General features: G+C 42.2%; 8 protein-coding genes and 1 long non-coding RNA gene across 16 annotated transcripts in view; 5 read left to right on the top strand and 4 right to left on the bottom strand.

Moving 5' to 3' along the window:
* LOC129845930 (oocyte zinc finger protein XlCOF22-like) overlaps positions 1-1,207 on the top strand; it is an 8,872-nt gene extending 7,665 nt beyond the window's left edge. The window contains exon 2 of the mRNA XM_055913906.1: positions 1-1,207. This exon is cut by the window's left edge and continues 1,966 nt beyond it. The gene's annotated coding sequence lies outside the window, so the exon portion shown is untranslated.
* Positions 1,208-12,113: 10,906 nt separating this feature from the next.
* On the top strand, positions 12,114-15,301 carry LOC129845938 (zinc finger protein 135-like). The gene is made up of 2 exons (XM_055913916.1): positions 12,114-12,126; positions 12,733-15,301. The coding sequence occupies exons 1-2, from the start codon at positions 12,114-12,116 to the stop codon at positions 14,055-14,057; spliced, it is 1,338 nt and encodes a 445-aa protein (XP_055769891.1). The 3' UTR covers positions 14,058-15,301.
* Positions 15,302-30,047: 14,746 nt separating this feature from the next.
* LOC129845931 (zinc finger protein 664-like) lies at positions 30,048-38,618 on the top strand. The gene is made up of 2 exons (XM_055913907.1): positions 30,048-30,607; positions 37,125-38,618. The coding sequence occupies exons 1-2, from the start codon at positions 30,307-30,309 to the stop codon at positions 38,165-38,167; spliced, it is 1,344 nt and encodes a 447-aa protein (XP_055769882.1). The 5' UTR covers positions 30,048-30,306; the 3' UTR covers positions 38,168-38,618.
* Positions 38,619-57,160: 18,542 nt separating this feature from the next.
* Positions 57,161-144,169, top strand: LOC129845929 (zinc finger protein OZF-like). 2 transcript variants are annotated; one of them, XM_055913905.1, is made up of 2 exons: positions 57,161-57,735; positions 142,776-144,169. In XM_055913905.1, exons 1-2 carry the CDS (start codon positions 57,393-57,395, stop codon positions 143,984-143,986), a joined length of 1,554 nt encoding a protein of 517 aa, XP_055769880.1. In that variant the 5' UTR covers positions 57,161-57,392; the 3' UTR covers positions 143,987-144,169. The 2 variants fall into 2 exon arrangements, with proteins under 2 accessions (XP_055769880.1, XP_055769879.1); XM_055913904.1 differs by lacking the exon at positions 57,161-57,735 and adding an exon at positions 131,075-131,789.
* LOC129845932 (zinc finger protein 436-like) lies at positions 77,399-82,011 on the bottom strand. Of its 3 annotated transcripts, XM_055913909.1 has the most exons (5): positions 81,221-82,011; positions 80,219-80,776; positions 78,434-78,473; positions 78,018-78,097; positions 77,399-77,904 (listed from the first exon to the last, which is right to left on the bottom strand). In XM_055913909.1, the coding sequence occupies exons 1-4, from the start codon at positions 81,615-81,617 to the stop codon at positions 78,049-78,051; spliced, it is 1,044 nt and encodes a 347-aa protein (XP_055769884.1). In that variant the 5' UTR covers positions 81,618-82,011; the 3' UTR covers positions 77,399-77,904; positions 78,018-78,048. The 3 variants fall into 3 exon arrangements, with proteins under 3 accessions (XP_055769884.1, XP_055769885.1, XP_055769883.1); XM_055913910.1 differs by lacking the exons at positions 77,399-77,904; positions 78,018-78,097 and adding an exon at positions 78,126-78,322; XM_055913908.1 differs by lacking the exons at positions 77,399-77,904; positions 78,018-78,097 and having other exon boundaries at positions 78,126-78,473.
* On the bottom strand, positions 82,964-93,697 carry LOC129845935 (chemotaxis regulatory protein ChePep-like). Of its 3 annotated transcripts, XR_008758145.1 has the most exons (5): positions 86,623-86,962; positions 85,450-85,618; positions 84,430-84,504; positions 84,130-84,201; positions 82,964-83,822 (listed from the first exon to the last, which is right to left on the bottom strand). XR_008758145.1 is itself a non-coding variant. In XM_055913914.1 (3 exons), the coding sequence occupies exons 1-3, from the start codon at positions 93,275-93,277 to the stop codon at positions 83,812-83,814; spliced, it is 381 nt and encodes a 126-aa protein (XP_055769889.1). In that variant the 5' UTR covers positions 93,278-93,697; the 3' UTR covers positions 82,964-83,811. The 3 variants fall into 3 exon arrangements, 1 of the variants encoding a protein (XP_055769889.1); XR_008758146.1 differs by lacking the exons at positions 84,430-84,504; positions 85,450-85,618; positions 86,623-86,962 and adding an exon at positions 84,317-84,423; XM_055913914.1 differs by lacking the exons at positions 84,430-84,504; positions 85,450-85,618; positions 86,623-86,962 and adding an exon at positions 92,980-93,697.
* On the bottom strand, positions 95,991-115,177 carry LOC129845936 (neurofilament medium polypeptide-like). The gene is made up of 2 exons (XM_055913915.1): positions 114,814-115,177; positions 95,991-99,583 (listed from the first exon to the last, which is right to left on the bottom strand). Exons 1-2 carry the CDS (start codon positions 115,175-115,177, stop codon positions 99,408-99,410), a joined length of 540 nt encoding a protein of 179 aa, XP_055769890.1. The 3' UTR covers positions 95,991-99,407.
* Positions 115,485-116,898, top strand: LOC129845937 (uncharacterized). The gene is made up of 2 exons (XR_008758147.1): positions 115,485-116,124; positions 116,387-116,898. It is a non-coding gene; the product is annotated as an uncharacterized LOC129845937 (long non-coding RNA).
* On the bottom strand, positions 117,264-121,132 carry LOC129845934 (uncharacterized). 3 transcript variants are annotated; one of them, XM_055913911.1, is made up of 5 exons: positions 120,551-121,132; positions 119,261-119,427; positions 118,650-118,956; positions 117,971-118,042; positions 117,264-117,595 (listed from the first exon to the last, which is right to left on the bottom strand). In XM_055913911.1, exons 1-5 carry the CDS (start codon positions 120,861-120,863, stop codon positions 117,585-117,587), a joined length of 870 nt encoding a protein of 289 aa, XP_055769886.1. In that variant the 5' UTR covers positions 120,864-121,132; the 3' UTR covers positions 117,264-117,584. The 3 variants fall into 3 exon arrangements, 2 of the variants coding, with proteins under 2 accessions (XP_055769886.1, XP_055769887.1); XM_055913912.1 differs by lacking the exon at positions 117,264-117,595 and adding an exon at positions 118,158-118,199 and having other exon boundaries at positions 117,965-118,042; XR_008758144.1 differs by lacking the exon at positions 117,264-117,595 and having other exon boundaries at positions 117,965-118,042; positions 118,158-118,956.
* Positions 144,170-144,179: the final 10 nt, after the last annotated feature.

Raw genomic sequence — 144,179 nt, 5'->3', positions numbered from 1 at the left:
TGTTTAGGTTTTCAATATATCACAAACTGTTTCTGCATATTGGTTATTGATTTAGACACATTATAACTGTGTTTTGACATTGGCCCACTGTTCCTAGGCCGTCGTTGTTAAATAAAAAGTAGAGTTCTAGAATCTAGTGAGTTTAAGGATTCTATAGAAAGAAAAATGCTGCCATTTTAATATTTGAGAAATTAACCAATGATATTAGGCCACTCTTGGCCATGATTACAGACACCTGTGTGTCTTGACGCTATATATAAACGAGTCAACCCGCAGTGTCTGTGATTGTACCTTGATGAAGACAGCTTGCCTGTCGAAACGTTGGTAAATTAAATATTTTTGCATCTGAGCTAGTGTGCGGCTCTCCTTTATTTTTTGAGGTTGGACTTTAGCACGTCTAGATCGTTAGCACGTAGGACGCACTGATTGGTGTCACCTCGTTAGTCTGTATGTGTTACACCTGTGCTGGCTTGTCCATCTCGTTAGTGGGAAGGTGTTTCACCTGAGCTGGTCCAGGTTCTATTTAAGAGTGTCTGGCCCAGTGCTCCAGTTGTCTTGATAGATGTGGAGAGTCAACACCTTTAGTTGCTCCACCTTTTTGGTTTGCTTCCTGTCTTTAAGTTTGGTGTGGGTTTTTCTTTTGTTTGCCTCTTCTTGGGCAGATTTAGTGGGTGTCATGGTGGGTGTCTTTTAGGTCCCAGTTGTTACCAGTCAATTTTCAATCGATGCCCCGTAGTGTCTTTCAGAGCCCCTCCTAAAAAACAAGTTATGTTTTGGGTTGGATGTAGCATTATATTGTTAATATTTGAATCAATGGCATTTCCTTTGCAATGCTCATTAGTCTTTCAGTTGTTCTTCGTTTTTTTATCCTCAATATTTCTGTTTTTTTTCATTGTTTTTTTTCTGAGAAGCCATTGTGTTGCATCCATGTCTGAAATGTGCTTAGGTCCCAGTTGTTGTTACTAGTCAATTTACAGTGGACACCCTTATAGTGCCTTTCAGAACCCTCCTAAAAAACAAGCTAATATTTTGGGTTGGTTATTGCATCCAATAAATATTTTAATCAATGGAATTTCCTTAAAATGTTCATTATTCTTCTGTTTGTGTACTAACTTTTTGATTATTTTCATTGTCTTTTATTTGTTTTTTTCTTGTTCCTGTTCCATTCATGCCTGAAATGTGCTGTATAAATAAAGCTTGGTTTGATTTCAACAACATTTTATTTTTATTTCACCTTTATTTCACCAGGTGACCATGATGTCATAATGATAGTTTAACCAGGTGGCCATGATGTCATAATGATAGTTTAACCAGGTGACCATGATGTCATGATAGTTTAACCAGGTAGGCCATGATGTCATAATGATAGTTTAACCAGGTAGGCCAGTTGAGAACAAGTTCTCATTTACAACTGCGACCTGCCAAGATAAAGCAAAGCAGTGCGACAAAAAAACAACACATTTACATTTACATTTAAGTCATTTAGCAGACGCTCTTATCCAGAGCGACTTACAAATTGGTGCATTCACCTTATGACATCCAGTGGAACAGCCACTTTACAACAGTGCATCTAACTCTTTTAAGGGGGGGGGGGGGTTAGAAGGATTACTTTATCCTATCCTAGGTATTCCTTAAAGAGGTGGGGTTTCAGGTGTCTCCGGAAGGTGGTGATTGACTCCGCTGACCTGGCGTCGTGAGGGAGTTTGTTCCACCATTGGGGTGCCAGAGCAGCGAACAGTTTTGACTGGGCTGAGCGGGAACTGTACTTCCTCAGAGGTAGGGAGGCGAGCAGGCCAGAGGTGGATGAACGCAGTGCCCTTGTTTGGGTGTAGGGCCTGATCAGAGCCTGAAGGTACGGAGGTGCCGTTCCCCTCACAGCTCCGTAGGCAAGCACCATGGTCTTGTAGCGGATGCGAGCTTCAACTGGAAGCCAGTGGAGAGAGCGGAGGAGCGGGGTGACGTGAGAGAACTTGGGAAAGTTGAACACCAGACGGGCTGCGGCGTTCTGGATGAGTTGTAGGGGTTTAATGGCACAGGCAGGGAGCCCAGCTAACAGCGAGTTGCAGTAATCCAGACGGGAGATGACAAGTGCCTGGATTAGGACCTGCGCCGCTTCCTGCGTGAGGCAGGGTCGTACTCTGCGAATGTTGTAGAGCATGAACCTACAGGAACGGGTCACCGCCTTGATGTTAGTTGAGAACGACAGGGTGTTGTCCAGGATCACGCCAAGGTTCTTAGCACTCTGGGAGGAGGACACAATGGAGTTGTCAACCGTGATGGCGAGATCATGGAACGGGCAGTCCTTCCCCGGGAGGAAGAGCAGCTCCGTCTTGCCGAGGTTCAACTTGAGGTGGTGATCCGTCATCCACACTGATATGTCTGCCAGACATGCAGAGATGCGATTCACCACCTGGTTATCAGAGGGGGGAAAGGAGAAGATTAATTGTGTGTCGTCTGCATAGCAATGATAGGAGAGACCATGTGAGGATATGACAGAGCCAAGTGACTTGGTGTATAGCGAGAATAGGAGAGGGCCTAGAACAGAGCCCTGGGGGACACCAGTGGTGAGAGCACGTGGTGCGGAGACAGATTCTCGCCACGCCACCTGGTAGGAGCGACCTGTCAGGTAGGACGCAATCCAAGCGTGGGCCGCGCCGGAGATGCCCAGCTCGGAGAGGGTGGAGAGGAGGATCTGATGGTTCACAGTATCAAAGGCAGCCGATAGGTCTAGAAGGATGAGAGCAGAGGAGAGAGAGTTAGCTTTAGCAGTGCGGAGCGCCTCCGTGACACAGAGAAGAGCAGTCTCAGTTGAATGACTAGTCTTGAAACCTGACTGATTTGGATCAAGAAGGTCATTCTGAGAGAGATAGCAGGAGAGCTGGCCAAGGACGGCACGTTCAAGAGTTTTGGAGAGAAAAGAAAGAAGGGATACTGGTCTGTAGTTGTTGACATCGGAGGGATCGAGTGTAGGTTTTACACAGAGTTACACATAAACAAACGTACAGTCAGTAACACAAAATATATATATACAGTGTGTGTAAATGGAGTACGGAGGTAAGGCAATAAATAGGCCCATAGTGGCGAAATAACTACAATCTAGCAATTAAATGGATCAAACAGATCAATCCCACATTTCCAGCCTGCTGAAGGCGTGGTGGAGTGGTAAACACCACCCCCGGCTCTACCGGGGGCTCGAGGTGGTCTCCCACAGCTCTGCTGGTGGAGTGGTAAACACCACCCCCGGCTCTACCGGGGGCTCGAGGTGGTCTCCCACAGCTCTGCTGGTGGAGTGGTAAACACCACCCCCGGCTCTACCGGGGGCTCGAGGTGGTCTCCCACAGCTCTGATGGTGGAGTGGTAAACACCACCCCCGGCTCTACCGGGGGCTTGAGGTGGTCTCCCACAGCTCTGATGGTGGAGTGGTAAACACCACCCCCGGCTCTACCGGGGGCTTGAGGTGGTCTCCCACAGCTCTGCTGGTGGAGTGGTAATCACCACCATCACTCCAAGCCGCGTTATAAAACACTCAAAGTAATGGATATGGAGCATCTATGGCCTCAGTTACACCTGGCACCTAAATGTGACTTCTGTCATCTGATCACTCCAAGCTGCATTAGGTTCAGATCTACCAGGATGGGCCTTTGACATAATCTGGAAGCAGCCAAGCCACTAAAAATACATAAGCAATGTCAAAAGATGAGTGGGGAAAAGTACATTTTACACAAGTGACCTTCATAATAAATCAAATGTTATTTGTCACATACAGATGTTATTGCGGGTGTAGCGAAATGCTTGTGTTTCTAGCTCCAACAGTGCAGTAATATCTCACAATTTCACAACAAATACCTAATACACACAAATCTAAGTAATGGAATAAGAATATATGGATGAGCGATGTCAGAGTGGCATAGACTGATACAATAGTATAGGGTAGAATACAGTATATACATATGAGATTAGTAATACATAGACTAAGATACAGTAGAATAGGATAGAATACAGTATATACATATGAGATGAGTAATACATAGACTAAGATACAGTAGAATAGGATAGTATACAGTATATACATATGAGATGAGTAATACATAGACTAAGATACAGTAGTATAAGATAGAATACAGTATGAGATGAGTAATACATAGACTTAGATACAGTAGAGTAGGATAGAATACAGTATATACATATGAGATGAGTAATACATAGACAGATACAGTAGAATAGGACAGAATACAGTATATACATATGAGATGAGTAATACATAGACTAAGATACAGTAGAATAGGATAGTATACAGTATATACATATGAGATGAGTAATACATAGACTAAGATACAGTAGTATAAGATAGAATACAGTATGAGATGAGTAATACATAGACTTAGATACAGTAGAGTAGGATAGAATACAGTATATACATATGAGATGAGTAATACATAGACAGATACAGTAGAATAGGACAGAATACAGTATATACATATGAGATGAGTAATACATAGACTAAGATACAGTAGAATAGGATAGAATACAGTACATACATATGAGATGAGTAATACATAGACTAAGATACAGTAGAATAGGATAGAATACAGTATATACATATGAGATGAGTAATACATAGACTAAGATACAGTAGAATAGGATAGAATACAGTATATACACATGAGATGAGTAATACATAGACTAAGATACAGTAGAATAGGACAGAATACAGTATATACATATGAGATGAGTAATACATAGACTAAGATACAGTAGAATAGGATAGAATACAGTATATACATATGAGATGAGTAATACATAGACTACAACTGCCTAGCCAGTTGTAGCGCATTCTTGGGTGCAATGTTCACGTTCCCGTACTGACTGACTGTGTGGAGGCTCATTGCTTTAATGTTACGTTAGCCTACATGCTATACTAGCAAAAACAAATATTGTATAGCTGTTGGCTATATTAGCCACGACTTACCGTTCTTTGTGCAGCTTCAAATGTCGAACAAAGTTGGAAGTTGTTGCGCCTCCGTCTGATGTTTTGCAAGTTGCAATCCGTTTTTTGTTGATACAGCGTATTCTTTATATCCGAAAAGAACAAAAACTTAATTACATCAAGCTTCCCAATGGTAAAACGTTTGATTTAATTACATCAAGCGTCCCAATGGTAAAACGTTTGATTTAATTACATCAAGCGTTCCAATGGTAAAACGTTTGATTTAATTACATCAAGTGTCCCAATGGTAAAACGTTTGATTTAATTACATCAAGTGTTCCAATGGTAAAACGTTTGATTTAATTACATCAAGTGTTCCAATGGTAAAACGTTTGATTTAATTACATCAAGCGTTCCAATGGTAAAACGTTTGATTTAATTACATCAAGTGTTCCAATGGTAAAACGTTTGATTTAATTACATCAAGCGTTCCAATGGTAAAACGTTTGATTTAATTACATCAAGTGTTCCAATGGTAAAACGTTTTGATTTAATTACATCAAGTGTTCCAATGGTAAAACGTTTGATTTAATTACATCAAGTGTTCCAATGGTAAAACGTTTGATTTAATTACATCAAGCGTTCCAATGGTAAAACGTTTGATTTAATTACATCAAGTGTTCCAATGGTAAAACGTTTGATTTAATTACATCAAGTGTTCCAATGGTAAAACGTTTGAGTTCATTGTGACACGTCACGTTGCTGTTTATTGCCACGTTGGGATGCAACCTTTTTTTAACCAGTTCTGATGGTTGTTAAAAGTGGGATTTTGACATTATTATCGTTAAATCAACACACTGGACACTCCCAACACTCCCACCTATCAATCTCTTTGGCACCGTAGACATCAAGTCACTTGACAGTAATGTTCCATACAATGTTGCATTCCATTTTTGAAAGGTCATTTTCATTGAAGACAATGAAAGTTATTAACATTCCATAAAATTTTAAATCAAGGCTGAGGCTCAAATAGTCGCCTTCACTTTACTTAAAGTGTAGGAAGCAGTGGAGTAAAACAATTTACTCACCAGTAACAACAGCATTGCCTTAAAGTCGCACATGATGATGTAATGACATCACAATACCCCATAATGACATCACAATACCCCATAATGACATCTATATGATGTATTGTTACACCATGTAGAAGCAGTATGGACCTAGTCTGTTCATTATATACATCTACATGATGTATTGTTACACCATGTAGGAGCAGTATGGACCTAGTCTGTTCATTATATACATCTAGATGATGTATTGTTACACCATGTAGGAGCAGTATGGACCTAGTCTGTTCATTATATACATCTACATGATGTATTGTTACACCATGTAGGAGCAGTATAGACCTAGTCTGTTCATTATATACATCTACATGATGTATTGTTACACCATGTAGGAGCAGTATAGACCTAGTCTGTTCATTATATACATGATGTATTGTTACACCAATTAGGAGCAGTATAGACCTAGTATGTTCATTATATACATCTACATGATGTATTGTTACACCATGTAGGAGCAGTATGGACCTAGTCTGTTCATTATATACATCTACATGATGTATTGTTACACCACGTAGGAGCAGTATAGACCTAGTGTGTTCATTATATACATTATGTATTGTTACACCATGTAGGAGCAGTATAGACCTAGTCTGTTCATTATATACATCTACATGATGTATTGTTACACCATGTAGGAACAGTATAGACCTAGTCTGTTCATTATATACATCTACATGATGTATTGTTACACCATGTAGGAGCAGTATGGACCTACAGTAGCTAGCTACTTATTTAGATGTAGTATGACTTAATGAAACTGCCTTAAATGTGCTGTAGTAAACATTTTTATTCGCACTAATCGATCAACACATTCCTGTCTTTATGTCTCAATATAATGGTATTATTCAATTAATTCCATTTACAATAATCTTTGTCTGAAAATAAAATATGATCCTCAACTGCGTTTCCCCTCCAGTCAGCAGACGGCGATGTGCGTCTTTCAGGCGTCGCTGCCAGCGTGACGTATAATCTAGTGGACGGTTCTTCATAAACAGCTCGTCAACCACCTCGGTAGCTTGCTAGCCAACATTCCCGAAAGATTCAAGCTATTTAGACGCTTTCGGTGTATATTAGCTACTGTGCTAGCTAGCTAACATCCCCGAACATGAGGTCAGTAAGCTTCTCCCCTCTTGTTAAAGAAGAGGAGATCTGCTGGACGGAGAAAGAAGCTCTGGGGCTGAACATTGTCGTGAAAGAGGAGGAGGAAGAAGAGGATGTCACAGTGAAACAAGAAGTAGAGGGTGAGGCTGTTACGGTGAAAGAAGAAGAGAAAGACGTTTCAGTGAAAGAAGAGGAAGAGGCGTTCAGAGTGAAAGAGGAGGAGGATGTTACAGTAAAAGAAGAGGAGAAGGATGTGAAAGAGGAGGACGCAGTTATTGGTGTGAAAGAGGAGGAGGGGGAGATTACTGTCACATTGGAGGAAGAAGAGGAGGTTGGAGATCTGTTTAACCCCAGTAAGTACCGTCTCTGCAGTCGTTGAACCAATATGCAGTAAAGGGGTTCTACACTTTAATGTTGTTCTGTAGGAATGGCTGAAGCTACACTGTAACGTGTAGAACATCAAGAGTGGACCATCAACAAAACGTTAACAATTGATCAAATGCATCCAATGACAATGCCTGAAATACTGTAGTCCTCAATATCTCCTATTCGCTTAGCCCAAAATGTAGTCTTAAAGGGGCAACCAGCAGTTGTTACATCCATTTTGGGACTTATACATTAATGATATGTACCCATCTGTTTCTTTAAGAATTCACTTATAAATGCCTCATGAGCTTAGTTCAACTGTTGTACCCCATCAGAACCCAAAATATGAGCTTTTTTTACTCCAATGTTTGTCAGTAAATATAAACAAACACTGTATATCCTCAAAACATGGTTAAAACTAGAATGTTGATATCATGGATGGTTGCATTTCTTCAGCCCCATCCCTCAGCTTTTTACCGAAACGGGCAGGGAGTACGCTTTGTTATTGTTTCTACTGCTGATTGCTGCCCCCGTTACTCCTCAAGGTCCAAGGACTGTATGTTATTTTCAGAGGTAGACTGGCTCTGGCAGCTAAAATAGTCAAATATTCCATCTAAATGGGAATCCATTCTCTTTTTTATTTTATTTTTAATTTTTATCCCATTTTCTCCCCAATTTTCGTGGTATCCAATCGCTAGTAATTACTACCTTGTCTCATCGCTACAACTCCCGTACGGGCTGGGGAGAGACGAAGGTCGAAAGCCATGCGTCCTCCGAAGCACAACCCAACCAGCCGTACTGCTTCTTAACACAGCGCGCCTCCAAACCGGAAGCCAGCCGCACCAATGTGTCGGAGGAAACACCGTGTACCTGGCCCCCTTGGTTGGCGCGCACTGCGCCCGGCCCGCCACAGGAGTCGCTGGAGCGTGATGGGACAAGGATATCCCTACCGGCCAAACCCTCCCTACCCCGGACGACGCTATGCCAATTGTGCGTCGCCCCACGGACCTCCCGGTCGCGGCCGGCTGCGACAGAGCCTGGGTGCGAACCCAGAGACTCTGATATGAAAGTAGAGCGATTTATGTTTCTAGAAATGTATCGCAATTGAGAATGGATTCCCGGGGCCTCCCGGGTGGCGCAGTGGTCTAGGGCACTGCATCGCAGTGCTAACTGCGCCACCCGGGAGGCCCCGGGAATCCATTCTCAATTGCGATACATTTCTAGAAACATAAATCGCTCTACTTTCATATCAATTCAGAATAATTTCACACAATACTTTCATATCACATCAAAATAAGTAACCAGTCGCGATACCCCAAACGGTAAACCAAATTCGTTTCTCGTAATTTCACCTTTCTTTAGGCTTCTTTTTCTTATTTGGACTTTATATGGCGGTTGGAAACCAACTTTAAGGTGCATTACGACCATCATCTGGACTGGAGTGTGGACCTCAGTTCATCTTTCAATCACCCACGTGGGTATATACCAAGATAGTCATGAAGAGGGCACAACTAAACCTTTTCCCCCTCAGGAGACTGAAAAGATTTGGCATGGGTCCCCATAGCCTCAAAAGGTAATACAGCTGCACCATCGAGAGCATCCTGACCGGTTGCATCACCACCTGGTATGGCAACTGCTCGCCATCTGAACCTAAGGCGCTACAGAGGGTAGTGCGAATGGCCCAGTACATCACTGTGGCAAAGCTTCCTGCCATCCAGGACCTATATAATAGGCGGTGTCAGAGGAAAGCCCACAAAATTGTCAGAGACTCCAGTCACCCACCCCAGACTCCAGTCATCTAGACTGTTTTCTCTGCTACCGCACGGCAAGTGGTACCGCAGCGCCAAGTCTAGAACCAAAAGCCTCCTCAACAGCTTCTACCCCCAAGCCATAAGACTGCTGAACAATTCGTAAAATCACCACCGGACAATTTACATTGACCCCCCCCCCTGCACTGCTGCTACTCACTGGTTGTTTGTTTTCTATGCATAGTCACTACATTCCCCCACCTTCATGTACAGATTACCTCAACTAGCCTGTACCCCCGCACACTGACTCGGTACTGGTGCCCCCTGTATATAGCCTCCACACTGACTCAGTACCGGTGCCCCCTGTATATAACCCCCACACTGACTCAGTACCGGTGCCCCCTGTATATAGCCTCCACACTGACTCGGTACCAGTGCCCCCTGTATATAGCCTCGTTATTGTTATTCTCATTGTGTTACTTTTTATTATTACTTTTTATTTTAGTCTACTTGGTAAACGTTTTCTTCTTGAACTGCACTGTTGGTTAAGGGCTTGTAAGTAAAGCATTTCACGGTAAAGTCTAATTTGGTGTCTTGACGGATTTGTAAAAAACGGTTTGTCATAAAACACTATATATATATATTTTTTTAAATGTTGCTGACACCCCTCCCCAGAGGTGTCTCATTATTGGGATTCATTGCTGATTCCTACCTGTAGCTCACTATGAGGTGTCTAGTGATACAGGTTAAGGGCCCTGTTGGAGATTGGTGGTTGGTAGCGGAGTCGAGGGAACAAGCAGGGTTGGACAGGGCCATGTTATTATCTCACACGCAGTCTCTGTGGTTCATATGAACCCCATTCCTGGGAATTAGATTTGATTACAAATCGCCCCTGTCTGTTACCACAGAAGGGTTCCGTTCTGTCCCATTCCCAGCTAGGTTACGAGGTGCTTTGTCACCAGTAAGCAGTCATAAGCAGTCTTATGGCTATGATAGGGGAAACCTCCATGCTTATTATAGAAAAAGTATTTAGGGGAAAACTATTTAGTAAACTGAAATAAAATAACAAACCTGTTTGAAAAATGAAACTATTCCAAAACTAGTAAGACGTGTTTGTTGTTGTAAATGTTATATATTTTTTGTCTTTTTTGTATGTATTGCAATATATTTCAATCTCCTTTTCCATGTTTAAATTAAATAAACCTTCCGGACCTTCCAGTCATAACATTACATATAAAATAATTTGGGCCCTCAGTTTCCTGCTCCATTGAGTTCTGGACAGACACAGCTGTAGGCTATTTGTGCAAAGGATAAGAAGTAATCAGGTATTTTATGACATTTCCACTGGATCAGAGCATTACGTTTTTCCCTTTTATGCTGAGTGGTTATCGAAAGGGTGAGAGCTGGGAATATTTTTTTTAAATACTTTTTTGTCAGCATTCGCAGCACTTTTTGTCATTTGCAATTGATTTTGATTAGACTTTGTTTACTTGCTGTTTGGAGGTGAAGAAAAAGTTACTTTGAGAAGCTCCACAACTAATTAGTGGTGCAGCGTTAAGACAATGAGAAATACTATCAGACATCCCCAAATGGGCACATTTATAGGCCTACATTTGTGTGCAGGCCAGGTAGATTAATCCTACTTCTATATGGGTAATCAGGTGTGCGTCCTTACTCAACATTGACAGGAGTGTTTCAAACAAAAGACAATTAAAAAATTGACAAAACTGACGCATTTAGTGTCTCCTTATGTTACGCTGGGAAAACAGTTTTCATGGACACAGAAATCCTAAATAACTTCAGAGTTTGCAAAATCCAATGGTTTTAACCGAGAGTCACCTTAACTGTCATTAACGCGGTTCTTCAATAATTACACATCATTCTTAATACTGTAGCTGTTTAGTTAGTCACATGTTCATCTATCATCAAGTGATCCAGGAAATAATTTTCTGAATGACAGTCAAATGACAAACATCACAGCATGCAACAACAACCAAAGTGCTTCTTCATTCATTACTCTGGTAAAGACAGTTATGCCGTGCTCCACGTTGGATCCAACATCCCTAACAAATTGATGTTTATAATGTTGATTTACAGTAGGGTCTTGTTAGTCTGTTTGCACACAGATATACTTTGCTCATAATGTGTAGAGAACTGTTCCTTGATGGATCGGCTATTGTACAACACACAGAGCTATTTTCCTTTATTCAGGACATTTAGACAAAGACATTTTAGTTTCCATGTTTCATCTGAAATATTAAATTGTTTATAGTCCCAGGTCTATGTTATTGTTAGGGGAAGTTATGGGTCCTACAGTAGGTCTATGTTGTTGTTATGGGTCCTACAGTAGGTCTATGTTATTGTTTGGTGAAGTTATGGGCCAATTTGTCAAACACTTAGTGTACAAACCCTCATTGTCAGGCTGATGGCGAAGCCAAAGAACATTTTACTGGTTGAAGTGTTTCAGTATAAAGCAATTGATTTGCGGCAATAACACACACACATTAAGCAGGAGATTCAAATGAGCCTTACCATTATAATCCAAAGTAATGTGAAATGGACTCATAAGCAACCTGTAAATGGAGGCTATTATTGCTGTCAGCCTATGAGAACTCCTCTGAGTTTTCCCCCACGGTGGTGAATTAGTGAATAGACACCAGAGGTTAATGTGAGTTTCCCTGAGTAGCACTCCTGATCTTGTGCTGTAATATTCAGAGTACATTGTGAAAAACTAAAATCTTTGCTCACCATTTTTGCTCCAGGCATATATACTACATCCATAACTTGTGGTTTCCTCATTACCAGATATACAACATCCATAACTAGTGGTTTCCTCATTACCAGATGTACTACAGCCGTAACTAGTGGTTTCCTCATTACCAGATATACTACATCCATAACTAGTGGTTTCCTCATTACCAGATATACTACATCCATAACTAGTGGTTTCCTCATTACCAGATATACTACATCCATAACTAGTGGTTTCCTCATTACCAGATGTACTACATCCATATCTAGTGGTTTCCTCATTACCAGATATACTACATCCATAACTAGCGGTTTCCTCATTACCAGATATACTACAGCCATAACTAGTGGTTTCCTCATTACCAGATATACTACATCCATATCTAGTGGTTTCCTCATTAGCAGATATACTACATCCATAACTATCGGTTTCCTCATAAGCAGGGAGGAGTTTCTACAACCAAATTGCATTTGCATCGCCCTCGTGCCGCAATTTTATTAAACACAGAAAGGAGCCTATATTGGAGACCAAAGTCGTCTGGCACACTGCTTAGAGTTTCAACAACATGAATAACTTATTTCAAGTCTACAAGCTTAGATGTTACTACTAATGTGAAAACAAGACAAAATATGACTATTCTTGCTCATTTTAAGACAAATGTCAAATAATCATTACATTCATTACAGACGTCAATTGTTGTACAACTTCATGGCTACGCTGTTGGCATCACTTTTTACAGTGGATTTCCGCTGTTGTGGGCCTTTAACCATCTGTCTGACTTTGTTGTTCACACAGGAGAGAGACGGGACTACCGTGGGTCTTCTGGGGAGCCTCAACAACCTCATGATGCTGACAAGGCAGAGAAGAGTCTCTCCACATCAGAACACCTCAAGAAACACCTGCAGAGATCCACAGGGAAGAAACCTCGCTGCTGCTCTGACGGTGGGAAGAGATTCACCTCCTCAGCAGGCATTAAAATTCATCAGAGAATCCACACAGTGGAGAAATCTTATAGCTGTACTCAATGTGGGAAGAGTTTTACTCATTCAACCAGCCTGATATCACATCAGAGAACACACACAGGAAAGACATCTTACATCTGTAGCTGTGGTATATGTGGGAAGAGTTTTACTCGGCTAAGCACCCTGATATCACACCAGAGAACACACACAGGAGAGAAACGAGAGAAACCGTATAGCTGTGATGAATGTGGGAAGAGTTTTTATACATCTAGCCATCTTATTGTACACCAAAGAACACACACAGGAGAGAAACCGTATAGTTGTACTCGGTGTGGGAAGAGTTGTTTTACATCTAGCTATCTGAAGAGGCACCAGAGAACACACACAGGAGAGAAACCTTTTAGCTGTACTCAATGCGGTAAGAGTTTTACTCAGCTAAGCAACCTGATATCACACCAGAGAACACACTCAGGAGAGAAACCGTATAGCTGTAATGAATGTTGGAAGAGTTTTACTCACCTAAGCAGCCTGACATCACACCAGAGAACACACACAAGAGATAAACCATATAGCTGTCATGAATGTGAGAAGAGTTTTATTAGCCTAAGCAGCCTGATGTCACACCAGAGAACACACACAGGAGAGAAACTTTATAGCTGTACTCAATGTGGGAAGAGTTTTAATACATCCAGCATTCTGACTAGACACCAGAGAACACACACAGGAGAGAGACCGTTTACCTGTGATCAATGTGGGAAGAGTTTTACTCAGCTAAGCGGCATTATATCACACCGGAGAACACACACGGGAGAGAAACCGTATAGCTGTGATCAATGTGGGAAGTGTTTTGCTACATCTGGCCAGCTGACTTCACACCAGATAACACACAGAGGAGAGAAACGTTATAGCTGTGATCAATGTGGGAAGAGTTTTGTTCAATCTGGCAATCTAAAAGTACACCAGAGAACACACACAGGAGAGAAACCTCATAGCTGTGATTTGTGTGACAGGAGATACTCTGATAAAAGATCTCTGATCAAACATCAGAAAATACATGAAGGAGTTGTTTCATAATATCAATGAAATAATGTCACCGAATGAATCAATGAATGAATCAATTAATTAATGTCACAATGTAGAATGTTTTAACATTGTAGTAGGAGTATTTTAATGATGTCATAATGTAGAATGTTTTAACATTGAAGTAGGAGTATTTTAATGATGTCACAATGTAGAACCCTAAACGTTTGTCCCCTGTTCTATTGATTTCAACATGATATGGATATTAGCCTCAGGGGGAAAATCCAGGCTATCAATTGGAAGAGTACTATTTATGAGATTTATCAGAAAGTGACTAACACAAAAAGAGCTGTGTTACACTTACCATGTTGGTGACCCACTTGAATCAAAATGCAACACTTAAATTTAGAGATCTGTTTTCTACAAATTGTCCTCTAAACAGTGATGTACACATTATTCCCAGATTCAGTGTGGTTTTTGAGCTGTTAGTTTTAACAGGACGTGCAACCTCATCTCCCTCCTCTCGGCACAATTGTTTTCAAATAAGTGTTGTGTTCCTTTGTTTAGCGACACCTAAATTTAAATGCATCACTCCAAAATGTTGCTGACTGTCTTCTGCAGGTTGTCCTCTAACCAGTGAGGTTAAAGATATCTCCCATTTACATGTGTTTTTTTTGTTGTGTTAGTTTCAACATCACGTACAACCTGATTTCCCCCCTAATTGATATCAGTGATTTATTGCTACTTGTCAAAACAACAGCGTTTCTGGTGCTTGTGCAGTTTATAAGGAGCTTGTTTAAATAAATATAAGTACTGTGATTATTGTGGCAGTTTGTGTATATAGCACATTTTATGTTTAGGTTTTCAATATATCACAAACTGTTTCTGCATATTGGTTATTGATTTGGACACATTAAAACTGTGTTTTGACATTGAGGCTATCCCACGTAGCAAAATGTCATTGAAAAGACGTTGAAAATATGACTATGCAATCAAATATTTCACATTTACATTTCATGTAACATTTAGTAATGGAATTTATTCATGCAACCAACTGATGTTTTTTTTGGGTACAATTATATTGACATTGTTGCCCTTCTTTTAGAATAGCAGGGTTCATTCTCAGATGTGCCAAACCAAATGTACTAGAGCATGACATTGGGGACTGGGCCCTGATCCAACAACATGCCTATCTAGTGAACCCTGAAAAGAGAGAGAAGCTCTACAGCAGGGGTGTCAAACTCATTTCGCATCGTGGGCCACATACGGCCTAGGGAGATGTCAAGTGGGCCGGACCATTAAAATTATACCATACTCTGCTATAAATAACCAAAATATCATGTCTTTCCTTTGTTTTGGTGTAAAGAAGCACAAGAACATTAGGAAAATATTGAAATTTAATGAACTATCCTTTTACAAAACATTTCATGAAACACCTCATATTTCCTTAGACAAATGTGCAATTTACTTTTATCATTCACAAATATGCATTGCAACTGATCCCACTGATTGTACAAAGGCACAAAACTTTAATTGGTACTGAAAAATATAGTAATGCACTTTAAGATTAAATGAGACTTTTAAAGAAAGGAATTTTTAAACCACTTACACATACGCATATAAAATCTAAATGTAATCCCTGCGTACACCTTACAAACTAAGGAGAGTGATTTTAAATGTGTAATGAAGAAAGTGTTCGCCTGTCCTGTAAATCTGTAAACTTCATACATGAAACATACATACACATACAATACATACTGAAAATTTATGGAGTTGTATGAACAGTAGAATTCCATCACACAACTTTTGTTTTGAAGCTGCTGACTAACATTAAAGTGCACATTTTTTAAATCACCACAGTAAGGATTCATCTTCACAGAGCTGTATTCTTTCAATGCAAACAGTATCTAAGGCAGCATTTTAAAGGTGTTAGTCTAGTCTGGACTTGTATTTGTTCCTGAAACTTGGCATCTTTTGGCCTGTACAAGTGCATCAACACCAGGTGTCATGTCCTGACTAGCTGTCACTTTCAGAATGTCATTTAAGTGCTTGTTTGTGAGCCTTGAACGCATTTTTGTTTTATTGATATTCATCACTGAGAAAATTTGTTCACAAAGGTAGGTTGTCCCAAACATGCACAAAATTTTAGCAGCCAGGGCTGTTAATTTGGGGTACCCTGGTAGTAGATACTGATAAAATCTGTCCAGAACTACAGAGGCAAATTTGCCCTTCAAATCTGCATCACACTGCAAATCAATTATCTCTAGCTGAATTTCGACCGGCAGATCAGAAGCTTTAACTGTGAAAGGTGAGCGAAAAACTGAAAATTCTGTCTCAAGTTCACCAAATACCTGAAAACGTTTCTCAAACTCCCGCAGTAGTCCTGCAATTTTGTCTTTGTACCGTTTCATGTCCGCATCAGGTCTGGTCACACACACATCTCTCAGACAGGGGAAATGAGCAGGGTTGCCATTTGCCAGTTGCATCTCCCACAAAGTCAGCTTCAACTTAAATGCATGTATGTTGTCAGAAAACTGTGTGACAACTTTTTTGCGGCCTTGCAACATTTTGTTCAGATTGTTCAAGTGTTCAGTAATATCAACCAAGAATGCAAGGTCCCGTAGCCATTCCTGAGATTGTAATTCCAACACCGGTTTTCCTTTTTTCTCCATGAACTGTCCGATTTCCTCTCGTAGATCAAAGAAATGCCTCAGCACAGCGCCTCGGCTTAACCATCTCACTTCAGTGTGGTATGGCAGGCTGTGGGTAATGTTGCTGTCGCTGAGAAGTTTGTCAAACTGACGATGGTTTTGAAGCTGCTGACTAACATTAAAGTGCACATTTTTTAAATCACCACAGTAAGGATTCATCTTCACAGAGCTGTATTCTTTCAATGCAAACAGTATCTAAGGCAGCATTTTAAAGGTGTTAGTCTAGTCTGGACTTGTATTTGTTCCTGAAACTTGGCATCTTTTGGCCTGTACAAGTGTCCGATTTCCTCTCGTAGATCAAAGAAATGCCTCAGGCTGTGGGCTGTGGGTAATGTTGCTGTCGCTGAGAAGTTTGTCAAACTGACGATGGTTCAGACCTCTGGACCGGATGAAATTTACAGTGCGAACAACCACCTCCATGACGTGGTCCATTTTCAGCGACTTGCAACACAATGCCTCCTGGTGCAAAATACAGTGAAATGTCCAGAAACGATCTCCTCCATTAAGGGCTTGTACTTTGTCTTTGAACTTTGTCGCGACACCTGCTTTCTTTCCGACCATGGATGGCGCGCCGTCTGTAGCCAGGCTGACAGCGCGGGACCAGTCCACTCCAACTCTGTCCAATGCAGCAACGACAGAGCCGAAAATGTCCTCGGCTGTTGTGGTGTCCATCATTGGCACCAACTCAAGAAACTCTTCAGTAACAGTCAATGTCTCATCAACTCCTCGAATAAATATGGCCAGTTGGGCCACGTCTGTGATGTCAGTGCTCTCGTCAATTGCCACGGAAAATGCAATACATGACTTGACTCTCTGTTTCAATTGACTGTCTAAATCTGCCGATAGTTCCGAAATAGTATTCCTCGTGTAACAGTATAACTTTAAACCGTCCCCTCGCCCCGACCCGGGCGCGAACCAGGGACCCTCTGCACACATCAACAACGGTTGCCCACGAAGCACGGTCGTTACCCATCGCTCCACAAAGGCCGAGGCTTATGTGACCATGACATCGGTGTATGCTAGCTAACACAATTATTTACAGCAATCATATGCCAAAGCACATCCCAGAAAGCCCCTCAATCCCTAACAGGTACCATATACCCACACATGTATAAAATCAGTAACGTACAGCAAACTTGTACACATTGTAAAATAGAAAATAGAAAACAGTATTCAGAACGTGACCTACCCCTTGCATCACATTTTCATACTGGGAAGACCTGACGTTCGCGATCTCCCCCTATCTGCAAGTGGGGCCAATCACAACACCCCTTATTGTCATCAGAATTGAACTAACCAATAAGAATGCTTGAACATCAAATACACATTTCTTTAGAGGCAAGTGGAAACATAACCAACCCTGTTACACTCGTCAGGCTAATATTGGCAAAAGCTTGTCGCTTCTCGGGACATACAAATTCAGCCGCCTTCATCATGCATCGTTTAACAAAGTCACCGTCGGAATACGGCTTCGATGCTAATGCTATTTCGCTAGCAATTAGGTAGCTGGCTTTTACCGCTGCTTCACTGACTTCTCGGCTCTGGATGAAAGTTGACTGCTGTTTCCTCAGACCCGCCAGCAATTCGTTAATCTTATCTCTTCTCAGTTGTCCTTGCAAGCCGTCATATTTTTCGCTGTGATGAGTCTCGTAGTGGCGTCGAATATTATATTCCTTCAATACCGAAACTTGTTGCAAACACACCAAGCACGAAGGTTTTCCGTGCATCTCTGTAAATAAATAGGACGTGGTCCATTTTTCTTTGAAAATTCTACACTCCTTATCTACTTTTCTCCGTTTGGATAACGACATTTTGGCTAATGAGGGTGTGGCGGAGAGGTAGAGACTAAGGTATTAACAACGTCGTAACAAGCAGCAGATGGCGCATTGATACCGTCTGCTGTTTTCAGTCTGTCTCAGTGATGCGGCTTGTCTTCTACTCTGATGGAAAGAGTGCGCCCCTTAGCGGATAATCCATGAATTGCAGCAAATTAAAAATATTAATTCCATGTCTTTTATGCATTTTTTCCACTTTCAAATTATCCTGCGGGCCTGATCAAACCTCCTTGGGGGCCGGTTCCGGCCCGCGGGCCGTATGTTTGACACCCCTGCTCTACAGTGAGGTGGAAAGTTTCTAGGGATATTGCAGGAGTTTCCTCTTGAAATCAGACATGTCCGTGGTGAGAACAACCTGGTTGCTGATTGTCTCAAGGGGGGCAGTCAAAATGTTTTGTGTTTTGCGTTTAGCCAATGCATTGCCATGGATCACAGTTTATTTTTACTGCACGTTTTTCCATATTGGAGATGAGTTTTGTTTGGGCTCGTTCCAAGGGGACAAGAGTTCTAGAAGCTAGTGGGTTTTAGGAAGACGTGAGTTCTAGAAGCAGGTGAGTTTATAGAAGACGAGAGTTCTAGAAGCTAGTGAGTTTTAGAAAGAGGAGAGTTCTAGAAGCTAGTGGGTTCTAGAAGCTATAGAAAGAAAAATCTTTGTGGGAATAATAAAAAATAATAAAAAATAGATATTGTTTTTAATTGTTGTTTGCCAGTAGACAGACACCATGTTTATATTGGTGACGGTGAAGCATTGTAGTTGATTATAATGTGAAATGGAAGTTGTTTTCTGTTGTTGGTGAGCAAACTCTTAAGGTGTTAGTTAGTCTTTGGTTTTTCCATTTATGTTTTGAGGTTGGACTTTAGCACGTATAGCTCGTTAGCACGTAGGGCGCACTGATAAGTGTCACCTCGTTAGTCAGTATGTGTTACACCTGTGCTGGCTTGTCCATCTCGTTAGTTGTTTTGTTTTCCTCTTCTTAGGCATATTTAGTGGGTCTCATGGTGGGTGTCTTTTAGGTCCCAGTTGTTGTTGCTAGTCAACTTTCAGTGGACAACCTCCAATGTGTCTTTCAGAACCCTTCCTAAAACCACACCTGTTTGGTTGTTGTCAGTGACTCTTTGTTAGTTCCCTCTTATGTTTTTCTTGCTGGGGAACGTAACAACAAACAATGTAGTAAAACAAGTTAATATTTTGGGTTGGATGTTTCAATTCTTAGTATTTTAATCAATGGCATTTCCTTTGAATGTTCAGTAGTCTTTCAGTTGTTAATCTTTTTTATCCTCTTATGTTTGTTGTGGTAAATATTGTTTATTTTCATTGTTTTTTCCTGTGAAGCCATTGTGTTGCATCCATGTCTGAAATGTGCTGTCTAAACAAAGCTTGATTTGATTTGAACATATTGCAAAACAAATTAACCCAATGACTGACCAATCAGACTCTTGCTAAACAAATGAACAAAATATGTGAAAAAGCAACACAAATCTTGGTCTGTCTTAGTATGAATTCAGTATATCTTCCACTATGTCAAAATAGTTCATGGTATGTACGTTTAGTATCACTTTTCAACCAATTCATTTCATATATTGAAAATGAAACATTTTGAAATCAACAAAACGTTAAAGGATTCAACTACTGAAAACTGAAACAAACAAATGGATCAATCCCACATTTCCAGCCTGCTGAAGGCGTGGTTGAGTGATAAACACCACCCCCGGCTTTACCAGGGGCTTGAGGTGATCTCCCACAGATCTGCTTATGTCATGTTCTGTGGCCTTGCTGTTCCATTTCTTGACTGCCCCTGTAACACAGAAATAAACACATTTCGTAATATTATACAAAACATTAAAAGTAATGTATTTGGAACATCTATGGCCTCAGTTACACCTGGCATCTAAATGTGACTTCTGTCATCTGATTACTCCAAGCTGCATTCGGTTCAGATCTACCAGGATGGGCCTTGACATAGTCTGGATGCAGTCAGGCCACTGAATATGCATCAACAATGTAAAGAGATGGGGTGAATGAGTGGGGAAAAGTACATTTGACATAAAATACTTTCATAATATCAAAGAACAAATGTGTGTGTCTGAGGGGAAATTAACTTTCATATAGCCAAAAGGGGTGAGAAATTACACCAATATCAGTGGAGAACTTGCACTAATGTAAATAAACATAGATGGAACATATTCCCTTTTGCTAATGTGATTAACCGCTAAGGGGACATAAATATTTACCATCTAAACCATGTGTGACCTCTCACCTCTCTGGCTGTAGAAGTGTTCTTCCTAACCAGTCCCTCAACAGCTCTCTGACTGAGCTCCACCCTCACTGGGTCTTCAGAGGAGAGGAAGGCTGAGGAGGGATGGAAGGATGAATGGATCAGTCCGTCAATAAAGTGTAGAGCTGCTGTCGGACAAAATCACTATTTTAGTAGTTCATTAAAGTAAATAAGGCTTTATGACTGCTGAATACCAACTATCAATCACTTAGATCATGTATTTTCAGGTAGAGATACATCCTTGGGACGTCCCTAGCCCATTGAAGTTGGCATTTAAAATGGTTAAGTTAGGGGTTAAGGTTAGGGTTCAGGGTAGGGATGTCCCAAGAATCCCAGATAGCATTGACCATTGTGCTATTGTAACCGATGTGAAATGGCTAGCTAGTTAGCGGGGTGCGCACTAATAGCGATGGTAACGATGTTTCGTGGGAGGCAGTTGTTGATGTGTGCAGAGTCCCTGGTTCGAGCCCAGGTAGGGGCGAGGAGAGGGATGGAAGCTATACTGTTACACATTCTTCGGTCTCTTTTACGTAGCAGGTGTAAAAGAAACACAGACAAGACAAGTAGGTGGTCATTATGGTCCTTGTAGTTTAACAAATAGCATCTAATTCTGCCAATCTGTATGTGGGGTTGTTAGAGAAGAATGTGATTGTCAGCCCTAACAATCCATTCTAGCAGCTCATCAGGCTCGGTAAAAGTCTTCATTGATGACGTGTTCCTTCTATTCCAGGGGACAGCAGAGGAACTTCATCGATTCCACTCCTTCATCAATACAAGCAGTGAACTTCTGAAATTCACCCTCACCTTTGATGCGCATGAAACAAGTTACCGGATGGTTGGACGATACTTTTCTCATCAATCATCTTAAATACTTCAACTGGAAATCAACCAATCCTCCATTGTTAACGCAGTGGAAAGGTCAAATGCTTTATTATCTAAAAATTGAAAGTGAGTGACAGAGAGTAATAAAATAGTTAAGTTATGGTAAAGTTTATAAACGATCAAATGAAATATTTTTCCCAAAATATGTTTTAAGTCCCATTGCAAAGTTACACCTCACTGTTTTATTTTTGGAGTTATTACATTAAACCAATCAGAATTCAGAAGAATGCCAAAGTCAGGTGTGATGTAATATGGAGGACCAGCCTATTCCCTATTATGTATACTCCAACAGAAATAACTTCAAATGTAGAACTTCAAATTAAACCAATCATTTGAACTCATGACCAACGTTTTGGAAATACATAACGCCATCTAACCAAATATCAAAGAATGTTAGCTATATGCAGTTATCTTAGCCAGCCAGCTAACATTAGCTATATGCAGTTATCTTAGCCAGCCAGCTAACATTAGCTATATGCTGTTATCTTAGCCAGCCAGCTAACATTAGCTACATGCAGTTATCTTAGCCAGCCAGCTAACATTAGCTATTTAGCCATCTAGCTATTAGCCTAACCAGCGTAGCCAACCAGCACGGTTATGGTCAGCGAGACCAACTACCGGAGAAAAAGTTACAAAACTCCCATAGTCTAATTCACAGAAAACATGCTGAAAAGTAGTGATGGGGAAATATAGCTTCCTGAAGCATTGATGCTTTACAGCCAATTGTGTCAAAAAATAGGTTCATTACTCAAGGCTTTGAGCGACACAGAATTTAGAACAGCCACATTTTATAGATGAAGTCACACGCCGTAGCAGCGAAGCCATGATGTCATATATTAAACCACTGGCCGTGTTCGAGAGCATCAAACCCATGCTGCGTTGTGGGTAAACGGTGACTGGCTGACTGATTTATAAATAATAATGAGTAGTTATTTATGATGTAAGGTGATTTGTAAATTAGTCAGTCAGCAGCCACCTGCAATGTCGGCTGCAATGTCGAACGAGCCCAATACCAAACCAATCAGGTGTTCGACGAAATTATTCTTCAGACGTCATTGATCACGTGCTGCTGATAAAGTGACACTGCTTTGAATTATACCGCTTAGCGACTTCAGAACATGCCTCATAGCTCCAGTCTCAAACTTAACCCCGTTCCTGCTGAAGAAGAGGAGGTCTGCTGGATGGAGAAAGAAGCTGTCGCGAAAGAGGAGGAGGAAAAGGAGCCTATTACAATACAAAAACAAGTAGAGAGTGAGGCTGTTACCGTGAAAGAAGAAGAGAAAGCCGTTTCAGTTAAAGAAGAGGAAGACGCGTTCAGAGTGAAAGAGGATGACGAAGTTTCAGTGAAAGAAGAGACTGACGATGAACGTAAGTACTGTCTTAACAGAAGCACAAACTCTGTTGTTGTTGAACTGATGTGTGGTGTTAAAGCGGAAATCTGCAATTGCTACATCCATATTTTGACTTTTAAATGTATTTATATATATCTATATGTATGTATGTGTATATATATATATTATATATTTATAGCCATTGATTCTTGAAGAATATAACACATGCCTCATGAGCTTAGTTCAACTGTTTGCCCCACCAGAACCCAAAATAAAAATAATGTACTCCAATGTTTAGAAACAATGTAAATCAACACTGTATAGCCTCAACATGGTTAAAACTATAATGTTGATATCATGGATGGTCAGTCCTTTCATCCATAGGTCTGTCTATGAATTTGAGACCAGTTACATTTCTCCAGCCCCATCATCTTATTACCAAAACAGTGGTGGAATTACAGCTTTGTTATGGGTTGAACTGCAGATTGGTTGATTGATTGTTGTGTGGCTTTTTTTAAAGGGGCAACCTAGTTTTTAAACAAACAAAATGGCTGCCCAGAGTCCTGAGCTGTGTTAGAATACTCATACTAACTGCACTATTTGTGATGTTAATAGAGTATATAGTCTGCTTATTGGTCATAGTATGATATAGTTAGTATGCCAAAAGTTCCCGGATGTCGTACTAAATTCGCCAAAATATGATGTAAACACGCAGTACTTTAGGGCACATAAAGCAATTCTTCAGAAAATGAGCGTGGCTTCAACGTTTTCAGATTTGAAGAAAATGGTGGAAAATATGCAGCCGAAGTCCAACGAGAGAGCGGATACAAATGAACTGCTTTAAATAATTATGACAAATGTTGAGCAATGTAATGAAGTAATGACTTTTCAAATAAGTTACCTTACACGTTATATGACTATTGTTGTTCACTTGACAATCTTAAGACAAATGTCAAATAATGAACATTCATTACAGACGTCATTGTTTGTACAACATCATGGCTACACATCACATTTTACAGTGGATTTCTGCTGTTGTGGGCCTTAAACCACCTGTCTGACTTGTTGTTCACACAGGAAAGAGACGTGACTATCGTGGATCCTCTGGGGAGCCTCAACTACCTCATGATGCTGACGAGGCAGAGAAGAGTCTCTCCACGTCGAAACACCTCAAGAAACACCAGTGGAGACCCACATGGAAGAAATCTCATTGCTGCTCTGACTGTGGGAAAGGTTGCACATCTTCATCAGAACTTAAAATACACCAGAGAACACACACAGGAGAGAAATCTTATAGCTGTAATCAATGTGGGAAGAGTTTTACTACATCTAGCTCTCTGACTTCACACCAGAGAATACACACAGGAGAGAAGCCTTATATCTGTGATCAATGTGGGATGAGTTTTACTACATCTAGCCAGCTGACTTCACACCAGAGAACACACACAGGAGAGAAACCTTATAGCTGTGATCAATGTGAGATGAGTTTTAATACATCAAGCTATCTGATTCGACACCAGAGAACACACACAGGAGAGAAGCCTTATAGTTGTAATCATTGTGAGAAGAGTTTTCCTACATCTAGCCAGCTGACTTCACACCAGAGAACACACACAGGAGAGAAGCCTTATACACTGCTCAAAAAAATAAAGGGAACACTTAAACAACACAATGTAACTCCAAGTCAATCACACTTCTGTGAAATCAAACTGTCCACTTAGGAAGCAACACTGATTGACAATAAATTTCACATGCTGTTGTGCAAATGGAATAGACAAAAGGTGGAAATTATAGGCAATTAGCAAGACACCCCCAATAAAGGAGTGATTCTGCAGGTGGTGACCACAGACCACTTCTCAGTTCCTATGCTTCCTGGCTGATGTTTTGGTCACTTTTGAATGCTGGCGGTGCTTTCACTCTAGTGGTAGTATGAGACGGAGTCTACAACCCACACAAGTGGCTCAGGTATTGCAGCTCATCCAGGATGGCACATCAATGCGAGCTGTGGCAAGAAGGTTTGCTGTGTCTGTCAGCGTAGTGTCCAGAGCATGGAGGCGCTACCAGGAGACAGGCCAGTACATCAGGAGACGTGGAGGAGGCCGTAGGAGGGCAACAACCCAGCAGCAGGACCACTACCTCCGCCTTTGTGCAAGGAGGAGCACTGCCAGAGCCCTGCAAAATGACCTCCAGCAGGCCACCATGTTTATATTGTAGAAGCATTGTAGTTGATTATGTGAAATGGAAGTTTTCTGTTGGGGGTGAGTAATCAAGCAAACATGTCCAACAAAAATATAGGATGTATTTGTTGTCTAAAAGGGGGAAGGTGTTACAGGCTTTGGCTTGTCCATCTCGTTAGTGGGAAGGTGTTTCACCTGAGCTGGTCCAGGTTCTATTTAAGAGTGTCTGACCCAGTGCTTCAGTTGTCTTGATAGATGTGGAGAGTCAACACCTTTAGTTGCTCCACCTTTTTGGTTTGCTTCCTGTCTTTAAGTTTGTTGTGGGTTTTTCTTTTGTTTGCCTCTTCTTGGGCAGATTTAGTGAGTCTCATGGTGGGTGTCTTTTTTGTCCCAGTTGTTGTTACTAGTCAATTTTCATTGGACACCTCCATAGTGTCTTTCAGAGCCCCTCCTAAAAAAACAAGTTATATTTTGGGTTAGATATAGCATCATATTGTTAATATTTTAAACAATGGCATTTCTTTACAATGCTCATTAGTCATTCAGTTTTTCTTCTGTTTTTTTCTCTTAAGTTTGTACTAAATATCTCTTTATTTTCATTGTTTTTTCCTGTGAAGCCATTGTGTTGCATCCATGTCTGAAATGTGCTGTATATATTAAGCTTGATTTGATTTGAACATATTGCAAAACAAATTAACCCAATGACCGACCAATCAACAGACTCTTGGTCCATCTTGGTATGAAAATCAGTCTCAATCCCACTTGTCAAGCCTGCTGAAGGCGTGGTGGAGTGGTAAACACCACCCCCGGCTATACCAGGGGCTTGAGGTGGTCTCCCACAGCTCTGCTTATGTCATGTTCTGTGGCCTTGCCGTTCCATTTCTTGACTGCCCCTGTAACACAGAAAGAAACCCATTTAGTCATATTATATAAAACACTCAAACACAGTAAATGATATGGAGCATCTATGGCCTCAATTACACCTGGCACCTAAATATGACTTCTGTCATCTGATCACTCCAAGCTGCATTAGGTTCAGATCTACCAGGATGGACCTTTGACATAGTCTGGACGCAGTCAGGCCACCGAATATGCATAAGCAATGTCAAAAGATGAGTTAGGAAAAGTACATTTTACACAAGTGACCTTCAAAATAATTTAAATGTTATTTGTCACATATGTATGTTATTGCGGGTGTAGTTAAATGCTTGTGTTTCTAGCTCCAACAGTGCAGTAATATCTAACCAAATGCTTGTGTTCCTAGCTCCAACAGTGCAGTAATATCTAACCAAATGCTTGTGTTTCTAGCTCCAACAGTGCAGTAACATCTAACTAAATGCTTGTGTTTCTAGCTCCAACAGTGCAGTAATATCTAACTAAATGCTTGTGTTCCTAGCTCCAACAGAAACACAAGCATTTAGTTAGATATTACTACTCTGTTGGAGCTATGAACACAAGCATTTAGTTAGATATTACTGCACTAACTCCAACAGTGCAGTAATATCTACCAATGTCACCACAGATACCTAATACACACAAATCTAAGTAATGGAATAAGAATAAATCAAATCAAATGTATTTATATTTATATAGCCCTTCTTACATCAGCTGATATCTCAAAGTCCTGTATAGAAACCCAGACTAAAACCCAAACAGCAAGCAATGCAGGTGTAGAAGCACGGTGGCTTGGAAAAACTCCCTAGAAAGGCCAAAACTAGGAAGAAACCTAGAGAGGAACCAGGCTATGAGGGGTGGCCAGTCCTCTTCTGGCTGTGCCGGGTGGAGATTATAACAGAACATGACCAAGATGTTCATAAATGACCAGCATGGTCATTAATAATAATCACAGTAGTTGTTGAGGGTGCAACAGGTCAGCACCTCAGGAGTAAATGCTCCTGCTGTCTCTAGAGAGTTGAAAACCGCTGGTCTGGGACAGGTAGCACGTCCGGTGAACAGGTCAGGTTTCCATAGCCGCAGGCAGAACAGTTGAAACTGGAGCAGCAGCACGGCCAGGGGACTGCAAGGAGTCATCATGCCAGGTAGTCCTGAGGCATGGTCCTAGGGCTCAGGTTCTCCGAGAGAGAGAAAGAAAGAGAGAATTAGAGAGAGCATACTTAAATTGACACAGGACACCGGATAAGACAGGAGAAATAGTCCAGATATAACAGACTGACCCTAGCCCCCTGACACAAACTACTGCAGCATAAATACTAGAGGCTGAGACAAGAGGGTTCAGGAGACACTGTGGCCCCATCCGATGATACCCCCAGACAGGGCCAAACAGGCAGGATATAACCCCACCCACTTTGCCAAAGCACAGCCCCCACACCACTAGAGGGATATCTTCAACCACCAACTTACCATCCTGGGACAAGGCCGAGTATAGCCCACAAAGATCTCCGCCATGGCACAACCCAAGGGGGGGGGGGGGGGGGGGGGGGGGGGGGGCGCTAACCCAGACAGGAAGACCACGTCAGTGACTCAACCCACTCAAGTGACTCACCCCTACTAGGGACGGCATGGAAGAGCACCAGTAAGCCAGTGACTCATATATAAATATATGGACAAGCAATGTCAGAGCGGCATAGACAGATACAGTAGAATAGGATAGAATACAGTATATACATATGAGATGAGTAATGCCAGATATGTAAACATGCAGGAGATGCACGAAGGAAAGATAGTGATGGTGCTCAGTGTTGTTGTTGTAAATGGTGGGGAATAACCAATCACGATGAGGGTGGGTAAAATGGTAAAACGTTTGAGTTCATTTTGTCCTGACATGGTCACTTTGTCTACTGTTTATTGCCACGTTGGGATGCAACCTTTGTTGTCATTTTTTAAACATTTTTTATCATTTTACCCCCGTTTTTTCTCCCCAATTTCGATCTTGTCTCATCGCTGCAACTCCCCAATGGGCTCAGGAGGCGAAGGTCGAGTCATGCGTCCTCTGAAACATGACCCGTCAAACCGCGCTTCTTAACACCCGCCCGCTTAACCCGGAAGCCAGCTGCACCAATGTGTAGGAGGAAATACCGGGCGACGCTTGGCCAATTGTGTGCCGCCCTATGGAACTCCCGATCACGGCAGGTTGTGGTAAAGCCCGGGATCGAACCCGGGTGACGCCTCTAGTGACGCCTCTAGCACTGCCATGCAGTACCTTAGACCGCTGCACCACTCGGGTCTATAGTGACGCCTCTAACACTGCGATGCAGTACCTTAGATCGCTGCACCACTCAGGTCTATAGTGACAACTCTAACACTGTGATCTAGTACCTTAGACTGCTGCACCACTCGGGTCTATAGTGACACCTCTAACACTGTGATACAGTACCTTAGACTGCTGCACCACTCGGGTCTATAGTGACACCTCTAACACTGTGATGCAGTACCTTAGACTGCTGCACCACTCGGGTCTATATAAAAACACTTATCTCCCTCACTAGCTTTAAGCACCAGCTGTCAGAGCAGCTCACAGATTACTGCACCTGTACATAGCCCATCTATAATTTAGCCCAAACAACTACCTCTTTCCCTACTGTATTTATTTCTTTATTTTGCTCCTTTGCACCCCATTATTTTTTATTTCTTCTTTGCACATTCTTCCACTGCAAATCTATCATTCCAGTGTTTTACTTGCTATATTGTATTTACTTCGCCACCATGTTTTTTTTCTCTCCCCCTTATCTCACCTCACTTGCTCACATTGTATATAGACATATTTTTCTACTGTATTATTGACTGTATGTTTGTTTTACTCCATGTGTAACTCTGTGTTGTTGTGTGTGTCAAACTGCTTTGTTTTATCTTGGCCAGGTTGCAGTTGTAAATGAGAACTTGTTCTCAACTGGCCGACCTGGTTAAACTATCATTATGACATCATAGACCTGGTTAAATAAAGGAGAAATAAATAACACATAATAATACAAAAATGTAGCAGCAGTATAGACCTAGTCTGTTCATTATATACATCTACATGATGTATTGTTACACCATGTAGGAGCAGTATAGACCTAGTCTGTTCATTATATACATCTACATGATGTATTGTTACACCATGTAGGAGCAGTATAGACCTAGTCTGTTCATTATATACATCTACATGATGTATTGTTACACCATGTAGGAGCAGTATAGACCTAGTCTGTTCATTATATACATCTACATGATGTATTGTTACACCATGTAGGAGCAGTATAGACCTAGTCTGTTCATTATATACATCTACATGATGTATTGTTACACCATGTAGGAGCAGTATAGACCTAGTCTGTTCATTATATACATCTACATGATGTATTGTTACACCATGTAGGAGCAGTATAGACCTAGTCTGTTCATTATATACATCTACATGATGTATTGTTACACCATGTAGCAGCAGTATAGACCTAGTCTGTTCATTATATACATCTACATGATGTATTGTTACACCGTGTAGGAGTAGTATAGACCTAGTCTGTTCATTATATACATCTACATGATGTATTGTTACACCATGTAGGAGCAGTATAGACCTAGTCTGTTCATTATATACATCTACATGATGTATTGTTACACCATGTAGGAGCAGTATAGACCTACAGTAGCTAGCTACTTATTTAGATTTAGTATGACTTAATGTAACTGCCTTAAATGTGCTGTAGTAAGCATTTTTTATTCGCACTAATCAATCAACACATTCCTGTCTTTGTATGTCTCAATATAATAGTATTGTTTAATTAAATCCATCTAAAATAATCTTTGTCTGAAAATAAAATATGATCCTCAACTGCGTTTCCCCTCCATTCAGCAGACGGCGATGTGCGTCTTTCAGGCGACGCTGCCAGCGTGACGTATAATCTAGTGGACGGTTCTTCATAAACAGCTCGTCAACCACCTCGGTAGCTTGCTAGCCAACATAGCCGAAAGATTCAAGCTATTTAGACGCTTTCGGTGTATATTAGCTACTGTGTTGTAGACACACTTATGTCGTATCTACTTGTTAATCTATTTAATATTACGTTATTTTGTATTAGTCAGCTATAGTAGCTGACTGGTTAAGTTAGCACTAGCCTAGTCGCTAATGATAGCTAGCTAACATCCCCGAACATGAGGTCAGTAAGCTTCTCCCCTCTTGTTCAAGAAGAGGCGGTCTGCTGGACGGAGAAAGAATCTCTGGGGCAGAACATTGTCGTGAAAGAGGAGAAGGAAGAAGAGGATGTCACAGTAAAACAAGAAGTAGAGGGTGAGGCTGTTACAGTGAAAGAAGAAGAGAAAGACGTTACAGTGAAAGAAGAGAAAGACGCGTTCAGAGTGAAAGAGGAGGAAGCAGTTTTTGGAGTGAAGAAGGAAGGGGAGATTACTGTCACATTGGAAGATGAAGAGGAGATAGGAGATCTGATTAACACCAGTAAGTACCGCCTTAAATGTGTTTTTAACTTTGGGTATTCGTAGTTGGCTCGTCAATACCTCTTCAACGGAGGGCCCAGGATGATGACTGATATGTCTAGAATCAGACGACGTAGAGAGCAAGCTACCCCTTGTTTTCTCTGTTCCGTTTCCAAAAAGTGACTTAACATATATATTTGAGAAGGGTCTATCTGCTGACCGCAGACTGGGGGGCACGGCATGTAGTGATTTTCATGTAGTGATGATTTACTACACACCGTGCCCCCCAATAGTGCCATGCGAGAGTTGGGTTGGCTACACCAAAGATTATGGATATACTGACAAGATGTCTCCGCCCTAACAAGGGGAGTCGTTGTCCACAAAGCGGCACTGCGGGTTGTCTCGCTCCCGCCTATCCATTCTTTGGATTGGTGGATTCATCTTATTATTGTAATCTATTGTTTATATTCTATGAGGGTTGTTGTCAACTGCCTGTATTCAATGGAGAGAGATGCTAAGCTACTAGCATGAATATGCACCGCCTGTATTCAATGGAGAGAGATGCTAAGCTACTAGCATGAATATGCACCGCCTGTATTCAATGGAGAGAGATGCTAAGCTACTAGCATGAATATGCATAGCGATCTGGAGACAACTCCTATAGTGTTTTTATCAAAGTTGTCGGTATGTCACGTGTCCACATAACAACGTAAGCATTACGAAACTTCTGTTGGTTCAAGTAAACCTCACGTAGCAAATATGCCATTCATTTTGTTGTTGACCAAATTGACACTTTCCACATTGTGTTGATAATTGTTTCCACTTGGATACAACCTACTGTAACCTACTGGCATGACCTAGAGAGATACATCCTACTGTAACCTACTGGCATGACCTCGAGAGTTACAACCTACTGTAACCTACTGGCATGACCTAGAGAGATACAACCTACTGTAGCATATTTGCATGACCTAGAGAGATACAACCTAATGTAACCTACTGGCATGACCTAGAGAGATACATCCTAATGTAACCTACTGGCATGACCTAGAGAGTTACAACCTACTGTAGCCTACTGGCATGACCTAGAGAGTTACAACCTACTGAAGCCTACTGGCATGACCTAGAGAGATACAACCTACTGTAGCCTACTGGCGTGACCTAGAGAGATACAACCTACTGTAGCCTACTGGCATGACCTAGAGAGATACAACCTACTGTAGCCTACTGGCATGACCTAGAGAGTTACAACCTACTGTAACCTACTGGCTTGACCTAGAGAGTTACAACCTGCTGTAACCTACTGGCATGACCTAGAGAGTTACACCCTACTGTAGCCTACTGGCATGACCTAGAGAGCTAAAGTTGTTCAATACCTGGATTTTAAATGAATATTTTCCAGTAATAATGATAATATGTGTCTTCCTATCTACATGTGGGATCCCTCTCCTATGTCTTCCTCTCTACACCAATAATAGACAACTACTATGGGTCTCCCAATCACGGCCTGGTGTGATACAGCCTGGATTGGAACCAGGGACTGTAGTGACACCTCTTGCACTGAGATGCAGTGGCTTAGACCGCTGCGTCCGTGTGTATGTTTAACTTTTTAACTGTACTAGAATGTTAAAAGGCCGCTAAAATTTTAAATATCGGTTATCGGTATCGTTTTTTGGGGCAAGGAAAATACTGGCCAAAAATGATATATCGGTGCATCCCATTATTTTAAAATTGATTATTATTTTTTAAATCCTCATCAATCTACACACAATACCCCATAATGCCATCACAATAGCCCATAATGCCATCACAATACCCCTTAATGCCAAATCAAAAACAGGTTTAGATTTTTTGCAAATGTATTAAAACTATTCCCCAGGATAACTAGTCTGAGTAATGTAAGATGTAAGATCCCAGGATAACTAACTAACTTTGTTCTGAAGTGTCTTTCTTATATCTAAGATATGTAAAAAATTATATCTATTTTTTTACATGTCTTTAAGTCTTTAACCCCCTTTTTTTGTCACTTAAGTCTTTCCCCATTTTGTTACGTTACAGCCTTATTCTACAATGGATTAAAAAAATAAAAATCCTCAGTCTACACACAATACCCCATAATGACAAAGAGAAAATAGGTTTGGAGAATTTTTTAAACATTTATTAAAAATAAAAAACAGAAATACCTTATTTACATAAGTATTCAGACCCTTTGCTGTGAGAATTGAAATTGACCTCAGGTGCATCCTGTTTCCAATGATCATCGTTGAGATGTTTCTACAACTTGTTTGGAGTCCACCTGTGGTAAATTAAATTGATTGGATATGATTTGGAAAGGCACACACCTGTCTGGCTACCACAGCATTTTGAAGCGATACGCCATCCCATCTGGTTTGCGCTTAGTGGGACTATCATTTGTTTTTCAACAGGACAATGAACCAACACACCTCCAGGCTGTGTAAGGGCTATTTTACCAAAAAGGAGAGTGATGAGTGCTGCATCAGATAACCTGGCCTTCACAATCACCTGACCTCAACCCAATTGAGATGGTTTGGGATGAGTTGGACCACAGAGTGAAGGAAAAGCAGCCAACAAGTGCTCAGCATATGTGGGAACTCCTTCAAGACTGTTGGAAAAGCATTCTAGGTGAAGCTGGTTAAGAGAATGCCAAGAGTGTGCAAAGCTGTCATCAAGGCAAAGGGTTGCTACTTTGAAAAATCTAAAATATATTTAGAATTGTTTACCACTTTTTTTGGTTACTACATGATTCCATATGTGTTATTTCATAGTTTTGATTTCTTCACGATTATTCTACAATGTAGATAAAATGGTAAAACAAATCATTATAACCCTTGAATGAGTAGGTGTGTCCACTCGTTTGACTGGTAATGTATATCTCATGAATGTTTTTACATTCAGTTACATGAAGTCACTTTCTTACCACTTCTTCCATAGTCAAACATGTAAGGAAAGATTTTTTTAAATCAAAAGGGATGCTGTCAAAAATGTATTGAATTCAAATGGATTTACCCAGCCTACAAAGCACTACAGCCACTCTGTGATGACCAGTTCTGCTCTTTTATTGAGGGATCTAGTCTAGATTAAACTTCATAGGAAGACAGTTTTATCATGTGGAGGTTTCATTTCGGTCTCTGTTTAACGACATACTATGTGTGTCTTTGCAAGGAGAGAAACCAGACTCTCACTCTGACAGCGGGAAGAGTCCTTCAGGGGAACCAGACCCAGAGACGCCCAAACCAGCGAGACTGCTCCCACTGTGAAAATAGTTTTTGCTGGTTAGGGAACCTAAAACTGCATGAGAGGACACACACGGGAGAAAAGCCTTACCACTGTTCCCACTGTGGAATGAGTTTTATTCAGTTATGGGACCTACAAACTCATGAGAGGATACACACAGGAGAAAAGCCTTACCAATGCTCCCAGTGTAGAAAGAGTTGTACTATGTTAACTAACCTGAAAAGGCATGAGAGAATACACACAGGAGAAAAGCATTTTCTGCTCCCAGTGAAAAAAAAGATTTTCACGAATGGCGTACCTTATAGCTCATGAGAGGATACAGAGGAGAAAAGCCTTTCCAATGCTCCCAGTCTGGAAAGGGTTTTACCTGGTCAAGTAGCCTGAAGGAGCATAAGAGGATAAACACGGTAAAGTCCTACCACTGCTCTCTCTGTGGAAGAACATTCAGAGATCCTGAAATCAAATGAGAGAATAGAAAGGCTGTATTCTGACTTATATTTTTGACTGAGAAGTTGTGTTTTTTGTTTGTGCCACATGAAATCATATTGTGTATGATTACACCTGTCTATATAATGTCCAACAGTTGACAATGCATGTCAGAGCAAACACCAAGCAAAGAGGTCGAATAAATTGTCCTTAGAGCTCCGACACAGGATTGTGTCGAGGCACAGATCTGGGGAATGGTACCAAAAAATGTCTGCAACATTGAAAGTCCCCAAGAACACAGTGGCCACCATCATTTTTCAATGGAAGAAGTTTGGAAGACTCTTCCTAGAGCTGGCCACCTGGCCAAACTACGCAATCGGGGGAGAAGGGCCTTTGTCAGGGAGGTGACCAAGAACGCGATGGTTAATCTGACAGAGCTCTAGAGTTCCTCTGTTGAGATGGGAGAACCTTCCGGAAGGACAACCATCTCTGCAGCACTCCACCAATCAGGCATTTGTGGTAGAGTGGCCAGACGGAAGCCACTCCTCAGTAAAAGGCACCTAACAGCCCGCTTGGAGTTTGCCAAAAAGGCACCTAAAGGACTCTCAGACCATGAGAAACAAGATTCTCTGGTCTGATGAAACCAAGATTGAACTCTTTGGCCTGAATGCCTTTTGGAAACCTCCAAGCTGGCTATCATGTGCCTTATATTAAGGTATATACATATAGATATATATACATATATATATATATAGTCTGTTCAACCTCTCTTTCGTATCGTCCGAGATTCCTAGAGATTGTAAAGCTGCCGTGGTCATCCCCCTCTCCAAAGGGTGTGACACTCTAGACCCAAACTTTTACAGACCTATATCCATCCTGCCCTGCCTTTCTAAAGTCTTCGAAAGCCAAGTTAACAAACAAGATCACTGACCATTTCGAATCCCACTGTACCTTCTTCGCTGTGAAATCCGGTTTCCGAGCTGGTCACGGGTGCACGTCAGCCACGCTCAAGGTACTAAACGATATCAGAACCGCCATCGATAAAAGACAGTACTGTGCAGCCGTCTTCATCGACCTGGCCAAGGCTTTTGACTCTGTCAATCACCATATTCTTATCAGCAGACTCAACAGCCGATAAGAACAACCGATCAATCAACAACCGATCGCTGCCCACACCCGCCCGACTAGCACCACTACTCTGGACGGTTCTGACTTAGAATATGTGGACAACTATAAATATCTAGGTGTCTGGCTAGACTGTAAACTCTCCTTCCAGACTAATATTAAGCATTTCCAATCCAAAATTAAATCTAGAATTGGCTTCCTATTTCGCAACAAAGCCTCCTTCACTCACACTGCCAAACATACCCTCGTAAAACTGACTATCCTACCGAACCTTGACTTCGGCGATTTCATTTTCAAAATAGCCTCCAACACTCTACACAGCAAACTGGATACAGTCTATCACAGTGCCACCCGTTTTGTCACCAAAGCCCCATATACCACTGCTCTCGTCGGCTGGCCCTTGCTACATATTCGTCGCCAAACCCACTGTCTCCAGGTCATCTATAAGTCTTTGCTAGGCCGCCTTAACTCAGAATACTGGTCACCATAGCAACACCCACCCATAGAACGCGCTCCAGGAAGTATATCTCACTGGTCATCCACAAAACCAACACCTCCTTTGGCCGCCTTTCCTTCCAGTTCTCTGCTGCCAATAACTGGAACGAATTGCAAAAATCGCTGAAGTAGGAGACATATCTCCCTCACTAACTTTAAGCATCAGCTATCTGAGCAGCTTACCGATCGCTGCAGCTGTACACAGCCCATCTGTAAATAGCTCATACAACTGCCTACCTCATCCCCATGTTTTATTAACTTTTTTTGCTCTTTTGCACACCAGTATTTCTACTTGCACATCATCATCTGCACATCTATCACTCCAGTGTTAATTTGTAATTACTTCGCTACTAAGGCCTATTTATTGCCTTACCTCCTTACTCCATTTGCACACACTGTATATAGACTTTCTATTGTGTTATTGACTCTACGTTTGTTTATCCCAAGTGTATGTAACTCTGTTGTTTTTTTGTCGCTTTGCTTTATCTTGGCCAGGTCGCAGTTGTAAATGAGAACTTGTTCTCGACTGGCCTACCTGGTTAAATAAAGGTGAAATACAAAGAAATCTTAACTTTATTAGCAACACCCAAATGTATACTGTCATTAACGCGGTTCTTCAATAATTACACATAATTCTAAATACTGTAGCAAACATTTATATTAACCAGGACATTCAAACGAGCCTTACAATTATAATCCAAAGTAGTGTGAAATGTACTCATAATCAACCTGGAAATAGAGGTTACTCCCCTGAGTTTTCCCCCATTCACATTCAGAATACATTGTGAAAAACTAAAAGCTTTGCTCACCATTTTTGCTCCAGGCAGATATACTACATCCATAACTTGTGGTTTCCTCATTAGCAGATATACTACATCCATTACTATCGGTTTCCTCATTAGCGGGGAGGTGTTTCTGCAATCAAATTGTGTGCGCATCGCCCTTGTGCCGCAATTTTATTAAACACAGAAAGGGGCCTATATTGGAGACCAAAAGTCGTCTGGCACACTGCTTAGAGTTTCAACAACATGAATAACTTATTTCTAGTCTACAATCGTTGATGTTACTACTAAAATAAGACTATTCTTGCTCATTTTAAGACAATTGTCAAATAATTTTAACATTCATTACAGACGTCAATTGTTGTACAACATCATGGCTACGCTGTTGGCATCACCTTTTACAGTGGATTTCCATTGTTGTGGGCCTTTAATCATCTGACTTTGTTGTTCGCACAGGAGAGAGACGGGACTACCGTGGGTCCTCTGGGGAGCCTCAACAACCTCATGATGCTGACGAGGCAGAGAAGAGTCTCTCCAGATCAGAACACTTCAATAAACACCAGCAGAGATCCACAGGGAAGAGAACTCACTGCTGCTCTGACTGTGGGAAGAGATTCACCTCATCAGAAATTACAATTCATCAAAGGATCCACACAGGAGAGAAATCTAATAGCTGTGATCAATGTGGGAAGAGTTTTGGTCAATCTTGCCATCTGACTCAACACCAGAGAACACACACAGGAGAGAAACCTTATAGCTGTGGTCAATGTGGGAAGAGTTTTGGTCAATCTTGCCATCTGACTCAACACCAGAGAACACACACAGGAGAGAAACCTTATAGTTGTGATCAATGTGGGAAGAGTTTTACTAAATCCGGCTATCTGACAGTGCACCAGAGAACACACACAGGAGAGAAACCTTATAGTTGTAATCATTGTGGGAAGAGTTTTAATACATCTGGCACTCTGAATGTACACCAGAGAACACACACAGGAGAGAAATCTTATAGCTGTGATCAATGTGGGAAGAGTTTTACTACATCTGGCTCTCTGACAGTGCACCAGAGAACACACACAGGAGAGAAACCTTATAGCTGTAATCAATGTGGGAAGAGTTTTACTACATCTAGCCATCTGACTCCACACCAGAGAACACACACAGGAGAGAAACCTTTTAGCTGTGATCAATGTGGGATGAGTTTTTCTACATCAAGCTCTCTGACTATACACCAGAGAACACACACAGGAGAGAAATCTTATAGTTGTAATCATTGTGAAAAGAGTTTTCCTACATCTAGCCAGCTGACTTCACACCAGAGAACACACACAGGAGAGAAACCGTATAGCTGTGATCAATGTGGGATGAGTTTTACTACATCAAGTCATCTGATTCGACACCAGAGAACACATACAGGAGAGAAACCTCATAGCTGTAATCAATGTGACAAGAGATACTCTAATAAAAGGTGTCTGATCAAACATCAGAAAATACATACATGAAGAAGTTGTTTCATGATATCAATGAAATGATGTCACAATGTAGAATGTTTTAACATTGTAGTATGACTATTTTAATGATGTCACAATATAGAATGTTTTAACATTGTAGAAGGAGTATTTTAATGATGTTCTACCTTATCCTTATCGTTTACCCTGTTTAATTGATCGCAGCATGATATGGATATTAGCCTCAGGGGAAAATCCAGGCTCTGAGTTGAAAGAGTATTATTTAACAAAAAGTGACAAACTAAAAAACAGCTGTGTTACATTTACTGCGTTGGTGACCCACTTTAATCAAAATGCAGCACTTCAAAATGTAGCTAGCTGTTTTCTACAAGTTGAAAAGCTGCTTGTTTAAAAAAATACATGTAATATGATAATTGTTGCAGATGTTTGTGTATACACACACATGAATAATAATAAATTGGTCTATAATCAATTTCATTAACAATCTGACATCACTCCAGTATTTCTTGACAACATTCAAATGCTAATTGTCTTTATTCCACTACTGAAGAAGCACGACTCAAATCACCTCATATTTCAAACATTCAGCCTGACAAAAGATACATGTTTTATTATTCCATGCCTCATCATTAAGTTAATTATTGCCAATACATATTAACAAAGGGGTGTACATTTGGTTTTTATATTTCATATTTACAATTCATGTAATAATTATTTATGCAACCAGCTGACCATTTTTGGGGTACAATTATATTGACAATGTTGCTCTGCTTTTAGAATATCAGGATTAATTCTCAGATGTGCCAAACCAAATGCATGACATTGGGGACTGGGCCCCGATCCAACAACATGCCTATCGAGTGAACCCTGAAAGAGAGAGAGAAGTAAGGTGGAAAGTTACTACGGATATTGCAGGAGTTGGTTGCTGATTGTCTCAAGGGTGGGCAGTCAACAAGTTTTGCGTTGAGCCAGTGCGTTGCCATGGATCACAATTTATTTTGACTGCACGTTTTTCCGTATTGGAGATGAGTTTGGAGACAACTGTTTGGGCTCGTTTCAAGGGGACCAGAGTTCTAGAAGCTAGTGAGTTTTAGGAAGACGAGAGTTCTAGAAGCTAGTGAGTTTTAGGAAGACGAGAGTTCTAGAAGCTAGTGAGTTTTAGGAAGATGAGAGTTCTAGAAGCTAGTGAGTTTTAGGAAGATGAGAGTTCTAGAAGCTAGTGAGTTTTAGGAAGACGAGAGTTCTAGAAGCTAGTGAGTTTTAGGAAGATGAGAGTTCTAGAAGCTAGTGAGTTTTAGGAAGACGAGAGTTCTAGAAGCTAGTGAGTTTTAGGAAGACGAGAGTTCTAGAAGCTAGTGAGTTTTAGGAAGACGAGAGTTCTAGAAGCTAGTGAGTTTTAGGATTCTATTGAAAGAAGAATAATTAAAAAAATAACACTATTATTATTATTATATTTATTATTATTATTATTTAGAAATATGTGTTTTTTCTTGTTTATTGTTGACAGCCAGTAGACACCATGTTTATATTGTAGAAGTATTGTAGTTGATTATGTGAAATGGAAGTTTTCTGTTGGTGGTGAGCAAACATGTCCAAAAAAAAATATAGGATGTATTTGTTGTCTAAAGGGGGAAGGTGTTACAGGCTTTGGCTTGTCCATCTCGTTAGTGGGAAGGTGTTTCACCTGAGCTGGTCCAGGTTCTATTTAAGAGTGTCTGGCCCAGTGCTCCAGTTGTCTTGATAGATGTGGAGAGTCAACACCTTTAGTTGCTCCACCTTTTTGGTTTGCGTCCTGTCTTTAAGTTAGTTGTGGGTTTTTCTTTTGTTTGCCTCATCTTGGGCAGATTTAGTGGGTCTCATGGTGGGTGTCTTTTATGTCCCAGTTGTTGTTACTAGTCAACTTTCAGTGGACACTCAGAGCAAAACTGCAACATTATGTTATAATACTTTTATTGGATCAAATGGTTGTTTTATGCAACAGAATAGAGGGTTCTTAGAACTATTGTGTCTGTGTTCTACTGAGGATGGGCCTCTGGGAGATAACACTGACAGGAGATTTACAATGTCTTTTGGGTGATAAAACCTAAAGAGACCGCATTCCAGATTATGAGTTAATGTTTCTGTTCTATATGGTACCAGGGAGAGACGACCCCAGGGCCAGACCCTGGTCTCTACACAAAGAGTACTGTTTTTACAGCAGATACTGTCTGCTGAGAATTATTAGTATCTTTCATACAAATCTTAACCTTGTGACCCGTTCTATACATCTGTTGTTCGTCATGTAGGTTGAACGACCTTTGTACTTTTGTCTTGTCGCTCTCAACGAATCATCTGGGGGTGATTTGTCAACCAGCCATCATCGTACAGCACTCAATTGATTAACTTTATATTTGCGTGTTGTATTGACCTGCTCTCTTATTAATAAGTGAATAAAGATTTAGTTTAAGAATAACTCTGACTTGTGTGATAAGTTTGTCTCTCCTCATTTGATATGAAAGAAATTAACCACATTTGGCAAAGGGGATGTGAATCTTGACTTGGTGACCGCTGCTGACGACCTGGGTAAATGACCTGGCTCCTGACGACCTGGGTAAATGACCTGGCTCCTGACTACCTGTGTAAATGACCTGGCTCCTGACTACCTGTGTAAATGACCTGGCTCCTGACTACCTGAGTAAATTACCTGGCTCCTGATGACCTGGGTAAATGACCTGGGTAAATGACCTTGCTCCTGATGACCTGGCTCCTGACTACCTGGGTAAATGACCTGGCTCCTGATGACCTGGGGAAATGACCTGGCTCCTGACAACCTGGGCAAATTACCTGGGTAAATGACCTGGCTACTGACGACCTGGGTAAATGACCTTGCTCCTGACGACCTGGGTAAATGACCTGGCTCCTGATGACCTGGGTAAATGACCTGGCTCCTGATGACCTAGGTAAATGACCTGGCTCCTGACGATCTGGGTAAATGACCTGGCTCCTGAGGACCTGGGTAAATGACCTGGTTCCTGACTACCTGGGTAAATGACCTGGGTAAATGACCTTGCTCCTGACGACCTGGGTAAATGACCTGGCTCCTGATGACCTGGGTAAATGACCTGGCTCCTGACGACCTAGGTAAATTACCTGGCTCCTGACGATCTGGGTAAATGACCTGGCTCCTGACGACCTGGGTAAATGACCTGGCTCCTGACGACCTGGGTAAATGACCTGGCTCCTGACGACCTGGGTAAATGACCTGGCTCCTGACGACCTGGGTAAATGACCTGGGTAAATGACCTGGCTCCTGACGACCTGGGTAAATGACCTGGCTCCTGACGACCTGGGTAAATGACCTGAGTAAATGACCTGGCTCCTGCTGACCTGGGTAAAAGACCTGGCTCCTGATGACCTGGGTAAATGACCTGGCTCCTGATGACCTGGGTAAATGACCTGAGTAAATGACCTGGCTCCTGCTGACCTGGGTAAATGACCTGGCTCCTGATGACCTGGGTAAATGGCCTGGCTCCTGACGACCTGGGTAAATGACCTGGCTCCTGATGACCTGGGTAAATGACCTTGCTCCTGACGACCTGGGTAAATGACCTGGCTCCTGATGACCTGGGTAAATGACCTGGCTCCTGATGACCTAGGTAAATGACCTGGCTCCTGACGATCTGGGTAAATGACCTGGCTCCTGAGGACCTGGGTAAATGACCTGGTTCCTGACGACCTGGGTAAATGACCTGGGTAAATGACCTTGCTCCTGACGACCTGGGTAAATGACCTGGCTCCTGATGACCTGGGTAAATGACCTGGCTCCTGACGACCTAGGTAAATTACCTGGCTCCTGACGATCTGGGTAAATGACCTGGCTCCTGACGACCTGGGTAAATGACCTGGCTCCTGTGAACCTGGGTAAATGACCTGGCTCCTGACGACCTGGGTAAATGACCTGGGTAAATGACCTGGCTCCTGACGACCTGGGTAAATGACCTGGCTCCTGATGACCTGGGTAAATGACCTGAGTAAATGACCTGGCTCCTGCTGACCTGGGTAAATGACCTGGCTCCTGATGACCTGGGTAAATGACCTGGCTCCTGATGACCTAGGTAAATGACCTGGCTCCTGACGATCTGGGTAAATGACCTGGCTCCTGAGGACCTGGGTAAATGACCCGGCTCCTGAGGACCTGGGTAAATGACCTGGGTAAATGACCTTGCTCCTGACGACCTGGGTAAATGACCTGGCTCCTGATGACCTGGGTAAATGACCTGGCTCCTGACGACCTAGGTAAATTACCTGGCTCCTGACGACCTAGGTAAATTACCTGGCTCCTGACGATCTGGGTAAATGACCTGGCTCCTGACGACCTGGGTAAATGACCTGGCTCCTGTGAACCTGGGTAAATGACCTGGCTCCTGACGACCTGGGTAAATGACCTGGGTAAATGACCTGGCTCCTGACGACCTGGGTAAATGACCTGGCTCCTGATGACCTGGGTAAATGACCTGAGTAAATGACCTGGCTCCTGCTGACCTGGGTAAATGACCTGGCTCCTGATGACCTGGGTAAATGACCTGGCTCCTGATGACCTGGGTAAATGACCTGAGTAAATGACCTGGCTCCTGCTGACCTGGGTAAATGACCTGGCTCCTGATGACCTGGGTAAATGGCCTGGCTCCTGACGACCTGGGTAAATGACCTGGGTAAATGACCTGGCTCCTGACGACCTGGGTAAATGACCTGGCTCCTGACGACCTGGGTAAATGGCCTGGCTCCTGACGACCTGGGTAAATGACCTGGCTCCTGACGACCTGGGTAAATGACCTGGCTCCTGACGACCTGGGTAAATGACCTGGTTCCTGACAACATGGCTAAATGACCTGGCTCCTGACGACCTGGGTAAATGACCTGGCTCCTGACGACCTGGGTAAATGACCTGGCTCCTGACGACCTGGGTAAATGACCTGGCTCCTGACTACCTGGGTAAATGACCTGGCTCCTGATGACCTGGGTAAATGACCTGAGTAAATGACCTGGCTCCTGCTGACCTGGGTAAATGACCTGGCTCCTGATGACCTGGGTAAATGGCCTGGCTCCTGATGACCTGGGTAAATGACCTGGCTCCTGATGACCTAGGTAAATGACCTGGCTCCTGACGACCTGGGTAAATGACCTGGCTCCTGATGACCTGGGTAAATGGCCTGGCTCCTGATGACTTGGGTAAATGACCTAGCTCCTGATGACCTAGGTAAATGACCTGGCTCCTGACTACCTGGGTAAATGACCTGGCTCCTGACGACCTGGGTAAATGGCCTGGCTCCTGACGACCTGGGTAAATGACCTGGCTCCTGACGACCTGGGTAAATGACCTGGCTCCTGATGACCTGGGTAAATGACCTGGCTCCTGATGACCTGGGTAAATGGTGCACAAGGGATCCCTCAAACTTGGGATCTCAGGGAGACCACACTACGGGAACGGAGCCGATGGACCCACCTTTGATCTGAGATGCAGCGAGCCGAGTGAATACCACATCTCGGACCTAGTTTAAAAAACGAGGTGAGCGAAACACGCAAAGTGGAGTTTTTATCAAAACCTCGTAGGCTCTGAGTGTTCCAGTGTGAGGGCGGTCACCTTGGAGGTGTAAACAGGGCTCAGTCAGGAGGCTCTGAGTGTGTATTCCTGTGTGGAGGTGTAAACAGGGCCGAGTCAGGGGGCTCTGAGTGTGTATTCCAGTGTGAGGGGGGTCATCTTGGAGGTGTAAACAGGGCCCAGTCAGGAGGCTCTGAGTGTTCCAGTGTGAGGGGGGGCACCTTGGAGGTGTAGACAGGGCCGAGTCAGGAGGCTCTGAGTGTGTGTTCCAGTGTGAGTGGGGTCACCTTGGAGGTGTAAACAGGGCCCAGTCAGGAGGCTCTGAGTGTGTGTTCCAGTGTGAGGGGGTCACCTTGGAGGTGTAAACAGGGCCCAGTCAGGAGGCTCTGAGTGTGTATTCCTGTGTGGAGGTGTAAACAGGGCCCAGTCAGGAGGCTCTGAGTGTTCCAGTGTGCGGGGGGTCACCTTGGAGGTGTAGACAGGCCGAGTCAGGAGGCTCTGAGTATTCCAGTGTGAAGGGGGTCACCTTGGAGGTGTAGACAGGGCCGAGTCAGTGGAGGATGATCTGAGAGTCAGTCGACTCAAAGACATCTATCATTGGTCGGTTGCGGGCAACCTAGCGCCATCCTGACACTGAAATAAAAAATACAGCCCTAGCAGAGCCCCAAGTCCCATAGGGATGTCCTCGAGGGCGTGGATGTTCTCTCCTTCAAAGGCCAGCGGGATTTCACTCTCATATCCATTCCCTGGACTTGATTCATTTCTGAGAAGATCTGAAAAGAATTGCTGCTGTGGTCTCGAGTCCTAGTAAAGTAAAGCAATGACCTTACTACACTTGCTAATTTTATTACAAAATACATTAGAGAAAGGGAAGGAATAAGAGAAAATCCCTCTTCTGTATTGTCCTTCAGGGACTGTCAAAATAGCAGGATGATGTCCTCACCCCTGCCTTGCCTCTCGACCTCTGATGGTCCTTGAATTATCTTTTTGTCTATATCCATTCCATGGACTTGATTCATTTCTGAGAAGATCTGAAAAGATAATTTGCACACATTTGTATGCTAAGAGATTTCAGTTTGTATTGACTGCTATGTAGGTTAAATGTACACTTCAAATGCAGCTGTCCTACAACATATCTGTACCTTCTTCTTGATCCCAATTGCATTGTGTCCATGTTCTGTCCTATAAGAATTTCAAAGGAAGAGAAAATGTGTCAAAGAATAGTCTTACAAGCATTAAAACATATATATATATATATATATATATATATATAAATAAATAAATATTGAAAGATAAATGGCATTGACATACAATGTAATGTAAAATAGAACATATTGGAGAAAGCACTAGCCAATATAGTACTGCCATACAGGCCTAATATCACATTTCAATATATCTTTGTACACATATTGTTCAATATTTTATCAGGCTGACTTGAAAGATTATACGCAACATTTTGCTGCGTGGCAATACTGTGTTTGGATTCTGAAGGGCATTTATACAAAAGAGGTAGTCTAGACACTGTATTAATACCATTATGCATTTGAATCCCATCTACAGCTTCCATCTAAGATATTAATTTCCCTCCACAAGGGGGCGTACATGTAACGTTTCCAAAATGGGATAGTATTGTCCATGTAACGTTTCCAAAATGGGATAGTATCGTCCATGTAACGTTTCCAAAATGGGATAGTATTGTACATGTAACGTTTCCAAAATGGGATAGTATTGTTCATGTAACGTTTCCAAAATGAGATAGTATTGTCCATGTAACGTTATGCCCCCTTGTGAGTTAATAGTATTGCATGCTGTAGCAGGCTATATAAAGAGGAAGACCTCCATTGACGATTCAGTTCGTTGTAACATCTCGTCTGGACAGGTCACCGTCCTTAGTTAGTTAGTTAACGTTAGCTAGTTCATTATCACAAAAGTGAGAACTGCTCTAGATTGGAAACTTACGTTAATGAGTGTAAAGCCATGTTGGCTTTATGGCAACGATATTCAATATAGGGTAAAGAATATAGTTGAGGGAAATAATCCAAACCTAGCTGTGCCTAGTTAGGACATAACGTTAGCTAGCTAGATAACGGTACTGTACTGTAGCTCATACAACGTCGACGGTCAAACCCGGCTTTCTAATATTTACGGTAATTAACTATAGTAACGTTATGGAAGCTATTCGCAGAAAACCATCATTGTCTTCGTTATTCATTATTACTATGCTATATTATTATATAAATTATTTCTAGACATATTTAGAGCCAAACATCAACCCAACCTAACCTTTTTAACTTGTTGTCGCAGCCAAACTTGTCACCATCGTTTTCAGTTGTAATTGCAAAGTTCCCGGAAGAAGTTGTAGCGGTATTAATTAGAGAAAGGTAAAGAAGATTGTTCGGGCGCCAGGCAGGTATTAACCCTGCCGAAAGGAAAATAGTAGAATAGAGAGAGTACCACTACCAGACCCACACACATCAACAGAAGAGACTGCCTAGAGTGTAGCCTATTGACCAGATAGCCAGCGGAGAGAAAAAAGAATACACACCCTATAGATCCCACATCACATCCGTCCTTCCACAATTATTGGTAACCCCACCAAACAGACCCAAACAATCAGACCCAAACATACCTCATAACAATAATGGCAGAGCAAATAAACAGCAACTTCATACAATAATGAATGAACCCAGTCATCACACAGAGGATTTGCAATAGTTTGTATTTTCTTCTTGGGAAGGAGTGCAGAGGGTATGAATGTGTGGTGTTCATATACACACTAGTCCAGTTCCAATGAAACTTCAATGTACTTAGGAAATAGAGTCGGTTGCAGTGTAAAGCACTGGAACATAGCGTGAAGAGAAAGAGAGAAAGAGAACAAGAGAGGGCTTAGCTGTGGTCTGGAGGGTGCAGGTATCCGGTCTGAATGTCCGATGGTAGGTTGGGTGGTAGTTGAACGCTTCGCAACAAATGTTGCTACTAATACATTTGATCCATAACCATCGCGGTCCCAAATGACAACAACCACGTCGTCGAGCGATCACACCGAGGATTGATCCAAAAAACTGTACCACCACATACGGTGAAGACAAACAAAAAAAACTCTGCAGCATAGCACACACAAACCAAACTGTCGCACCAACAATAGCTCCTCTCCAATAGAGCTTAACGAGCTCTTTTATCTCCTCCTTATGTGCTCTTAAAATGGCAGCGCACTTAAGTGCAGGATTTCGCCACAAAGTCCAGCAACAACGGAGGTTCCTCGATGAACCCACCTTCTAACAAGTTCTTTGAAGAACCTTTTGGGGCTGTTTTTCATTGACCAAGAACCCTACGGTTCTTAGGGGATCTGAGAACAACTCCAGTTGAACCCTTCATTTTTAGAGTTGTAGTCGGCTCTATTTACTCTCAGATTCAACACATGATGATTAGCATCAACGATCAAGTCAGCTGCTGCTGCTCCAATACAGTATGAGGTGAGACGTTGAACTGACGTTGAACCGGGCAGGCAGCTGCTGCTGCTCCAATACAGTATGAGGTGAGACGGTGAACTGATGTTGAACCGGGCAGTCAGCTGCTGCTGCTCCAATACAGTAGGAGGTGAGACGGTGAACTGACGTTGAATCGGGCAGTCAGTCATTCATTCTGTACTATGAGTCTGGTCTATCATTGTTGGTATTGAAAAAGCCTACTGCACATTGTGGTGGAAATTCTAACCAATCAGGAGAGACCTTGTCATTTCTTCAAACAATCAACCTTTATTTGATAAGAATTGCAATAATGTAGCTGGTCAGCCCTACACTCTGAGGTGGAATGCCGAGAGCTCGATGACATAAGGAGTTCAGAAGCCTTATATAGTCAAACTATCTTGTGCATATAGAAAACACGTGATCTTGGTATGTGTCCGTGTGTGGAGAACGAGACAGACTAACTGTGAATTGGTCGTCTCGTTCTGTAGCAACAGCTAGTTATTCTAGTTTTCCAGTGAGGTGTCAAAACAACAGGAAATCACTCTAGACACAGTTCCTCTGAAGTAGATCAATGGTTCCCCGAATTGGGGCAAGCGCCCTTGGCCTGTCTGTCCAGAGGGTGTGTCTAGAGATGGAGATAAATCAGATCCAGCCTGAACTGTGTGATGTAGTAGGGAGTTGTAGTTTCTCTAGAGATAAATCAGACCCAGCCTGAACTGTGTGATGTAGTAGGGAGTTGTAGTTTCTCATGAGATAAATCAGATCCAGACTGAACTGTGTGATGTAGTAGGGAGTTGTAGTTTCTCTAGAGATAAATCAGATCCAGCCTGAACTGTGTGATGTAGTAGGGAGTTGTAGTTTCTCTAGAGATAAATCAGATCCAGCCTGAACTGTGTGATGTAGTAGGGAGTTGTAGTTTCTCTAGAGATAAATCAGATCCAGCCTGAACTGTGTGATGTAGTAGGGAGTTGTAGTTTCTCTAGAGATAAATCAGATCCAGACTGAACTGTGTGATGTAGTAGGGAGTTGTAGTTTCCAACAGGCCAATAATATACATAGTTTAGCGAATAAAACGTATTTAACTACAGTGACCATAATCCACTGCGTGCCTACTTGTCTTGTCTGTGTTTCTTTTACACCTGCTCTGTAAAAGAGAGAGAAGAATGTACGATGGTCAATGCAATCAGGGATCCTTGGGACATCCCTACCCTAACCCCTACCTTAACCATTTTAAATGTAAACTTCAATGGGCTAGGGACGTCCCAAGGATGTATCTCTACCTGAAATTGAAAATACATGATCTAAGTGATAGATAGTTGGTATTCAGCAGTCATTAAGCCTGATTTCCTTCAATGAACTACTAAAATAGTGATTTTGTCAGACAGCATAGACAGCAGCTCTACACTTTATTGATTGACTGATCCATTCATCCTTCCATCCCTCCTCAGCCTTCCTCTCCTCTGAAGACCCAGTGAGGTTGGAGCTCAGTCAGAGAGCTGCTTAGGGACTGGTTAGGAAGAACACTTCTACAGCCAGAGAGGTCACACATGGTTTAGATGGTAAATATTTATGTCCCCTTGGCGGTTCATCGTGTAAGCAAAAGGTAATATGTTCCATCATCCATGTTTATTTACATTGTAAATAAATTGTTCACTGATATTGGTGTAATTTCTCACCCCCTTTAGCTGTATGAAAGTTAATTTCTCCTCAGACACACATTTGTTCTTTGATATTATGGTCATTTGTCAAATGTACTTGTTTTGCAATATTTTCAAATCAAACTTTATTTATACAGCACGTATCAGACATGGATGCAACACAATGGTGTCACAGGAAAAAACAATGAAAATTAAACAGATATATTTAGTACATGTAACAGTATAACTTTAGTCCGATGACTCATAGTGAAGACTGGGTTCGTGCAGATAACCAACAATTTACGACGTTTGGAATGAGTAACGTGAGGTAAAATAAATAAATAATTAATCAGAAGACTATTGATCAGATATGAAAATATCTGAAAGGTTATATTGGGAAATTATAACTTTGTAATCTGATCAGTTTCCCTGCCCCAAATTCCTAGTTAATTAGTTACGTTATAATTTAGTTGATCGCGTAATAACTAATTACAGAGAATCTTTGATAAAAACTATAAGTCTTCAATTTAATGACAGTAAAGACACGACAACAGGAAAAAACTATGAAAATTAAACAGATATATTTAGTACATGTAACAGTATAACTGTAGTCCGTCCCTTCACCCCAGGCGCGAATCAGGGACCCTCTGCACACATCAACAACAGTCACCCATGAAGCATCGTTACCCATCGCTCCACAAAAGACGCGGCCCTTGCAGAGCAAGGGGAACCACTACTTCAAGGTCTCAAAGCGAGTGACATCACCAATTGAAACGCTATTAGCGCGCACCACCGCTAACTAGCTAGCCATTTCACATCGGTTACATACACAACAAACATAAGAGGATAAAAAACAGAAGAAAAACAACTGAAAGACTAATGAGCAAGAAAGAAAGGAAATGCCATTGATTAAAATATTAACAATATGATGCTATATCCAACCCAACCCAAAATATAAGCTTGTTTTTTAGAACTAACAGAGTCACTGACAACAACTACAACTAAACAGGTGGGGTTTTAGGAGGGGTTCTGAAAGATACTATGGGGGTGTCCACTGAAAGTTGACTAGTAACAACAACTGGGACCTAAAAGACACCCACCATGAGACCCACTAAATCTGCCCAAGAAGAGGCAAACAAAAGAAAAACCCACACCAAACTTAAAGACAGGAAGCAAACCAAAAAGGTAGAACAACTAAAGGTGTTGACTCTCCACATCTATCAAGACAACTGGAGCACTGGGCCAGACACTCTTAAATAGAACCTGGACCAGCTCAGGTGAAACACCTTCCCACTAACGAGATGGACAAGCCAGCACAGGTGTAACACATACTGACTAACGAGGTGACACCAATCAGTGCATCCTACGTGCAGGGGCGAAAATCTGAGATCAACCTTGGAGGGGACAATTACATAAAATTTTCTCAAGAGCAATTCCTGAGGGGGACACCAAAAGTAGTGCTGTAACACATAGCATACGTTGTTAAATGTATATTGAGGAACCATAATTCCTACAACTGGATAATTGATAGGTACAGTAGTTAACTGAAGGGTTTTCCCATCTTGTTCAAATGTTTAAATCATTATAATTCTACTACTAATAATAGTTATATCAGTGCTCCTTACCAGTCCAGTATGTATGCAGGTATTCGTACTTACAACCAGCAATATCAAGAAAGGTCAGTAGGTGACAATGGTACTGTACACTGTATGGGTGTAGTTTTCATAAATACAATGAACATGGTGTGATCACATCTAAAAGAATCTCCATTGAGAACCATCACAAAGTTGGTCTCCGTATTGAATTGACCTTTTAATTGGACTTTTTCTGATACATTTATATAGTCATTAAATATGTCCACCTGGCCTGAGTCTACAATATCTTTGCAAGAACAAAACGCTTAAAATAAGTACAGTTCTAAAAGCAAAATAACTACTTCAATGAAAAACCCAAATAAATCAACCAAAATATCCTTCAGTCAGTGTCTCAACTCTTCAAACAGCAGCTATGGACAAGTATGTCGCACAAAGTATGCAATTTTAAATAAAATAACATGAAATAAATCATTTGTAAGTGTACTGAAAACTACTAAACAAAAGAACAACTATCAATTACACCAGGGGTTCTCAAACAGGGGTCCATGGACTAATTGCAAGGAGTCCGTGAAATAAAAAAGTGTAATGAATGTAGTCAGTACCACAAGGTTTCCAGTAAGTTTACATATAATATAGAGGGGGTGGAGGTCCCTGAGGACCGCTCAAAACCTTGCCTGCCTTGCCTCAAAATATGCAGGGGTTCCAGTACCCCAAAAAGGTTGAGAACCACTGCTATACACATTACTGAACAAAAGAACCGAGCATATGTTTGCGGGTTTCCTCAACAACACATCAGTTTGCACTTTCGCAATGCCCTCGCCTGTTGTCTCCGACACCCTGTATAGCCCAATAAACTCCTTGTGAGGGACATGGTCATGGTCAACATAACGCAGACAGACACTCTCCTGTTCAGCACTAGAGACATCTTGAGTACCATCAACAATTAATGAAAATTGTACAATCGGAAGAGACCTAATCTCAGCTGCAATGCCTCGAATGACTATTGGCCATGATGTTCAGAATTTCATTCTGTGCTTTGGGGCCTGTGTACATTGTGGTACGCTCTGTTAACCACTTCAGTAAAATGGGATCATCCTCTTCTGCCCTAAGTTTCAAAATCTGGTATAAATTCCCACTGTCATCCGTGTGGCCTCTAAAGGCTTGTCCCTGTCTTACTACATGCCGCACCGAACTAACAATTTTCATCAAGCAATGCCTTGCGTCATCCAGCTGTTTACCCCACGCGCTGGACATAACTGGACACTGATTGGATTTAGCTGGTGTGCTGTTACAATTACAAAGTAGCGGTGGGTTTGGCAATTTTGATGTGCTGTGAATTTTTCAATGCCTTTTCTCCAGTTCCTAAATCCTGCACTAATGAAGGCAGCATCAGCTCTTTGGCCAAAAGATGGCTGGCTTGAAAACCCTTGGCTACAGTGAAAACACAACACTCCTTTTATTGATGGATTATAATGTAGCCAGGGGAAATCGCGAAACCATCTCTCTTGAAACGTCAACACTCTGTTGGCAAGAGTTTGCGGTTCTATAAATTGTGGGTGTGGCTGATATGGTTTTGTGCCATCACTGTGGTAACTGGACAATGCTGTGCCACTGTCCCCTATACTGGTGCTGCTGGCAACAAGGGTGACACTTGGTCCTGCCGTGGCTGTGACACTGTCCTCTGAAGTCTCTCTCCCTGGCTCTTTCCCTTTCACCACCCTAACTGACTCAGTCTGTCTCCTAGAAAATAAATAAGGTGTTTGCCGTACTCCTAACTACCGGTACCCAAAACTACACAATTAATCACAACAGCAATACCATTGCCGTAAACAAATCTTAGTTTAGTCACCAGTTTAAGTTGAGAGTGGGGGTATCCATGGCATTTTCCAATTATGTCCCTATTTTGCAAGTAAAAAAAATTGAGAACCTTTCATAATGTTGCCAAACAAAGACTCAACAAACTTACCTGAGACTCCCTGTCTGCCAGTCTGTCCCTGCATATCTGTCCCCAACTCTGCTGTCTGTGTGCCATCTGTTGCCTGCTTTGCCTAATGACATCATTGTGAAACATTTCCATTCGCATTTCACTTCTTTCTTATGAACATTTTATCAACTAGTCGTTGAGATATTAGGATACTAGAGTTCTTACTATGCGTTTTGGTGTACTGACAAATACTCTGATGTCCGTCTTCTTACTTTTTTCTGCCATTTTTCTACCTGGCTGGCTGGCTGGCCTAGCTGCACACACACACATTTACACAACACATGCTGCAAGCTTTTGTAATTTAAATAGTTTGTTTCATATTGGCTGGCTTCCAACAATAGCTGAATTTGTAAAGCTAGCGAGCACCAATTCCGTTTCTGTGTGTTTGCTATAATCTTTGCTACCTGGTTAAATAAAGGTGAAATAAAATAAAATAAAAAAAGTTCACTAGCGACAATTTATCTTTTGCAACGAGACCATTATATACATTTAAGACAATGGTAGAAGAGAGTGTAGTTCTGTTGTGTTCAGTTTGGACTTCAGTTTATCGCTAACCTTATCACAGGGACGTCGAAGCACTACAGCTGCATGCTGATCTTGGAATAAACTGACGATAGCAAAGATTCCATCTTTGACGACGCCACATAAATGGAATAGGTACTAGCTAGCTTGATAGTTAATGTTTGCTTTAGTTTGCGCGCTAGCTCTGCAAATTCCCCTAGTGTGTGAACCCTGCCAACATAAAAATAAATAAATAACATTGCTATGGACCTGCTATGGATTGACTGGATTACCTCACGTCAGTTACGTACATGTGTCCCTTTCGGACAGTAGATACGAACTCTCTATTACCTTGCCAGCTAAAGAACTGGCAGTGGATCAAACCATTGTGAGGCAAAGGGCGGGGGGGGTCGCAATCTTTTGAAATTTAAATGCGCTATTAAGTGTCTATAATCAGCACAAGTGCTTTCATTGCGTATTATTAATATTATTGAAATTACATAGTTATGTTTACAGTGATATATTGGGGGGGACAAATCATATTTTTCCCAAGATGGGGGGGTCGTGTCCCCCCCGTCCCCCCTGGGATTTCCGCCTATGCCCTCAAATGCCATATTTTGAAATATACAGACAGACGGATTAAAAGTAATTTTACATTGTATAACTGTACTTCTGACAGCCAACTTTCTAACTCCGCCCATAACTTTATGACATCATAACATTCCCAGAAGGATTATTGAGTCATTGTTAGTTTTACACTGAAGACATGACTCTGCCGTTGTGCTGTAGAATTTGTGGATTTTGTCTCTTGTATAATAAGGGACTATCATTTGTCCCAACATCACAGGCCACAGACTTTGATGCAGTTAAAGACTTCCAAAAGTTGTTCTGCAGTTTAAGATCAACTGAGTTTTTTAAAATGTGGTTTCTCCCTGTGCACCTGCCAATGTAAATCCTTTGAACGAGACAAGTTACCAGACAGGACATATTGCTAATGTTCTTCCCATTAATAACCTGAATGACAATTAACTTGTGGGCGGTTGTGGTGATGACGTCCTATTCGATGACGTCCATCGGGATTCCCCAAAAAAGAAGACGCTCTGGATTGATCACTGGAGTCAGATGTGAAGGAGGAGGTTGATCATCAGGAGTCAGATGTGAAGGAGGAGGTTGATCATCAGGAGTCAGATGTGAAGGAGGAGGTTGATCATCAGGAGTCAGATGTGAAGGAGGAGGTTGATCATCAGGAGTCAGATGTGAAGGAGGAGGTTGATCATCAGGAGTCAGACGTGAAGGAGGAGGTTGATCATCAGGAGTCAGATGTGAAGGAGGAGGTTGATCATCAGTGAACCTCTAGGATTGTGGCTGGGCTGGCGTTTCCACTTCCAGCTTGGTCATATATGTTGATACATTGAATGTTGATATTGTGAACCTAAGTTATATATTTGTACCTCCTGTTTCATGAAGTGATGTCACTAAGTACTGCCCCTATATATGCAATGCATTCGGAAAGCATTCAGACCTTACCGTTATATCAACACACTTAACACTCCCAACACTCCCAACTATAATTCTCTTTGGCACCGTAGACATCTAGTGACCACTTGATTCCATGTGACATTATTACCGTTATATCAACACACTCAACACCCCCAACTATAAATCTCTTTGGCGCCGTAGACATCTAGTGACCACTTGATTCCAAGTGACATTATTACCGTTATATCAACACACTTAACACTCCCAACACTCCCAACTATAATTCTCTTTGGCACCGTAGACATCTAGTGACCACTTGATTCCATGTGACATTATTACCGTTATATCAACACACTTAACACTCCCAACACTCCCAACTATAATTCTCTTTGGCACCGTAGACATCTAGTGACCACTTGACTCCATGCGACCAAACAATTCTGAGGCTGAGTCTCAAATAGTCGCCTGTTCCTTTTAATAGCCGGGCAATAGCACACATAGCAAATACATTTTGGGTCTAAATTAAAGGAGCTACAATTATAGTATAATTACATGTTTTAAATAAAATGTCCATAATATCTGCATTAACACGAACGAGCTACAAAAATCTCTGAAACTGGAAACACTTATCTCCCTCACTAGCTTTAAGCACCAGCTGTCAGAGCAGCTCACAGATTACTGCACCTGTACATAGCCCATCTATAATTTAGCCCAAACAACTACCTCTTTCCCTACTGTATTTATTTATTTAGCTCCTTTGCACCCCATTATTTCTATCTCTACTTTGCACATTCTTCCACTGCAAATCTACCATTCCAGTGTTTTACTTGCTATATTGTATTTACTTCGCCACCATGGCCTTTTTTTGCCTTCACCTCCCTTATCTCACCTCACTTGCTCACATTGTATATAGACATATTTTTCTACTGTATTATTGACTGTATGTTTGTTTTACTCCATGTGTAACTCTGTGTTGTTGTGTGTGTCAAACTGCTTTGTTTTATCTTGGCCAGGTTGCAGTTGTAAATGAGAACTTGTTCTCAACTGGCCGACCTGGTTAAATAAAGGAGAAATAAATAACACATAATAATACAAAAATGTAGGGAGCAGTATAGACCTAGTCTGTTCATTATATACATCTACATGATGTATTGTTACACCATGTAGGAGCAGTATAGACCTAGTCTGTTCATTATATACATCTACATGATGTATTGTTACACCATGTAGGAGCAGTATAGACCTAGTCTGTTCATTATATACATCTACATGATGTATTGTTACACCATGTAGGAGCAGTATAGACCTAGTCTGTTCATTATATACATCTACATGATGTATTGTTACACCATGTAGGAGCAGTATAGACCTAGTCTGTTCATTATATACATCTACATGATGTATTGTTACACCATGTAGGAGCAGTATAGACCTAGTCTGTTCATTATATACATCTACATGATGTGTTGTTACACCATGTAGGAGCAGTATAGACCTAGTCTGTTCATTATATACATCTACATGATGTGTTGTTACACCATGTAGGAGCAGTATAGACCTAGTCTGTTCATTATATACATCTACATGATGTGTTGTTACACCATGTAGGAGCAGTATAGACCTAGTCTGTTCATTATATACATCTACATGATGTATTGTTACACCATGTAGGAGCAGTATAGACCTAGTCTGTTCATTATATACATCTACATGATGTATTGTTACACCATGTAGGAGCAGTATAGACCTAGTCTGTTCATTATATACATCTACATGATGTATTGTTACACCACGTAGGAGCAGTATAGACCTAGTCTGTTCATTATATACATCTACATGATGTGTTGTTACACCGTGTAGGAGCAGTATAGACCTAGTCTGTTCATTATATACATCTACATGATGTATTGTTACACCATGTAGGAGCAGTATAGACATAGTCTGTTCATTATAGACATCTACATGATGTGTTGTTACACCATGTAGGAGCAGTATAGACCTAGTCTGTTCATTATATACATCTACATGATGTGTTGTTACACCATGTAGGAGCAGTATAGACCTAGTCTGTTCATTATATACATCTACATGATGTGTTGTTACACCATGTAGGAGCAGTATAGACCTAGTCTGTTCATTATATACATCTACATGATGTATTGTTACACCATGTAGGAGCAGTATAGACCTAGTCTGTTCATTATATACATCTACATGATGTATTGTTACACCACGTAGGAGCAGTATAGACCTAGTCTGTTCATTATATACATCTACATGATGTGTTGTTACACCGTGTAGGAGCAGTATAGACCTAGTCTGTTCATTATCTACATGATGTATTGTTACACCATGTAGGAGCAGTATAGACCTAGTCTGTTCATTATATACATCTACATGATGTATTGTTACACCATGTAGGAGCAGTATAGACCTAGTCTGTTCATTATATACATCTACATGATGTATTGTTACACCATGTAGGAGCAGTATAGACCTACAGTAGTTTGCTAATTATTTAGATTTAGTATGACTTAATGTAACTGCCTTAAATATGCTGTAGTAAACATTTTTTATTCGCACTAATCAATCAACACATTCATGTCTTTGTATGTCTCAATATAATAGTATTATTTAATTAAATCCATCTAAAATAATCTTTGTCTGAAAATAAAATATGATCCTCAACTGCGTTTCCCCTCCAGTCAGCAGACGGCGATGTGCGTCTTTCAGGCGACGCTGCCAGCGTGACGTATAATCTAGTGGACGGGTCTTCATAAACAGCTCGTCAACCACCTCGGTAGCTTGCTAGCCAACATAGCCGAAAGATTCAAGCTATTTATACGCTTTCGGTGTATATTACCGACTGTGTTTTCGACACACTTAGGTCGTATCTACTTGTTAACCTATTTCATTTAATATTACGTTATTTTGTATTAGTCAGCTATAGTAGCTGGCTGGTTAAGTTAGCACTAGCCTAGTCGCTAATGATAGCTAGCTAGCTAACATCCCCGAACATGAGCTCCCTAAACTACTCATCTCCTGCTAAAGAAGAGGCGGTCTGCTGGACGGAGAAAGAAGCTTTGGGGCTGAACATTGTCGTGAAAGAGGAGAAGGAAGAAGAGGATTTCACAGTAAAACAAGAAGTAGAAGGTGAGGCTGTTACAGTGAAAGAAGAAGAGAAAGACGTTACAGTGAAAGAAGAGGAAGATGTTACAGTGAAAGAGGAGGAGGATGTTACAGTAAAAGAAGAGGATGAGGAAGAGAAAGAGGTGGATGTAGTTTATGGAGTGAAGGAGGAAGGGGAGATTACTGTCACATTGAAAGATGAAGAGGAGATAGGAGATCTGATTAAAACCAGTAAGTACCGTCTTAAATTAGTTTTTTACTTTCGATATTCTGAGTTGGCTCGTCAATACCTCTTCAACGGAGGGCCCCAGGATGATGACTGATATGTCTAGAATCAGACGACGTAGAGAGCAAGCTACCCCTTGTTTTCTCTGTTCCGTTTCCAAAAAGTGACTTAATATATATATATTTGAGAAGGGTCTATCTGCTGACCGCAGACTGGGGGGCACGGCTTGTAGTGATGTTTTACTACACACCGTGCCCCCCAATAGTGCCATGTGAGAGTTGGGTTGGCTACACCAAAGTTTATGGATATACTGACAAGATGTCTCTCCGCCCTAACAAGGGGAGTCGTTGTCCACAAAGCGGCACTGTGGGTTGTCTAGCTCCCGCCTATCCTTTCTTTGGATTGGTGGATTCATCTTATTATTGTAATCTATTGTTTATATTCTATGAGGGTTGTTGTCGTCAACCGCCTGTATTCAATGGAGAGAGATGCTAAGCTACTAGCATGAATATGCACCGCCTGTATTCAATGGAGAGAGATGCTAAGCTACTAGCATGAATATGCACCGCCTGTATTCAATGGAGAGAGATGCTAAGCTACTAGCATGAATATGCACCGCCTGTATTCAATGGAGAGAGATGCTAAGCTATTAGCATGAATATGCATAGCGATCTGGAGACAACTCCTATAGTGTTTTTATCAAAGTTGTCGGTATGTCACGTGTCCACATAACAACGTAAGCATTACGAAACTTCTGTTGGTTCAAGTAAACCTCACGTAGCAAATATGCCATTCATTTTGTTGTTGACCAAATTCAACACTTTCCACATTGGGTTGATAATTGTTTCCACTTGGATACAACCAACTGTAGCCTACTGGCATGGCCTAGAGAGTTACAACCTACTGTAACCTACTGGCATGACCTAGAGAGATACAACCTACTGTAACGATAGTTACCGGAGTGTAACTCCAGTTCTATGAGTGGAGCGGAGCCCCATAGGGGAGCTCTGCTCCTAGTGGTTTACCCCGCTGCCTAGGCAGCGAATAGCCTGAGAAAAAATGATGCACACACCTGCAGCCAATAGGAGTACAGGTGTCCCTATATAAGGGGACGCTTCCCCTCAATCAGCCTCCCGAAAAATTATCTTCAGCGAGACTGGGGGTCGGCAGGGCCTTAAGCCCTATGGGGCTCCGCTCCACTCATAGAACTGGAGTTACACTCCGGTAACTATCGTTCTACATCGTGGAGCTCCGCCCCATAGGGGAGCTCTGCTCCTAGTGGTTTAAGGCGGAGCGAAACGCTCCCAAAATGTACTCCCTGCCGAGCCAACAACTTTCCACTTAAGAAAAGGTCAGCTCAGCAATGGCTGCGACCAAATCCCACAGTACTGCAATTTATAGTGAACCACACTAAATTACAATGTACTGTGTCTTTGATCTAATCCGCTCACTCAGTCTAAAGGCAAAGCCAATGACTAGTGAGCAGATCATAGAATATGAGTCATACTAACTGCACCACAGATAGATGAACTCAACTCTATTGATATACCGATTGGTCTAATAGTACTGTAATACCCATTACAGAACTATATCCCTAATCCCTCTGCCCAACACAGTCATAGACTGGTGGGCAAGATTTAACACATGACTCAACTGTGCCAATCAGCCAGGAGTCATGTCATGCAGTCCTTCTAATAAAGGAGAAAATACGGACCTGATGGAAACCCAGCCCATTAATCCAGTGTTTTCCCGCCTTAATTCTAGCCTTCACCTCAGCAAAACTGAGTACAGGCTGAATCTGTTTAGAAGACATGCTCACTGCTTTCTCAGTGTAACCCGCCACACTCAATGCATAGGCAGAGCCAATGATTCGTGGGCAGACGATAGAATTTGGGCCAACTATTCTGCCTCAGCAGATAGATGATGCCTCAATATTCTCTCCACTTTAGTGACCGGTCTAATAGTCAGGTAACACTAGGTTACAGTACTATTTCCCAGCACAATGACACACTGGTGGCAGTCTAGACATTCCCTGTTGTATTGACAGTGTCAAACAAAGGTCATGTTACACGTGTGTGTGTGTCTCTCTCTTCTGTCAAAAAGGAGCGGACCTAATGGGAACACATCTCATTAGTCCTGCACCCTTTCTTAACTCAAGTTCTGCCCTCAACTACGCTGAGTACAGAACGAGCTAGAGAGTTAGACGACACGTCCAACAGGTAGAATCGGATAAAAGGAGACGGTGACGACCACGACGCCGCTGCACAAATATCCTCTACCCCAGTTCCTCTGAAAAGTGCCGTAGACGCCGCTACTCCACGAGTGGAGTGGGCTCTTACGCCATGAGGCATTGGTCGCCCTGCCGCCTCATAAGCCGTCTCAATGCCTTCGCAAAGCCAATGAGACAGCCGCTGTTTTGAAAGTGGTCTACCCAGTGCGTTAGCACCGTGACACACAAACAACTGAGGTGATGACCTAATCATCGCCGTGCGCTGCACGTAGCACGCCAAGGCGCGCACCGGGCACAGGCGATGAAGTCTCTCCTCTCTCCGCTCCTCGTGAGGAGGGGGGGAGAAAGCCCATAGCTCAACGGTCTGCGACCTGTATGAGCTCTTAATAACCTTCGGCGTAAATGCCGGGTTAGGACGTAACACCGCTCTGCTCAAGTCGCCGTTTATGGCAAGGCAGTCGGGTCTCGTCGAAAGAGCACACAAATCACTGACACGCTTGGCTCTAGTCAAGGCAAGCAACAGTGCCGTCTTCAGAGACAACATCTTGAGGGGAATTTGATTCAATGGTTCGAACGGCGTCTCACAGAGCGCCTCGAGTACCAAAGTTAAATCCCACTGTGGTAGCGTGGCTCTAGCCATTGGCCTAAGCCGCCGCGTCCCCAATAGAAACCGTTTCACTAGAGGGTGACTGAAAACAGTGTCTCTGTCAAACCCCTCATGACAAGCTGAAATCGCTGCCGCGAACACTTTAATGGTGGCGGGTGAGCGCTGCTTGTCAAACATGAACTGTAGGAAAGAGAGCACACTCTCAACCTTACAGCACACGGGGTCCACATTCTCTGTGGCGCACCATTGTGAAAACATGTTCCATCTACTGGCATAAGTCCTGTATGTGGAACTGGCACGTGAGCCCTGTATGGTTCTGATTACCGAATCAGATAACCCACGGCGCTCTAACCTGTCCCTCTCAGGAGCCAGACCTTCCGTGGCTGGCCGATTAGAGGCAAATGCTCTATCATGCCTGCCGCCTGAGACATCGCGTCCTGTCGATGTGGAATTGGCCATGATGGCGCAATCGACATTTGAATCATCTCCGCGTACCACGGAGCCCCTGGGCGGTCGGGGGCTATCAATATGATTGACAGCCCTCCTGTTCTCACACGGGCTAGCAGTGGGAGAATGCAGGACAGCGGTGGAAATGCGTACAGGAGAACCTCCGGCCACTGGTGCGCAAAAGCGTCTATCCCTAGTGGCGGTTCGTCCTGGGCTCGTAGAGAAAACCATAGGGGACATTGCGCGTTCACACGTGACGCGAACAGGTCCACCTCGGCTCTCCCGAACCGTTCCCATATTTGGAGAACAACATCGGGGTGCAGTCGCCACTCGTCGTCTCGGGGACCCCCTCGAGACATGAGGTCTGCTCCGATATTCTGACAGCCTGGAATGTGCGCTGCCGTCAACGAGCGAAGGTGCTCGTGAGCCCACAGCCACAATTCCTCCGCCAACCGGTGGAGTGCAGGAGACCTGACTCCCCCTTGGCGATTTATATAGGCTACTGTCGTTCTGTTGTCTGACCAAACCAGCACGTCGTGTCCCCGTAGGGTGGACATGAAGTGGGTCAGAACCAGTAGAACCGTTTCCAATTCCAGGAGGTTGATGTGACGTCCCGATTGGGACCACACACCTCCGACTGCCCGAGCCTGACATGTCCCTCCCCATCCAGTCAGACAAGCGTCTGTGTACACTGGAATGTGGGATGACACCCTGCCTATTGCGACCCCTTGTGCCATTACGCAGGGGTCTCTCCAATAGTTCAGGTCCGCTCTGAGCGAGAGGGGAACTGTCAACAACCGACGACGGTGCCTCACTGGGTCCAGTCGTAGTTGAGCAAACCATCGCTGTGTTTTGCGCATGTGCAAAAGACCCAGCGGAACCACGGAGTGGGCAGACGACATGAGACCCAAAAGTGTCATGACGGAATGCGCCGTCACCATGTGATTCGGATAAAACCTTCTCAGGGCTAACAACAAGGCAGCCCGTCGAGGATCCGAAATTCGCGCCCTCATAGTCACAGTGTCTATCTGTAATCCCAGATAGACAATCTGTTGACTGGGCCAAGGCGCACTCTTTTTCCAATTCACAGCGAACCCCAGACGCGTGAGGTGAATCACTGTCTGTGTCGTGTGTGTGATCGCCAGCTCTGCTGACGGGGCCAAAACCAGTAGGTCGTCTAGGTAGGCTAATAGCCTTATCCCCTGACAGCGCAACGGCTCCAATGCCGCCTCCACACATTTGGAAAACGTGCGAGGTGCCAGGGCGTACCCGAATGGCATTCTCGCATACTCGTACGCCACCCCTTGAAAGGCGAAACGCAGAAACTTCCTGTGACGCGGAAGTACCGGCACATGAAAGTATGCGTCCTTTAGATCTATGCTTACACAAAAGTCTCTGTTGTGAATACATTCCAGTAGACGTTTTGTCGTGAGCATTCGGAAAGGCCGTTTGGCTACGCTCTCGTTGAGAGTGCGTAAATCCAATATCGGCCTCACCCCCCCCGTCTTTTTTGGCACTAGGAAATAGGGCGAATATAGCCCGCTGTTCCTTTGCTCCTGGGGAACTACTGTGACCGCCTCCTTCGCCAAAAGTTCCGTAATCTCTTTCACAAGAGCGGCTACTTTCTCTGGCGTCTTCATCACCGTCTCTACCACACCGGAGAACGGGGGTGGAGTTCGATGGAATTGAATGGCATAACCCTTCTCCAGCGTCCGACTTAGCCAGGAGGAGAGGGTGCAGCTTCGCTGCCACTCCCAATAGTGCTCTGAGAGCGGGAGAGCGCGAAGCTGTGGTACAGACAGTAGGAAGGACCTGTATTCCTCTATGGCCCAAACCGCCGCTGTCTCCCAACACTGAAGTGGTGGGACAGCCCAAGGTGGGCCCCCTACGAAAGGGGGAGGGAACACTAGCGCGTTCTGTGAGAATCGGGGGCGCCGACACTTCGGTTATGCATGTAACCTTGTGGTTCCAGCCCTCCGTGAAATCAGCACGGGTCTGCGCTACACTAATTGAGGCGCCGGCCTGAATTAGTGCGCCGTCTCCCAATAGCGACTGCTTCATCGGCCCACTATGGGGCTGTGTACGCAGGCTGCTATAAAAACTCCTATCTACTTCACTCCTCAGAGTGTGTAGTGTTGGGTTTTTATGAGGTAAAGCATGACGGCTCATTACGAGCGTCCGTCTTGCTTTGCCCTTGTCATTCCCACTCACAACGGCCCTCTCTCTGTGTGTGCTCAGCTCCGCAATGGGCTGAGCTGCACACAGAGTGGTGAGAGGAAGAGAGAGAGAGAGAGCGAGGAGGAATCTGAGCGGTCTCAGTTCTGTTTTGGAAAAGAGGTTCTCTTGTGACAAAGTCAGATGGAACACATTCTTTATTAAACACAGACACAACAACTCCTCCATCCCTTTGCAGGGGTGGGGGATGAACAGTGGGCGCCCTCACATGAAGTGCAGCGCTCTCTCCCGTCCTCTCCCCCTCGTCCCGTCATGGCCGTCGCCTCTTCTGACTGCCTCTCGGCTGCCAGGGCGACGAAATAAACGAGGTCTCTCTCGTCGGTTTCACCGCTGCCTTCTCTGGTGCTGCCGGAGGGGCCGGGCCCGCTCTAGGCACTCCAGGTGCGGCTGCTCGACGGGCTCTCCGTCTGGCCGTAGACCCTGGTCTACTGGAGACGGTGGAGCGATGGGGATCTTTCGTAGCTGTTCTAGCTTCCCGCCAAAGGCAGGTGTCTAGCCAGCTGCTTTCTCTCCTCCTCAAGCTTCCCAAAATGCGCCGTCGCATCAGTGACGGCGGCTCCAAAGAGACCGCTGTCAGAGATGGGGGCGTTCAATAGGGCGGCTTTGTCAGTCTCCTTCATAGCCGTCAAAGACAGCCAGAGGTGTCGTTCCATTACCACCGAAGTGGCCATAGATCTCCCCGCACATACAGCCGATGCCTGTGTGAGATGGAGAATGGCGCCGGAAATCTTCGACGCTTCCTCCATCTCCTCTCCCGACAGCCCCTCTCTACCCGTGGTCAGACGAGATAGAGAGGCTGCCAAGAGGGCAATATTATTCGCTGCTGCTACAGCCTGTGTACTAAGAACAAAGGACTTCTCAGCCAGCTGTGCTGTGAGACGGTCCTTAGTCGTAGGTAATGTGGGTCTCTTGGCAGACGGCCAAGAGCTCGAACCTGGCACGAGGTACGCCGCTAGGGCGGCTTCGAGCTTAGGGATCTCTTGAGGCCGTTGTCTGTCAACGTTAGTGAATGGAATATACGCCTTCACCGGCGCTCTGGCCGTCAAAGGCGTTTCCCATGCACCCTCCACATATTTGGCGAGCGAGGGCATGGTCGGTGCCAAAAGTACCGCTGCCCGTCTTGGTCTGGAATAGGGGCCGCCCACCATTAAATCCATTTCCGAAACGGAGGGAATGGGGGGCAGTGTAATTTCCAGCCTGCTCGCAGCCCGCTCAATGAGCCCTGTAAAATCAGAGCGCAGAGAGGCTACTGCGTAGGAGGGGGCTGCTGAAAATTCAGAGCCCGTCTCGTCCTCGCCTAAGGATGAGAAAATTACCTCTCTCTCCCTGGGGAGGGGGTTCTTTTCAGCCTCGGTCGGTAGACTGGATTTTATCGGAGAATAATCCAGACACTTCCCAACATCCTCATCCTCTCTAGAGGCGCTGTCATCATATGACGCCTCAGAGTCTGAGGCCATCATAGAAACCGCGTCCTCGAGAGGGAAATCCTCATTGAAAAATGCCCATCGCTGTTTCCTCTCCTTTAAAGAAAGGAGTGAACAGCTAGCGCATTCCGGAGGATCTGTGAGGCCGCCCCTAGCGTGCTTTGAACCTAAGCACACAAAACAAAGTTCGTGCTGGTCCAAAGCCGCCATAGTGGAGCAGCGACACTGAGCTCTTAAAAGAGCTTTTGGGGGTGGAAAATTGCTCATTGAAGGACGACGTCAACAACAGGATATCGACGACGGGTTCGTCCTGAGATTCTTCTCTTCTCTTCTAGGCTTCTTCAGTCCAGTCCTGTCGCTGAAGATAATGGGAGGCTGATTGAGGGGAAGCGTCCCCTTATATAGGGACACCTGTACTCCTATTGGCTGCAGGTGTGTGCATCATTTTTTCTCAGGCTATTCGCTGCCTAGGCAGCGGGGTAAACCACTAGGAGCAGAGCTCCCCTATGGGGCGGAGCTCCACGATGTAGAACCTACTGGCATGACCTAGAGAGTTACAACCTACTGTAGCCTACTGGCATGACCTAGAGAGTTACAACCTACTGTAGCCTACTGGCATGACCTAGAGAGATACAACCTACTGTAACCTACTGGCATGACCTAGAGAGATACAACCTACAGTAGCCTACTGGCATGACCTAGAGAGATACAACCTACTGTAACCTACTGGCATGACCTAGAGAGTTACAACCTACTGTAACCAACTGGCATGACCTAGAGAGATACAACCTACTGTAGCCTACTGGCATGACCTAGAGAGTTACAACCTACTGTAACCTACTGGCATGACCTAGAGAGATACAACCTACTGTAACCGACTGGCATGACCTAGAGAGTTACAACCTAGTGTAACCTACTTACATGACCTAGAGAGATACAACCTACTGTAACCTACTGGCATGACCTAGAGAGTTACAACCTACTGTAGCCTACTGGCATGTCCTAGAGAGATACAACCCACTGTAACCTACTGGCATGACCTAGAGAGTTACAACCTAGTGTAACCTACTGGCATGACCTAGAGAGATATAACCTACTGTAACCTACTGGCATGACCTAGAGAGTTACAACCTACTGTAGCCTACTGGCATGTCCTAGAGAGATACAACCCACTGTAACCTACTGGCATGACCTAGAGAGTTACAACCTACTGAAGCCTACTGGCATGACCTAGAGAGATACAACCTACTGTAACCTACTGGCATGACCTAGAGAGATACAACCTACTGGAATGACCTAGAGGGTTACAACCTACTGGCATGACCTAGAGAGTTACAACCTACTGTAGCCTACTGGCATGACCTAGAGAGATACAACCTACTGTAACCTACTGGCATGACCTAGAGAGATACAACCTACTGTATCCTACTGGCTTGACCCAGAGAGCTAAAGTTGTAAAATTCCTGGATTTTAAATGAATATTTTCTAGTAATAATGATAATTTCTATCTTCCTATCCATCTGTGGGTTCCCTCTCTTTTGTCTTCCTCTCTACACCAATAATAGACAACTACTGTGGGATCCGCTGCGTCCGTGTGTGTGTTAACTATTAGAATGCTGTACTAGAATGCTTAAAAGGCCTCTAAAAAAATTTAATATCGGTTATCGGTATCGTTTTTTGGGGTAAGGAAAATATTGGATATCGGTATTGGCCAAAAATGTAATATCGGTGCATCCCTTTATTCTAAAATGTTTCACAATACCCCATAATGACATCACAATACCCCATAATGACATCACAATACCCCATAATGCCAACGCAAAAACAGGTTTAGGTTTTTTGCAAATGTATTGAAACTATTCCCCAGGATAACTAGTCTCAGAGTAATGTACGATCCCAGGATAACTAGTCTCTGAGTCATGTAAGAACCCAGGATAACTAGTCTCAGAGTAATGTAAGATCCCAGGATAACTAGTCTCAGAGTCATGTTAGATCCCAGGATAACTAGTCTCAGAGTAATGTAAGAACCCAGGATAACTAGTCTCAGAGTAATGTAAGATCCCAGGATAACTAGTCTCAGAGTCATGTTAGATCCCAGGATAACTAGTCTCAGAGTAATGTACGATCCCAGGATAACTTGTCTCAGAGTAATGTAAGATCCCAGGATAACACGTCTCAGAGTAATGTAAGATCCCAGGATAACTAGTCTCAGAGTAATGTAAGATGCTTGGAAAAAGAAGCTGAAAAGAATAACAGAACGGCACCATTAGAACTAAAATGTGTCTCCTGGATGTCAGACCCCCGACCCTCCAAACTGTAAATAAATAATAAAATGTGTCTCCTGGATGTCAGACCCCCAACCCTCCAAACTGTAAATAAATAATAAAATGTGTATCCTGGATGTCAGACCGCCAACCCTCCAAACTGTAAATAAATAATAAAATGTGTCTCCTTGGCAACATTAGAACCTCAGCAGGTTTACTGTATATGTCGAGACAAAGGAATGATGTAAACAAATAATCCAAAATATTTTTGTCAATGAGACAGTATATAAACAAAGGAATGACCGAACCCCCTTTGGTGACTGAATGTTTGTAAGGAAAACTAGATGATCAAAACATTAGATCACATCAAATAAGCCTGAGTGGTTTCACCTCCTCCCAGACTATACTGAATACTACAGTTATAACTATACATAGTTATACAGGATACTACAGTTATACAGGATACTACAGTTATAACTATACATAGTTATACAGGATACTACAGTTATACAGGATACTTCAGTTATACAGGATACTACAGTTATACAGGATACTACAGTTATACAGGACACTACAGTTATACAGGATTCTACAGTTATAACTATAGATAGTTATAGAGGATACTACAGTTATACATGATACTACAGTTATAACTATACATAGTTATACAGGATACTACAGTTATAACTATACATAGTTATACAGGATACTACAGTTATACAGGATACTACAGTTATAACTATACATAGTTATACAGGATACTACATTTATAACTATACATAGTTATACAGGATACTACAGTTATAACTCTACATAGTTATACAGGATACTACAGTTATAACTATACATAGTTATACAGAATACTACAGTTATACAGGATACTACAGTTATACAGGATACTACAGTTATAACTATACATAGTTATTCCTAAGGTGGGCTACTTACTATACACTGTTTGCAAGCCACCGTTGCTGATCTATTTTATTTATTTATTTCACCTTTATTTAACCAGGTTTGGGCTAAATTATAGATGGGCTATGTACAGGTGCAGTAATCTGTGAGCTGCTCTGACAGCTGTTGCTTAAAGCTAGTGAGGGAGATAAGTGTTTCCAGTTTCAGAGATTTTTGTATGTCGTTCCAGTGTTTTACTTGCTATATTGTATTTACTTCGCCACCATGGCCTTTTTTTGCCTTCATCTCCCTTATATCACCTCATTTGCTCACATTGTATATAGACTTATTTTTCTACTGTATTATTGACTGTACGTTTGTAGATCCCATGTGTAACTCTGTGTGTTGTATGTGTCGAACTGCTTTGCTTTATCTTGGCCAGGTCGCAGTTGTAAATGAGAACTTGTTCTCAACTGGCCTACCTGGTTAAATAAAGTTTAAAAATAAAAAATGTAGGAATTGTTCATGACGTCCTCCAGTGATTTTAACTTTTCCTGTTGAAAAGTGATATAAATACATTAAAGTATAAACACACTAAAGGGAAACAAATAAATGTTTTGAGCAAAATAGTGTTTTTTTAGACAACTGCAAACTAGAAGGAGTGAGTGATGTCATAGTAAGGCCTTCAAGGAGTTGGCTTGATGGGAAGTCGTGATGTCATCCAATAGGAGACAGATCTTCATGTGAATATTCATTATTCTTTTTTAAATCCTTCCTGTTCTGTCAAGTTAGTTGTTGATCATTGCTAGAAAGCCATTTTCAAGTCTTTCCATAGATTTTAAAGACGATTTAAGTCCAAACTGTAACTAGGCCACTCAGGAACATTCAATGTCATCTTGGTAAGCTCCTCCAGTGTCGATTTGGCCTTGTGGTTTAGGTTATTGTCCTGTTAGGACAGTTTTTTGTATTCAGCTCTCTGAAATGCTTCGTAACATTTAATGTCTCCTTATATAACGCTGGGAAAACAGTTTTCATGGGCACAGAAATTCCAAATCATTTCAGAGTTTGCAAAATCCAATGGTTCTAACACGAGAGCCACCTTAACACCTTAACTTTATTGACACCACCCAAATGGATACTGTCATTAACGCAGTTCTTCAATAATTACACATCATTCTTAATACTGTAGCTGTTTAGTTAGTCACATGTTCAACTATCATCAGCTGATCCAGGAAATCATTTTCTGAACGACAGTCACATGACAAACATCACGACATGCAACAACAACCAAAGTGCTTCTTCATTCATTACTCTGGTAAAGACAGTTATGCCGTGCTCCACGTTGGATCCAACATCCCTAACAAATTGGTGCTTATAATGTTATTGTCTGCTTGATTTACAGTAGGGTCTCGTTAGTCTGTTTGCACACAGAGATACTTAGCTCATAATGTGTAGAGAACTGTTCCTTGATGGATAGGCTATTGTACAACACACAGAGCTATTTTCCTTTACTCAGGACATTTAGAATGACATCACATTACAGAGTAGCCTAGTGGGATTATTCACAAAATTATCTTGTTATGAAATGTCATGACAAAGCCATTTTAGTTTCCATGTTTCACTTGAAATATTAAATGATTTATAGTCCTAGGTCTATGTTGTTGTTAGGTGAAGTTATGGGTCCTACAGTAGGTCTATGTTATTGTTAGGTGAAGTTATGGGTCCTACAGTAGGTCTATGTTATTGTTAGGTGAAGTTATGGGTCCTACAGTAGGTCTATGTTGTTGTTAGGTGAAGTTATGGGTCCTACAGTAGGTCTATGTTATTGTTAGGTGAAGTAATGGGTCCTACAGTGGGTCTATGTTATTGTTAGGTGAAGTTATGGGTCCTACAGTAGGTCTATGTTGTTGTTAGGTGAAGTTATGGGTCCTACAGTAGGTCTATGTTATTGTTTGGTGAAGTTATGGTTCCTACAGTATGTCTATGTTATTGTTAGGTGAAGTTATGGGTCCTACAGTAGGTCTATGTTGTTGTTAGGTGAAGTTATGGGTCCTACAGCAGGTCTATGTTGTTGTTAGGTGAAGTTATGGGTCCTACAGTAGGTCTATCTTGTTAGGTGAAGTTATGGGTCCTACAGTAGGTCTATGTTGTTGTTAGGTGAAGTTATTGGTCCTACAGTAGGTCTATGTTATTGTTAGGTGAAGTTATGTGCCAATTTGTTAAACACTTAGTATACAAACCCTTATTGTCCAGCTGATGGCATAGCTAGCCAAAGATAATTTTACTGGTTGAAGTATTTTATAACTATAAAGCAGTTGATTTTTTTCGACAATAACACAAACATTTTAAGCAGGTGATTCAAGCGAGCCTTAGAATTTATAATCCAATAGTAATGTGAAATACACTCATAACCTGTAAATTGAGGCTATATTTGCTTTAGCCAATGAGAACTCCCCTGAGTTTTCCCCCACGGTGGTGAATTAGTGAATAGACTCCAGAGGTTAATGTGAGTTTCCTTCAGTAGCACTCCTGATCTTGTGCTGTAATATTCAGAATACATTGTGGAAAATCTAAAATCTTCGTTCACCATTTTTGCTTCAGGCAAATATACTACATCCATAACTAGCGGTTTCCTCATTAGCAGATATACTACATCCATAACTAGTAGTTTCCTCATTACCAGATATACTACATCCATAACTAGTGGTTTCCTCATTACCAGATATACTACTTCCATAACTAGTGGTTTCCTCATGACCAGATACACTACATCCATAACTAGTGGTTTCCTCATTACCAGATATTCTACATCCATAACTAGTGGTTTCCTCATTAGCAGATATACTACATCCATAACTAGTGGGTTCCTCATTACCAGATATACTACATCCATAACTAGTGGTTTCCTCATTACCAGATATACTACATCCATAACTAGTGGTTTCCTCATTACCAGATATTCTACATCCATAACTAGTGGTTTCCTCATTAGCAGATATACTACATCCATAACTAGTGGGTTCCTCATTACCAGATATACTACATCCATAACTAGTGGTTTCCTCATTAGCAGGGAGGAGTTTGTAGCCTGCAATCATCAATGTTACTACTAATGTGAAATCAAGACTAAATCTGACTATTGTTGCTGTCTTGACTGGCTTAATTTTCAAATTTAACAGACGTCAATTGTTGTATAACTTCATGGGTACGCTCTGGGCATCACCTTTTACCTCAAATAAACAGCGGATTTCTGCTGTTGTGGACCTTTAACCATCTGTCTGACTTTGTGGTTCACACAGGAGAAAGACGTGACTATCGTGGATCCTCTGGGGCGCCTCAACAACATCATGATGCTGACGAGGCAGAGAAGAGTCTCTCCAGATCAGAACTCCTCAAGAAACACCAGCAGAGACCCACAGGGAAGAAATCTCACTGCTGCTCTGACTGTGGGAAAAGATTCACCTACTCATCACACCTTAAAATACATCAAAGAATTCACACAGGAGAGAAACCTTATAGCTGTGATCAATGTGGGAAGAGTTTTGTTAAATCTAGCCAACTGACTCAACACCAGAGAACACACACAGGAGAGAAATCTTATAGCTGTAATCAATGTGGGAAGAGTTTTTCTACTTCTAGCTATCTAACTGTACACCATAGAACACACACAGGAGAGAAATCGTATAGCTGTAATCAATGTGGGAAGAGTTTTTCTACTTCTAGCCGCCTAACTATACACCATAGAACACACACAGGAGAGAAATATTATAGCTGTAATCAATGTGGGAAGAGTTTTTGTCAATCTAGCAATCTGACATTACACCAGAGAACACACACAGGAGAGAAACCTTATAGCTGTGATTAATGTGGGAAGAGTTTTGTTCGATCTGGCCATCTGACAGTGCACCAGAGAATACACACAGGAGAGAAACCTTATAGCTGTGGTCAATGTGGGAAGAGTTTTTCTACTTCTGGCTATCTAACTGTACACCATAGAACACACACAGGAGAGAATCCTCATAGCTGTGATCAATGTGACAAGAGTTTTTCTACTTCTAGCCAGCTGACTATACACCATAGAACACACACAGGATAGAAATCTTATAGCTGTGATCAATGTGACAAGAGATACTCTGAATAAAGATCTCTGATCAAATATCAGAAAATTGATACATGAAGGAGTTGTTTCATGATATCAATGAATTAATGTCACAATGTAGAATGTTTTAACATTGTAGTAGGAGTATTTTAATGTCTCAGTGTAGAATGTTTTAATATTTAGTATATTAATGTACTCTGCAGTCAGTCAGTCAGAATGTCACAATGTAGAACCCTAAACGTTTGCCCCCTTATCAATTGGTTTCAACATGATATGGATATTAGGCTCATTGGGAGAAATCCAGGCTCTGAATTGAAAGAGTATTATTTATGTGATTTAACACAAAGTGACAAACAAAAAAAGAGTTGTCCTCTAACCAGTGATGTACACATTATTCCCAGAATCAATTGATTTCAACATGATATCGATGAGTTATGACAAATAAGTGTTGTGTTCCTTTGTTTAGCGACCCCTAAATTTAAATGCATCACTCCAATATGTAGCTGACTGTCTTCTGCAGGTTGTCCTCTAACCAGTGAGTTAAAAGATATCTCCCATTTCCATGTTTTTCTTTTGTTGTTAGTTTCAACAGCACGTACAACCTGATTTCCCCCCTAATCGATATCAGTGATTTATTGCTACTTGTCAAAACAACAGTGTTTCTGGTGCTTGTGCAGTTTATAAGGAGCTTGTTTAAAAAAAGAAAATTCTTGTGGCAGATGTTTGTGTATATACCACATGTTAGGTTTTCAATTTATCCCAAACTGTTTCTGCATATTGGTTATTGATTTGGACACGTTAAAACTGTGTTTTGACATTGGGCTATCCCAACTAGCAAAATGTAATTGAAAAGCCGCTGAAAATATTACTATGCAATCAAATATTTCATATTTGCATTTCATGTAACATTAAGTAATGATAATTGTTTATGCAACCAACTGACAGTTTTTTGGTACAATTATGTTGACATTGTTGCCCTGTTTTTAGAATATCAGGATTAATTCTCACATGTGCCAACCCAAATGTACTAGAGCATGACATTGGGGACTGGGCCCCGATCCAACAACATGCCTATCTAGTGAACCCTGAAAAGAGAGAGAAGCTCCGCAGTGATTTGGAAAGTTACTATGGTTATTGCAGGAGTTTCCTCTTGAAATCAGACATGTCCGTGTTAAGGACAACTTGGTTGCTGATTGTTTCAAGGGTGGGCAGTCATAGTTTTGCGTTTAGCCATTGCGTTGCCATGGATCACAATTTATTTTGACTGCACGGTTTTCCGTATTGGAGATTAGTTTTGTTTGGGCTCATTCCAAGGGGACGAGAGTTCTAGAAGCTAGTGAGTTTTAGGAAGACGAGAGTTCTAGAAGCTATTGAGTTTTAGGATTCTATAGAATGAAAAAGGAGAAAAATAATACGATTGTATATTATTATTTAGAAATGTGTGTTTTTTCTTGTTTTTAATTGTTGACAGCCAGTAGACACCATGTTTAAATTGTAGAAGGTGAAGCATTGTAGTTGATTATAATGTGAAATGGAAGTTGTTTTCTGTTGGTGGTGAGCAAACTTGTCCAACAAAAGTTATAGGATTTATTTGTTGTCTTAAGGGGGAAGGTGTTCCAGGCTTTCGTTTTTCCATTTATGTTTTGAGGTTGGACTTTAGCACGTATAGCTCGTTAGCACGTAGGGCGCATTGATTGGTGTCACCTCGTTAGTCAGTATGTGTAACACCAGTTCTTTTGTTGTCTTCTTCTTGGGCAGATTTAGTGGGTCTCATGGTGGGTGACTTTTATGTCCCAGTTGTTGTTACTAGTCAACTTTCAGTGGACACAGAGCAAAATTGCAAGATTATGTTATAATTCTTTTATTGGATCAAATGGTTGTTTTATGCAACAGAATAGAGGGTTCTTAGAACTATTGAGTCTGTGTGTTTTACTGAGGACGGGCCTCTGGGAGATAACACTGACAGGAGATTTACAATGTCTTTTGGGTGACAACCTAAAGAGACCGCATTCCAGAGCATGAGTTAATGTTTCTGTTCTATATGGTACCAGGGAGAGATGACCCCAGGGCCAGACCCTGGTCTCTACACAAAGAGTACTGTTTTTACAGCAGATACTGTCTGCTGAGAATTATAAGTATCTTTCATACAAATCTTAACCTTGTGACCTGTTCTATGCATCTGTTGTTGGTCATGTAGGTTGAAAGGGGTTTATCTTGGCTGTAAAGACCTTTGTACTTTTGTATCGTGGCTCTCAACAAATCATCTGGGGGTGATTTGTTGACCAGCCATCGTTATCGTAGAGCACTCAATTGATTCGCGTTGTGTTGACCTGCTCCCTTATTAATAAGTAAATAAATATTTACATTAAACTCTGACTTGTGTGATAAGTTTGTTTCCTCATTTGATATGAATGATATTAAAGAAATAAACCACATTTGGCGATGGGGATGTTAATCTTCACTTGGTGACCGATCCTGACGACCTGGGTAAATGGGGCACCAGGGATCCCTCAAACTTGGGATCTCTGTGAGACCACACTTTGGGAATGGAGCAGATGGACCCACCTTTGATCTGAGAGGCAGCGAGCCGAGTGGATACCACATCTCAAACCTAGTTTTAAAAAAGAGGTGAGCGAAACACGCAAAATGTAGTTTTTAGAAAAGCCTCGTAGTGTGTATTCCTGTGTGAGGGAGGCACCTTGGAGGTGTAAACAGGGCCCAGTCAGGAGGCTCTGAGTGTGTATTCCTGTGTGGAGGTGTAAACAGGGCCCAGTCAGGAGGCTCTGAGTGTGTATTCCTGTGTGGAGGTGTAAACAGGGCCCAGTCAGGAGGCTCTGAGTGTGTATTCCTGTGTGGAGGTGTAAACAGGGCCCAGTCAGGAGGCTCTGAGTGTGTATTCCTGTATTTTCCCAGTATGGGAGGAGTTGCTAGATTTATTGAATAAACCTTTTTCCATAAAGTTAGTGAACCAAGGTGGCTGACTAGCTGTTGATGTTGAAGAAGTGTCCCGTCCACTAGATTATACGTCACAGTGGCAGATTCACCTGAAAGACGCACATCGCCATCTGCTGACTGGAGTTGGTATCGCAGTTGAGAAAATACTTTCAGACAAAAAGCGACTGCCTCTAAAAACCAACGGCTCCCTTTGAAAACGGGCGATGCGGCATCAGAAACATTTATTATAGTGTAAAAATGTACTACAAAGTGCAGCTAAACAGAATAACTTTGGTCATACCCAGTCAGCACGTGACGTCCAAGGACGTTGAATTATGGGCCATATCAGGTCTGTCTGTTGTGGCCGCTATTTCGCCCCAAAATAGTCATCCCAAATTGGGCTGTGTATAACTATGTAAATGTCTCTCGGACAAGGTGACTTTCATCAATATACACTATAAAAAGTAAGGGTTCTTCAAATTGAAACTGGGGGGGAACCCCTAAAAGTTATTTGAAGAACCTTTTGTGGGAAACCCCTATAAGTTATTTGAAGAACCCCTTATAATGGTTCCTCAAATAATCTTTTGGGGTTCATTTTTGAACTCCCTGTCCACCCTCCCTGCATTACAAAAACATATTTTAATAAAAAAAAAATCCCTGTCCACCCTCCATTCTATTTTTTTTGGGGGGGGGGGAATAATAATAACCTGTTGAGGATGGGGGCGCTGTTGAGACTATTTATGCTAATTGGGTAATTTTTGAAACGGCTTCCCACAAAATCCTTGATCGTACAATATGCATATTATTATTATTATTGGATAGAAAACAGTCTATAGTTTCTATAGGAGTTGAAATTTTGTCTCTAAGTGGAACAGAGCCCATTCTACAGCAATTTCCCTGACATGGAGTCAGATTTCAGAAATGTTGGCCACTGTTCTGAAGTCAGTTAAAAGGGCACTGTTATTGCTATGACTATACGGACACTTCTTACGTCTTCCCCTGGATGCCTTTACGTGATGACGATTCCAATGGGGTCGATTGCGCGTTCACAGGCCCTATAAATTAAAAAACCCTGTAGCTAGCAAGTATTTTCTTGGTGCGTAACGCGCGTGGAGGACACCGACCCGCTCCTGTTCCAAGCGTTAGTTTAGCCTGTTATATTTCTCCGGTCATCTTTTCACTCGTTATAGGAGTTAAAAACATCATAAGGTAGTTAATTTAAAGCGTTTTATAGCAATTTATATCCGTTTAGTGCGATTTTGGGACATTTATTTTTGAAACGATGTGAATAGCTGGGCACGCTTTTCAGTTCATCCCGAACGCAGTTGGCATTTCCACATGGCAAGAGGACAGCTTTCCACCAAAAGACGATTACTCCCAAGAAAGGATCCTTTGCCCAAGATACTGATGGAAGAACAACTCAAAGTAGGACATTTTTATTATGATAAATCGTGTTTCTGTCGAAACATTTTAGTGGCTTAGGACGCCATGTTTTTTGACGTAGCTTCGCTTGGCGCAAACTGTATTGAAAAGTAAGGATAAATTAAAAAATGTAATTCCGCAATTGTATTAAGAATTAAATTGTCTATCAATCCCTGTCCACCCTATATTTTTTAGTCACGTTTATGAGTATTTATGTATAAGAGTAGATCACTGTCTAAGTGGCGCAAGGACATTTTCTGACCAGCTGAGCTACATTTCACATTGTCTAACCATGATTTTGGTGGCTAAATATAAACGTTTTCGATCAAACTCTATATGGAATGTGTAATATGATGTTACAGGAGTGTCATCTGAAGAATTCTGAGAAGGTTAGTGAAAAAATTAATATATTTTTGGCGATGTTGACGTTATCGCTCACTTTGGCTAGAATCAATGCTGGGCTGCTATGTGCTATGTGCTATGCTAATATAACGATTTATTGTGTTTTCGCTGTAAGACACTTAGAAAATCTGAAATATTGTCTGTATTCACAGGATCTGTGTCTTTCGATTCGTGTATGCTGTGTATTTTTACGAAATGTTTGATGATTAGTAAGTAGGTAAACACGTTGCTCTAAGTAGTTTTTCTATTCCATTTGTGACGGTGGGTGCAATTGTAACCTATGCCATCTACCTGAAATATGCACTTTTTTCTAACAAAACCTATCCCATACCATAAATATGTTATCAGACTGTCATCTGATGAGTTTTTTTGTTGGTTAGGGGCTATAAATATCTTAGTTTAGCCGAATTGGTGATGGCTACTGGTGTTGGTGGACAAATAAAAGATGGTGGATTATGCTAATGTGTTTTTAGGTAATAGATGTACATCTTTACATATTGTGTCTTCCCTGTCTTCACAAGATCTGTGTCTTTCATTAGCTGTATTGGACTTTAATGTGTGAAAGTTAAATATTTAAAAAAAAAATTTTTTTGAATTTCGCGGCACTGGTTTTTCAGTGGGGGTGGGGGGGGAGTGCCGCTAGCGGCACGCTGATCCTAGACAGGATAACAATATTGATTTAAATAATTAATTGTTTATTTAGTGACGCCACAAATGTGAATTAATATTTACAAAACAATTTACAAAAAAAAAAACACATGACAAAATTGCAACATTTCTGCAGACATGTCAGACCATAATAAATAATACATTTACTTTGTATAGTGCTTTTCAGGACATTTAAAAAATCTAAAATAATGATGTACAATAAAAACAACATACATTAAAAATAAATCATAGGTAAACTAACAATATTGTAGACTTGATGCTAAATACAGATTTTTCAGCTTTAGTGTGTATATCGTATCCACTTAGTCATGTTAGGAAGTTTGCCATCTTTATGACCGGCCCTGGTAATTTCACCCCAACTTCTCTTATCCCCAGAACACAGTAACTTTAGAACATAAATTTTAAAATACAGCCCTAGCAGAGCCCCATGTCCCATGGGGACGTCCTCGAGGGCGTGGATGTTCTCCCCATCAAAGGCCAGCGGGATTTCACTCTCATGGTGAAATGGATTTCCGCCGATGTGCAGTAAAGGAGTGAGGAGCGGTGAAATCTGTGTCAACAAAAGTAAGAAAAGATTAATACACATTAATATTCAGCTGTAGTTTTATATCAGCATGCACACCTATGTTTATGAAGAAACAGATGATTGGTGCATAGGCATACCTTGCCACGGACATAAAGGCCACTCGGGTCCTCATTGAAGAGGTTGGGCAAGAGCAGAATCACTGCTGTGCTCTCGAGTCCTAGTAAAGTAAAGAAACGATCTTACTACACTTGCTAAATTTATGAAAATACATTAGAGAAAGGGAAGGAATAAGAGCAAATCCCTCTTCTGTATTGTCCTTCAGGGACTGTCAAAATAGCAGGATGATGTCCTCACCCCTGCCTTGCCTCTCTACCTCTGATAGTCCTTGAATTATCTTTTTGTCTATATCCATTCCATGGACTTGATTCATTTCTGAGAAGATCTGAAAAGATCATTTGCACACATTTGTATGCTAATAGATGTCAGTTTGTATTGACTGCTATGTAGGTTAAATGTACACTTCAAATGCAGCTGTCCTACAACAGATCTGTACCTTCTTCTTGATCCCAATTGCATTGTGTCCATGTTCTGTCCTATAAGAATTTCAAAGGAAGAGAAAATGTGTCAAAGAATAGTCTTACAAGCATTAAAACATATATATATATATTAAATAAATATTGAAAGATAAATGGCATCGACATACAATTGAAAGTAAAATAGAAGAACATATTGGAGAAAGCACTAGCCAATACAGTACTGCCATACAGTAACAGTACTGCCATACAGGCCTAATATCACATTTCAAGATATCTTTGTACACAAATTGTTCAATATTTTATCAGGCTGACTTGAAAGATTATACGCAACATTTTGCTGCGTGGCAATACTGTGTTTGGATTCTGAAGGGCCTTTATACAAAAGAGGTAGTCTAGACACTGTATTAATACCATTATGCATTTGAATCCCATCTACAGCTACCATCTAAGATATTAATTTCCCTCCAAAAGGGGGTGGACATGTAACGTCTCCAAAATGGGACGGTATTGTCCATGCAACGTTTCCAAACTGGGATAGTATTGTCCATGTAACGTTTCCTAAATGGGATAGTATTGTCCATGTACCGTTTCCAAAATGGGATAGTATTGTCCATGTAACGTTTCCAAAATGGGATAGTATTGTCCATGTAACGTTTCTAAAATGGGACAGTATTGTACATGCAACGTTTCCAAAATGGGACAGTATTGTACATGTACCGTTTCCAAAATGGGATAGTATTGTCCATGTAACGTTTCCAAAATGGGACAGTATTGTACATGTACCGTTTCCAAAATGGGATAGTATTGTACATGTAACGTTTCCAAAATGGGATAGTATTGTCCATGTAACGTTACCAAAATGGGATAGTATTGTACATGTAACGTTTCCAAAATGGGACAGTATTGTCCATGTAACGTTTCCAAAATGGGACAGTATTGTCCATGTAACGTTTCCAAAATGGGATAGTATTGTCCATGTAACGTTTCCAAAATGGGATAGTATTGTCCATGTAACGTTTCCAAAATGGGATAGTATTGTCCATGTAACGTTTCCAAAATGGGATAGTATTGTCCATGTAACGTTTCCAAAATGGGATAGTATTGTCCATGTAACGTTTCCAAAATGGGATAGTATTGTCCATGTAACGTTTCCAAAATGGGATAGTATTGTCCATGTAACGTTTCCAAAATGGGATAGTATTGTCCTTGTAAATAAATAAAAGATGTATATTTTGTCAGGCTGAATGTTTGAAATATGAGGTGATTTGAGTCATGCTTCTTCAGTAGTGGACTAAAGACAATTAGCACTTGAATGTTGTCAAGAAATACTGGAGTTTTGTCAGATTGTTAATAAAATTGATTATAGATCAATTTATTATACTGCTTTCATGTGTGTATATACACAAACATCTGCAACAATTATCATCTTACATGTATTGTTTTAAACAAGCAGCTTTTTCAACTTGTAGAAAACAGCTAGCTACATTTTGAAGTGCTGCATTTTGATTAAAGTGGGTCACCAACGCAGTAAGTGTAACACAGCTCTTTTTTTGTTAGTCACTTTTTGTTAAATAATACTCTTTCAATTCAGAGCCTGGATTTCCCCCTGAGGCTAATATACATATCATACTGCAATCAATTGAACAGGGCAAAGTACAAGGTAGAACATCATTAAAATACTCCTACTACAATGTTAAAACATTCTACATTGTGACATTATTTCATTGATATCATGAAACAACTTCTTCATGTATGTATTTTCTGATGTTTGATCAGAGATCTTTTATCAGAGTATCTCTTACCACATTGATCACAGCTATGAGGTTTCTCTCCTGTGTGTGTTCTCTGGTGTGAAGTCAGCTGGCTTGATGTAGTAAAACTCTTCCCACATTGATCACAGCTATAAGGTTTCTCTCCTGTGTGTATTCTCTGGTGTGAACTCAGCTGGCTAGATGTAGGAAAACTCTTCCCACATTGATCACAGATATAAGGCTTCTCTCCTGTGTGTGTTCTCTGGTGTACAGTCAGATAGCAAGATGTAGTAAAACTCTTCTCACATTGATCACAGCTATAAGGTTTCTCTCCTGTGTGTGATCTCTGGTGTCGAATCAGATGGCTTGATGTAGTAAAACTCATCCCACATTGATCACAGCTATAAGGTTTCTCTCCTGTGTGTGTTCTCTGGTGTATTTTAAGTTCTGATGAAGATGTGCAACCTTTCCCACAGTCAGAGCAGCAATGAGATTTCTTCCCTGTGGTTCTCTGCTGGTGTTTCGATGTGGAGAGACTCTTCTCTGCCTCCTCAGCATCATGAGGTTGTTGAGGCTCCCCATAGGATCCACGATAGTCACGTCTCTCTCCTGTGTGAACAACAAGTCAGACAGATGGTAAGGCCCACAACAGCAGAAATCCACTGTAAAAGGTGATGTGTAGCCATGATGTACAAACAATGACTTCTGTAATGAATGTTCATTATTTGACATTTGTCTTTAGATTGTCAAGTGAACAACAATAGTCATATAACGTGTAAGGTAACTTATTTGAAAAATCATTACTTCATTACATTGCTCAACATTTGTCATGATTATTTAAAGCAGTTCATTTGTATCCGCTCTCTCGTTGGACTTCGGCACCATATTTTCCCCCATTTTCTTCAAATCTGAAAACGTTAAAGCCACGCCCATTTCCTGAAGAATTGCAAAAACTCACAATAAGGATGTAGCAATTGCATATGTCCCCTATAAAAGCACACATCAGTTCAACAACTGCAGAGTTTGTGCCTTTGTTTTTAAGACAGTACTTACTAGTGTTAATCAGGGCCCGTTCATCGTTAGAGCCATTGTATGCCTTAACATGCCTTTGGGAAACCGAGCCCAGATATCCAGTTTCCTCATCTTCATCCTCCCCTTCCTCCAATGTGACAGTCATCTCCCCCTCCTCCTCTTTCACTCCAAAAACAGAATCTTCCTCTTTCTCCTCCTCTTTCACTGTAACATCCTCCTCCTCTTTCACTCTGAACGCATCTTCCTCTTCTTTCACTGAAACGTCTTTCTCTTCTTTCACTGTAACAGCCTCACCGTCTACCTGTTTTTGTATTTTGACATCCTCTTCCTCCTCTTTCACGACAATGTTTAGCCACATAACCTCTTTCTTCGTCCAGCAGATCTCCTCTTCTTTAGGAGAGTAGCTTAGTGACCGCATGGTCGGGGATGTTAGCTAGGCTAATGCTAACTTAACCAGCCCGCTAACTGACTAATAACTACAACACCGTAAATATGAAATTAAATCGACAACTAACTAGACGACAGACGAGGGTTTAAAACACAGTGGCTAATATACACTAAAGCGTCTGAAGAGCTTTATTGGATCGGCTATTTTGGCTAGCAAGCTACCGAGGTTGCTGACTGTCTGTTGCTGCTGTTGAAAGAAGCGTTCCGTCCACTAGATTATACGTCACAGTAGCAGCATTGCCTTAAAGTCGCAGACCGCCATCTGCTGACTGGAGTGGGTAACGCAGTTAAGAAAAACGTATATTTTATTTTCAGACAAAAAGTTAAAGGATAGGAGTCAGGGACGTCACTAGAACTAAAATGTTAATTAGCCCCCCCCCCCCCCTAAATAAATCAATATCAGTCAATATATTTTTTCTGTGATTTCTTTTTTTTGTCAACCGTTTCATCGCATCTTAAACTTCTTACCGGGCCGGCACTAGGGCCGGGGGAGGCTGCTGCTTCACTAGTGACTGTTAGACTTTCTTCAGCAAAGATCCCTGAAAGAAATACTTCGAGAGAGGGGTACCACTACACAGAACTGAACTGGATCAAAGATGGTGGACAGAAATACTAGGAGAGAGGGGTACGCCTACACAGAACTGAATCAAAGATGGCGGACAGAAATACCAGAAGAGAGGGGTACCCCTGCACAGAACTGAACTGCATCAAAGATGGCGGACAGAAATACTAGGATGGAAGCAAATGTAAGGGATTATAACGTCATAACTAATCATGCAAAAAACATGTACAGTTGACAGGAATGTTTGTTCATGTAGAGACAAACGATTATGCATTTTTTTTAATCATAGTTCATTTACGAAAATCGTGATTTAGCCAGCTAGCTGACTAGCTAACATTAGCCAGCTAGCTTTATGGGTGTTGTGACATGAGTACAAAATTGTAATTCTGGTTGTTTTAGGGACTCCTGAAACAACCAGCAAACCAGGCTGTCGTTTTGGGAAACAGTGGATGTATAGAATCTAGCTAGCTGAAGAATTTACTGCAAATTGAATGTACAATTCTGTAAGCTTGCCTTGCTGATATTTACCATGCAGATATATGAAATAACATAGCTAGCTGTGTTCTTGCTTATTGTGCAGTGGATTATTAAAATCCCTGTATACCCATGGATGTGTAGCTAGCTATCTAGCCGATCTGTGTATGGACCCAAACGTTTGGTATACATATTAGTTCAGAACCTAGCTATGAACCTCAGCTATCATAGCCAGTTGTATCAACTTCAAAACAGCCTGAATGACATTAATGAAGCCTATGGATTGAGTAGAATATAATATCATGTTGTGCCAAGAATGCAAGTCGTTATTGTATACATGTAGTTATTACCATGCATGAGATCCCCACATTGTAGCCTGTACATTTAATATATTCACTGATCATGTACTCTACCTTGGCAAATAAAGGTGCAGTTTAGGTATGAATGTCTTTGAGAGTATTATTCAGTCATATCCAATACCAGGAGTATCAAATTCCAGTCTTTGAATGACGCTGTGTCTGCATGTTTGTATTACAATTATACACTTCAACAGTGTTTACCAATCTTGGTCCTGGGACATCAATGGTTACACATTGTAACTAATAAACTAGAAACAGGATTTAACTTGTTAATTCATATATACAGAAATATACTGTAATGTTAAAAAACAGTACACTACACTTCCTATGCATCATGTAAATACTCTAACACCGGTTCATCTCAACATCTAATGCCCTTCATCTGCATTGATCTGATAAACACAGGATAGGTAGAGTATTTCATCACATTACACTTCATTTCAACCAGTAGAGAATGTGAAACGCTTGATTGAAAAGCTCATTATCCAAGTGTTATAAATACAAGTTCAATCTGTACTTCAATGCACATCTGTTGTGCATTATAAAAACAGAGGAAGAAAGAGGTGGAGAGAGAGGTGTAAAAGACAGAAAGGGAAAGAGGTAAGCACATAGGAGCAGGGAAGGCAGCACATGATTAATGAATCACAGTGCTACCTAAATATTCTCTCAGTTCATCACAATTACATAATAGTGTCTCTAGATGGCCCAAAGGTTATCTTAAAAGCAGGTGAGGTGGCGATGATGGGACTAGCGGTTGGCATCCTCTCACATCAAAACATATCTGCAGACGAGAGACAGATGGAGAGAGAGAGCATGTTTAAGCCTTGTGTTTTAATTTTTTATTCTAACATTGTTAGTCATCAAGCAGGAGGTGAAATGCAAAACTGCAAAACTGACCTGGGATCATTAACTCTGGGACTACTGCATCTATCTGTATTTCAATGTAAAGCATCTCTTTAATAATACTTCCTGTATAATATAAACTGACCTGGGATCATTAACTCTGGGACTACTGCATCTGTCTGTATTTCAATGTAAAGCATCTCTTTAATAATACTTCCTGTTGTCCTGACCAAGTGACCTCTCACCTCTGATCATGCTGTGCCCTCTATGTAGCCAGTTCAGATGCTGTAGGGGTTCACCGACACAGCTGATATAACCTAGAGGATTTAGGGAGAAGGGGAGAGAGGGATGAAGTGAAGGAGAGAGACTGTTATTGAGAAAATAAGGTAGTTAAAGCCACAGTGTTCAACAGGAATCTGTGTGTGGCATCACCTGGTGTCCACACCACACTAAGTGGCTGCAGAGTACTTTATGCTGAAAAACATGAACGGATCCACAAGGACAAACAATTATAGCGTAGTAATAGAAATAATGAAGTGTCTTACTATTCTCCATGGTTGGCCCTCTTGCCTATTTGTTGAAGGTGGAAGGAGCCACAGTTATACACCCGAGCCTGCTTACTGCACAACACAATCCATCAATCAGATTGATACACGAGTGTGTAGGTGTGGGTTATAGGGTGTCTAATTATTCTACATTTCTTCAATATGGGTGATTTAAAATAGCCTGTTTTGTTTTTGCACAGACATCACACCCTTACCTAAACAGCACCCTCACCTGAGAAGTAGAAATCAAAGGGAGAGAAACTGTGAATTGAATAACTGCAGTTGACATAGCTAAGTAAATGGAAGAATACTCTTATTGCAATGTGGATGGCTCTTAAAAGAGCCTTTGGTTGTGCATAGTGTAGTCTATGGTGTTGCCAGGGAACAGCACCCTCTTAAAAGAGCCTTTGGTTGAGCATAGTGTAGTCTATGGTGTTGCTAGGGAACAGCAACCTCTTTGAAGAGCCTTTGGTTGTGCATAGTGTAGTCTATGGTGTTGCCAGGGAACAGCACCCTCTTTGAAGAAGTAGGAGGTGAAGATCTCCTGCACACGGATTGCCTCTCTTGCTGCGTTGTTGGACCCCATCCTTGAAACATCCTGCAGAGCAGCAGACTCCTCCTCTGGGACACGGCGGCGAGCTGCAGATCCCCTCCTGGTCCTCGTGTCCATCCTCATGAAGTTACGCAGGACACAGGTAGCCTTCACACACCTGAATTCCTCCAGGAGGCAGTCCCAGATGACCCTGGTCACCCAACCTTGCAGTGCCCTACACGGTAACTGTAGGCAATCGTTTTGAAGGAACCTCCAGTTACAAGGTATCTGTAGGAATATGGAAGACAATGTAATTATTAGACTTTTACATCAACAGGTCATTGTGGATTACTAAAGTATAATATCCCTGATAACAAATCATGATAACATTGGATTGATAGATGCATGGGCACATATATGTACATGTGTAGCATGTGACAATAACACGATCATATCAAGGATGACATCACAAATGAATACATAAATACCACTTGAAGCTTGATGATGAGTTGATCATTTGAATCAGCTGTGCAGTGCTGAGGCAAAAACAACAATGTGCCTCTTTGAGTCCCCAGGACTGAGAACCACTGCTCTTCATTGGGACCTCTTCATATGTAGACTGGCTTTCATAGAGCTCTTTATCTGAGGACAGAAAACCTCACAAGAAACACACTTCATTATAGTGAAATTACACCACACTGAATATTATGTTACTATTATCTCCGTGCTCACTTCTAGGGACAGGAACTACACAAAAGTACCTGCCCTATCCAGAATAGCCTCCTCTCTCACTGACAGTTGGGGCTGCTATCCTTTCACCCTCCTCCATGGCTGTTAGCTAGCTACCTACAAATGCATTTGGAGTTTGTTTTTTTACAGTGATAAATACATCAAGATAGCTAGATAATATGACGTTAGACAGCTGATGATATTTAATTCACTTAGCTATCTATCTATACAGACTGGTTACCTATTTAGATATGATATGAAAGTATTGTGTGAAATTATTTTGATGTTAAAGTATTTTAAATTATTTTGATGTGATATGAAAGTATTGTGTGAAATAATTGTTATGTGATATGAAAGTATTATGTGAAATTATTTTGAGGAGTAACGGGGGCAGAGAATCAGCAGTAGAAACAATAACAAAGCGTACTCCCTGCCCGTTTCAGTAAAAAGCTGAGGGATGGTGCTGGAGAAATGCAACGATCCATGATATCAACATTCTAGTTATAACCATGTTTTGAGGATATACAGTGTTTGTTTATATTTACTGATAAACATTGGAGTAAAAAAATGCTTATATTTTGGGTTCTGATGGGGTACAACAGTTGAACTAAGCTCATGAGGCATTTATAAGGGAATTCTTCAAGAAACAATGGGTACATATCATTAATGTATAAGTCCCAAAATGGATGTAACAACTGCTGATTGCCCCTTTAAGACTACATATTGGGCTAATCTAATAGGAGATATTGAGGACTACAGTATTTCAGGCATTGTCATTGGATGCATTTGATCAATTGTTAACGTTTTGTTGATGGTCCACTCTTGATGTTCTACACGTTACAGTGTAGCTTCAGCCATTCCTACAGAACAACATTAAAGTGTAGAACCCCTTTACTGCATATTGGTTCAACGACTGCAGAGACGGTACTTACTGGTGTTAAACAGATCTCCAACCTCCTCTTCTTCCTTCTCCTCTTTCAATGTGACAGTCATCTCCCCCGCCTCCTCTTTCACTCCAAAAACTGCTCTCTCCTCTTTCTCTTCCTTCTCTTCTTTTATTGTAACATTCTCCTCCTCTTTCACTCTGAACGCGTCTTCCTCTTCTTTCACTGAAACGTCTTTCTCTTCTTCTTTCACGGTAACAGTCTCTACTTGTTTTTGTATTGTAACATCTTTCTCTTCCTCTTTAACGAGAGCTTCTTTCTCCATCCAGCAGGCCTCTTCTTTATCAGGAGGAGAGTAGCTTAGTGAACTCATGGTCGGGAAACGTTAGCTAGCTAGCATTAGCGACTAGCTTAGTTCTAAGCTAACTTAGCAAACCAGCTAGCTGACAAACAACGTGAATATATTGTAATGACCTGACTAGATCATAAAAGAACAACTGTCCAGACAGAGGATTGAGTTTACGAATGGACGGTTTATTAAACCAACTTTACACAGGCTACTGTTTGGCCGTAGCCCACGCCAAATAAATGAAAGATAGCCCACAAGCCAATCGTGACCTTCTCTTGTGAAGCCCAGACGTAAGAGAGAGAACAAAGGCAAAACCTGGTCTTAACTTCCAATGCTCCATCCCCCTGCCCAACCCCCCTCCATGCCACTCCGCCAACCACCAGGATGCCCGGCATCAGAACATTCCAGGCATTCCCGTGATTGGCAGATAGCAGGTTGACTGACATGTCGGACCCCGCGAACACAACCACCTACTAGCCTAACACATAACACACAGCTGTCTGTGCGGGTCGCTACACAGCCCCCCCACCACAAAGTCCCTCGTCCCCGAGGGAACAAACAAAGTCTCTGAAGCGAACCGGAGGTCTCCTTTGCCTGCGTGGCCGTGATGGTCGCAGAGTGCCCCCCTGGGAACCAGGGGATGAAGGCAGGGATATGGGGGACAAGGAAGCGGGAATGGGTAATACAGTCCGTGGCTCTGGGGAACCACGCGGTGACACAGGGGGGGAGACAGGGGGAGTGGGCTGTCTGGAGCCTTGTCTGCGGCACCTGGGGGTGGGTGCCTGGAGAATGGCATTGCCAGAGAGGGGAATTGTGGGGGTTCCTGGGGTTTGGGGAGAAGAGGCCCCTCTGTATGGGGCTAACCTGTCCCGGTGCAGTGCCACCTTTCTCCCCCTGGGAGGAAGCTGCACCCGGTAAACAACCTCCCCTACCCTCTCCAGGACACTGCAGGGTCCCACCCAGTGACTGTCCAACTTGGGGCATCTGCCTTTTTTCCTTAGCGGGCTGTAGACCCAGACCAGCTCCCCAGCCACAAAGTGCCTTCCCCGGGTGTGCACGTCATAGTTCCTCTTCTGCCTCACACCTGCATTCACCAGCTGCTCTCTGGCGAAGGTGTGGGCTGTCTCCAGGCGGTCCTGGAGTCTCCGGGCATACTCCGGCCCCGGGGGAACATGAGGGCTATCCAGGGGCCGACCAAACGCCATCTCCGCAGGGGTGCGGATCTCTCTCCCCAGCATGAGGAGGGCAGGCGTGCAGGAGGTGGAGTCTTGGACAGCGGAGCGGCATGCCATGAGGACCATAGGCAGGTGCTTGTCCCAGTCACGCTGGTGTTTGGAAGAGACGATGGCCAGCTGCTGTCCAAGCGTTTTATTGAAGCGCTCTACAAGGCCATCACTTTGAGGATGGAGAGGAGTAGTGCGGGTCTTGTGCATACCCAGCCTCTCACACATGGTGGCGAACACACGGGACTCAAAGTTTCTGCCCTGGTCGCTGTGGATGGACTCTGCAGCTCCAAACCTGCTGAACATCCCCGCTGTCAGGGCGTCGACGATGGTCTCTGCCTCCTGGTCAGGCAGAGCATAGGCCTCGGGCCATTTTGTGAAATAGTCCATGGCCGTGAGCACCCAGCGGTTTCCACTGTCTGTGGTGGGGAACGGCCCAACTACATCCACTCCCACCCTCTCCATGGGAGCCCCCACTGGGAACTGTTGGAGCTGAGCATGAGAGCGGCCTGGGGGGCCCTTTCTCGCTGTGCAGTTGTCACAGCGGCGACAAAAGTCCTCCACATCCCTCTTGTGCTGCCCCCAGTAGAAGCCCTGACGGAGACGGCGCAGTGTTTTTGTGACCCCAAAGTGTCCAGTCCCCACCCCGCCATGAGTACTCTGGAGCACAGCCTCCCGCAATGCTTTTGGGACCACCACCTGCCACCTCTCCTCTCCCGTAGCTGACTCCTTCCATGCCCGCTGTAGCACGCCATCAGCCAGCCGCAGTCTCTCAAACTTTGACCACAACCCTTTGGTCGCGAGTGAGAGCGCTGTCACCTCTTCCCATGGTGGCCTCACCTGCGCCTCTACCCACTGTAGCACTGGCTGTAGGTCTGTGTCCCGTCCCTGCTGCTGCCGCCATTCAGCCATGTCGACAGTCTGCAGCTCACAGCAGACAGGCCCGCTCGCCCGACACACTGTGGCACAGACCCCCTCTGCACACAGCTCTCTCTCCCGTCCCTCTCTCCGTTCACAGTGGCGGCAGCCGTCTGCAGTACAGGGCCGACGGGACATGGCGTCGGCGTTGGAGTGGCGTGCCCCTGCCCTGTGCACCACCGTGAAGTCATACGGCTGAAGCTCCTCCAACCAGCGTGCCACCTGGCCCTCTGGCTCTCTGAAAGACATGAGCCACTGGAGAGCAGAGTGGTCAGTCCTTACAGTAAAGGGCAGACCACCCAGGTAGTACTTGAAGTGTTTGACGGAAGCCACAACAGCCAAGAGCTCCCGCCGGGTGACACAGTAGCGGCGCTCATGTTTGTCAAATGTTTTGCTGAAGTACGCCACCACTCTCTCCCCCGCTGGCCCCACCTGGGCCAGCACCCCACCCATGCCCACATTGCTCGCGTCTGTGTCCAGGATAAAGGGCAAGGTGAGGTCAGGGGGGGCGAGCACGGGTGCCTCGATCAGTGCACGTTTGAGGGTGTTGAACGCCTCCTCACACTCCACTGTCCAAGTGAAAGCTTTGTCCTTCGGCAGCAGGCGGTTCAGTGGAGCAGCAACGCTTGAGAAGCCCCGTACAAACCTCCTGTAGTACGAGGCCAGGCCCAGGAAGCTCTTCAGCTGACGCTGGTCGGTGGGGGTGGGCCAGTCTCTGACAGCCCCTACCTTGTCCTCCATGGTGCTGATCCCCTCCTTCCCCACTCGGTGGCCCAAGAAGGACACCTCTCTCCTCATGAAGTGGCACTTCTCGGGGTGGAGCTTCAGACCTGCGGCAGCCACCCTCTCCAGCACACGCCGTAGCGCCCCCAGGGCTGACTGGAAGGAGCTGCCATGGGCCAGGATGTCATCGAGGTATACCAGACACTGCTGTCTGGGGATGCCATCCAGCACCCTGTCCATCAAACGCTCAAAAGTAGCTGGAGCGTTGCACAGGCCAAAGCACAGGACCTTGAACTGCTAGTGTCCTCTGTTAGTGGAGAATGCAGTTTTGGCTCTGGCCTCTGGGGAGAGGGGCACCTGCCAGTAGCCACTGCGGAGGTCTAGTGAGGAGAACCAGGAGGATCCCCTAACCAGGTCCAGCGACTCATCGATACGTGGTATGGGGTATGAGTCCTTCCTGGTTACCTCATTCAGCCGCCTGTAGTCCGCACAGAACCTCAGCTTGCCCCCCTTCTTCGGAACCATGACGACTGGCGCCGCCCAGGGGCTGTCTGAGGGCTCAATGAAGTCTGCCCGCTGCATCTCCAACACAGCCTTGTCTGCCGCCTCCTGGCGTGCCAGCGGGATACGGCGGGGACGCATCTTGATGGGCCGAGCATCACCTGTGTCGATCTCATGCTGCACCAGATGAGTCTGACCCACCTCTTCCTCACTCAGCGCAAAGCTGTCTCTGAATTCAAACAGCAACTGCCACAACCGTTCCTGCTGCTCGGGGTCAAGACCAACACAGTTCCTCCCCCATATCTCCCTCACTGCAGACAGTGTCCTCTCCTCTCCCATCTGGGGTAGCTGGGCTGGGGGGGCGCGGCCTGGGCTCACAGAGGGCTGTGTCATGGAGGTAGCTGGGGGAATGTAACACACCGCAGTAGGTGACAGGGGGGCTGGGGAAAAGTCACACACAGCTGTGGGGGAGGGGGGGCAGCCATGAGTCTCTGCTGCTTTAACTGTTGGAGTAAAGGGTTTGTTGGGTTGAGTGAATGTGACATTAGGGGGGGCCATGGTGACTTCCGGCCCTCCCTGGAAGCTCAGTGTGCCCCTATTTAGGTCTAACTGGCAGCCTGTGCTCCTAAGAAAGTCCAACCCCAGGATACAAGGGTCCTGCACAGCCGCCACCCACACAGGATGACGCACAGTCCTGCCCCCTACTGTCAGAGTCATTATTCCCTTCCCTTTCATGGGTGCCAGCTCACCTGTGACTGTGCGGAGCTGCACAGTTGTAGGCTCACACTGAGTCCAACCTGGCACAATATCTGGCCTCACCAGGGTTACTGTGGACCCAGTGTCCACCAGGGCGGAGCAGGGCACACCCTCCACAGTGACAGGGACATGACAAAAGTCCCCAACACAGGTCCGGCCCACCACAACAACAGGCTCCATCCGCTTGCTCTCGTCTGATTCTGGGGGAAGTGGAGCCTTGCTTCCCCGTCTGTGCCGGTGGGCTCCTCCTGAAGATGATGGTGGTTGGGATAGAAAGCCAGGGGTCCGCACTACCCGGTCTATGCGGACCCCGAGCCGTTTCCCTGAGCTCTGGGGGACATGGGGCAATTTCGGCGCAGATGGCCAGGCTGGCCACAACCCCAGCAGACCCTGGGACCAGGGTGTGTGTTTTGTGCCGCCTGTAGCGACACAGCACGAATGAGTTCTGTCATTTCAGCCACCCATGCAGGCTTTTCCGGCTCCGGGCTGCTCTGCCCCCCAGCTCGCACAGAGGGTGTGTCTCCCTGCACCCCCACCAAAGCCCCAGCTGAAGTCCCAGCCCACACCAGCTCCCTCTCCAAAGCCATCTCCAAGGCTATCTGCAATTACTCAGGATGAGCCAGCTGGGTCTGTATGCGCAGCTCCGTAGGAGAGAGCGCCTGTATGAACTGGTCCCGTGCTAGCTGGCTCTGCACGGAGGGGGGCATGTGAGCATATGCCCGCCGAGAGAGGCTCTCAATGTCATTAGCTAACACCCGTAGAGGCTCTCCTGGCTGCCTGCGTCTATTACTCAGTTCGGAGCGCAGTAGCCCGGGCTGTACACACTGTCCATAGCGCCTCCTCAGTGCTCCCACTAAAGCGCCATAATCACGTCTGTCCTCGGGGCTAATCAATATCAAACAGGACAGAGCTTCATCCGTGAGGCATAAAGCCAACTGCAGTGCCCTTTCTTCCTCCGACCACCCCCTAAAATGAGCTAACAGTTCAAACTGAGCATGAAAAGCTTCCCAATCCGCCTTACCGGAATACTTCGGGGTCTTAACAGATACGGACGCAGCCGGGAACTGGGCGCCGCCATGTTTGTTTACATCCTGAGCCCCAGATTCCTCGTCCCGCCGCGTCGTCGTCACCACTTCGGCCCGCCCACCAGAATCCGCGCGAAACACAGTCGACGAGGCGCTCATGCCCGCTTCAGCCGCCATCACTCTAGCGTCCTCCCTCAAGCGGCCTCTGCGCTCCGACGCCCTGGCGATCTCCTCAGCCAGAACCTCCGACGTCCATTCACACATATCTCCTTGGCCATAATCTTCCCCTACCTCCACCTTCACTTTCGGATTCCCTCGAAGCATTTTCAACCCCCGTTCTCACCTACGGTAGCTAGACACAGAAGTCAGCTAGCTAGCTGGCTAACTTTTATCAACATTTTTACTTCTGACACCAATGTAATGACCTGACTAGATCATAAAAGAACGACTGTCCAGACAGAGGATTGAGTTTACGAATGGACGGTTTATTAAACCAACTTTACACAGGCTACTGTTTGGCCGTAGCCCACGCCAAATAAATGAAAGATAGCCCACAAGCCAATCGTGACCTTCTCTTGTGAAGCCCAGACGTAAGAGAGAGAACAAAGGCAAAACCTGGTCTTAACTTCCAATGCTCCATCCCCCTGCCCAACCCCCCTCCACGCCACTCCGCCAACCACCAGGATGCCCGGCATCAGAACCTTCCAGGCATTCCCGTGATTGGCAGATAGCAGGTTGACTGACATGTCGGACCCCGCGAACACAACCACCTACTAGCCTAACACATAACACACAGCTGTCTGTGCGGGTCGCTACAATATTCAAGCATCAACATTCAGTAGAACGATGCTTTAAAACCACGCATCAGTTCAACAATAGTTTGTGTGGCTGTTTTTAAGACAGTACTTACTGGTCTTAATCAGATCGCCTGTCTCCTCCTTCTGTTCTTGTTCTTCCTTCTTCTCCTCTTTCAATGTGACAGTTATCTCTCCCTCCTTCACTCCAAAAACTGCATCTTCCTCCTCTTCTTTCACTGTAACATCCTCCTCCTCTTTCACTCTGAACGCGTCTTCCTCTTCTTTCACGGTAACAGCCTCACCCTCTACTTGTTTTTGTATTGTAACAGCCTCCTCTTTCACGAGAACTTCTTTCTCCGTCCAGCAGACGTCCTCTTCTGTAGCAGGAGGAGAGTAGCTTAGTGAACTCATGGTCGGGGATAATAGCTAACTAGCTAGCGTTCGTTAGCCTAGTGATAGGCTAATTTATCAAGCCAGCTACCTAACAACGTATATATGAAATTAAATGGGGAAACTAGCTAGCTAGCTATAAGACATACGTATTTTTAAAACACAGGTGCAACTATACAACGACTATTTTGTCTAGAAAGGTGGCTGACCAGCCTAGTTCTAAGCTAACTTAGCAAACCAGCTAGCTGACAAACAACGTAAATATATAATTAAATGGTCCAACAAGTACATACAACAGAAGTGTGTTTAATACACAGCGACTAATATACACCAAAACAGTGTAAAGAGCGTGAATGTTGTAGCTATGTTTGCTAGAAAGCTACCGCGGTGTCTGACTAGCTGTTGTTGTTGAAGGAGCGTCCCGTCCACTAGATTATACGTCACACTGGCAGCATCGCCAGAACCTGAAAGACTCACATCGCATCTCCTGACTGGAGTGGGAAACGCAGTTGAGGAACCAAACGTTTATTTTTCATTTATTTCATAAAAGTTTAATATTATATAAAGTCGTTCAAAGAGAAGCATATGTTGATTGATTCGTGTTTAATGAGTGATAATTTAAAACAAACTTTACACCCACTACATATTTGCATTGAACCATACTTCTGACATGGATCATTTTGACCCCAGAGGCATATCTCAAAATGTGGTTTATTAAATTCTTCCATTTTTTCATGACTTTGTCAATCAACTTGTTCTTAATAAATCTAAATCATGGTTTAGTGTTTCTGTATCAATATGGACTTCTAACAAATTCAAATCCTTTTGAGTCATTTTGATCCCAGCCAAAAGCACCTTTGATAAATAGGACGTTTATTGAAATTCGAAATCAAATCACATTTTATTGGTCACATACACGTGTTTAGCAGATGTTATTGGGGGTGTAGTGAAATGCTTGTGGTTCTAGCTCCGACAGTGCAGTAATATCTAACAAGTAATATCTAACAATTTCACAACCCAATACACACACATCTAAGTATTTGAATCTAGGTTTCTCTGTAGACATGATCCATCCCACCAGAGGGTGGAGGGGCACCTGTATCAGTGGTTTTGACCAGATAGACACCTGCAGACACACAGTATAGTGCCTCCCATGTACTCTCCTATGATTGGACTTTTCTATACCACGTATCACGTGACTGTGTACAAAACTGCCAATGGTAGAAAACTCTGCCAGCTGTATACAGTGCATTCGTTAAGTATTCAGACCCCTTCACTTTTTCCACATTCAGTTACATTACAGCCTTATTCTAAAATTGAATATTTTTCCCCTCATCAATCTACACACAATACCCCATAATGACATCACAATACCCCATAATGACATCACAATACCACATAATGACAAACCAAAAACAGGTTTGTAAACATTCTTGCAAATGTATTTACTTAAGTATTCAGACCCTTTGCTATGAGACTCGAAATGGAGCTCAGATGCATCCTGATTCCATTGATCATCCTTGAGATGTTTCTCCAGCTTGATTGGAGTCCACTTGTGGTAAATTCATTTGATTAGACATGATTTGGAGAGGCACACACCTGTCTATATAAAGTCCCACAGTTTACAGTGCATGTGTCGTGGTAAATCTGATTCTGCCACGACACAAGTCAGAGCAAAAACCAAGTCATGAGGTCAAAGGAATTGTCCGTAGAGCTCTGAGACAAGAATGTGTTGAGGCACAGATCTGGAGAAAAGGTACCAAAAAATGTATGCAGCATTGAAGGTCCCCAAGAACACAGTGTCCGCCCTCATTCTTAACTGAAATAAGTTAGGAACCACCATTACTCTTCCTAGAGCTGGCCGCCCGGCAAAAACGGAGAAATCGGGGGAGAAGGGCCTTGGTCAAGGAGGTGACCAAAAACTCGATGGTCACTCTGACAGAGCTCCAGAGTTCCTCTGTGGAGATGGGAGAACCTTCCAGAAGGACAATCATCTCTGCAGCACTCCAACAAATCAGGCCCTTATGGTAGAGACCAGACGGAAGCTACTCCTCAGTAAAAGGCACATGGCAGCCCGCTTGGAGTTTGCCAAAAGGCACCTAAAGGACTCTAACCATGAGAAACAAGATTCTCTGGTCTGATTAAACCAACTCTTTGGCCTGAATGTCATGTGTCTGGAGAAAATCGTTACCATCCCGGTGAAGCGGTGGTCATGGCAACATCATGCTGTGATGTTTTTCAGCAGCAGTGCAAATTGTCCACTGGTTTTGGTGCAATTTCTCACCCATTTTGTCAGTAGGAAAGTTAATTTCCCGTCAGGCACACACATTAGTTGATTGTTATTATGAAAGTCATTTGTATCGAATGTACTTTTCCCCACTCATTCACCCCATCTCTTTACATTGCTTATTTATATGTGGTGACCTGACTGCGTCCAGACTGTCAAAGGCCCATCCTGGTAGATCTGAACCTAATTCAGCTTGGAGTGATCAGATGACAGAAGTCACATTTAGGTGCCAGGTGTAACTGAGTCCATAGATGCTCCACATCCATTACTTTGAGTGTTTTATATAATATGACTAAATGTGTTTCTTTCTGTGTGGCCGGGGCAGTCAAGAAATGGAACGGCAAGGCCACAGAACATGACATAAGCAGAGCTGTGGGAGACCCCCTCAAGCCCCTGGTAGAGCCGGGGGTGGTGTTTACCACTCCACCAGCAGAGCTGTGGGAGACCACCTTAAGCCCCTGGTAGAGCTGGGGGTGGTGTTTACCACTGCACCAGGCCTTCAGCAGGCTGGAAAAGTGGGATTGATCTGTTTGATCCATTTGTTTGTTTCAGTTCTCAGTAGTTGAATCATTTGATACTGTTTTTCATACAAAGATGGACCAAGAGTCTGTTGATTGGTCAGTCATTGGGTTAAGTTGTTTTGCAATGTTTTCAAATCAAATCAAGCTTTATTTATATAGCACATGTCAGACATGGATGCAACACAATGGTTTCACAGGAAAAAACTATGAAAATTAAACAGAAAAAATTAAACAGATATATTTAGTACATGTAACAGTATAACTTTAGTCCGTCCCCTCGCGCCGGGCGCGAACCAGGGACCCTCTGCACACAACAGTCACTCATGAAGCATCGTTATCCATTGCTCCACAAAAGCTGCGGCCCTTGCAGAGCAAGGGGAACCACTACTTCAAGGTCTCAAAGCGAGTGACGTCACCAATTGAAATGCTATTAGCGCGCACCACTGCTAACTAGCCAGCCATTTCACATCGGTTACACAACAAACATAAGAGGATAAAAAACAGAAAAACAACTGAAAGGCTAATGAGCAAGAAAGAAAGGAAATGCCATTGATTAAAATATTAAGAATATGATGTTATATCCAACCCAACCCAAAATATAAGCTTGTTTTTTAGAACTAACAGAGTCACTGACAACAACTAAACAGGTTTTAAGAGGGGTTCTGAAAGACACTATGGGGGTGTCCACTAGAAGTTGACTAGTAACAACAACTGGGACCTAAAAGACACTCACCATGAGACCCACTAAATCTGCCCAAGAAGAGGCAAACAAAAGAAAAAACCACAACTAACTTAAAGACAGGAAACAAACCAAAAAGGTGGAGCAACTACAGGTGTTGACTCTCCACATCTATCAAGACAACTGGAGCACTGGGCCAGACACTCTTAAATAGAACCTGGACCAGCTCAGGTGAAACACCTTCCCACTAACGAGATGGACAAGCCAGCACAGGTGTAACACATACTGACCAACGAGGTGACACCAATCAGTGCGTTCTACGTGCTGACGAGCAAGACGTGCTAAAGTCCAACCTCAAAACATAAATGGAAAAACCAAAGACTAACTAACACCTTAAGAGTTTGCTCACCAACAACAGAAAACAACTTCCATTTCACATTATAATCAACTACAATGCTTCACCTTCACCAATATAAACATGGTGTCTGTCTACTGGCAAACAACAATTACAAACAATATTTATTTTTTATTATTCCCACAAAGATTTTTCTTTCTATAGCTTCTAGAACTCTCGTCTTCCTAAAACTCACTCGCTTCTAGAACTCCCGTCCCCTTGGAACGAGCCCAAACAAAACTCATCTCCAATACGGAAAAACGTGCAGTAAAAATAAACTGTGATCCATGGCAATGCACTGGCTAAATGCAAAACACAAAACATTTTGACTGCCCCCCTTGAGACAATCAGCAACCAGGTTGTTCTCACCACAGACATGTCTGATTTCAAGAGGAAACTCCTGCAATATCCGTAGTAACTTTCCACCTCACTGCGGAGCTTCTCTCTCTTTTCAGAGTTCACTAAATAGGCATGTTGTTGGATCGGGTCCCAGTCCCCAATGTCATGCTCTAGTACATTTGGGTTGGCACATCTGAGAATTAACCCTGATATTCTAAAAGCAGGGCAACAATGTCAATATAATTATCAGTTGGTTGCATAAATAATTATCATTACCAAATGTTACATGAAATGTAAATATGAAATATTTGATTGCACAGTTGCTAGGTGGGATAGCCCAATGTCAAAACACAGTTTTAACATGTTCAAATCAATAACCAATATGCAGAAACAGTTTGGGATCAATTGAAAACCTAACATGTGGTATATACACAAACATCTGCCACAATAATAATATTTTTTAAAACAAGCACCTTATAAACTGCACAAGCACCAAAAACACTGTTGTTTTGACAAGTAGCAATAAATCACGGATATCGATTAGGGGGGAAATCAGGTTGTAGGTGCTGTTGAAACTAACACAACTAAACAAACACATGGAAATGGGAAATATCTTTAACCTCACTGGTTAGATGACAACCCGCAGGAGACAGTCAGCTACATTTTGGAGTGATGAATTTAAATGTAGGGGGTCGCTAAACAAACGAACACAACCCTTATTTGTCATCACTCATCGATATCATGTCAAAATTAATTGTGTGACAGAAGGGAGATGAGGTTACGCGTCCTGTTAAAACTAACAGCTCAAAAACCACACAGAATATGGGAATAATGTGTACATCCCTGATTAGAGGACAATTTGTAGAAAATAGATCGCAGCTCTTTTTGTGTTAGTCACTTTTTGTTAAATCACATAAATAGTACTCTTTCAATTCATAGCCTGGATTTTTTCCCCCTGAGGCTAATATCCATATCATGTTGAAATCAATAGAACAGGGGACAAACATTTAGGCTTCTACATTGTGACATCATTTAAATACTCCTACTACAATATTAAAACATTCTACATTGTGACATCATTAAAATACTCCTACTACAATGTTAAAACATTCTACATTGTGATAATATTAAAATACTCCTACTACAATGTTAAAACATTCTACATTGTGACATTATTTCATTGATATCATGAAACAACTCCATGTATTTTCTGATGTTTAATCAGAGATCTTTTATCAGTGTACCTCTTCCCACATTGATCACAGCTATGAGGTTTCTCTCCTGTGTGTATTCTCTGGTGTACAGTCAGAGAGCTAGATGTAGTAAAACTCTTCCCACATTGACCACAGGTATAAGGTTTATCTCCTGTGTGTGTTCTCTGGTGTGATGTCAGCTGGCCAGATCGACCAAAACTCTTTCCACATTGACCACAGCTATAAGATTTCTCTCCTGTGTGTATTATCTGGTGTGATGTCAGCTGGCCAGATTGACCAAAACTCTTCCCACATTGATCACAGCTATAAGGTTTCTCTCCTGTGTGTATTCTCTGGTGTAGTCAGCTGGCCAGATTGACCAAAACTCCTCCCACATTGAGCACAGATATAAGGTTTCTCTCCTGTGTGTATTCTCTGGTGTGATGTCAGATTGCCAGATCGGCCAAAACTCTTTCCACATTGATCACAGCTATAAGATTTCTCTCCTGTGTGTGTTCTCTGGTGTATCTTCAGATGGCCAGATGTAACAAAACTCTTCCCACATTGATCACAGCTATACGATTTCTCTCCTGTGTGTGTTCTCTGGTGTATCTTCAGAAGGCCAGATGCAACAGAACTCTTCCCACATTGATCACAGCTATACGGTTTCTCTCCTGTGTGTGTTCTCTGGTGTGATATCAGGCTGGTTGAATGAGTAAAACTCTTCCCTGATGAATTTTAATTCCTGATGAGGTGAATCTCTTCCCAGTCAGAGCAGCAGTGAGATTTCTTCCTTGTGGATCTCTGCGGGTGTTTCTTGAGGTGTTCTGATCTGGAGAAACTCTTCTCTGCCTTGTCAGCATCATGAGGTTGTTGAGGCTCCCCAGAGGACCCACGGTAGTCCCGTCTCTCTCCTGTGTGAACAAAAAAGTCAGACAGACAGTAAAGGCCCACAACAGTGAAAATCCACTGTAAAAGGTGATGCCAACAGCGTAGCCATGATGTTGTACAACAATTGACGTCTGTAATAAATGTTCAAATTATTTGACAATTGTCTTAAAATGAGCAACAATAGTCATATTTTGTCTTGTTTTCACATTAGTAGTAACATCGATGATTGTAGACTAGAAATAAGTTATTCATGTTGTTGAAACTCTAAGCAGTGTGCCAGACGACTTTTGGTCTCCAATATAAGCCCCTTTCTGTGTTTAACAAAATTGAGGTACGAGGGCGATGGACACATCATTTCAATGCAGAAACTCCTCCCTGCTAATGAGGACACCGATAGCCACTAGCACAGTCAGTGTAGTCAGCTCAGCTATCCCCATTGAGACCGTGTCTGTGCCTCGACCTAGGTTGGGCAAAACTAAACATGGCGGTGTTCGCCTTAGCAATCTCACTAGAATAAAGACCTCCTCCATGCCTGCCATTATTGAAAGAGATTGTGATACCTCACATCTCAAAATAGGGTTACTTAATGTTAGATCCCTCACTTCAAAGGCAGTTATAGTCAATGATCATAATCTTGATGAGATTGGCCTGACTGAAACATGGCCAATCACATCTGTGTTAAATGAGGCCTCACCTCCTGGTTACACTAGTGACCATATACCTCGTGCATCCCGCAAAGGCGGAGGTGTTGCTAACATTTACGATAGCAAATTTCAATTTACAAAAAAATAAATGACGTTTTCGTCTTTTGAGCTTCTAGTCATGAAATCTATGCAGCCTACTCAATCACTTTTTATAGCTACTGTTTACAGGCCTCCTGGGCCATATACAGCGTTCCTCTGAGTTCCCTGAATTCCTATCGGATCTTGTAGTCATAGCAGATCATATTCAAATTTTTGGTGTTTTAATATTCATATGGAGAAGTCCACAGACCCACTCCAAAAGGTTTTCGGAGCCATCATCGACTCAGTGGGTTTTGTCCAACATGTCTCTGGACCTACTCACTGCCACAGTCATACTCTGGACCTAGTTTTGTCTCATGGAATAAATGTTGTAGATCTTAATGTTTTTCCTCATAATCCTGGACTATCGGACCACCATTTTATTACTTTTGCAATCGCAACAAATAATCTGCTCAGACCCCAACCAAGGATCATCAAAAGTCATGCTATACATTCTCATACAACCCAAAGATTCCTCGATGCCCTTCCAGACTCCCTCTGCTTACCCAAGGACGTCAGAGGACAAAAATCAGGTAACCACCTAACTGAGGAACTCAATTTAACCTTGCGCAATACCCTAGATGAAGTCGCACCCTTAAAAAAGAAAAACATTTGTCATAAGAAACTAGCTCCCTGGTATACAGAAAATACCCAAGCTCTGAAGCAAGCTTCCAGAAAATTGGAACGGAAATAGCACCACAACAAACTAGAAGTCTTCCGACTAGCTTGGAAAGACAGTAGCGTGCAGTATCGAAGAGCCCTCACTGCTGCTCGATCATCCTATTTTTCCAAGAAGTTAATTGAGGAAAATAAGAACAATCCAAAATTTATTTTTGGTAGTAATAAATTCATGAACTTCTTTGAGGAAAAGATCATGATCATTAGAAAGCAAATTACGGACTCCTCTTTAAATCTGCGTATTACTCCAAAGCAGTAGTCCTGAGTCTGCACAACTCTGCCAGGACCTAGGATCAAGGGAGACACAAGTGTTTTAGTATTATACCTCGACACAATGATGAAAATATTCATGGCCTCTAAACCTTCAAGCTGCATACTGGACCCTTGTGCTTGGCCCTCCTATGTTGAACATAATAAATGGCTCTCTATCCAACGGATGTGTACCAAACACTAAAAATGGCAGTAATAAAGCCTCTCTTGAAAAAGCCAAACCTTGACCCAGAAAATGTAAAAAAAACTATCGGTCTATATCGAATCTCCCATTCCTCTCAAACATTTTTAGAAAAAGCTGTTGCACAGCCTTCCTGAAGACAAACAATGTATACAAAATGCTTCAGTCTGGTTTTAGACCCCATCATAGCACTGAGACTGCACTTGTGAAGGTGATAAATTACCTTTTAATGGCGTCAGACTGAGGCTCTGCATCTGTCCTCGTGCTCCTAGACCTTAGTACTGCTTTTGATACCATCGCTCACGACATTCTTTTGGAGAGATTGGAAACCCAAATTGGTCTACACGGACAAGTTCTGGCCTTGTCTTATCTGTCACAAAGATATCAGTTTGTCTCTGTGGATGGTTTGTCCTCTGACAAATCAACTGTAAATTTCGGTGTTCCTCACGGTTCCGTTTTAGGACCACTATTGTTTTCACTATATATTCTACCTCTTGGTGATGTCATTCGGAAACCTAATGTTAACGTTCACTGCTATGCTGACGACACACAGCTGTACATTTCAATGAAACATGGTGAAGCCCCAAAATTGCCCTCGCTGGAAGCCTGTGTTTCAGACATAAGGAAGTGGATGGCTGAAAACTTTCTACTTTTAAACTCGGACAAAACAGAGATGCTTGTTCTAGGTCCCAAGAAACAAAGAGATCTTCTGTTGAATCTGACAATTAATCTTGATGCTTGCACAGTCGTGTCAAATAAAACTGTGAAGGACCTCGGCGTTACTCTCGACCCTGATCTCTCTTTTGACGAACATAAACAGACAGATGGTTAAAGGCCCACAACAGCAGAAATCCACTGCAAAAGGTGATGCCAACAGCGTAGCCATGATGTTGTACAACAATTGACGTCTGCCCTTGGTTCACTCCAGACTTGACTGCCCTTGACCAGCACAAAAACACCCTGTGGTGTACTGCACTAGCATCGAATATTCCCCGCGATATGAAACTTTCAGGGAAGTCAGAAACCAATACACACGGTCAGTTTGAAAAAGCTAGCCTTTACTTTCCTAACAGAAATATGCATCCTGCAGCACTAATTCCAAAAAGTTTTGGGACACTAAAGTCCATGGACAGTAAGAGTATCTCCTCCCAGCTGCCAACTCCACTGAGGCTAGGAAACACTGTCACCACTGATAAAACCACGACAATAGAGCAATTCAATAAGCATTTTTCTACGGCTGGCCATGCTTTCCACCTGGCTACCCCAACCCCGGCTAACAGCTTTGCACACCACGCAGCAACTTGCCCAAGCTCCCCCCGCTTCTCCTTCACCCAAATCCAGACAGCTGATGTTCTGAAAGAGCTGTTCAACCTCTCTTTCGTATCGTCTGAGATTCCTAAAGATCTGAAAGCTGCCGCGGTCATCCCCCTCTTCAAAAGGGGTGACACTCTAGACCCAAACTGTTGTAGACCTATATCCATCCTGCCCTGCCTTTCTAAAGTCTTCGAAAGCCAAGTGAACAAACAGATCACTGACCATTTCGAATCCCACCGTACCTTCTCCGCTATGCAATCTGGTTTCCGAGCTGGTCACGGGTGCACCTCAACCACCCTCAACGTCCTAAACGATATCAAAACCGACATCGATAAAAGACAGTACTGTGCAGCCGTATTCATCAACCTAGCCAAGTCTTTCGACTCTGTCAATCACCGTATTCTTATCGGCAGACTCAACAGCCTTGGTTTTTCAAATGACTGCCTCGCCTGGTTCACCAACTACTTCTCTGATGGTGTTCAGTGTGTAAAATCAGAGGGCCTGTTGTCCGGACCTCTGGTAGTCTATGGGGGTGCCACAGGTTTCAATTCTCAGGCTGACTCTCTGTATATATAAATTATGTAACTCTTGCTGTGGGTGTTTCTCTGATGACACCATTCTGTATACATCTGGCCCTTCTTTGGACACTGTGTTAACAAACCTCCATACGAGCTTCAACGCCATACAACACTCCTTCCGTGGCCTCCAACTGCTCTTATATGCTAGTAAAACTAAATGCATGCTCTTCAACCGATCGCTGCCCGCATCCGCCCGCCCGACAAGCATCACTACTCTGGACGGTTCTGACTTAGAATATGTGGACAACTAGAAATACCTAGGTGTCTGGTTAGACTGTAAACTCTCCTTCCAGACTCACATTAAGCATCTCCAATCCAAAGTTAAATCTAGAATCGGCTTCCTATTTCCTATAGCCTCCTTCACACTGCCAAACATGGCCTCGTAAAACTGACTATCCTACCGATCCTTGACGTCGGTTATGTCATTTACAAAAGGTGATTCTACAAAGTATTGAAAAGTATTATTGGTGTGAATACAAGAACAATAACATAGGCCTACTGTAGGACCCATAACTTCACCTAACAATAACATGGACCTACTGTAAGACCCATTACTTCACCTAACAACAACATAGACCTACTGTAGGACCCATAACTTCACCTAACAACAACATAGACCTACTGTAGGACCCATAACTTCACCTAACAATAACATAGACCTACTGTAGGACCCATAACTTCACCTAACAACAACATGGACCTGACTATAAATAATTTAATATTTATAGGTGAAACATGGAAACTAAAATGTCTTTTTCATGACATTTCATAACCTGATCACCAGATAATTTTGTGAATAATCCCACTAGGCTACTCTGTAATGTGATGTCATTCTAAATGTCCTGAATAACGGAAAATAGCTCTGTGTGTTGTACAATAGCCCATCCATTAAGGAACAGTTCTCTCTCTACACATGAGCTAAGTATCTCCGTGTCGAAACAGACTAACGAGACCCTACTGTAAATCAAGCAGACAATAACACAATATAAACATCAATTTGTTAGGGATGTTGGATCCAACGTGGAGCACGGCATAACTGTCTTTACCAGAGTAATGAATGAAGAAGCACTTTGGTTGTTGCATGTGGTGATGTTTGTCATGTGACTGGCATTCAGAAAATGATTTCCTGGATCAGCTGATGATAGTTGAACATGTGACTGTTTCTAAATTGCTACAGTATTAAGAATTATGTGTAATTATTGAACCAGTTATATGCATATCATATTTTCTGGGCCCGAGTAGCAGGCAGTTAAATTTGGGCACGCTTTTCATCCAAAATTCCAAATGCTGCCCCCTACCCTAGAGAGGTTAAGCTCGAGACCTTGGGTCTCGACCCCACCCTGTGCAACTGGGTCCTGGACTTTCTGACCGGCTGCCCCCAGGTGGCGAAGGTAGGAAACAATATCGTCACCCTGTTGATCCTCAACACTGGGGCCCACAAGGGTGCGTTCTGAGCCCTCTCCATTACTCCCTGTTCACCCATGACTGCGTGGCCATGCACGCCTCCAACTCAATCATCAAGTTTGCAGCGCTACAGTGGTAGGCTTGATTACCAACAAAGACGAGACGACCTACAGGGAGGAGGCGAGGGCCCTCGGAGTGTGGTGTCAGGAAAATAACCTCTCACTCAACATCAACGAAACAAAGGAGATGATCGTGGACTTCAGGAAACTGCAGAGGGAAACCCCCCCCCCCCCATCCGCATTGATGGGTCAGTAGTGGAGAAGGTGGAACGTTTTTAGTTCCTCGGCGTACATCACAGACAAACTGAAATGGTCCACCCACACAGACAGTGTGGTGAAGAAGGCGCAACAGCGACTCTTCAACCTCAGGAGGCTGAAGAAATTTGTCTTGTCACCGAACACACTCACAAACTTTTACAGACGCACAATCGAGAGCATCCTGTCGGGCTGTATCACCGCCTGGTATGGCAACTGCACCGCCCTCAACCGCAAGACCCTCCAGAGGGTGGTCCGGTCTGCACAAGGCATCACCGGGGCAAACTACCTGCCCTCCAGGACACCTACACCACTCGATGTCACAGGAAGACCAAAAAGATCATCAAGGACAACAACCACCCGAGCCACTGCCTGTTCACACCGCTATCATCCAGAAGGCGAGGTCAGTACAGGTGCATCAAAGCTGGGACCGAGAGACTGAAAAAACAGCTTCTATCTCAAGGCCATCAGACTGTTAAACAGCCATCACTAACATAGAGAGGCTGCTGCCAACATACAGACTCAATCTCTGGCCACTTTAATAAATGGACTTAATAAAAGGTATCACTAGTCACTTTAAATAACGCAACTTTAATAATGTTCACATATGCTACATTACCCTCATATGTATATACAGTATATGTATATACTCACATGTATATACAGTATTCTATACCATCTACTGCATCTGCCAATGACGCACGGCCATCGCTCATCCATGTATTTATATGTACATATTCTTATGCATCCCTTACATTTGTGTGTATAAGGTAGTTGTTGTGAATTTGTTAGATTACTTGTTAGATATTACTGCATTGTCGTAACTAGAAGCACAAGCATTTCGCTACAGTCGCATTAACATCTGCTAACCATGTGTATGTGACCATTAACATCTGCTAACCATGTGTATGTGACCATTAACATCTGCTAACCATGTGTATGTGACCCTTAAGCACTAGTGTATCTATCATTTCCTATACAACATGTATTTTTTTTAGTAACGTTTATGAATAGTTATTTGGTCAGAATAGGTGAGTGTCATAAAAATATCCGGACATAATGGGAAAAATATGCTACGTTAGCACAATGTATAACCACTGATTTCAGCTCTAAATATGCAAATTTTCGAACAAAACATAAGTGTATGTATAACCTGATGTTATAGGACTGTCATCTGATGAAGCTTATCAAGGTTAGTCAAAAATTATATATCTTTTGCTGGTTTGTTTTTACGATCGCTAACTTTTGCTGCTGGTAAATGGCTTGTGTTTCTGGCTATTGTGGTAAGCTAATATAATGCTATATTGTGTTTTCGCTGTAAAACACTTAAGAAATCGGAAATATTGGCTGGATTCACAAGATGCTTGTCTTTCATTTGCTGTACACCATGTATTTTTCATAAATGTTTTATGATGAGTATTTAGGTATTCCACGTTGGTGTCTGTAATTACTCTGGCTGCTTCGGTGCTATTTGTAACTGTGATGGTAGCTGCAATGTTAAACTGATTTATACCTGAAATATGCACATTTTTCGAACAAAACATAGATTTATTGTATAACATGTTATAAGACTGTCATCTGATGAAGTTGTTTCTTGGTTAGTTAGGTTGGTTTTGTGCATGCTACCTGTGCTGTGAAAAATGTCTGTCCTTTTTTGTATTTGGTGGTGAGCTAACATAAATATACGTGGTGTTTTCGCTGTAAAACATTTTAAAAATCGGACATGTTGGCTGGATTCACAAGATGTTTATATTTCATTTGCTGTATTGGACTTGTTAATGTGTGAAAGTTAAATATTTCTAAAAAATATATTTTAAATTTCGCGCCCTGCACTTGAGCTGGCTGTTGTCATAAGTGTACCGACATTGGGCTTGCAGCCCTATGTTAATGTTAATGGTCACATACACATGGTTAGCGGATGTTAATGGTCACATACACATGGTTAGCGGATGTTATTGGTCACATACACATAGTTAGCATATGTTAATGGTCACATACACATGGTTAGCATATGTTAATGGTCACATACACATGGTTAGCGGATGTTATTGGTCACATACACATAGTTAGCATATGTTAATGGTCACATACACATGGTTAGCATATGTTAATGGTCACATACACATGGTTAGCATATGTTAATGGTCACATACACATGGTTAGCGGATGTTAATGGTCACATACACATGGTTAGCGGATGTTAATGGTCACATACACATGGTTAGCGGATGTTAATGTTCACATACACATGGTTAGCGGATGTTATTGGTCACATACACATGGTTAGCGGATGTTAATGGTCACATACACATGGTTAGCATATGTTAATGGTCACATACACATGGTTAGCGGATGTTAATGGTCACATACACATGGTTAGCGGATGTTATTGGTCACATACACATGGTTAGCATATGTTAATGGTCACATACACATGGTTAGCGGATGTTAATGGACACATACACATTGTTAGCAGATGTTAACTTCTTTGGGCTGCAGGGGCAGTATTGAGTAGCCAGTTAAATCGTGCCCATTTCAAACGGCCTCGTACTCAATTCTTGCTTGTACAATATGCATATTCATATTACTATTGGATAGAAAACACTCTCTAGTATCTAAAACCGTTTGAATTATTTCTCTGAGTGAAACAGAAGTCATTCTGCAGCACACTTCCTGACCAGGAAGTGGAATGTCAGAAATCGATGCTCTGTTGAACTTCCTGCCTATACATGGGCATGATACGTAAGAGTCTACATACACTTCATACACCTTCCCCTGGTTGTCAAGAGGCGGTGAGAGAAAAAAATTTGTGTTTATCTTGGTCTGAGGTGGAATTAAAGCTCTTTGTTTGACGTGACCGTCCACTTCCTGTTTCTGGAGCGTGCGAAAGAGGACATGGATTTGCCTTCTGTTTTGCTCTCGTTATGGACGACTAACATCTCCGTCTTAGATTTTATTTGATACATGTGACCATATCATCGTAAAGTATGTTTTTTCAATATAGTTTAATCAGATTATAGAAATTTTTTCGGGAGTTTTGCCGTGTTCCGTTCTCTGACTTTGTTTACGTTGGAGAGATCCGTGCCACTTGGCAAGTGCCCTTGCTAAATCAAAAGGGAAATTTGACATTCCAAATCCAAACAACGACTGTTCTGGACAAAGGACACCTTGTCCAACATTCTGACGGAAGATCACCAAAAGTAAGAAACATTTTATGATGCTATTTCTAATATCTGTCGTGCATGTGAACTGGTCGTGGGCGCCCAAGTGTTTCTGGCTATTGTGGCTATGCTAATATAACGCTACATTTTGTTTTCGCTGTAAAACATTTAATAAATCGGAAATATTGTCTGGAATCACAAGATGCCTGTCTTTCAATTGCTGTACACTATGTATTTTTCAGAAATGTTTTATGATGAGTAATTAGATATTTGACGTTGGTGTCTGTAAATATTATGGCTGCTTTCGGTGCAATTTCTGACTGTAGCTGCAATGTAAACTATGATTTATACCTGAAATATGCACATTTTTCTAACAAAACATATGCTATACAATAAATATGTTATCAGACTGTCATCTGATGAAGTTGTTTCTTGGTTAGTGGCTATTTATATCTTTATTTGGTCGAATTTGTGATAGCTACTGATGGAGTAAAAAACTGATGGAGTAAGAAAAGTGGTGTCTTTTGCTAACGTGGTTAGCTAATAGATTTACATATTTTGTCTTCCCTGTAAAACATTTAAAAAATCGGACATGTTGGCTTGATTCACAAGATGTGTACCTTTCATATGCTGTATTGGACTTGTTAATGTGTGAAAGTTAAATATAAAAAATATATATATTTTGAATTTCGCGCCCTGCACTTTGAGCTGGCTGTTGTCATAAGTGTACCGACGTCGGGCTTGCACGCAAAACTGGTTAATGCAAGCGCCGTTTTAGAATTCTAAAAATAACTTCATTACGACATCCAGCTTACGTTATAGCAAGAGAGTGCCCAAAATCTGGGCGCAAACTACTAGTACACATGTTCGACAGATATATGAAATAACATCATAAAATGGGTCCTACTTTTGATGATCTTCCATCAGAATGTTGTACAAGGGGTCCTTTGTCGGGAACAATCGTTGTTTGGTTTTAGAATGGCATTTTTCCCTCTTAAATTAGCAAGCACACTAGCTAAGTGGCGCGAAGCTTTCCAACGTCAACAAACGCAGACAACGCAACACGCCTAACGTCCCGAAAAAAATTCAATAATCTAATAAAACTATATTGAAAAAAACATACTTTACGATGATATTGTCACATTTATCAAATAAAATCAAAGCCGGAAATATTAGCCGTCTCTAACGACAGCTTTTCAGAAGGCAATACCAGGTCCCTTCTCGCGCGTTCCAGAAAACAGGAAATTGGTGTCACGTCATGCCAAGAGCTTTTATTCGACCTCAGATCAAGCTATACACTCCATTTCTTCTCTCACTGCCTGTTGACATCTAGTGGAAGGCGTATGAAGTGCATGTATACTAATACATATCAAGCACATTTATAGGCAGGCCCTAGAACAGAGCATCGATTTCAGATTTTCCACTTCCTGTCAGGAAGTTTGCTGCAAAATGAGTTCTGTTTTACTCACAGATATAATTCAAACGGTTTTAGAAACTAGAGAGTGTTTTCTATCCAATAGTAATAATAATCTGCATATTGTACGAGCAAGATTTGAGTACGAGGCCGTTTGAAATGGGCACCTTTTATCCAGGCTACTCAATACTGCCCCTGCAGCCCAAAGAAGTTAACATCTGCTAACAATGTGTATGTGTCCATTAACATCCGCTAACCATGTGTATGTGACCATTAACATATGCTAACCATGTGTATGTGACCAATAACATCCGCTAACCATGTGTATGTGACCATTAACATCCGCTAACCATGTGTATGTGACCATTAACATATGCTAACCATGTGTATGTGACCATTAACATCCGCTAACCATGTGTATGTGACCATTAACATCCGCTAACCATGTGTATGTGACCAATAACATCCGCTAACCATGTGTATGTGAACATTAACATCCGCTAACCATGTGTATGTGACCATTAACATCCGCTAACCATGTGTATGTGACCATTAACATCCGCTAACCATGTGTATGTGACCATTAACATCCGCTAACCATGTGTATGTGACCATTAACATCCGCTAACCATGTGTATGTGACCATTAACATATGCTAACCATGTGTATGTGACCATTAACATATGCTAACTATGTGTATGTGACCAATAACATCCGCTAACCATGTGTATGTGACCATTAACATCCGCTAACCATGTGTATGTGACCATTAACATCCGCTAACCATGTGTATGTGACCATTAACATCCGCTAACCATGTGTATGTGACCATTAACATCCGCTAAACATGTGTATGTGACCATTAACATCCGCTAACCATGTGTATGTGACCATTAACATCCGCTAACCATGTGTATGTGACCATTAACATCCGCTAACCATGTGTATGTGACCATTAACATCCGCTAACCATGTGTATGTGACCATTAACATCCGCTAACCATGTGTATGTGACCATTAACATCCGCTAACCATGTGTATGTGACCATTAACATCCGCTAACCATGTGTATGTGACCATTAACATCCGCTAACCATGTGTATGTGACCATTAACATCCGCTAACCATGTGTATGTGACCATTAACATCCGCTAACCATGTGTATGTGACCATTAACATCCGCTAACCATGTGTATGTGACCATTAACATCCGCTAACCATGTGTATGTGACCATTAACATCCGCTAACCATGTGTATGTGACCATTAACATCCGCTAACCATGTGTATGTGACCAATAACATCCGCTAACCATGTGTATGTGGCCATTAACATCCGCTAACCATGTGTATGTGACCATTAACATCCGCTAACCATGTGTATGTGACCATTAACATCTGCTAACCATGTGTATGTGACCATTAACATCTGCTAACCATGTGTATGTGACCTTTAACATCCGCTAACCATGTGTATGTGACCTTTAACATCCGCTAACCATGTGTATGTGACCCATAACATCCGCTAACCATGTGTATGAGACCAATAACATCTGCTAACCATGTATATGTGCCCATTAACATCCGCTAACCATGTGTATGTGAACATTAACATCTGCTAACCATGTGTATGTGACCATTAACATCTGCTAACCATGTGTATGTGACCAATAACATCCGCTAACCATGTGTATGTGACCAATAACATCCGCTAACCATGTGTATGTGACCAATAACATCTGCTAACCATGTATATGTGCCCATTAACATCCGCTAACCATGTGTATGTGCCCATTAACATCTGCTAACCATGTGTATGTGCCCATTAACATCTGCTAACCATGTGCATGTGACCATTAACATCTGCTAACCATGTGCATGTGACCATTAACATCTGCTAACCATGTGTATGTGACCATTAACATCTGCTAACCATGTGTATGTGACCATTAACATCTGCTAACCATGTGTATGTGACCATTAACATTTGATTTGACCTGACCAAGATGTGTCAGGTTTGTCAATTTATTAATTGTCTTTTGCTTGAAACCCTCCTGTCAATGTTGAGTAAGGACGCACACCTGATTACGCATATAGAGGTAGGACTAGTCTATCTGGTTACACATATAGAAGTAGGACTAGTCTACCTGGTTACACATACAGAAGTAGGACTAGTCTACCTGGTTACACATATAGAAGTAGGACTAGTCTAACCGATAACACATATAGCAGTAGGACTAGTCTACCTGACTACACATATAGAAGTAGGACTAGTCTACCTGACTACACATATAGAAGTAGGACTAGTCTACCTGACTACACATATAGAAGTAGGACTAGTCTACCTGACTACACATATAGAAGTAGGACTAGTCTACCTGACTACACATATAGAAGTAGGACTAGTCTACCTGATTACGCATATAGAAGTAGGACTAGTCTACCTGACTACACATATAGAAGTAGGACTAGTCTACCTGACAACACATATAGAAGTAGGACTAGTCTACCTGGTTACACATATAGAAGTAGGACTAGTCTACCTGGTTACACATATAGAGGTAGGACTAGTCTACCTGACTACACATATAGAAGTAGGACTAGTCTACCTGACTACACATATAGTAGTAGGACTAGTCTACCTGGTTACACATATAGAGGTAGGACTAGTCTACCTGGTTACGCATATAGAAGTAAGACTAGTCTACCTGACTACACATATAGAAGTAGGACTAGTCTACCTGACTACACATATAGAAGTAGGACTAGTCTACCTGACTACACATATAGAAGTAGGACTAGTCTACCTGGTTACACATATAGAAGTAGGACTAGTCTACCTGATTACACATATGGTACTAGGACTAGTCTACCTGGTTACACATATAGTAGTAGGACTAGTCTACCTGGTTACACATATAGAGGTAGGACTAGTCTACCTGGTTACGCATATAGAAGTAGGACTAGTCTACCTGTCCTGAGCACAAATGTAGGCCTATAAATATGCACATTTGGGGATGTCTGATTGTGAGTTGTGGAGCTTCTCAAAGTAATGTTTTTTTTCCACCTCAAACAGCAAGTAATCAAAGTCTAAATCTAAATCAATTGCAAAGGAGAATAACTCCTCAAAGTATTTTTAAAATATTTCCAGCTCTCGCCCTTTCGATAACCACTCGGCACGAAAGGGAAAAACGTAATGTGCTGATCCAGTGGAAATGTCAAAACACCTGATTACTTCTTATCCCTTTCACAAATAGCCTACAGCTGTGTTGGTCGAGAACTCACAGGCACGGGAAACTGAGGGCCCAGAATATTTTATACAATGTTTCAAGTTCGTTATGGACAGGTCATGTGATTTATAGGACATCTATTTGCAATGTTTTTATTTGTTATGTAGGCTATTTTTTACATAAATGGCAATAAAAGTTACTTTTAGATTTGTATAATTTCATTTAGATAGAATGTAGATTAATCACAGACAATGATTGAGATACTATTATAAATGAAATTAAACTGTTCCAGTAAAATGTGAATATGAAAATCATAACTGTCACCAGATCAGTAGAAATGGTAAGATAGATTTGCACTCCAAATGTAGGTTGCCGGCTGCTTGTTGAGCCGATTACCAGCAACGTCAGAATGTATGAAGGACAGCAGCAGGAGGTGGATCGGGAAGAGTTTGTTTCTTCCTCTGGTTGGGCGTTATTGATGTAATGGCATGGAAATAAATTGGCTGAATATTATACAATAACTTAACAGCTCTAACAATTTGACCCCCACAGGAAATCTACACTGGCAATTCTAGAATATACTATATAGCCTAGAAACCTGGTTAAACTATCATTATGACATCATGGATGGCCAGTCCTTGTATTCATAGTGTAGTGAATTCAGGGGGTTGCCCTGAGCTGAACTCAAACCTGGGTCCAGCGACTGTCAAGCCAACACCTTACAACTGTTACGCCAAGATGTCTGAACTTTTTGACGAGGTCGCTAGGTGTTGGATTACGGTTGCTACAATAGCTTTCTCTATGAATTTGAGAGTGGTTACATTTCTCCAGCCCCCATCCCTCAGCTGTTTACCAAACCAAGTCTCTGGGCAGCCATTTTGTTGCTGTTTAAATACTAAGTTGTCCCTTTAAAAAAGCCACACAACAATCAATCAACCAATAACAAAGCTGTAATTCCACCACTGTTTTGCTTAAAAGATGATGGATGGGGCTGGAGAAATGTAACTACTTTCAAATTCATAGACAGACCTATGGATGCAAGGACTGACCATCCATGATATCAACATTATAGTTTTAACCATGTTGAGGCTATACAGTGTTGATTTACATTTTTTCTATACATTGGAGTAAAAAAGCTTATTTGGGGTTCTGATGGGGTACAACAGTTGAACTAAGCTCATGAGGCATGTGTTATATTCTTCAAGAATCAATGGCTATAAATAAATAATTTAAAAATCTAAATATGGATGTGGTATTTGCAGATTTCCCCTTTAACACCACACATCCTTCCAGTGACTGGAGCGAATTTCAAACATCGCTGAAGCTGGAGACTTATATTTCCCTCACCAACTTTAAACATCAGCTATCTGAGCAGCTAACCGATCGCTGCAGCTGTACATGTACTTTTCTGCTCTTTTGCACACCAGTATCTCTACTTGCACATCATCATCTGCTCATTTATCACTCCAGTGTTAATCTGCTAAATTGTAATTCTTCGTTACTATGGACTATTCATTGCCTACCTCATGCCTTTTGTACACACTATATATAGACTTTCTTTTTTTCTACTGTGTCATTGACTTGTTTATTGTGTTATTGGCTTGTTTATTGTTTATTCCATGTTATTCCATGTGTAACTCTATGTTGTTGTCTGTGTCACACTGCTTTGCTTTATCTTGGCCAGGTCGCAGTTGTAATTGAGAACATGTTCTCAACTGGCCTACCTGGTTAAACTATCATTATGACATCATGGCCACCTGGTTAAACTATCATTATGACATCATGGTCACCTGGTTAAACTATCATTATGACATCATGGCCTACCTGGTTAAACTATCATTATGACATCATAGCCACCTGGTTAAATAAAAAAATAAAACAGTTCAACAACTGCAGGGTTTGTGTCTCTGTTTTTAAGACAGTACTTACTAGTGTTAATCAGGGCCCGTTCATCGTTAGAACCATTGGATGCCTTAAGATGCGTTTGGGAAACCGAGCCCAGATATTCAGTTTCCTCCTCCTCCTTTTTCGATGTGACAGTCATCTCCCCCTCCTCCTCTTTCACCCCAAAAGCTGCATCCTCCTCTTTCACTGTAACATCCTCCTCCTCTTTTACTCTGAACGCAACTTCCTCTTCTTTCACTGTAACGTATTTCTCTTCTTTTTTCACAGTAACAGCCTCAACCTCTACTTCTTGTTTTACTGTGATATCCTCCTCCTCTTTCACCAGAGCTTCTTTCTCCGTCCAGCAGTCCTCTTCTTCATTAACAAGAGAGTAGCTTAGTGACCTCATGGTTGGAGATGTTAGCTAGCTAGGCTAATGCTAACTTAACCAGCCCGCTAGATGAATAAAAACAATACCGTAAATATGAAAATTATGAAATTAAAAGGGATAACTAACTAGACGACAGAAGTGGGTTTAAAACACAGTGGCTAATATACACTAAAGCGTCTAAAGAGCTTTATTGGTTCGTTTATTTTGTCTAGCAAGCTACCGAGGTGGCTGACTAACTGTTGCTGCTGCTGAAAAAAGCGTTCCGTCCACTAGATTATACGTCACAGTAGCAGCATTCCCTTAAAGTCGCAGACCGCCATTAGCTGACTGGAGTGGGTAACGCAGTTGAGTAAAATGTAAATTTAATTTTCAGACAAAAGGTAGGTAGGAATCAGGAACATAGCTAGTCCTAAAATATTATTTATCCCCCCACCCCCCTAAATAATTCAATATCAGTCAATATATTTTTTTCTCTGATTTCTTATTTTCGTCAACCGTTCCATCGCATCATTTACTTTTTACCGGGCCGGCACTAGGACCGGGGGAGGCTGCTGCACTAGTGACTGTTATACTTTCTTCAGCAAAGATGGCGGACATAAATACTAGGAGAGAGGGGAACCCCTACACAGAACTGAATCAAAGATGGCGGACAGAAATACTAAGAGAGAGGGGAACACCTAAACAGAACTGAATCAAAGATGGCGGACAGAAATACTAGGAGAGAGGGGAACCCCTACACAGAACTGAATCAAAGATGGCGGACAGAAATACTAGGAGAGAGGGGAACCCCTACACAGAACAGAACTGAATCAAAGATGGCGGACAGAAATACTAGGAGAGAGGGGAACCCCTACACAGAACTGAATCAAAGATGGCGGACAGAAATACTAGGAGAGAGGGGAACCCCTACACAGAACAGAACTGAATCAAAGATGGCGGACAGAAATACTAGGATGGAAGCAAATGTAAGGGATTATAACGTCATAAAGACATGTACAGTTGACAGGAATGTTAGTTAATGTAAAGACAAACGATTATGCATTTTTTTATCATAAAGTTAATTTATGAAAATTGCGATTTAGCCAGCTAGCAGACTAGCTAACATTAGCCAACTAGCTGACTAGCTAACATTAGCCAGCTAGCTGACTAGCTAACATTAGCCAGCTAGCTGGCTAGCTTTATGGGTGTTGTGACATGAGTATTAAATTGTAATTCTGGTTGTTTTAGGGACTCATGAAACAACCAGCAAACCAGACTGTCGTTTTGGGAAACAGTGGATGTATAGAATCTAGCTAGCTGAAGAATTTACTGCAAATTGAATGTACAATTTTGTAAGGTTTCCTTGCTGATATTTACCATGCAGATAGATGAAATCACATAGCTAGCTATGTTCTTGCTTATTGTGCAGTGGATGATTAAAATCCCTGTATGCCCATGGATGTGTAGCTAGCTATCTAGCCGATCTGTGTATGGACCCAAACGTTTGGTATACATATTAGTTAAGAACCTAGCTATGAACCTCAGCTATCATAGCCAGTTGTATCAACTTCAAAACAGCCTGAATGACATTAATGAAGCCTATGGATTGAGTAGAATATAATATCATGTTGTGCCAAGGATGCAAGTCGTATATACATGTAGTTATTACCATGCATGAGATCCCCACTTTGTAGCCTGTACATTTAATATATTCACTGATCATGTACTCTACCTTGGCAAATAAAGGTGCAGTTTAGGTATGAATGTCTTTGAGATGATTATTCAGTCATATCCAATACCAGGAGTATCAAATTCCAGTCTTTGAATGACACTGTGTCTGCATGTTTGTATTACAATTATACACTTCAACAGTGTTTATCAATCTTGGTCCTGGGACATCAATGGTTACACATTGTAACTAATAGACTAGAAACAGGATTTAACTAGTTAATTCATATATACAGAAACATAATGTTAAAAAACAGTACACTACACTTCCTATGCATCATGTAAATACTCCAACACCGGTTCATCTCAACATCTAATGCCCTTCATCTGCATTGATCTGATAAACACAGGATAGGTGGAGTATTTCATCACATTACACTTCATTTCAACCAGTAGAGAATGTGAAACGCTTTATTGAAAAGCTCATTATCCAAGTGTTATAAATACAAGTTCAATCTGTACTTCAATGCACATCTGTTGTGCATTATAAAAACAGAGGAAGAAAGAGGAGGTGGAGAGAGAGGTGTAAAAGACAGAAAAGGAAAGAGGTAAGCACATAGGAGCAGGGAAGGCAGCACATGATTAACGAATCACAGTGCTACATAAATATTCTCTCAGTTCATCACAATTACATAACAGTGTCTCTAGTTGGCCCAAAGGTGATCTTAAAAGAGGGTGAGGTGGCGATGATGGGACTAGGGGTTGGCATCCTCTCACATCAAAACATATCTGCAGACGAGAGACAGATGGAGAGAGAGACCAGTACAAAAAAAAAGTATGAATGTATGTACTTGTAAGTCGCTCTGGATAAGAGCGTCTGCTAAATGACTTAAATGTAAATGTAAGCCTTGTGTTTTTATTTTTTATTCTAACATTGTTAGTCATCAATCAGGAGGTGAAATGCAAAACTGACCTTGGATCATTAACTCTGGGACTACTGCATCTGTCTGTATTTCAATGTAAAGCATCTCTTTAATACTACTTCCTGTATAATATAAACTGACCTGGGATCATTAACTCTGGGACTACTGCTTCAATCTGTATTTCAATGTAAAGCATCTCTTTAATAATACTTCCTGTTGACCTGACCAAGTGACCTCTCACCTCTGATCATGCTGTGCCCTCTATGTAGCCAGTTCAGATGCAGGAGGGGTTCACCGACACAGCTGATATAACCTAGAGGATTTAGGGAGAAGGGGAGAGAGGGATGAAGTGAAGGAGAGAGACTGTTATTGATAAAATAAGGTAGTTAAAGTGACAGTGTTCAACAGGAATCTGTGTGTGGCCTCACCTGGTGTCCACACCACACTAAGTGGCTGCAGAGTACTTTATGCTGAAAAACATGAACGGACACAAGAGGACAAACAATTATAGCATAGTTATAGAAATAATGAAGTGTCTTACTATTCTCTATGGTTGGCCCTCTTGCCTATTCTTTGAAGGTGGAAGGAGCCACAGTTATACACCTGAGCCTGCTTACTGCACAACACAATCCATCAATCAGATTGATACATGAGTGTGTAGGTGTGGGTTATAGGGTGTCTAATTGTTCTACATTTCTTCAATATGGGTGATTCAAAATAGCCTGTTTTGTTTTTGCACAGATATCAAACCCTTACCTAAACAGCACCCTCACCTAAGAAGTAGAAATCAAAGGGAGAGAAACTGTGAATTGAATAACTGCAATTGACATAGCTAAGTAAATGGAATAATACACGTATTGCAATGTGAATGGCTCTTAAAAGTGCATAGTGTAGTCTATGGTGTTGCCAGGGAACAGCACCCTCTTTGAAGAAGTAGGAGGTGAAGATCTCCTGCACACGGATTGCCTCTCTTGCTGCGTTTTTGGACCCCATCCTTGAAACATCCTGCAGAGCAGCAGACTCCTCCTCTGGGACACGGCGGCGAGCTGCAGATCCCCTCCTGGTCCGCGTGTCCATCCTCATGAAGTTACGCAGGACACAGGTAGCCTTCACACATCTGAATTCCTCCAGGAGGCAGTCCCAGATGACCCTGGTCACCCAACCTTGCAGTGTCCTACACGGTAACTGTAGGCAATCGTTTTGAAGGAATCTCCAGTTACAAGGTATCTGTAGGAATATGGAAGACAATGTAATTGTTGACAATGCTAACACGGTAACTGTAGGCAATCGTTTTGAAGGAATCTCCAGTTACAAGGTATCTGTAGGAATATGGAAGACAATGTAGTTATAACCAAGACAATGTAACTGTTACATCACCAGGTCATTGTGGATTACTAAAGTATAATATCCCTGATAACAAATCATGATAACATTGGATTGATAGATGCATGGACACACATATGTACATGTGTAGCATGTGACAATAACAGGATCATATCAAGGATGACATCACAAATGAATACATAAATACCACTTGAAGCTTGATGATGAGTTGATCATTTGAATCAGCTGTGCAGTGCTGAGACAAAAACAACAATGTGCCTCTGAGTCCCCAGGACTGAGAACCACTGCTCTTCATTGGGACCTCTTCATATGTAGACTGGCTTTCATAGAGCTCTTTATCTGAGGACAGAAAACCTCACAAGAAACACACTTCATTATAGTCAAATTACACCACACTGAATATTATGTTACTATTATCTCCGTCCTCACTTCTAGGGACAGGAACTACACAAAAGTACATGCCCTATCCAGAATAGCCTCCTCTCTCACTGACAGTTGGGGCTGCTATCCTTTCACCCTCCTCCATGGCTGGTAGCTAGCTACCTACAAATGCATTTGGAGTTAGTTTTTTACAGTGATAAATACATCAAGATAGCTAATATGAAGTTAGGTAGCTGGTGATATTTAATTCACTTAGCTATCTATCTATACAGACTGGTTACCTATTTAGATGTGATAAAGTATTATGTGAAATTATTTTGATGTGATATGAAAGTATTGTGTGAAATAATTGTTATGTGATATGAAAGTATTATGTGAAATTATTTTGAGGAGTAACGGGGGCAGAGAATCAGGAGTAGAAACAATAACAAAGCGTACTCCCTGCCCGTTGAGAATCGATTCACATTTAGATGGAATATTTGACTATTTTAGCTGCCAGAGCCAGTCTACCCCTGAAAATAACATACAGTCCTTGGACCTTGAGGAGTAACGGGGACAGCAATCAGCAGTAGAAACAATAACAAAGCGTACTCCCTGCCTGTTTCAGTAAAAAGCTGAGGGATGGGGCTGGAGAAATGCAACCATCCATGATATCAACATTCTAGTTTTAACCATGTTTTGAGGATATACAGTGTTTGTTTATATTTACTGACAAACATTGGAGTAAAAAAAAGCTCATATTTTGGGTTCTGATGGGGTACAACAGTTGAACTAAGCTCATGAGGCATTTATAAGTGAATTCTTCAAGAAACAATGGGTACATATCATTAATGTTTAAGTCCCAAAATGGATGTAACAACTGCTGATTGCCCCTTTAAGACTACATATTGGGCTAATCTAATAGGAGATATTGAGGACTACAGTATTTCAGGCATTGTCATTAGATGCGTTTGATCAATTGTTAACGTTTTGTTGATGGTCCACTCTTGATGTTCTACACGTTACAGTGTAGCTTCAGCCATTTCTACAGAACAACATTAAAGTGTAGAACCCCTTTACTGCATATTGGTTCAACGACTGCAGAGACGGTACTTACTGGTGTTAAACAGATCTCCAACCTCCTCTTCTTCCTCCAATGTGACAGTCATCTCCTCCTCCTCTTTCACTCCAAAAACTGCATCTTCCTCTTCTTTTACTGTAACATCCTCCTCTTCTTTCACTCTGAACGCGTCTTCCTCTCCTTTCACTGTAACGTCTTTCTCTTCTTCTTTCACCGTAACAGCCTCACTCTCTACTTGTTTTTGTATTGTAACAGCCTCCTCTTCGTCCTCCTCTTTCACGAAAGCTTCTTTCTCCGTCCAGCAGACCTCCTCTTCTGTAGCAGGAGGAGAGTAGCTTAGTGAACTCATGATCGGGGATGTTCGCTAGCTAGCATTAGCGACTAGCTTAGTTCTAAGCTAACTTAGCAACCAATTAGCTGACAAATAACGTAAATATATAATTAAATGGGCCAACAAGTACAGACAACAGAAGTGTGTTTAATACACAGCGACTAATATACACCAAAAGAGTGTAAAGAGGGTGAATGTTGTAGCTATGTTTGCTAGAAAGCTACCGAGGTGTCTGACTAGCTGTTGTTGTTGAAGGAGCGTCCCGTCCACTAGATTATACGTCACACTGGCAGCATCGCCTGAACCTAAAAGACGCACATCGCCATCTGCTGACTGGAGTGAGAAACGCAGTTGAGGAACCAAACGTTTATTTTTATTTATTTCATAAAAGTTTAATATTATATAAAGTCGTTCAAAGAGAAGCATGTGTTGATTGATTCGTGTTTAATGAGTGAGAATTTAAAACAAGCTTTACACCCACAATCAAATGGTTGTTAATAAATCTAAATCATGGTTTAGTGTTTCTGTATCAAAATGGACTTTTAACAAATTCAAATCCTTTGGAGTCATTTTGACCCCAGCCAAAAGCACCTTTGATAAATAGGAAATTTATTTCAAATCAAAATCAAATCACATTTTATTGGTCACATACACGTGTTTAGCAGATGTTATTGCGGGTGTAGTGAAATGCTTGTGGTTCTAGCTCCGACAGTGCAGTAATATCTAACAAGTAATATCTAACAATTTCACAACCCAATACACACAAATCTAAGTATTTGAATCTAGGTTTCTCTGTAGACATGATTCATCCCACCAGAGGGTGGAGGGGCACCTGTATCAGTGGTTTTGACCAGATAGACACCTGCAGACACACAGTATAGTGCCTCCCATGTACTCTCCTAAGATTGGACATTTCTATACCACGTATCACGTGACTGTGTACAAAACTTCCAATGGTAGAAAACTCTGCCAGTGGTAGAAAACTCTGCCAGCGGTAGAAAACTCTGCCAGCGGTAGAAAACTCTGCCAGAGGTAGAAAACTCTGCCAGCGGTAGAAAACTCTGCCAGAGGTAGAAAACTCTGCCAGCGGTAGAAAACTCTGCCAGAGGTAGAAAACTCTGCACTCTGCCAGAGGTAGAAAACTCTGCACTCTCCCAGAGGTAGAAAACTCTGCACTCTGCCAGAGGTAGAAAACTCTGCCAGCGGTAGAAAACTCTGCCAGAGGTAGAAAACTCTGCCAGAGGTAGAAAACTCTGCCAGCGGTAGAAAACTCTGCCAGAGGTAGAAAACTCTGCACTCTGCCAGAGGTAGAAAACTCTGCACTCTGCCAGAGGTAGAAAACTCTGCCAGCGGTAGAAAACTCTGCCAGAGGTAGAAAACTCTGCCAGAGGTAGAAAACTCTGCCAGTGGTAGAAAACTCTGCCAGAGGTAGAAAACTCTGCACTCTCCCAGAGGTAGAAAACTCTGCCAGCGGTAGAAAACTCTGCCAGCGGTAGAAAACTCTGCCAGAGGTAGAAAACTCTGCCAGAGGTAGAAAACTCTGCCAGTGGTAGAAAACTCTGCCAGAGGTAGAAAACTCTGCACTCTCCCAGAGGTAGAAAACTCTGCCAGCGGTAGAAAACTCTGCCAGCGGTAGAAAACTCTGCCAGAGGTAGAAAACTCTGCCAGTGGTAGAAAACTCTGCCAGAGGTAAAAAACTCTGCACTCTGCCAGAGGTAGAAAACTCTGCCAGCGGTAGAAAACTCTGCCAGAGGTAGAAAACTCTGCCAGTGGTAGAAAACTCTGCCAGTGGTAGAAAACTCTGCCAGTGGTAGAAAAATCTGCCAGTGGTAGAAAACTCTCCCAGAGGTAGAAAACTCTCCCAGAGGTAGAAAACTCTCCCAGAGGTAGAAAACTCTGCCAGTGGTAGAAGACTCTGCCAGTGGTATACAGTGCATTCGTTAAGTATTCAGACCCCTTCACTTTTTCCACATTCAGTTACTTTACAGCCTTATTCTAAAATTGAATATTTTTCCCCTCGTCAATCTACACACAATACCCCATAATGACATCACAATACCCCATAATGACATCACAATACCCCATAATGACATCACAATACCCCATAATGACAAACCAAAAACAGGTTTGTAAACATTCTGGCAAAAGTATTCAGACCCTTTGCTATGAGACTCGAAATGGAGCTCAGATGCATCCTGATTCCATTGATCATCCTTGAGATGTTTCTCCAGCTTGATTGGAGTCCACTTGTGGTAAATTCAATCGATTAGACATGATTTGGAGAGGCACACACCTGTCTATATAAAGTCCCACAGTTTACAGTGCATGTGTCGTGGTAATTTCCTGTATTACTCAATAAAGAGAGAGAGAGCCAACCACACACAAGTCAGAGTTAAATTATATATTCCATCTTTAATATATATACAAGCTTCACCAAAGCCCTTTTTTGACTCTCAGATCAATTCAGTGTCTATAAATGAATTCTCTGAGAGTGCTTACAAAACAATTCTTAGTTTAATTTATAGCCAAGATACACCCCTCTCAACTTACAAAGAATCCTTTACCCGAAAGAGGAGTATCCTATCGCTAGACAGCATCAGCTATAAATCATCGTTCAGTTTGATCTCCCAAGACAAGGTTTAAATCTCATGCTTGATACTTCACTGTCTACCAAAACATTACCTCATCCAATGGCATATATCAATTGTCATTTCTAGATACTCCCAAACCTGGACAAACTCAAAATCAGACAGTGAGCCTCTTAGGTCAAATACTAGGTCAAGATAAGGGCAACCTCAGAGGGGAAATACAATGGTTCCAAACACTGCCAAACTCCTTCTCCCTATGAGAAAAGTAGGGAGTGACTGGCGTACAGACATTGTATGAGATAACTAACTGGTTCCCCAATTAATAACTCCATCCCGTCACATGGTTTAGGAATAGTTACAGACATGTTCCCATAAGAAAACAACGTTCCTATAAGAAAACAACTGTCCTCCTCCCCTTCTGATATTCTACTTAGCACCACATGGTTTAACATATACATTGACTTATGAAGACAAACCTGACCTCTCCCCTCTCTGGTACCAAGTTACCAATCCTCAGAAGATTCTAATGACAAGTATCTCACAAGCAAAAACTTAGCCATGAGGTCAAAGGAATTGTCCTTAGAGCTCTGAGACAAGAATGTGTTGAGGTACAGATCTGGAGAAAAGGTACCAAAAAATGTATGCAGCATTGAAGGTCCCCAAGAACACAGTGTACGCCCTCATTCTTAAATGGAATAAGTTAGGAACCACCATTACTCTTCCTAGAGCTGGCTGCCCGGGCCAAACGGAGAAATCGGGGGAGAAGGGCCTTGGTCAAGGAGGTGACCAAAAACTCGATGGTCACTCTGACAGAGCTCCAGAGTTCCTCTGTGGAGATGGGAAAACCTTCCAGAAGGACAATCATCTCTGCAGTACTCCAACAAATCCGGCCTTTATGGTAGAGACCAGACGGAAGCTACTCCTCAGTAAAAGGCACATGACAGCCCGCTTAGCCCCCAAAAGGCACCTAAAGGACTCTAACCATGAGAAACAAGATTCTCTGGTCTGATTAAACCAACTCTTTGGCCTGAATGTCATGTGTCATGTCTGGAGAAAATCGGTACCATCCCGGTGAAGCGGTGGTCATGGCAACATCATGCTGTGATGTTTTTCAGTAGCAGTGCAAATTGTCCACTGGTTTTGGTGTAATTTCTCACCCATTTTGGTAGTAGGAAAGTTAATTTCCCCTCAGGCACACACATTAGTTGATTGTTATTATGAAGGTCATTTGTATAGAATGTACTTTTCCCCACTCATTCACCCCATCTCTTTACATTGCTTATTTATATTCAGTGGCCTGACTGCGTCCAGACTGTCAAAGGCCCATCCTGGTAGATCTGAACCTAATTCAGCTTGGAGTGATCAGATGACAGAAGTCACATTTAGGTGCCAGGTGTAACTGAGGCCATAGATGCTCCATATCCATTACTTTGAGTGTTTTATATAATATGACTAAATATGTTTCTTTCTGTGTTGCAGGGGCAGTCAAGAAATGGAACTGCAAGGCCACAGAACATGACATAAGCAGAGCTGTGGGAGACCACCTCAAGCCCCTGGTAGAGCCGGGGGTGGTGTTTACCACTCCACCAGCAGAGCTGTGGGAGACCACCTCAAGCCCCTGGTAGTGCCGGGGGTGGTGTTTACCACTCCACCATGCCTTCAGCAGGCTGGAAAAGTGGGATTGATACTGTGTTTCATACTAAGATGGAGGGTCTGTTGATTGGTCAGTCATTGGGTTCATTTGTTGAAATCAAATCAAGCTTTATTTATACAGCACATTTCAGACATGGATGCAACACAATGGCTTCACAGGAGAAAACAATGAAAATAAACAGAAATACTTATTACACAAAAATAACAGGATAAAAAAAACAGAAGATTAACAACTGAAAGACCAATGAGCATTCTAAGGAAATGCCATTGATTAAAACACTAATTGGATGCAATATCCAACCCAAAATATAAGCTTGTTTTTTAGGAGGGGTTCTCAAAGACACTATGGGGGTGTCGACTGAAAGTTGACTAGTAACAACAACTGGGACCAAAAAGACACCAACCATGAGACCCACTAAATCTGCCCAAGAAGAGGCAAACAAAAGAAAAACCCACAGCAAACTTAAAGACAGGAAGCAAACCAAAAAGGTGGAGCAACTAAAGGTGTTGACTCTCCACATCTATCAAGACAACTGGAGCACTGGGCCAGACACTCTTAAATAGAACCTGGACCAGCTCAGGTGAAACACCTTCCCACTAACGAGATGGACAAGCCAACACAGGTGTAACACATACTGACTAACGAGGTGACACCAATCAGTGCGTCCTACGTACTAACTAGCTATACGTGCTAAAGTCCAACCTCAAAACATAAATGGAAAAACCAAAGACTAACTAACACCTTAAGAGAATGCTCACTAACAACAGAAAACAACTTCCATTTCACATTATAGTTTTCAGTAGTTGAATCCTTTGAAGTATTGTTGATTTTTTTTTAAATGCATTTTTTAACAAATTAACTAGGTTGGTTGAAAAGTGATAGTAAACGTACATACCATGCACTATTTTGACATAGTGGAAGATATACTGAATTCATACTGTTTTTCATACTAAGATGGACCAAGATATGTGTTGCTTTTGCACATATTTTGTTAATTGGTTTTGCAAGAGTCTGATTGGTCAGTCATTGGGTTCATTTGTTTTTCAATATGTTCAAATCAAATCAAGCTTTATTTATACAGCACATTTCAGACATGGATGCAACACAATGGCTTCACAGGAAAAAACAATGAAAATAAACAGATATATTTAGTACACAAACATAAGAGGATAAAAAACAGAAGACTAACAACTGAACGACTAATGAGCATCCTATGGAAATGCCATTGATTAAAATATTAACAATTGGATGCAACATCCAACCCTAACGAGATGGACAAGCCAGCACAGGTGTAACACATACTGACTAACGAGATGGACAAGCCAGCACAGGTGTAACACATTCTGACTAACGAGATGGACAAGCCAGCACAGGTGTAACACATTCTGACTAACGAGATGGACAAGCCAGCACAGGTGTACCACATTCTGACTAAAATATGATAGCTGCATCTTTATTTTACTCATTTTCAAAAGTATTTTTTTTACCAAAAACTGAAAATGAATAAAATAAAGTTGCAGCTGTCTTTATTTACATCAAACTGAACTAACTGCTATCTTGAAATGTTGAAAAAGTGTTTTTAAATAGCCATCCTTTTAAAATAGGCATTTGCAAATTAGTTGAAAGGCTAAGAGAATCATCTCCAACCTCCTCTCAGGAGATGATTCCCTTAGCCTTTCAACTAATTTTCAAATGATAGGATAATTATTTAAAAACACTTTTTCAACATTTCAAGATAGCAGTTAGTTCGTTTTGAGCATATCAAAGACAGCTGCAATTTTATTTTATTTATATATATTTTTTTCCCAGACAAAAAATTTCTAAGTCCACACAGAAGTTCACACTCAACTTTGTTGAGCCGTGCGCCTGGTGATTGAACAGGTTACCAGGTGTATTTTTGAATATGGTTCTTAATGGCTTCATTGGGTTGCTGGGGTCCATTGCTTGCTAAGGGGGACAGTGCTACAGTGGGTTAAATACAGTGTTTTGCTAATTTAAAAAAATTGTGCCTGGTAACCCAAAATAATACCAGGTGCACGGATGGATCAGGCCAGAATCTTTTTAAAACCTCCATAAATCCCTCAGGCCGGCCCCCATTGACTTGGGGCCGTAGTATGGTGTTCCCATAGCGGGCAGGTCTGTATGCCCCCTAAAAAGCATTTAAGACACTTTTGAAAATCGTGCCTGGTAACCCAAAATAATACCAGGTGCACGGAGGTGGCACTCTGTCACTTTTTCGACCAATTGCCGAAATATTCAAATGATGATTAAAAATACTTCCCGGTGGGCTAAATGTCCCATATTTTAAAGGATTATCTGTATTGATTTTCACACATTTTTCCCCCTCTCTAGTTTGTGCAATGACAGAGAAGTGGGACTCTGTCATTGTTTCTGACAAGATCTCTCATTGATCTCGGGTTCAGCCACCAGGGGGCACCAAACCTCTTTGAAAAGTTCATGTGAATAGTTACCACTTCTCAGGAGATGATAGACTTAGCCTTTCAAATGTTTTGTAATAATGGGATGGCTATTGAACAGAACTTTAAAACCTGGTTTTCTTGTATGTACCAGTTCATGAAATCACACATTTGACATTTATGCTCACTGAGTCTGTACATAGTCAAAGCTTTCCTTAAGTTTGGGTCAGTCACAGTGGTCAGGTATTCTGCCACTGTGTACTCTCTGTTTAGGGCCAAATAGCATTCTAGTTTTCTCTGTTTTTTTGTTAATTCTTTCCAATGTGTCAAGTAATTATCTTTTTGTTTTCTCATGATTTGGTTGGGTCTAATTGTGCTGTTGTCCAGGGGCTCTGTGGGGTGTGTTTATGTTTGTGAACAGAGCACAATGACCACCTTGCTTAGGGGACTCTTCTCCAGGTTCATCTCTCTGTAGGTGATGGCTTTTTTAATGGCCCATACCCTCTTCATCACAAATCAGCCCTGCCATTGTTTGTATTCATACTGTTTTGTGAAGAATGGCTTCTTGTCTGTTAGGTTGTATTCCACTGGGAAAGGGATTACAGTTTTCCTCAGTCGCTTTGGTGCATTTCTTAGATCAAAAGTGTAATTCTTGATACTACTTGTACAAATTCCAAATCATCTAGTCACTTGTGCACATCATTAAAGCAATTTCTTATTCCTTTGAACAAATTGCAATTGATAATGTACAAGTGTCAGCTTTTTTCCCACATTATCAATTGCTCATGTCCATACCTCTTTCGCTTCACGGAGAGTTGAGTTGCAGCAGGGAGTTGCGTTCCTTCTTTATAGAGGCGTGCGTAACAATTATAACCACCAGGTCATTATAAGCACCAGGTCATTATAAGCACCAGGTCATTATAACCACCAGGTCATTATAACCACCAAGTCATTATTACCACCAGGTCATTATAACCACCAGGTCATTAGAACCACCAGGTCATTATAACCACCAAGTCATGATTACCACCAGGTCATTATAACCACCAGGTCATTATAACCACCAGGTCATTAGTCCCACCAGGTCTTTATTACCACCAGGTCATTATAACCACCAGGTCATTATAACCACCAGGTCATTATTACCACCAGGTCATTATAACCACCAGGTCATTATAACCACCAGGTCATTATTACCACCAGGTCATTATTACCACCAGGTCATTATAACCACCAGGTCAGGGAGAAGAGACTCACCTTGTCACCTAGTGAGATCACTCTGTTATAACACACTGTCTGTCTGTCTGTCTGTCTGTCTTAAACCAATCAGAAATCAGAAGAATGCCAAAGTAAGGTGTGATGTAATATGGAGGACCAGCCTATTCCCTATGATGTAAACTACAACAGAAATAACTTAAAATGTATAACTTTAAATTAAACCAATAATTTGAACTCATGATTTGAGTGATTAAAGTAAACCACAGTTTTGGAAATACATAACGCCATCTAACCAATCAAAGAATGTTAACTATATGCAGTTATCTTAGCCAGCCAGCTAACATTAGCTATATGCACGCCAACCAACTAACGTTAGCTATATGCAGTTATCTTAGCCAGCCAGCTAACATTAGCTATATGCAGTTATCTTAGCCAGCTAACATTAGCTATATGCAGTTATCTTAGCCAGCCAGCTAACATTAGCTATATGCAGTTATCTTAGCCAGCCAGCTAACGTTAGCTATATGCAGTTATCTTAGCCAGCCAGCTAACATTAGCTATATGCAGTTATCTTAGCCAGCTAACATTAGCTATATGCAGTTATCTTAGCCAGCCAGCTAACATTAACTGCAGGTCAAAAGAGCAGCAACATACAGAATGAGGGAAAATCCCCCACATCCAAAATAGATAGATTCCAGAAGTCAGTCAGCGTGCTAGCAATAAGCCAAGGTGGAAAATGTTACAAAACTCCCGTAGTCTAATTCACAGAAAACATGCTGAAAAGTAGTGACTATGGTCAGTGAGCTGGAGCCCAACTACCGGAGACCAGTTAGAACCCAACTAAAACATGATGTGTGTTGAACATGTTTGCATATCAAAAGATTAGGGACGAAATGAAGCTTCAAACTTCATTGATCACTGCTGATAAAGTGACACACTGCTTTGAAGTTTACTGCTAAGCGATTTCAGCGCATGCCTCGTAGCTCCGGTATCAAATGTAACACGTTACAGCGCGTGCTACCGTTGTTGTGTTGTTATCTTGACCAGTGAGCTGATTAACATCCATATCGAAAAGTTGACAAAACAAAAAGGAGCAAGCAGGTTGATTTCCTCTGTCGTCTTGAGCCCACGGCAAGAATGCACCAGAGCCCACCGTGCTAACAGGTTCCCACTAGATAACACAACCACACAGTTAATGAAAAGCATGAGGTGACGCTTGAGCTAGATATCAACCTATCGAGCTAGTGTGACCTTCCTGGTCTCTCAAGTCAGTGAGTCAACACAGGAAGGAGCAATGGATGGATAGTTCATTTATTTCCAAAGCTGCAATGATGGGACACACACAGTATGGATGAATGATCAGTAGTGACGGGATATAAATAGCACTCCCACAGCAATTCTCCATTAATCTGCCCTATAATATACTAACAAAAAAACAATTGAAATGTCTATCAAAGTCATTGTGATCGTATAGTGGATTTAACAATTCCAACTAATTCATAATTTACTATTATAAATGAATCAATTGTTTCCATGTGTCTCATATTCACTACATCAGAATAAACTGTCATCCATTTTAGTATCAAAATATATCAAATTAACCTGGAAAATGACTAAATGTCCCCCTCTGGTGGTTAAGAAGTATAACACACCTAAACTAACAAAACCGGGCTGATGAACTGGCTGGTGTTCATGAATTTATAAAACATATACTCTATACATTTGTCATAAATGACCTGCATTGATGAGACACACAGTGTGGATGAATGATCAGTAGTCGACAGGATATAAATAGCACTCCTAAAGAAGATGCATTTTCCAGTTAGATACCAATTTGAAAGAGGGAACTTTAGCATAAAACCCACATGGAAAACTGAGATTTGGCAAATAACATATAAAGAGAGGCTTACTTGACACCAAACCAACAACAGTAGTTACTAAAACATAAATTGCTAATGTATGATTTAAAACGTGGATTTTATGATGTAATGTCAACTTTTTATATTTCTATCCCGGGACTATTCCATTTTGAACTCACCCACAGCAATTCTCCATAAATCTGCTGAGGATTACCCAGATTCCCGAAATAAATTAATACATATGTGATCATTCAAAAACACAACTGGTTGTGCTTATAGGGAACCAGATCGTGAACATAACTAAGTTACTAAGTCTTTAACCACACTGTATTGTTACACTGGTGAGTAAAAACTCATGCTTCCTACACTAACTTTTTGTCTGAACATTATAATATATATTTTACGTCACACTAGCGTCATTGTCTTAAAGTCGCACATCTCCATCGCAGTCAGAGGTTCAGACTGAGCGTTACCCACTGCAGTCAGCTGATGGCGGTGGGCGATTTTAAGGCAATGCTGTTAGTGTGACGTATAATCTAGTGGACGGAACGCAATGCTGTTAGTGTGACGTATAATCTAGTGGACGGAACGCTTCTTTCAGCAGCAGCAACAGTTAGTCCGCCACCTCGGTAGCTTGCTAGCCAAAATAGCCGAACCCATAAAGCTCTTTAGACGCTTTAGTGTATATTAGCCACTGTATTTTAAACCCTTGTCTGTCGTCTAGTTAGTTAGTTATCCTATTTAATTTCATATTTACGGTGCTGTTGTTATTATTCAGCTAGCGGACTGGTTAAGTTAGCATTAGCCTAGCTAGCTAACATCTCCGACCATGAGTTCACTAAATGACTCTCTTCCTGCTGAAGAAGAGACGGTCTGTTGGACGGAGAAAGAAGCTCTCATCAAAGAGGAGGAGGAAGAGAAGGATGTTACAATACAAAAACAAGTAGAGGGTGAGGCTGTTACAGGGAAAGAAGAAGAGGAAGACGTTACAGTGAAAGAGGAGGAGGGTGTGACAGTAAAAGATGAGGAGGATTCAGTTTTTGAAGTGAAAGCGGAGGATGGGGAGATTACGGTCTCATCGGAAGAAGAGGAGGAGGAAACTGGATATCTGGGCCCGATTTCCCAAACGCAATTTAAGGCATCCAGTGGTTCTAAAGATGAACTTAGCCATAAGATGGTTTTGAGAAACCGGGCCGTGATTACCACTGGTAAGTACTGTCTTAAAAACAGAGGTACAAACTCTGCAGTTGTTGAACTGATTTTTGGTGTTAAAGGGGAAATCGGCAATTGCTACATCCATATTTTGACTTTTAAATGATTATTTATAGCCATTGATTTTTGATGAATATAACACATGCCTCATGAGCTTAGTTAAACTGTTGTACCCCATCAGAACCCCAAATAAGCTTTTTTTACTCCAATGTTTAGAAACAATGTAAATCAACAGCCTCAACATGGTTAACTATAATGTTGATATCATGGATGGTCAGTCCTTTCATCCATAGGTCTGTCTATGAATTTGAGAGTAGTTAAATGTCTCCAGGCCCATCATCATCTTATTACCAAAACAGTTGTGGAATGACTGCTTTGTTATTGTTTCAACTTCAGATTGGTTGATTGATGTGTGGCTTTTTTAAAGGGACAACCTAGTATTTAAACAGCAACAAAATGGCTGCCAAGAGTCTTGGTTTGGTAAACAGCTGAGGGATGGGGCTGGAGAAATGTAACCACTCTCAAATTCATAGAGAAAGCTATTGTAGCAACCCTAACTCAACACCTAGCGAACACGTCAAGAAGTTCAGACATCTTGGTGTAACAGTTATAAGGTGTTGGCTTGACAGTCGCTGGACCCAGGTTTGAGTCCAGCTCAGGGCAACCCCCTGAATTCACTACACTATGAATACAAGGACTGGCCATCCATGATGTCATAATGATAGTTTAACCAGATTTCTAGGATATATAGTATATTCTAGAATTCATCCATGATGTCATAGTGATAGTTTAACCAGGTTTCTAGGATATATAGTATATTCTAGAATTCATCCATTATGTCATAGTGATAGTTTAACCAGGTTTCTAGGCTATATAGTATATTCTAGAATTGCCAGTGAAGAATTCCTGTGAAGGCAAATTATTAGAGCTGTTGATAAGTCATTGTATAATATTCAGCCAATTTTTTGTCATGCCTTTACATTAAAGGCAAGACATACCTAGAAGCAATTACCTTCATGAATTGGTTTGAAACCTTTGTTTTAAATCCTTCTCAAAGTTGGTGCCTTGACGGATTTGTAAAAAATGGTTTATCATGAAACACTGTTTTTTAAATTTATTTAAATGTAACCCTTATTTCAGTTAAGTCAGTTAAGTCAGTTAAGAACAAATTCTTATTTACAATGACTGCCTACACCGGACGATGCTGGGCCAATTGTGCGCCGCCCTATGGGACTCCCAATCACGGCCGGTTGTGATACAGCCTGGATTTGATCCAGGGTGTCTGTAGTGGCGCCTCAAGCACTGAGATGCAGTGTCCGCTGCGCCACTCGGGAGCCCCAAAATCATGTTCTAGTGCTGTCCCCAACTAAAATACATCTTGGTCAACCAAGAGTCATCTGTTCTTTCTACCAATCGCCCCATGTGTTTTTATAAAATCAAATATACGTACTGAACTTGTCTGATGCTTTAAGCATTCTGTTGGATCAAATAATTAAGACACACAAATGACTCGAAGTCATAACCAGAGGGAGCCGCTCGTCAACACAACCCGACCAGAGGGAGCCGGTCGTCAACACAACCCGACCAGAGGGAGCCGGTCGTCAACACAACCCGACCAGAGGGAGCCGGTCGTCAACACAACCCGACCAGAGGGAGCCGGTCGTCAACACAACCCGACCAGAGGGAGCCGGTCGTCAACACAACCCGACCAGAGGGAGCCGGTCGTCAACACAACCCGACCAGAGGGAGCCGGTCGTCAACACAACCCGACCAGAGGGAGCCGGTCGTCAACACAACCCGACCAGAGGGAGCCGGTCGTCAACACAACCCGACCAGAGGGAGTCCCCCCTCCGTTGCTGGACTTCGTAAATTCTGCCGTTTTGCTCCTGAAGTTTTCAGTAATAGACTAATAGACTACAGATAGATAGACTAATAGACTAGTAATTGACTACACCATCAGTCTGCAACCTTTTCCAGTTGGAGTGCCAATTTATCTGACCATTTCTACCAATCTGCGTGCCAGTTATGATTTTCATATGCACATTTTACTGGAACAGTTTCATTTAATTTATAATAGTATCTCAAAATTATTGTCTGTGATTAATCTACAATCTATCTAAATGAAAATTATACAAATCTAAATAACTTTTATTGCCATTGCCAACTATGTAAAAAAATAGCCTACATAAAGCCAACAAATGAAAACATTGCATTCTGCAGGTAGAAAATATCCTGATAAAAATAAATATCCTAGAAATCACATTGGCTGCAAATGGCCTGTCTACTACAAACTTGAAACATTGTATCAACTATCAACTGGGTCAGGAAACTCGGATAGCAAGCTTGCAACATTGTATAAAATATTCTAGGCCCTCAGGTTCATGCTCCAGTGAGTTCTTGACAGTTCTTGACAGTAATCAGGTATTTTATGACATTTCCACTGGATCAGAGCATTACATTTTCCCTTTTATGCCGTGTGTTTATCGAAATGGCGAGAGCTGGAAATATTTTACAAAAATACTTTAAGGAACTATTGTCATTCGCAATTGATTGTGATTAGACTTTGTTTACTTGCTGTTTGGATGTGAAGAAGAAATTCCTTTGAGAAGCTCCACAACTCATTAGTGGTTCAGCGTTAAGACAATCAGAAATACTATCAGACATCCCCAAATGGGCACATTTATAGGCCTACATTTGTGTGCCGGCCAGGTAGACTAGTCCTACTTCTATATGTGTAACCAGGTAGACTAGTCCTACTACTATATGGGTAACCAGGTAGACTAGTCCTACTTCTATATGTGTCACCAGGTAGACTAGTCCTACTTCCTATATGTGTAACCAGGTAGACTAGTCCTACTTCTATATGTGTAACCAGGTAGACTAGTCCTACTTCCTATATGTGTAACAAGGTAGACTAGTCCTACTTCCTATATGTGTAACCAGGTAGACTAGTCCTACTACTATATGGGTAATCAGGTGTGCATCCTTACTCAACATTGACAGGAGTGTTTCAAACAAAAGACAATGAATAAATTGACAACTGACGCATCTTGCGGGGTCAGGTCTGGGTGGTCTGCCAGGGGACGTTTCATTTAGTATCCGTTTGGGTCGGCATGGGGAATGATTGTATTTCCCCATAGTATGTTGTTCCGAAGTTGACCAACTGAAAGGGAGTGTAACTTTGATTATAATTACTCTTCCCTTAAGGAGGGAATCGTGGTTCAACACCTGTTTGGCCCTGCCCTTTCCTGGGCTGGTGAAGAGCGGCATTACATTTTAAGGAATAAATCCAAGCCTCACTCTCATCACCTGTGGACGGTGGTGCTTCCAGCGAGGCGTGGATTTAATAGTATGTTGTACCTAGTTTCCCTCCTTCAGGGAACAGTAGTTATAGTCATAACGTTACACTTGTCATATGATGAACTTCAACTTAAATACTGGATCTTGCTGTGGGACAGTTTTTTTGTATTCTGAAATGCAACAGTTTTCATGGGCACAGAAATACTAAATCATTTCAGAGTTTGCTAAATCCAATGGTTTTTAACTGAGTCATCTTGTAATCCAAGGTGGTGTAGCATTAAGACCTGTTTGTTGTAAATGGTATGTATTTTTCGTCTTTTTTTGTATATATTGCAATATATTTAAATCTTTTTCCATTTTTAAATTAAATATACCTTCCGGCAACCCGCCTCACCCATTATGATACGGATCAGCATTTTTTTTTTTTTTTGACCTTATAGCTAGAACCTCCATCAGCAGCTAGCCATCAGAAGCTAACCAGCTAATTAGCTACTAGCTATTTAGTCATTGTTAGCCACTGCTAGCGGCCTTTACCTTTTTAGCTCAGACACCAGCCGCTTTTAGCCTGGATAACACCTGCCAGTCTGCACAGCGCGATATCAACCCTGAGCATATCGGACTGTTTTTCTCCACTACATCACCGTATTCCTGCCGTAAGCTCTGGACCATTACACCGGATAATCGCAGCTGGCTAGCTGCTACCGAATGGCCCAGCCCCGAAGCTAGCCTTGAGCCAGGCCCATCTCCCGGCCTGCTTAGTGGACCCTATGATCACTCGGCTACACAGCTGATGCCTCCCAGACTCTTCACTAAGACGACTAGAAGCCTCTACATCACCGGATTCCTGCCGTAAGTTCTGGACCTTTGCACCGGATTGGCTACAGTGGCTAACACCCTTGTCCCGAAGCTAGCACCAGTTAGCCTCGAGCCAGGTGCATCTCCCGGCTAGCAAACAAAATTACTCCAGCTACAATACCTCTTTTGCCAGTTGGCCTGGACCCTTTGTCGACACGGAGCACCGCCGATCCATCACGACTGGTCTGCCAACGCAATTCCGTCAGATGTGCCCTCAACCGGCCTTTGCCAGACGTCGGTGACACCCTTGTCGCGAAGCTAGCACTAGTTAGCCTCGACCCAGGCGCGGCTCCCGGCTAGCATAGTAACGACTACCTAACGGCTTCCCTGGTTCATATATTGCTGTTCACTGGACCCTATGATCACTGGGCTACATAGCTGATGCCTGCTGGACTGTTCATTAACCTTTTCTCAATAGGGGGTGCTGTTTTCACTTTGTAAAACTTTCGTTCCCAAATTAAGTTGTAAATGAGAACTTGTTCTCAACTGGCCGACCTGGTTAAATAAAGGTTAAGTAAATATAAAATTATAATACTAAAAATGTAGCAGCAGTATAGACCTAGTCTGTTCATTACATACATGATGTATTGTTACACCATGTAGGAGCAGTATAGACCTAGACCAGACTAGTATAGACCTAGTCTGTTCATTATATACATGATGTATTGTTACACCATGTAGGAGCAGTATAGACCTAGACCAGACTAGTATAGACCTAGTCTGTTCATTATATACATCTACATGATGTATTGTTACACCATGTAGGAGCAGTATAGACCTAGTCTGTTCATTATATACATCTACATGATGTATTGTTACACCATGTAGGAGCAGTATAGACCTAGTCTGTTCATTATATACATCTACATGATGTATTGTTACACCATGTAGGAGCAGTATAGACCTAGTCTGTTCATTATATACATCTACATGATGTATTGTTACACCGTGTAGGAGCAGTATAGACCTACAGTAGCTAGCTACTTATTTAGATGTAGTATAACTTAATGAAACTGCCTTAAATATGCTGTGGTAAACATTTTTTATTCTCACTAATCAATCAACACATTCCTGTCTTTGTATGTCTCAATATAATAGTATTATTTAATTAAATCCATTTAAAATAATCTTTTGTCGAAAAATAAAATATGATCCTCAACTGCATTTCCCCTCCAGTCAGCAGACGGCGATGTGCGTCTTTCAGGCGATGCTGCCAGCGTGACGTATAACCTAGTGGACGGTTCTTCATAAACAGCTCGTCAACCACCTCGGTAGCTTGCTAGCCAACACAGCCGAAAGATTCAAGCAATTTATACGCTTTCGGTGTATATTAGCTACTGTGTTTTCGACACACTTCTGTCGTATCAACTTGTTAACCTATTTAATTTAATATTACGTTATTTTGTATTAGTCAGCTATAGTAGCTGGCTGGTTTAGTTAGCACTAGCCTAGTCGCTAATGATAGCTAGATAGCTAGCTAGCTAACATCCCCGACCATGAGCTCCCTAAACATCCCACCTCCTGTTAAAGAAGAGGCGGTCTGCTGGACGGAGAAAGAAGCTCTTGTGAAAGAGGAGGAGGTCACAGTAAAACAAGAAGTAGAGGGTGAGGCTGTTACAGTGAAAGAAGAAGAGAAAGACGTTTCAGTGAAGGAAGAGGAAGATGCGTTCAGAGTGAAAGAGGAGGAGGATGTTACAGTGAAAGAAGAGGAGGATGAGAAAGAGGAGGATGCAGTTTTTGGTGTGAAAGAAGAGGAGGTTGGAGATCTGTTTAACACCAGTAAGTACCGTCTCTGCAGTCGTTGAACCAATATGCAGTAAAGGGGTTCTACACTTTAATGTTGTTCTGTAGGAATGGCTGAAGCTACACTGTAACGTGTAGAACATCAAGAGTGGACCATCAACAAAACGTTAACAATTGATCAAATGCATCCAATGACAATGCCTGAAATACTGTAGTCCTCAATATCTCCTATTAGCTTAGCCCAATATGCTTTTTACCGAAACAGGCAGGGAGTACGCTTTGTTATTGTTTCTACTGCTGATTGCTGCCCCCGTTACTCCTCAAGGTCCAAGGACTGTATGTTATTTTCAGAGGTAGACTGGCTCTGCAGCTAAAATAGTCACATATTCCATCTAAATGTGAATCCATTCTCAATTGCGATACATTTCTAGAAACATAAATCGCTGCACTTTCATATCAATTGAGAATAATTTCACACAATACTTTCATATCACATCAAAATAAGTAACCAGTTGCAATACCCCAAACGGTAAACCAAATTCGTTTCTCGTAATTTCACCTTCCTTTCGGCTTCTTTTTCTTTGGACTAAATATGGCGGTTGGAAACCAACTTTAAGGTGCATTACCACCATCATCTGGACTGGAGTGTGGACCTCAGTTCATCTTTCAATCACCCAGGTGGGAATATACCAAGACAGTCATGAAGAGAGCACAACAAAACCTTTTCCCCCTCAGGAGACTGAAAAGATTTGGCATGGGTCCCCAGATCCTCAAAAGGTAATACAGCTGCACCATCGAGAGCATCCTGACCGGTTGCATCACCACCTGGTATGGCAACTGCTCGGCGCTACAGAGGGTAGTGCGAACGGCCCAGTACATCACTGTGGCCAAGCTTCCTGCCATCCAGGACCTATATAATAGGCGGTGTCAGAGGAAAGCCCACAACATTGTCAGAGACTCCAGTCACTCAAGTTATAAACTGTTTTCTCTGCTACTGCACGGCAAGTGGTACCGGAGCACCAAGTCTAGGACCAAAAGCCTCCTCAACAGCTTCTTCCCCCAAGACATAAGACTGCTGAACAATTCATGAAATCGCCACCAGACAATTTACATTGACCCCCCCCCCCCCACCCCCCTCCATTTTGTGCACTGCTGCTACTCGCTGGTTGTTTGTTACCTATGCATAGTCACTACGCCCCCACCATGTACAGATTACCTCAACTAGCCTGTACCCCCGCACACTGACTCAGTACCGGTGCCCCCTGTATATAGCCTCCACACTGACTCGGTACCAGTGCCCCCTGTATATAGCCTCGTTATTCTCATTGTGTTACTTTTTATTATTACTTTTTATTTTAGTCTACTTGGTAAACGTTTTCTTCTTCTTGAACTGCACTGTTGGTTAAGGGCTTGTAAGTAAAGCATTTCACTGTAAAGTCTAAGTTGGTGTCTTGACGGATTTGTAAAAAAACGGTTTATCATAAAACACTATACAGTGGGGAGAAGAAGTATTTGATACACTGACGATTTTGCAGGTTTTCCTACTTATAAAGCATGTAGAGGTCTGTAATTTGTATCATAGGTACACTTCAACTGTGAGAGACGGAATCTAAAACAAAAATCCAGAAAATCACATTGTATGATTTTTAAGTAATTAATTTGCATTTTATTGCATGACATAAGTATTTGAAACATCAGAAAAGCAGAACTTAATATTTGGTACAGAAACCTTTGTTTGCAATTACAGAGATACGTTTCCTGTAGTTCTTGACCAGGTTTGCACACACTGCAGCAGGGATTTTGGCCCATATAGACCTTCTCCAGATCTGTCAGGTTTTGGGGCTGTCGCTGGGCAATACGGACTTTCCGCTCCATCCAAAGATTTTCTATTGGGTTCAGGTCTAGGGACTGGCTAGGCCACTCCAGGACCTTGAGATGCTTCTTACGGAGCCACTCCTTAGTTGCCCTGGCTGTGTGTTTCGGGACGTTGTCATGCTGGAAGACCCAGCCATGACCCATCTTCAATGCTCTTACTGAGGGAAGGAGGTTGTCGGCCAAGATCTCGCAATACATGGGCTCATCCATCCTCCCGTCAATACGGTGCAGTCGTCATGTCCCCTTTGCAGAAAAGCATCCCCAAAAATGATGTTTCCACCTCCGTGCTTCACGGTTGGGATGGTGTTCTTGGGGTTGTACTCATCCTTCTTCTTCCTCCAAACACGGCGAGTGGAGTTTAGACCAAAAAGCTTTATTTTTGTCTCATCAGACCACATGACCTTCTCCCATTCCTCCTCTGGATCATCCAGATGGTCATTGGCAAACTTCAGACGGGCCTGGACATGCGCTGGCTTGAGCAGGGGGACCTTGCGTGCGCTGCAGGATTTTAATCCATGACTGCATAGTGTGTTACTAATGGTTTTCATTGAGACTGTGGTCCCAGCTCTCTTCAGGTCATTGACCAGGTCCTGCCTTGTAGTTCTGGGCTGATCCCTCACCTTCCTCATGATCATTGATGCCCCACGAGGTGAGATCTTGCATGGAGCCCCAGACAGAGGGTGATTGACCATCATCTTGAACTTCTGCGTCAACAGTTGTTGCCTTCTCACCAAGCTGCTTGCCTATTGTCCTGTAGCCCATCCCAGCCTTGTGCAGGTCTACAATTTTATCACTGATGTCCTTACACAGCTCTCTGGTCCTGGCCATTGTGGAGAGGTTGGAGTCTGTTTGATTGTGTGTGTGGACAGGTGTCTTTTTGTACAGGTAACGAGTTCAAACAGGTGCAGTTAATACAGGTAATGAGTGGAGAACAGGAGTGCTTCTTAAAGAAAAACTAACAGGTCTGTGAGAGCCAGAATTCTTACTGGTTGGTAGGTGATCGAATACTTATGTCATGCAATAAAATGCAAATTAATTACTTAAAAATCATACAACGTGATTTTCTGGATTTTTGTTTCAGATTCCTTCACTCACAGTTGAAGTGTACCTATGATAAAAAATTACAGACCTCTACATGCTTTATAAGTAGGAAAACCTGCAATATCGGCAGTGTATCAAATACTTGTTCTCCCCACTGTATATATATTTTTTTTTAAATGTTGTTGACACCCCTCCCCAGAGGTGTCTCATTATTGGGATTCATTGCTGATTCCTACCTGTAACTCACTATGAGGTGTCTAGTGATAAAGGTTAAGGCAAGGCTTTCGACTCTGTCAATCTCCACATTCTTATCGGCAGACTCAACAACCTTTGTTTCTCAAATGACTGCCTCCCCAGCTTCACCAACTACTTTGCAGACAGAGTTCAGTGTGTCAAATCGGAGGGCCTGTTGTCCAGACCTCTGGCAGTCTCTATGGGGTACCGCAGGGTTCAATTCTCTGGCCGACTCTTTTCTCTGTATATATCAATGATGTCGCTCTTGCTGCGGGTGATTCTCTGATCCACCTCTACGCAGACGACACCATTCTGTATACACCTGGCCCTTCTTTGGACACTGTGTTAACAAACCTCCAAATGAGCTTCAATGTCATACAACTCTCCTTCCGTGGCCTCCAACTGCTCTTATATGCTAGTAAAACTAAATGCTCTTCAACCTATCGCTGCCCTCATCCGCCCGACTAGCATCACTACTCTGGACGGTTCTGACTTAGAATATGTGGACAACTACAAATACCTAGGTGTCTGGTTAGACTGTAAACTCTCCTTCCAGACTCACATTAAACATCTCCAATCCCAAATTAAATCTAGAATATGCTTCCTATTTCACAACAAAACCTCCTACACTCACGCTGCCAAACATACCCTTGTAAAACTGACTATCCTACCGATCCTTGACTTCGGTGATGTCATTTACAAAATAGCCTCCAACACTCTACTCAGCGAACTGGATGCAGTCCATCACAGTGTCATCCATTTTGTCACCAAAGCCCCATATACCACCCACCACTGTGACCTGTATGCTCTCGTTGGCTGGTCCTCGCTACATATTCATCGCTAAACCCACTGGCTCCAGGTCATCTATAAGTCTTTGCTAGGTAACGCTCCGCCTTAACTCAGCTCACTGGTCACCATAGCAACACCCACCCATAGCATGGCCTGTTTATTGCCTTACCTCCTTACTCCATCACACTGTATATAGATTTTTATATTGTGTTATTGACTGTACTTTTGTTTATCCCATGTGTAACTCTGTGCTTGTTTTTTTGTCGCACTGCTTTGCTTTATCTTGGTCAGGTGGCAGTTGTGAATGAGAACTTGTTCTCATCTGGACACCTGGTTAAATAAAGGTGGGGGAAAAATGTAATTAAAAATACATTTAAAAAATCATAACTTTATTGACAACACCCAAATAGATACTGTCATTAATGCGATTCTTCAATAATTAAACATATTTCTTAATACTGTAGCAAACATTATATTACACAGGACATTCAAACGAGCCTTACAATTATAATCCAAAGTAGTGTGAAATGCACTCATAAGCAACCTGTAAATGGAGGTTACTCCCCTGAGTTTTCCCCCATTCACATTCAGAAAAAACTGAAAAACTAAAATCTTTGCTCAACATTTTTGCTCTAATCAGATATAGTACATCCATAACTATCGGTTTCCTCATTACCAGATATACTACATCCATAACTAGTGGTTTCCTCATTACCAGATATACTACATCCATAACTAGTGGTTTCCTCATTACCAGATATACTACATCCATAACTATCGGTTTCCTCATTAGCGGGGAGGAGTTTCTACAATCAAATTGTATGTTCATCGCCCTCGTTCCTCAGTTTTAGGAAACACAGAAAGGGCCCTATATTGGAGACCAAAAGTTGTCAGGCACACTGCTTAGAGTTTCAACAACATGAATAACTTATTTCTAGCCTACAATAATCGATGTTACTACTAATGTGAAAACAAGACATTATATGACTATTCTTGCTCAATTTAAGACAATTGTCAAATAATTTTAACATTCATTACAGACGTCAATTGTAGTACAACATCATGGCTACACTGTTGGCATCACCTTTTACAGTGGATTTCCACTGTTGTTGGCCTTTAATCATCTGACTTTGTTGTTCACACAGGAGAGAGACGGGACTACCGTGGGTCCTCTGGGGAGCCTCAACAACCTCATGATGCTGACGAGGCAGAGAAGAGTCTCTCCAGATCAGAACACATCAATAAACACCTGCAGAGATCCACAGGGAAGAGAACTCACTGCTGCTCTGACTGTGGGAAGAGATTCACCTCATCAGACATTAAAATTCATCAGAGAACACACACAGGAGAGAAACCTTTTAGCTGTGATCAATGTGGGAAGAGTTTTACTGCATCTAGCAATCTGACTAAACACCAGAGAACACACACAGGAGAGAAACCTTATAGCTGTGATCAATGTGGGAAGAGTTTTGGTCAATCTGGAGAGCTGACAGTGCACCAGAGAAGACACACAGGAGAGAAATCTTTTAGCTGTGGTCAATGTGGGAAGAGTTTTACTAAGTCTGGCCATCTGACTCTGCACCAGAGAATACACACAGGAGAGAAACCTTATAGCTGTGATCAATGTGGGAAGAGTTTTGGTCAATCTGGAGCGCTGACAGTGCACCAGAGAACACACACAGGAGAGAAACCTTACAGCTGTGGTCGATGTGGGAAGAGTTTTACTACATCTGGCCATCTGACAAAACACCAGAGAATACACACAGGAGAGAAACCTTATAGCTGTGGTCAATGTGGGAAGAGTTTTACTACATCTGGCCATCTGACTCTACACCAGAGAATACACACAGGAGAGAAACCTTATAGCTGTGGTCAATGTGGGAAGAGTTTTGGTCGATCTGGCCATCTGACTCTACACCAGAGAATACACTCAGGAGAGAAATCTTATAGCTGTGATCAATGTGGCAAGGGTTTTGGTCGATCTGGAGAACTAACAGTGCACCAGAGAACACACACAGGAGAGAAACCTTATATCTGTGGTCAATGTGGGAAGAGTTTTACTACATCTGGCCATCTGTCTTTACACCAGAGAACACACACAGGAGAGAAACCTTATAGCTGTGTTCAATGTGGGAAGAGTTTTAGTCAATCTGGACAGCTGACTCAACACCAGAGAATACATACAGGAGAGAAACCTTATAGCTGTGATCAATGTGGGATGAGTTTTACTACATCTGGTTCTCTGTCTCTACATAAGAGAACGCACACAGGAGAGAAACCTTATAGCTGTGATCAGTGTGACAAGAGATACTCTGATAAAAGATCTCTGATCAAACATCAGACAATACATACATGAAGGAGTTATTTCGTGATATCAATGAATTAATGTCACAATGTAGAATGTTTTAACATTGTAGTAGGAGTATTTTAAGGAATTTCACAATGTTGAACCCTAAACCTTTGCCCCATTCAATTGATTTCAGCGTGATATGGATATTATACTTGGGAAAAATACAGGCTCTGAATTGAAAGAGTACTATTTATGTGAT

The sequence above is a fragment of the Salvelinus fontinalis genome, unplaced genomic scaffold (genome assembly GCF_029448725.1).
Source record: "Salvelinus fontinalis isolate EN_2023a unplaced genomic scaffold, ASM2944872v1 scaffold_0406, whole genome shotgun sequence".
Taxonomy (NCBI): Eukaryota; Metazoa; Chordata; class Actinopteri; order Salmoniformes; family Salmonidae; genus Salvelinus; species Salvelinus fontinalis.
Note: the sequence above shows the minus strand (reverse complement) of the source record. Positions and strands in the feature narration are given on the sequence as shown.

Excerpts from the sequence above, each read along its gene's own strand:
- LOC129845934 (XM_055913911.1), bottom strand. The coding sequence starts at position 120,863 with ATGAGTTCACTAAGCTACTCTCCTCCTGCTACAGAAGAGGAGGTCTGC. Across the intron at positions 119,428-120,550 it reads TGGAGATCTGTTTAACACCA|GTTTTCTGTCCTCAGATAAA; the intron begins GTAAGTACCGTC and ends GTTTCTTGTGAG. Across the intron at positions 118,043-118,649 it reads CTCCTACTTCTTCAAAGAGG|GTTATATCAGCTGTGTCGGT; the intron begins GTGCTGTTCCCT and ends TAAATCCTCTAG.
- LOC129845936 (XM_055913915.1), bottom strand. The coding sequence starts at position 115,177 with ATGAGGTCACTAAGCTACTCTCTTGTTAATGAAGAAGAGGACTGCTGG. Across the intron at positions 99,584-114,813 it reads ACGGGCCCTGATTAACACTA|GAGAGAGACGGGACTACCGT; the intron begins GTAAGTACTGTC and ends TTGTTCACACAG.
- LOC129845929 (XM_055913904.1), top strand. The coding sequence starts at position 131,411 with ATGAGTTCACTAAATGACTCTCTTCCTGCTGAAGAAGAGACGGTCTGT. Across the intron at positions 131,790-142,775 it reads CCGGGCCGTGATTACCACTG|GAGAGAGACGGGACTACCGT; the intron begins GTAAGTACTGTC and ends TTGTTCACACAG.
- LOC129845935 (XM_055913914.1), bottom strand. The coding sequence starts at position 93,277 with ATGAGTTCACTAAGCTACTCTCCTCCTGCTACAGAAGAGGACGTCTGC. Across the intron at positions 84,202-92,979 it reads AGGCGATCTGATTAAGACCA|GTTATATCAGCTGTGTCGGT; the intron begins GTAAGTACTGTC and ends TAAATCCTCTAG.
- LOC129845931 (XM_055913907.1), top strand. The coding sequence starts at position 30,307 with ATGAGGTCAGTAAGCTTCTCCCCTCTTGTTCAAGAAGAGGCGGTCTGC. Across the intron at positions 30,608-37,124 it reads AGGAGATCTGATTAACACCA|GAGAGAGACGGGACTACCGT; the intron begins GTAAGTACCGCC and ends TTGTTCGCACAG.
- LOC129845932 (XM_055913908.1), bottom strand. The coding sequence starts at position 81,617 with ATGCGGTCACTAAGCTACTCTCCTAAAGAAGAGGAGATCTGCTGGACG. Across the intron at positions 80,777-81,220 it reads ACGGGCCCTGATTAACACTA|GAGAGAGACGTGACTATCGT; the intron begins GTAAGTACTGTC and ends TTGTTCACACAG. Across the intron at positions 78,474-80,218 it reads TCATAGCTGTGATCAATGTG|GACAGAACATGGACACAATG; the intron begins GTAAGAGATACT and ends AAATTCTTATAG.